This window comes from Rhamphochromis longiceps, linkage group LG13 (genome assembly GCF_057381845.1).
Source record: "Rhamphochromis longiceps isolate RC_006_pf linkage group LG13, R_longiceps_female_GT1.1, whole genome shotgun sequence".
Taxonomy (NCBI): domain Eukaryota; kingdom Metazoa; phylum Chordata; class Actinopteri; order Cichliformes; family Cichlidae; genus Rhamphochromis; species Rhamphochromis longiceps.
Window position 1 is genome coordinate 1,945,428 of NC_140569.1, and position 102,856 is coordinate 2,048,283.

Here is a 102,856-nt window from a genome sequence, read left to right on the forward strand (position 1 = left end):
TTTTAAGTAATCAGTAATAACAGGACTACAGCAGCGAGCCAGAATGTGGTTTAATCTGAGGCTTTGCTCTTATTATCAGACGAGCTCTGATGCTGCAGATTACGGGGGGGGGGGGGGTCATTTTTACAAAAATGCATCATTAAATATTAGATTATATTTAAACAGAGATCACTGATTGATGGGAGGCAGAAATAAAACTGTTTCACTTTGTGAAGCTCAAAGATTGTTCGCTTCGTGTCCAGGTGAGGGCGCTGTTCCTGGAGTCTCCCTTCCTGTCCACAGATGACAGCGTGTCCATCATGGACGGCACCGATGAAGGTAAGATGTTCTGATTGATCAGCCCGCACACTCCTACTTTCTAAAGATGACCTTTGTTCTGAAAATATTTCACAACAGAAGCCTCATTTGCTGAGGGCTTTTAATGTGAAATGCATACAGGAACTGTTGAGTTCCTTATGCAGCATCTTAACGGTGTGGGATAGGCCCCGTGGGCCGGCTCTGGCTCCCGGGCTGAGATGAGGTCTTTTCTTTTGAAGTGGTGCAGGAACCATGCGCAGCTGAAGAGAACGCCGCAGAGCATGACGGCACAGAAACAGGAAATAGATCCACCTGGAGCGATCTGAGGGGAGTTTCTGGAGGGTCGTGACCCCTCGCGAGGTCTCGTTCTGAGCGGGATCTTCATCTCGTTATGACATTATTAGATCAGAGGGAATCTGCAAGTCTCCTCGGGTTTAATCTGTGACGGTGATGAACCGAGCTCCGGCTCTGATTTCCCCAACGGAAAGCGTCAATATGGAGGATTAAAGAGGAGACGACGGGGGAGGCGGAGCTCAGGGGTTTGATTTGTAGACACTTCCTCTCTACAGTTACAGGAAAACATGATCAGGCTACACAGCGAAGCAGCAAATATGTTTAATTACTGGGTGAAAATCATCCAGTACTATAAACTGGGAGGGGCGGGGATAAACCAGGTTTTAGTTCAGGGCGGCGTGGGTATCCAACTTTGAATGTGAGAACGAGGCGATGGTGCGTCGGTGACATCAGCCATGTGACACACACACAGAGGCGGCGAGGCTGGCCGTGAGGGTCAGACTCTCGCTCACCGCCACATGAGCCTCGTTCACACGGGAAGCTTTTTTCTGTGTCGAAATTCAGCCTTCAGTATCGTGCAGGAGCTGAACCCCCGACCTCCTGATTGGCTGATGACCCCACTCTACCTGCTGAGCCACACCCACGGTCAGCGAGGAGAGAGGCGGTGATAATGTTTGGAAATGGAAGTCCTTTCAGAGGCCTCTGTTTTTAAGAGTGAGGCGGAGCGCACAGTGTAGTTCATGTTTCACATGTTTGATTCCTGTAAATCGTCCAATCAGGATGCAGAGTGAAGGTTAACCAGTGAAGTCATTCACTGATCAGAAGTAAAGTGCATCTGCTTATTCAGGTCAACTCAAAGATGACTTTAGTGTCCGCGGTGCAGTATTTGCACTCAGCTGCATCCATTAGTGCCTTTTAGCAGCGACCTCTGACCTTTGGGCATGCAGGAGTGGGTGATTACGGGGCTCGGTACAAACTGTATCATAGGGGCTTTACCATAAAACTCTTAGCCCGATACGCTAAGAAGCAATTTCCTAACAAAACAAACAAGAGGCGGAGAAAGTCAGCTAAACACTGGCACTTAGCACCCGGCCGCCTCCCAGGAACCACTCAGAGGTCCCATTAACAATAAGTCGCTTCACTCGGACGGGCCCAGGGTAATCTGAGCCGGGATAAGCATGCTGGCCAAGAACGGCACAACATCTGAGCCACAGTCAGGCTGCGGGAGTTCAGACAGACAGACTTCAGTTTAGTCGGGAACGCCGCACAGGACTCTGTCCATTAGAGGAAAAGCAGAGCGGGATAAACGGCAAATTCAGCGATCATTAAAAGACGAGCAAGGACGAGTAGTGATCCCGCTCAGGAGAAAGAGAAAAGATTTCAGCCTCAGAAATAAACGGGACACATAATCCCCCCGTTAGATTAAGTGGGACATTATCCCACACCAACATAATTGCTTGTATGAACTACTTTAAAAGGATTGGATTATGTGCAGGCGGGCCTGTTGCCCATACAGGACAAAACACTGAACTTACATTCCCATACATATCCACCAGCAGAGACATTACAGCTGGGCCAAACATCTGGAGCTCAGGGTCACAGCTGGATCCAGGAGAGACGCATACAATACGTCCAATCAGGATCCAGCGAGGTGTTCAGGACTTGTTGAGTTAGTCCTGAATACGACGCGTGTGTTGTGGTCACGTCTGGTTACTCTGGGGGGGGGACGGGCGCAGAGACATTACAAGGGGGGCGCAGTGTGAATTTCAAAAAAAGCACTTGGACACTGCGAGCGTAATGGAGGACAGGTATTTGACGGGGCTCCCACACAAACGCAAACGAAGCCAAACGTGTTTCCAAACCAACTTCCTTCTGAGCCAAAGACTAAAACTTGTGATGAGTCTTGGTTTTGGTGTCGCCTGCACAACAGCTGTTTCCAGAGTCGGGTCCACGTTGCTGCGTCTCGTCTCCCAGAGAAACGGTTCATATTGATGGTTACGTGTTAGCGTGCTCGCTGCTGCTGCAGCACAGAAACACGAGTTTGCAGTGAAGCGCGTGAGCAGCTGAGTGTCGTCTGCATAGAGGTGTTGAATCCAGCGATCCTGTAACCTTTTCGTTTTCTCCTTTCAGGTATTTCTGCTTGGATCACCGTCAACTTCCTCACAGGTGAGAGCGCTCACCATCGTTTTTATTTAGTGCAGCAGGGGCGTGTGATCCTGTGCTCCCAGCTGATGTTGAGTGCTTTCAGGTTTTGTATGAACCGTCCTGTCATTGGCGTGTTTGGGTTCTGAGTCTTCAGTGGACGATGGTGGTGTGGAGTTTGCACGCGCTGCGTCTTCATCGATCCTCTTCCTTGGTCATGTGATCATGCCGTCAGAAACTCCACCCTAACCATGAGGCTGGATGTCCACGCCCACGACTGAACTTCAGGGTGAAACCGCCACTTCGTGTTCCCAAACAGATGACCTCTGTCCTCTCAGAAAGCCCCGAACCTCATGTTGGTCCTCACAGAGGCGGGCCTCCACGTAGCACGCACACTGGCTCCATTTTTAACACTGCGGCAGGAAGTGGATGTGGATTGGTGTGATTTATGATGCGTGTGTGTGTTTCAAACCAGATTAATGTGCACAAGAAACGGTGATTACCTGTTATTGGATTAAACTGCAGCTCGCTCTTCCTCCTAATCTCCCCCTCCTCCCTCTCTCTCTCTCTTTTCAGGTGGTCTTCACAGTGCTCACTCGCCCACAGTGGGGATGCTGGATTTGGGAGGTGGGTCGACTCAGATCACCTTCAGCCCTCAGGACGAGGTGAGGACTCGCACAGGTGAAAGGGTGAGGAAGACTGAGAGAGGAAGAGCTCTGTCCCCTCAGTCAAACTACCAGGATGGCTCCGTCTTAGGCTTTAATCTGGAAACGCCTCGCTAATCCCAAATAAACAGCCTCACATCAGGCAGGGGAGGAGAAAGGGAGTGAAGAGGGGTCTATTTAGGTCAGGCTTCGTACACGAGGGATTGGCCAGTTCTTCTTCAGCCTGTGAGAGGAGGAGGAGGAGGGGGGGAGGGGGGGATGCAAACGAGGAACTGAGGCAGCAAAAGCTCCAGATGAAGCTTTCTTCTTACTGAGGTCTGACAGCATCAGCAGGAGGGTGGAGGACGGCCTCCCAAGAAAAAACCCACCCGGTGTTTGAGAGTACAACACAGAGAGCTGTGCAAAAGTCTTGAGCCACCCCTCAGGTCTGCTGAGCAGCTCTCGAGCTTCCTGAAGCTCCTTAAAGTTCTTCTGTGGACATTGGCTGCTTTTCCTCTCCTGTTCAGTCCTTGTACGGGAGCTTTCTCACAGGAATGACAGTGAATCCCACACACCTGAGCAGAGGTGCAGTTAGTTAGCATCAGCCTGTCTCACAAACTCATCATCTGTTCCAGTTTCTTTACCAAATCTGTCAAAAATGCCAACGATATCACAGCTTCTCATGAAAACAGGATTTTGTCTCCAACACGGTGATTCCAAAGAGCTGTCAGCTGAAACTCTGCACATCTCAGCGTGGTGTCAGTGTGTCCTCAAAACCCTGAGGAAAGTGGACAGAAGAAGCTTCCTGTTCCAGCATGACAACGATGCAAACACACTGTCAGTGCAGTGAAAGCACACCTGGATCTGACACCACACAGCAGGACACCATCAGTCACGGACGGGCCTCCGCAGAGCCGCCCTCAGCTGAGGAGACGTCTTCCTGAGGATCCTCACAGAGCTGACAGCTGCTCACACCAAATACACACTCCGTGTTTCCATGTGTGTGTACTGTATTTACATGTGTGTTTGCACAGTACTGTCAGAAAACGCTCTCAGGAAAAATAAGCAGCAGATTGATTTTCTGTGGATTTGTTCCACCCAGCGTGGAAGCAACACTCGAAGGAATCGTCTGTTTTTAGAGCCGACCCAGCGTCACAGAAGCCTGAAGATCTTTTCTTTCTGTGCAGAAAACCATCCAGACCTCACCTATCGACTACATCCGGACCTTCCAGATGTTCAACCACCCACATGTGGTCTACACTCACAGGTACACGCACTCACACTGTGCCTGTGCTGATTGGCTGATGTGAAGTCAGCTGGTGGGTCACACACAGCTGTCAGTCAGAGGCTCGCTGACGTGATTGAACTCGTCGAGTTTCTGGTTTAATCGTCGTGTTTGCTGTTCGAGTCTCAGTAGCGACGTAAACACGCAGGAACTGATTGTGAGCTTAAAAAGTTAAAAATCTAAAGAAGCAGGAAGAACCAAACGTGTCAGCGCAGACACATTCATTTTCTGATGATCAGCTGATCGATTATGGATTATTGATGTGCTCTCTCTGCAGCTATCTGGGTCTGGGCCTGATGTCGGCTCGCCTCGCCATCTTGGGAGGCGTCGGTGCCCCGCCCCGTACGTACCTGACCTGTTTTTCTTTTTCTTGTTTTTCAGTTTTCAGATTTTCATCTCAGCCTGTTGTGCCCCCACCCACCCCCGCCCGGCAGATAAATAAGCCATTATCTAATCTTTTAATAACACACTGCAAGATTAATTCCTTGCTGGCCAGCTGTTGCTGCGGTTTAACTGCTGCAAGAAGCTGCAGCTCAGATCCTCTCTGCTGTCGGGCTGTTTATGTGCACGCAGGCGTCGCCGTGTCCGTGGCGGTGTCGCGTTCAGGCGTCCTGCTGGGACCGTTTTAACCACACATCATATATTTGTGACTTTTTGGAAAACTGCTGTAGCAGACTGACAGCATTTGGCTAAAGCAGGAAGTGTGTGCAAGCAAACTGCTGCAAACATGAGCCATCGTCACTGCAATAACCTCACCGCTGCCTCTGCTGGCGGTCGGAGGAACTGCAGGGCCGTGTGTCGTTGTTTTACTGTTCGCGGGTTTGAGATGAGATAAACAGACAAACGTGTGTCTGTGTGTGTGTCTGTGTGTGTGTCTGTGTGTGTCTGTGTGTGTCTGTGTGCAGTAGGGGGCAGCCCGGAGCTGGTCAGCCCCTGCCTTGCTCCAGAGTACTCGGGCAGCTGGGAGCACGCTGACGTGGTCTACACTGTGAAAGGCCAGAGCACAGGTGAGCAGATCATCTCTGATTGGTGGTGTGGTTGCCATGGTTACTCATGATGCAGCTGGGGTTAGGAACCTTTTGTGTGCACGTGTGTTTCAGGGGAGCCGTTTTACGAGGCGTGCCTGAACAGAGTGGAGAAGGTTTTGTACCCGAAGGTGGCGAAGGCGTCCGGCGTGACCGACATGGACTTCTACGCCTTCTCCTTCTACTACGACCGCGCCGTCGACATCGGCGCCATCGGTGAGGAAATACTGCCGCTCTGCTGCTCGCCTGCAGGGGGCAGCATGTCAGGCTGATCCATCATGGCGTAAACAGGAAGCCAAATAAACCTCGACGAGGGCGTGGCGTCCGTTGAAGCCGCAGAAACGCTCGGCGCTGCTGCGTTCGCGACTCAAACTTCTTTTTTGGCGGATTTTAGAAGACGAATCGTTTGTGAAGCCGCGCCGTTACAGGGGAAGTTACCCGGCACACCTGTTGTCCCCGGGGGGCGTCCCATTTATCAGAGCGTCCTGAATGTGGCCCGGCGTTACCTGCAGACCAGGTGTGAGGAAGGGTCAGAGTTGGAGCTTCACGTTCAGGCGGCGTTCGCTCACTGACTCGGGTTTAATCGCTCGTAGGCGCAACTTTCATCAGAGCCTCGTCCCAGACTTCCTGTTTTGTGTTTACCAGAGCCAATTGGCTCACAGCCGCCCCCGTCCCGCAAGCTGCCGTTTGTCACCTTTAACATGACGTTTGACTGTGGGAGCCCACAGTTCCTGAACACAGCTGATCCCAGAAAAGCTGGAAAACCGGGAACGTTCGTGTTAAGGAGCTGCTGCAGGTTTCTGTTTAACCCTCCTCTCTGTGCTCTGTGTCCAGACGAGAAGAAGGGAGGAAGCATCAGAGTGTCCGACTACACCGACGCAGCGAAGAAAGGTGAGACGGCGCCCTCTGCTGGACGTCACTCAGAGCTGCCGTCATCATCAATGAAGCCAGAACGTGTTTCTGACCCGACTCTAGTCCACATGATTGATTAGTTTATGCTAACCCCACAGAGGTCCAATTAAATGTTGATATCAGCAGATTTTTTTTAAATCGGTGACCGCTGTGGGTGTTTTTCTCCCCGCAGGGTGCAGCGACGTGTCCGTCGGTCCTCAGCGGAGCCCCTTCCTCTGTCTGGACCTGGTCTACATCTCAGCCCTGCTGCAGGAGCTCGGCTTCCCTCCACACAAGCAGTTCAGGGTGAGCTTCCTGTCTCGCTTCTATCGATTCCTTTAAAACCATCGATCCGTCTCACCTCTCTGACGTTGTCTGTGTCCCAGCTTGCGAGGACCATCAACCAGGTGGAGACCAGCTGGGCTCTGGGCGCCACTTTCCACTACATCGAGTCCCTGAAGGCACACTGAAGCTCTGAGCTTTTATTTTGAAAAGCTCGGGGTCCTGCTTACTCTGAACACAGCTGACTGATGATGTTTGTGCCAAAGCAGAAATCTGAGCGGTGGGATAAAAACGTGACGTGTGTGAAAGCGGCTCATTCAGACCGGCGGTCAGGAGGCCGGGCTGAACTCGCTACGGTCCCAGCGTGGTTCATTAATCGAATATTTCACATTTTTAAGACCAAAAGGATGCGGTGGAGCCAAGGGTTTGTGAGCCAGTGACGGGAAAAAATAAAACCCTGTTTATGTGTTTGTTTGTTCTGTGGCTCTTTTCCATTAGATAAACCTTTGTTAGTCCCACACGTGGGAAACTTGTTTGGTCACGGCACAAAGTTAACCATTTAACACGTTAGTGCTCTTCTCTTTTAGGTTTCTGGGATGTTGTTGGTAGTGTTGTGGGTTTTTCCGTAGATGTGTCGGTTTCTTGCGAGTTCTGCGTCGGTGTTTTGGGAATTTGGGTCGTTGTTTCTGAGCGTCGCCTGAATGACCATCAGCGTGTCTTCTCACCTGATCAAACTAAGCCGGGCTCAGTGTGAGCAGCTCGTTGGCGACTGATTGTTTTTATTCTGAAGGACTTCCTGTTTGTATCCCTGTAGTTTCATGATGAGCAGATGTTTAAACGGTTCCTGTAGAAACCCGTCTGTTTGGCTCTCAGGTGCTGAGACCGTAAGAGTCTGAGTCACGTGACTTTGGCGTCGCCTCCTCTGATGTCAGCTGTTCCTGAGTGGAAGCTTCAGCGTGTGAAACTTTCACATAAGATCAGGATGAGACAAAGAAGGGTTATTATGAACTGTGAATCATGGCAAGCTGCTCTGTGAGAGCCTCAAATAGACCTGAGTGTCCTTCTGTTACGTGGAGAAGCTCCTCCTCTCTGTAACGTTCGTCTCAGTGATGATCATCTTCAAACCACCGAAGCAGCAGCTGGGCTCTCAGCAGGCCAGAGCTACACCGGCTTATTTCACACAGAGCGGCTCTGCATCAGTCCCAATATTAAATTGAAGAATGTGAAATGTTTTCCTTCAGCTGATCCTGTGCTTCATATGAACGATGATGTTTGCAGGTTTTTAAGGATGTATTTTTATATTCTGAATCATAAACTCTGTATTGTGATCAATAATTCATTGGAATAAAAACTGGAAACAGCTTTAATTCATAAAAACCTGAAGGTTTCACTTAAACACATTCAGGAAAAATAAAGTTTAACAGAAGATGATGGAGGTGTTTGTCCTCAGCGTCCTGCAGCAGGAAGCCCACAAACACAGGTGTGCTTCAGGTGAGTGCGTGCAGGTCTGCTCTTCTCTTTTTGTAGGATGTGGCGGGCGGCTTTAACGCTTTCAGTGTGAATGAAAGCACCCGATTGGTTCCTTACCTTTGAAAACAGGAAGCTGCATCAGCGTGGAGCGGCCCTGAAGTTTGCTCGTCACAGAGAAACCAGCGAGTCTGCACCAGCTGACGTTTCACCGTCATCCTGAAGCTCCAGGTGTTTCAGGAGAAAGCACGCCGATGAGGAGTAAAGGACGCCTCGCACGCCGAACACCACCTGCTCTCACTCACACCTTGACCCATGTGACCTTAATGACTGGTGTGATGATGGTGGCTCTCCACCAGCTGTTAGAGCCTCCTGGATGAATGGTAAATGGCCTGCATTTGTACTAGTCCCTAAGGACCCCAAAGCGCTTCACACTACATTCAGTCATTCACCCATCCACACACACATTCACACACTGGCGATGGTAAGCTACATTGTAGCCACAGCTGCCCTGGGGCGCACTGACAGAGGGGAGGCTGCCGGACACTGGCGCCACCGGGCCCTCTGACCACCACCAGTAGGCAAACACGGGGTTAGTATCTTGCCCAAGGATATTTGGCATGCAGCCAGGAGGATCCAGCCTGGGATCGAACCACCGACCTTCTGATTAGTGGCTGACCTGCTCTGCCACCTGAGCTACAGCCACCCCATGAAGGGGAAAGAATCAAGTGACCGATAAGACAAGGAACACAAGACCACACGGCTGAGTTTGACCTGAAAACTGTCGGCGTGATGACGAGGATGCAGCGTTGAACAGCGAAGCAGGAAATGATAGAATGACGGCAACAACAGAACTTTAAATCAAATCTTTGAATGATGGAACCAGCGGCCAGCTCTCAGCTGTGAGGTCTGACCCTCCACCTTCACTCAGACCTCCTGAGACGATACAAACTCAGCGTTTCTTCAACTCGTTTATTGCAAACGTGTAAAAACAGTACATGTCCCAGACGGCCTCAGGTGTCTGCTGAGGGCCCTGCTACAGTCACTGTGCTGTCTGGATTATGATGCTAATAAAGTTTTAATGTTTAAAAAAGCAGCGGTGATGAACCTGCAGGCAGCATGTAAAGCCGAGATCTTAGCTAATGCTATTAAAGATATCACAGGGCTAACTGAATTTGGCTAGCAGCAAACCTAGCTTGATAATGTTTACCATATAGTGTAAATTAATAAAAAATATTTCATATGTTTAATATTTGTTCCAGAATACTTTTACATAAACAAAGGCATTTTTCTCTTTCACCTCCACATACCATACATATGACATCACAACCTGATTGGCTGGTTGTGACGTTGATCCTGGACGAACGTTACTACGTGGCGGGTCCACTGGAGCCCAGTTTACAGCGAGTCACGCAGCCTCATCAAGATCTGAAGAAACGTTTCTGTGCAGACGTTTACGTGAGATTAGTGTGAATGCTTGAATGCTGTCTCCTTCAAAACCGCTCAACTTAAAACTTTATTCAACAAAAAATTTTCAGCCGTTTCAGAGTTTATAATGTGTGTATGGGACGGAATGTTGGCGCTAGCGTGAGAGGAGGAAAGAAATTAATCTTGAAATCTTCCTTTAAACTGCTGCTGTGTCCACAGCGTTTGCTCTACAGGTATGATTTTACCCTCAAAACGTAGCCATCGCTGTCCTCTTTCATCCAATGTGTTTACTATTGTACTAGGTGTTATGGTTCTTTCGTAAATGTCACCGATGCACAGCCTCCTCCCTCCAACTCTTCCATAGACTAATGTTAAAAGGGCTCAGAAAGTTGGTTTGAAAATCAGAAGTACAGGCTGTCTTTACACTGTCGTCACGCCCATATAATAAACTCCACAGGCATGAAAACTGAGAATTTGGTAGACTGGACATTGCTGCCGCTCACGGTGAAAGAATTTTGTCAATACGACTCCAAGTTGTGTCCAGTGTTTGCTCTACAGCCATCATTTTACCCTCAAATCACAGCCATCGTTGTTCTCTTTCCAACATCTTGTCTTTCAAAGCTCAGAGATGTGAACGTTTTAAACTGTGTGGATCCAAGTGGAGGGATCACATTGAATCACTGAATGAGTAAAAAGAATATGAACTTTTAATATTCATTCAGATGTTTTCTGACTTTAAATTTTCTTTTCTCATTTCTTAGGTTTTTCTAATTTACAATTAAAACATTTTCAGCTTTTTTCCAACTTCTGTGTGGATGTCAGCTTTTAGCACTTCAGCACTTTTGTTTTCAGATTAAACTCTGTTTTTTTTCTCATTCAAATTTTTTAACTTAAAATTCAGCAATTAATTCATTTCAGTGCATACATTCAGATTCAAGCATTCACACTGCAGTTTCTTTAGAAAATGCACTTCCCAGTTATAAATGATTGGCATGTGTGCGTGCATGCGCACACGCGTGTGCGTGCATGCGCGTGAGTTAGAGTCTCAGGGCTGTTTCTGCTTCATCTCCTTCCAGCTCTTCCACACCAGGACATCTCGACTTTTTCCCCAGGCGACGAACCAGCGGGGCAGCCTGAAGCCGTTGTATTGACCCACGCCGTCGTCATGGCCCATCGCCAGCAGCATGGTGACGTTACCTAGCAACCAGGAAGAACTCGAGTCAGCCAGAGAACAGAGGCAGGTGACCAACAGCCCGGCATGGTGAGCGCATACCTGTTTGATAGGAAGTCAGCTCCTTCCCGCTTACACTGTTGGCAATGTTGGCCACGGCGACAGCGGCGTGGAAGCCGGCGTTGTACGCCGTCTTGGGCTCGTTGACATTGGTGCAGTCACCCACGGCGAAGATGTTGGAGAAACCGTCGACCTGCAAGTGGTCGTTGACCTTCAAGGCCCCGTTTTCAGCCATACTGTCATCTGTGAGCAGAAACCAGTCGCTGATCAATGCAGCCATCGCTAAAAATAAATGTCTACGTGATTTTTCAGGCTAGCAGAGGCGGGACTCGGCATTATCACTTCCTGTGACACTGTAAGTAAGAAGAGTGACGTTGGGCGACCCTGTGGTCAAACCGCAGCGTGGAGTGAAAGAAGGAAATGACCTCCGTGCGTGTGGGTTTGCTGTTCTTACTGAAGGTGGCGCTGTAGGCTGCAGAGTTGATCTTGAGCCCGGTGCAGCAGATGATCAGATCCGTGACCAGCGTTTCGCCGTGGTCCGTGATCACCTCCGTGTTCTTCGTCATCGTGTTCAGCGGCAGCTCCGACAAGTTGCTCACTTTCTGTCCTGAAAACACGGCGGTGGAAAGTGAGCCAAACCCCGAGCTGACGTGAGCCGTCACCTGCAGGCGTGAACTCACCCAACACAAGCTCCACCCCCTTCTCCAAGAGAACCTGATTGGCCTCGCGCCTGATGCTGGGCAGCAGCTCCGGGTCAGCCAGCCCGAGTTTGGAGTGGATCAGAACCACCTGGAGGGGTCGACGCGGAGGAGAGAGCGGGGTCAGCGTTCAAAGGGCAGCAGCAGAGGTCAGAGGTCAATTTAATTCAGTTTTATTTATACAGTGCAAAGTCTCGAGCGCAGTCAGCTCAAGGAGCTTTATGTGATCAGAGACGCTCCACCAATCTGAAGACCACGGCTGAGTAAGCACTTGGCCACACAAATCTAACAGGAAGCAGACTCCAGCAGAAGCAGGCTGAGGGCGAGACTGACGGGGGCGAGGGCGGGACAAAGACATGCTGTGGAAGACAGGTCAAAGGTCATCACCTTCTTATCAGGATACTCTGTCTTTATCTCTGCAGCCATCTCCACACCGGTCGATCCTCCGCCGACCACCAACACCGAGTCAGCAGCCTGAACCTGCACACAAAGACACACACACAGACACGTGCACGCACATACGCACACAAAGACACACACACAGACACGTATGCACACGCACACAGACACGTGCACACACACACGTGCACGCACACACGCACACAGACACACACACAGACACACAGCGTGAGGAATTTACATATTTTTAATTTGACTTCTTGAAGTTTTCTGGGTTTTTGTTGTCGTGTGAAACATTGAAAAACCAGACAGAGAAACACAATCTGACACGTCAGCTGCAAAACAGCTTTGCAGTAAAACCTCCTGCTCGGGTCTACCAGAGGCCCGGCAGCTTGAGGGTCCTGCAGTATCTCAGCTGTTCCCAGGACTGCGCTCGTCTTCACAGAGATGTCCGACGTTGTTCCCGGGATCTGCTGGAGTCGTTCTCGCAGTTTGGGAGTCACTGCACCCAGTGCTCCACTGGGACCACCGTCACCTTCACCCTGCACATCTCCTGCAGCTCTTCTCTGAGCCCTTGGTACTCCTGCAGCTTCTCGTGTTCCTTCTTCCTGAGGTTGCTGTTGTTCAGTATCACTACATCTGTCACTACGGCCGTCTCCTGGTCGTCTACCACCACTACGCCCGGTTGGTCCCACAGGACTCAGTTAACCCGTGTTGTATTTCCTGTAAAAGGCCTTTTTGTACCATTCTGAAATGTGCACTCTCTTTCAGTTTTAGCTAACCTTACCTTTATTTAAGCCTCTGTTCACCACTCACCTTTCCAGCTGTTCATCGGACCTGAACTGCAATAAATAACTGGAAACACGGGCTGTTCTAACACTTGTGTATGTATATCTGCGTTAAACATTACAATAATAAAACAAACGGTTTTGAAAAAATATTAAGTAATAAAATAAAACTAATTTCACTCACTAATACTGGACAGTTCTATTTCAGTACAGAGATAAACTTTAGTATAAAACTTGTACATTAATGTACTTTTTAGAGTAGAGTTTATACTTTACTCTAAATCTACGTTTACATGAACTTTTCCATGGCAGTATTTTTTCTGCTGGTGAAGTTCAAACTAAAATGTATTAAATTATTAAATATGAAGATTTGAAATTCAACCAAAAAAGGTTAAATAACAATAACTTCTAAACAAACAGCAGTAAAACCTGGATCGAACCTCTCTGATGAAGTCCTCGTACTTCTGGACCGCCTCCTTATGCGACGCCACCGTGTTGAACTTCCCGGGGAACGGCCCGTCGGTGCCAGTGCACAGGATGAGGTGGGAGTACTGGATCTCCTGCGGCACAAACGACACAGATTCAGCTGCAGCTTCACCTCCTCATGCTGCAGAAGAAGCTCCACAGGGAGCTGCTGTGGTCCTCACCCTCCCTCCCTCCAGGATCACCAGCTGCCTGTCTGTGTCGACGAGCTCCACCCGACCCTGAACGAAGCTCTCGCCAAACGTCTCGGCGTACGGGATGAAGGTCTTCTGAGCAAAGCCTGCACACAGCACAGCACTAATTTTTTTAAAATTAAAATGTGTAAAACTAACATAAATCTTTACATAAATCTAGAATAAAATCAGCAAACACAACAAGATAGAAGAATAACAGTCGACGAGGTCATCTTAAAGTGAAGATAATATAAGTACCAGAAACTACTTTTAGAACTGACAGGAGAACAGGTGAGAACAGGTGTGGACAGGTTGTACAGGTGTGCTCATGGTACCTGGCTGTACGGCGGCTCGCAGAGCGCCCAGGTTGTGATGGAAAGCGTCTCTCATGTCGATCAGAGTGAAGCTGAATCCTCGATACTTCAGGTCTTGAGCTGCAGCGATTCCACCAAATCCTCCGCCCACCACCACCACGTGGACACCCTCGGTTGACACCTGACCCCCCATCTCTGCAGCCACACACACACACACACACACACACACGAAGTCACTACTACAGGTTGACCACACCTGACGTCGTCACCCCAGAGGTCTGAAGCTTCTTAAACCTGCATTCTCTCTGACGCCCAGCAGAGGGCGCCCACTCTGAAGTCTGATTCAATTGGGTTTGCTCAGCTGACCTTTGACCTCAGTAAACTCTGTCCTGATGAGTTTCTGCTCTGTCGCTACTTTCAGGTCTGACTGAATCAAACAGGAAGTCTATTTTGGTCCTGTCAGAGGGCGGGGCTAAACAGTGACTGACTAGTTGCTCGTTGCTCATGAAATCCAAACGACTGCTTCATGTTCGTGGACATGCACTGCTCCTTTTCAGCAACACTCAGCACACCTTTGAATGAATTTCAGCCAAAAGAACAAACAGTAACTCTGCTGTGTCCACAGGGGCGTGTCCATAGGGGAGTGTCCACAGTGGGGCACCATGAGGTCAACCCCCCCCCGGCACCACGCTGCAGAATAAACGCTGTGACGTCTCTCAAACTGAAACCGTCGACTATCAAAAGCTCCAACAACACTCAGCTCCAAGCTTCAAACACACCGCTGCCATCTTTTATATACAGGCTGTGATTTCTGCTGATTACATAACGCCCACTACTTTAATCTCAGCCTGTGTTTCTACAGGTGTACACAGACCACACCCCCCTCCATCTTCTGAGAGCTCACCTGAGCATCACTCACAGGGAGATGAAGCTGGTCCTGCTCACCTGCAGTGTCCTCAGGTGAGCCTGAGCTGCTCAGATGGTCTTATCGACGCATCAGCTGTGAGCTCAGAGGCATGCGGGCGGTGAGGCAGGTACAGGTACGCCAAACATGTGGCGCAGATAGAATCGGGTGACGTTTACTTCCTCGGTTTTCCGGTTCTAAATCGGACTCATCGAGTAGGCTACAAACTGATGAGTACGTGTAGGTGTAGGTTCTGCTGCTCCTCTTCATCACTCTGCAGGAAACTCCTGCTCGAGCATCCAGATTAACAGGCGTTGGTCTTTTTGTTGTTCGACAGCATCAAGACTGACGGAGTGTGTTTGAGACAACCTCACAAGTGTCACAGGTGACACGCTTGGCGTTTTTTTTGCTGGTTTGTCGGTAGCAGCTCCTGAAACGCAAGACTGCCACACATCTGTTCGACCAACGCCAGTTAATCTGGAACACCGGCCTCACGTGAGCTACCTGCCGCTGCCAGCCCGTCTCTCTGACACCTGCCCGCGCGAACGGGAGGAACTCACCTGCTGTAGGTACGCGCCTCGGTCACGTCGTCCTCTTCTTCTCCGCGGCTGTCTGACCGCAGCGTCTTTCTTACCGAGCTCCTCCTCCTCTGATGACACCAGTTCTCCCCCAATCACAGCCCGGCTCCCCATGAAGGAGGCGGGGGTAGGCGTGCTGCTTTCAGGTGCTGTAGGAAATATTATTTTTAAGGCGAGGCGTGACCTTTAACCTATGATAAAGCAGTTTTCCTGTGATGGGAGCGGTCTGTAAAACTTTATTAGTGAGGAGTAAAAGAATATAATTTTTTAAAAACCGATCAGATGATGGTAAATGGTAAATGGTCTGTATTTGTATAGCGCTTCACTAGTCCCTAAGGACCCAAAGCGCTTTACATATCCACACATTCACACACTGGTGATGGCAGCTACATTGTAGCCACAGCCACCCTGGGGCGCACTGACAGATGATCATTATTTTCTTTTAAGGCCCTTTGATTTATTCATGGCTCTGAGCCAGAGACGTCCTCACAGGCCACATGAAAGCTACAGCTCCGCTGATGTCCAGCAGAGGCAGCAGTGAGTCCGTCCCGACGCACATGTTAAAATAAGCATGCTTACAGCGCGACACCTGCACCTGCAGCAGCTCCATCCAAATATTCCCAGTACTGATACCAACACTGGTGTCAGGTCGATACACACTGACAGGAGCGTTGGTTCTTCTTGGTTCAGAGCGTAGAACACGTGTTTTTGTAACAATCATTACAACATGTTCAGAATTTGCATATTAATGATGATTCATGTCATAAATTACGACAAACTGCTCTGCCGTACATACGCTGCCTTTATAGGTTAAAATTTCGGTACTGGTCTCAGCAGTATCGGCCCTGTATCTACTCGGGTAGCACTCATGAAGGCAAAGGTGTGACTCTAACCCAGTGCAGCACTGTTACATACAGAAGCACTCATGAGGCCATACCAGGCACAGCTCGGACACCGGGGGATAAGCCTATCCCAGCTACACACAGAGACATTCACGCCGAAGCCCTCGAACTGTCCACACACACATGAACCCGCATGTCCGCTCCACACAGAGGCCTGGCAGGTGATGGAAGCAGGACTTTCTTGCTGCGAGGCAGCCGTGCTAACCAATGTTCCTGTGAAGACCCCACAGCTGGACGGGCCGATGCTGATTCTTCGTTTTCATCGTGTTTTTTGTTTGTTTTTGTTGAAAAGGTGTAAACAATGAAAGGGGGTGGATTGGCCAATTGGTCATGATGGACTCTGGGCTGGACCAATTACAGCCGAGGAGGTCGAACTTTAAAGTTCCATATTGAGGAACGTGATTTGTCTCAGACTTCAGCTAGAATGGAACAAAGACACAAAGCCGGAGTTATTCTGCATCGTTACGCTGCAGCTGCCTCTCATTCTCCCCTCCCTCTCCTGTTTCTACTCCAATCATGAAACTGATCAATGATCAGCTGATCGGCTTTTCTCTCTTGTTTGTTTCTGGCCCACTTTGCGCCAGAAACAGGAAACCATCGAATAAACAACAGCAGCACGTTTAAGCTTGATAAGCTGTTGTTAGCATTTATTTTTTTCCGCCTGTCCCGTTTGGTTCTTTTGCCATCAGAATTATTGTTTGAAGGCAAAGAAAGATGCCCAACGGATTTACTACACCCAGTGGATCATCCCAGCCTTGCTGTATTGGTCCATTTGATTGACCTTTGTTTTTATTGTTTATTTATTTTATTTTATTTTCAGTTGTTACATAAGAGATTGATCAGCTGTTGTTAGAATGTATTTAATATTAATTTCTAGTATCAGCTGATGTTTGCTGGAGCCACAGCTGTAAAGCTGCTGGTCATGATGTCGGTTTGGATATGTGGTGAGAGGGAAACATGAAGATGAAACCAGGAGATGTCCTTACTGGATCATCAGAGCTGTGATGGAGAAACAGGTTTACCTTTTAGGTCACATGGATGAGTTGAAGTTATGAACTGTTTCTGAGAGACAAATAACACCAGGATCCTTTTCTAAGCAGCTGACAGCTGGTAACTGTGCAGGGGCGGGTCTAGCAAAGTGTTGCCAGGGGGGCAGGTAGGGCATTAACAGGGAGAGGGGGGCACAAAGAAATACTTTCTTATTCTCATTTAAAATGTCTGTTATTAAATAATTATCTGAATCTTACAACCAAAGTTTTTATCTGGTGTAAAATGTATAGAAATCCATTATTGTATGTAGTAAATGTGAGTCTCAGTTCTGATGACTGTCTGGAGTCTCTTCTTATCGGCTGTTGTGCAACCAGCGTACCACACAGGGATGGCGTGCACCAGCACACTCTCCATAGCGGCACGGCACGGAGGTCAGTCTGCAGCCTGTTCCATCTCAGGACCCTCAGGAAATGGAGGCGCTGCTGGGCTTTCTTCACCAGGGCTCATGTGTTTGTGGACCAAGATCGGTCCTCAGATATGTGGGTGCCGAGGAACTTAGAGGAGGACACCCTCTCCACACAGTCACCTTTCATGGAGAGGGGAGGGGGATCGGTTCTTCTTCTTCTCACCGTCATAAACCTCATTTAAGTGCTGGAACGTTTACTGTGCAGACCTGATCTAAAACCAGTGCCACACATGGCTTATGTGACATCATCATCAGTGAATGTGGTCAAACAGGACCTGCGGCGGCTCTGCAGCGCGCACTTGGATCCAGATTTCTCAGTGTTTTTAATCCTTCTTCAGAAATCTCTGCGTGAACACAGGGTCTGCTGTTGGTCTGTAACCGCAGCGTCATGGATCCGTCACAGTCTGAATAAACTCTTTCACTGGTCAAAACACCACAAAGTGCATTGTGGGTAAACCTTCCAGCCCTGATCAGTGCAGCTCTGTTTGTTCCTGAGGTGAGGGTTACAAAATCTGGTTTTATGAAACATCCACCAAAGTTTCTTCTTTTCTACAATGTTCAGAAACACTTTATAACACAGCTCATAATTCAAATGATTTCATTTACCTGCTGAACTCTGCTCAAATACACCAGAGAGAGGCTAACGCTCCAGCCTGCACAATCATACTGTCACAGTTATACAGCATACATGTAGGAGAGGGCGTGGTGGTGAAGGCAGAGCTGCTGACCTGCTGTGACTCAGCACGACTTCATGTCGCTGTTCTCTAAGTGTGTGAAAGAGTCGCTCTCTGCCTCGTGCTGAAACTCGGCTGACGGGGAAAGGTCAGAGGAGGTGCTCACTGCAAACTCAGATCACTGTCACCCCGAAGGAGGAGCCTGCTGCACATCACAGGTCACCAAACAGGTCAAAGACTCTAACATGAGACCTCGGGGTCAGAGGTCATTACCAGTCTAAAGAAACACAAGAAATGATTAGCTGCTCCCAGTCACACGCTGCCACGCAGCCACAGACTGTAGATAAAAGATGGAGAGTAGGAAATCAGGTGGGTGGAGCCTGTTCAACCATGTCCTCAGAGCAAAAACATATCTCAGCATGCGATGAGGTCTTCATGGACTCCTCGCCTCGCCTGTGCACGTCTACCTGTGTAAGTCTGACCCACCTGTGCAGGAGCAGACATCGTCTTCTTCTGTGGTTTTGTTCTTCCAGCTCAGCTGAAGTCAAACTAAAACACAGTGCGAGAAACATTTTTGACTTTGGAACAAAATCTGAGTGAAATCAGAGTCACACATCCCCACAGACCTCACAGACCCTGCCCACAGACCTCACAGACCCTACCCACAGACCGTGCCCACAGACCCCACAGACCCTGCCCACAGACCCCACAGACCCTGCCCACAGACCTCACAGACCCTACCCACAGACCCTACCCACAGACCTCACAGACCCTACTCACAGACCCTGCCCACAGACCCCACAGACCCTGCCCACAGACCTCACAGACCCTACTCACAGACCCTGCCGACAGACCCCACAGACCCTGCCCACAGACCCTGCCCACAGACCCCACAGACCCTGCCCACAGACCTCACAGACCGTGCCCACAGACCCTGCCCACAGACCCTGCCCACAGACCCCACAGACCCTGCCCACAGACCTCACAGACCGTGCCCACAGACCCCACAGACCTCACAGACAGTGCCCAAAGACCCCACAGACCCTGCCCACAGACCCCACAGACCTCACAGACAGTGCCCACAGACCCCACTGACCCTGCCCACAGACCCCACAGACCCTCCTCACAGACCCCACAGACCTCACAGACCTCACAGACCCCACAGACCTCACAGACCCTGCCCACAGACCCCACAGACCCTGCCCACAGACCCTGCCCACAGACCCCACAGACCTCACAGACCCTGCCCACAGACCCTCACAGGGGTGGGCTGCTTTTAACCATGTAAAGCACTTTGTGCTACATCTTTGTATGAAAAGATGTAGCACATATAAATAAAGATTGATTGATCTCTGCCCTCAGAGTCTCCTTCATATCTTCACCATCATTCCATCCAACCTCTTCCCCAGTCAGGGTCACGGGGAGGTGGAGCCTAACTCAGCTGTCATAGGGTGAGGGGCGGCACACCTGCGACAAGCTTAGAATCACCAGTTAACCTGATGAGTGTTTTCAGCCAGCAGCTGGATTCAAACCCTTCTTATGGTGAGGCGACAGTGCTAACCACTGCGCCACCTCCAGTTTATATCAGTTATTTCACAGGTGTGTATCGAATGTGCACCTGTTTACCTTGATTCATTCATTTATAGTTTTTATGAACGTCTTTGAAAACTGTCTGCTCCCCAACGAAACACTAGAGGGGACCGAGCATTTGCAATCGTCGCACCCAGTCTCTGGAATAATCTTCCTATCGATGTCCGCATGTCAGATTCCATTTAATCGTTTAAATCACAGGTAAAAACTAGAGATGGACCGATCTGATATTACGTATCGGTGTCGGTCTGATACTGACGTAAATTACAGGATCGGATATCAGAGAGAAATAAAAAATGTAATCGATCCATTAAATATCACAAAACCACCTCACAAAACTTGCAACACGGCGCAACTCGGCTCATAACTGTAGCACATCGGAGCAGTGTGCTCACGTGATAGAGCGGCTGTGCGTATTTGTAGCCTCGCTACCAAACTCCGAGGAAGTTTTCCCCGAGAGAAGTAAAGCAAGTGTGTAAGTTCATCTCTGAATGTCTGTAAAGCGTTCCAGAGTTAAGCTTAACAACCTATGGAGCGACCGCCTCTCTCTCTCTCTCTCCTGCTGCTACTTCAATCATGAAACTGATCAATGATCAGCTGATCGTCTCTCTAGTTTGCTTTTGGCCCACTTTGCACCAGAAAGAGGAAACCAGCGGCTGAACAACAGCAGCACGTTTAAGCTTGATCAGCTGTTGTTAGAATTTATTTAATATTACTTTCTACTCGAGGATCTTTTTCTACGTAGCTGACGCTGGTAACTGTGCAGGGGCGGATCTAGCAAAGTTTAGCCAGGGGGGCCGATAGGGCATTAACAGGGAAAAGGGGGCACAAAGACATACTTTTCTTTCTTATTCTCATTTAAAATGTCGAGCTTTTAATAAATAATTATCTGACACCCAAAGTTTTATTCTGATGAAAAACTATATAGAAGTCCATTACTGTATATAGTAACTGTTAAGTCTAATATACCCTAGTAAGCTATAGTACTTTTTCCTTTGGGAACCATCTGTGCAGTCTGCAGTTCTGTAGAAGAAAGATGTTGAATCTATTTAATTATTCTTGAAAAATAATTGATTTCTGTGTTTTTTTTCCCCACTGCATCAAATTATAGTTGATTGTGTTGATTAAGCATCATGAGGTGGGGGGTGGTTCCTTATTTTTATTTATTTATTTATTTATTTATTGCTGGGAGTTTGCACCCCTATTAGTCAGGTTGCTTAATCTTTAAAATACCAGAAGGATGGTGCAGGTTTAAGTTTATTAGATTGATCAGTTTTGCTGAACTATGAAATATTTGGGTGCAGTGTATTTTTTGCATACAGGTATAACAGAATAGCTTTAGTGTTTTGTTATGTTTTTTAACTTGAGTATGAACTTATACAAAAACAGCAAGATATTAAAAAAACAGTTTTATTGATTAACAACACACTATATCGGATTCACATCGGTATCGGCAGATTTCCAAATTTACGGTATCGATATCGGACATAAAAACGTGGTATCGTGCCATCTCCAGTAAAAACTCACCTGTTCTAGCTTTTGAAGCAAATTAGTTTGGACCTCCACCTGGTCTGCAGTTGTGCTATGTAACTGTAACTGTCACAGTAACTGTAACTATAATTTTTTAAAATGTTTTTGTTGCCTTTGTTGTGATCTGCTTTGCTACCTTGTGTGAAGCACTTTGATGCATACTGTCCTTTTTAAATGTGCTATAGAAATAAAATATCGATTGCTCTCTCACAGCACGTCACACAGATGTGGACAAAGATCACCTGATGTCTCAGCTACAGTAACTGTGATGGGAACAATTACAGACTCATTACTGAACTGAAGTCATCGTTAAATTATTCTTTTTAAATCTTTGAACAGGATTTTCTATTCTTTGTTCTTTTACTTCAGGAAAGGATCCAAATATGCTGTGTTAGCGCCCCCCAGCGGTTCAACTCCACACTGCACCGTTTTTAATCAAACCGGAAGCGGGTTTGTTATTCAAAATAAAAGCTGGAAAATAGTTAAAGTTTATTTAAACAGGTTATTTAATACAAACTCAGTTCAAAGTGTTTTCAGGACTCACAGATTTCTGCTCTAAAATAGTTTAAAAAAACAAAACAAGAAGCTGCTGAGGAAGAGCGCTGCTCTCGTTTACTGAGGACTTCCTTTAGGCTGTTTCATGTGCTCTTCTCTCCTCACTGAATCTCCCTGCAGACTGTCACTGACACACAAAACCAGCACACAAACAGGGATTACACTCACCAAACACTTCATTAGGTACACCTGCTTGACTACGCGTTAAAACAGTTCTCAATAAGTAATAATGTGGTGCGGGTGGAGAATTAAACGTCACCGTCAATGAAACTGTCTTGCTTTGTGTTGTTGTTACAGCTTCCTGACATATTTACTGTCTGATGGAGAGAAGAGGCTCTCATCTCTTTCCTCAGGAGGATTCATTTAATGACCTAAAACAAAAACTCTGAACATTTCATGTTTACCAGCATGTTGATCTCGAAATATGGATTTAAATGTAAATAACTCGCTCCTTTTATTTCTGCTGCTCATTGATCAGATTAAGACAATTTTAATTTGACTATGTTTTGTTTCTTCTTCTTTTCAAAAAATCAAAGAATATGACGTTATTTTGTGTTTATAAACTGCAGATAAATGATAACACTTTTGAGCGAAAGTTGGATTACATCGTGGAACAGCTGACTGCAGTCGTGAGTTCGCAGAATCGGCTCTCTGAGCAAAAGAATGACAACACCAGCAAGTTTGATACAAAGCTGTTCTTTAACTAGTGTTAAAGAACAGCTTTGAAGTTCTCCTGAGTTGCTGCAAAAGACAAATCTACATCATAATCCGGCTACCCTCTTGGGCGATCATGGCTCAAGAGTTGGGAGTTCGCCTTGTAATCGGAAGGTTACAAGGTGAAGGTTGCCGGTTCAAGCCCCAGCTCGGACAGTCTCGGTCGTTGTGTCCTTGGGCAAGACGCTTCACCTACCGCCTACTGGTGTTGGCCAGAAGGGCCGATATGGCAGCCTGGCTTCTGTCAGTGCGCCCCAAGGCAGCTGTGGCTACAACTGTAGCTGCCTCCACCAGTGTGTGAATGTGAGAGTGAATGGGTGGATGACTGGGTGTGTAAAGCGCTTTGGGGTCCCTAGTGGGACTAGTAAAAGCGCTATACAAATACAGGCCATTTACCATTTACCCCTTCGGCGCCAGCTGTGGGCTCAAGGCTGGAGCTGAACAACAACACCCTGATAACGACTGTGTTGAGTCTGTTCTTCCCATTCCCTACACAGCAAAATCTCCAGTGTTAAATGAACACTTTTGACAGTGTTATATGTTTAAAAGTAACCTAGTCAGTTTTGAAGATTAACAAAGACTAACACTGAGCAGTGCTGATTTTCTAACACTGGAATATTTCTAACATTTTGAGTTATTTTCCAGTGTTAGAAAATCAGCACTGCTCAGTGTTAGTCTTTGTTAATCTTCAAAACTGACTAGGTTACTTTTAAACATATAACACTGTCAAAAGTGTTAATTTAACACTCAACAGTGTTGTATTTAACACTCAGAGGTGTGGACCCATATAGACACTCTCTAGTGTTAATTTAACACTGGAGATTTTGCTGTGTACAAGGCCACCTGGGTTGGCTGGAAGACTGTTTACTTAGCCTGGCAGGGTGAAGGACACTGTCTCAGCTGAACTATGGACACGCACACACATACATATACTGATACTGATAAGCACTCACTGACGCATCACCCTCCCTACCCCGGATCCAACGCCACCTCCAACGCTTACCTCCCCCATGATGTGGACATTGGGTCAGCTGGAGGTGCAGTCGAAGATTGCAGTGGTCCCAGATCAGATGTGCACACTGGAACTCTTTCCCATGTTGCTGTCTGTGTTTATTGTGCTATGGTGTGTTGATATCTGTGCATTCCTGTATTATCCTTCTGTGTTACACATTTCAATGTTTTTTTCCTGCTACCTGGCCTGACCTGTCTCCCCAATGTGATGTTTGTGTATTGTATGTACGGTCGGCAAGTTCTGACATCTCGGTTGTGGGCAAAAGACCTGCAACTGACACATAAAGGCTATCTCATCATCTCATCTCTCATCATCAAAAATATTCTTGGAATATTTACCTGTGGTGATTCTTTCAAAATAAAATGAGAATTTCTTCCTCACAGAAAAAAACAAAACAAAAACACTTTGAAATGATTGAAACAAAAGTTTGGAGCCAAAAAAACCATCACGATGTCCACACTCGGTGTGATGAGCTATGATGGGTTCTCCCTGAGGACGGGACAGCCGCTGTAGTTTAAAAGGTCTGAACTTCAGAAGCAGACTTTAGTTCGTCACTGCATCAAGTCAAGTGGCTTTTATTGTAGCACCAGGGTGAAATGACCCTGGTGCTACACGTGACATATAACACACACAGGACCACGTAAAGTGCCATGTGCAAAAAATGGAAATGTGCAAAATGCCGAGTATTGTGCAAAAGTAACTTGGTGTGTGTGTGTGTGTGTGTGGGGGGGGGTGTGTGCGTGTGTGTGTGTGTGTGCGTGTGCGTGTGTGCGTGTGCGTGTGTGCGTGCGTGTGTGTGTGTGTGTGTGTGTGCGTGTGTGTGTGTGTGTGTGTGTGTGTGTGTGTGTGTGTGTCAGTCCAGTCACTGAGTGTTCAGGACTCTGGTGCTCCAGCAGCTTCTTTAAAAGAGTCGTTCAGGTCAGAGGGCGTTGTTGTAACGTTTAGTTTCAGAGCTGCTCCTGAGGCTGATCAGGTGTGACATCAATCAGGTGGGGTACACTGATGTGTGCATTTACCTGTTATTTCCTCTTATTTATTATGTTTGAGTATTTGTAATTCACAGTTTTAAACTTATCTTATTATTTCTTGTTTGTTTGTGTTTTATTTTGAAAGGTTCCGCTGCCGGTAAAATGCCGCACCGTCGCTGTGTTTTATTGTGAAGGCGGAGCGGAAATACCCCTGTGTGTGGTTTTCGGGGTGCTCGGTGTGTCGGTGTTGCGGCTCCGGTAACTTGTGCTCAGCGGCTTAACGGCGGAGCTCCGGGAGGCCGTTCATGGAGGAAACGTGAAGTTTGACCGGAGGAGGAGAACTTTTCCCGCGGTAAGACTGACCTACCGACCCGTCCGGACTCACGGTTACCGTTAACTTCATCTGGTTAATGTTAACGTGAGCTGGTTACCGGGGAGACTCTCCGTTAGAAGCGGGAGTTTAAAGGGGTGAAAAAAAAAGTTTTTCGGTGTTTTATTGATTTATTTGTACTTTTTTTTTGGCTCTTTGGCTTTTGTTCCCGCGGCTCGCGACTCTGTTCCCATGGTGAAGCTTCTTCAGCTCGCGAGAGTCTCCGGACAGAGCCGAGGGGGTTTCCGGAAACGTTCGTGTTTACATTGACCGTAGCTGACGTTAAACTCCTGCTCGGGTATCTCACACCTGTGTCGCTTTCAAAACAACTTCATTGTCCACTGTTGTAGCACAAAACACAACAGCAGCTGCACTGATCAGGGTGTTGATAACTAATCGAATACAAGAATATCAAATACGAGCTGAATTTAACTTTGGAGGATCACCACAGAGCTTATGATCAATGATAACACACTGGCAGGAGGAAAAGAGGAGGTGCTCAGAGGAGGTGGAGAAGGAGGACGTGTAGAGGGCTGGTGTGACAGAGGAGATCCTCAGCCGTTTTAATGACATCATCTGACCAATGACATGGCTGCTGTGAGGTTACTGTACTAATGGGGCCTCCAAGAAGAACGGGCTCCAGGTTGGGTCTGCAGTGAAATTCTAGGATGTTGACTGGATGTTAGTGAGAACTGATCAGCAGGTGTCTGTGGATGCAGACTGATAACAGCGCCAAGCCAGGTGATCACACACAGGCCACAAAGTTAAAGGTCCACTTCAGCATGTCCACAAAGGGAGGGGTCCATTTTTATATACAGTGTGTGTAATTTATTTACCTTTTCTGTGACAAAATGACTGAAGTAATCGCCAAAACATAAAAAAAAAATCAGAACACGGTCCGTGGACGATCGATCGATGAGTGCTTTAGCTCTCGTCTGTTTTTAATGGAGACAGACGTCTCACGTATCAATAAGTCTGGTGTTTCCAGGCTGAAGCAGTGTGCTGAGGATGATGATGGTGAAACAGCCAGCGCACAGATAAGAGGAGCACTGATGATGTAACAGAGGCATGGGGGAGGGGCCGAGGCGTGTTTCAGGGTCATACATGTGGAATGAACAGCACGCAGTCCCGGGCTTCCAGGCACGGAGGGTTCTTAAAATCACATCTGTACTTGGGATGAGAGTCACCTCAACGGTCTCCACAGAAAGCATCCTGGGATCATCCTGCCATGTTGTCTTCCTGTGAAAACAGTGCACTCTGGGTAAAAACAGCAGTAATACTTTAAAGCAGCGGTCCCCAACCCCCGGGCCTCGGACCAGTACCGGTCCGTGAGTCGTTTGGTACCGGGCCGCGAGAGTTGAGGCTCAGGCGTGAAATGTTTCGTTTTCAGGGTTTTTATCGGTTTTCAGAGTTATTTTGTTATCGTTTTTATCGTTTACTCGGTTTCCCTGGGTCTTTCCACGTGTGTTATGAATAAAGCTTCTTTTTTTTGGTACCGGTACTAGTTTTATTTTGTTGTATTTATCCGCGACACCTTAAAGGCCGGTCCGTGAAAATATTGTCGGGCATAAACCGGTCCGTGGCGCAAAAAAGGTTGGAGACCGCTGCTTTAAAGGGTCGTTCAACAAGCTCTTAAATGGAAGCAGAGAGTCTGAAGTTTAACCACTCCTGTCACTGACCTCGCTGTGTTTCAGCTGAAAGACCAAAACTACACATGAATAACTCGCTGTACTCTGCCTGACCTGTGTTTTCCCTCCAGGTGTGGGCGCCACGGTGTGATGCGTTGGCATGGAGGAGGCGGAGCACAGCCGCTACGTCTCTCAGCTGAAGGCCGAGTTCGACAGCTGCGACACGACGGCGACCGGCTTCCTGGACCGAGAGGAGCTCACGGCGCTGTGCCGCAAACTGCAGCTGGACGCTCACCTGCCACTGCTGCTCGCCACGCTGCTGGGAGAGAGGCGCTACGGCCGGGTAACTCTCTCTCTCTCTCTCTCTCACACACACACACACACACACACACACACACACACACACACACACACACACACAGTATTTGTGTGGCGCTTTCAATGAAATCAAGTGTTTGTGTTTCAGGTGAACTTCGAGGAGTTTAAGGAGGGCTTTGTGGCCGTGCTGTCCCGCTCTCTGGACTTCGGGACATCAGAGGACGACAGCAGCTACCTGGAGCCAGGTGACACATAGAAAGGGGGCAGGCCTACAGAGGTCAGGGGTCAGAGGTTCATGATTGGGGAACACAAATGGATGTCAGCTGATCTCTTGTTTGGTTTCATGTTATTTATAGCGCGATGTAAACCTTAAGTCATGTGACCTTCAGGGTGTTGTGTTGGATTAATCATGGCTCTGAGGCAGCAATGCAGGTGTGAGGGCTTTTACATGTTCAGACAGCCGACGGCCGTGTTGGTGTTGCTGCGGTCGCTGACACCACAGCACACTGAGCAGCTCGTTATGACCCAACATGGTTTCAGTGTTTGTGGCGCAGCAGGACGCCGCACGAATCCTCGGCCCTCTGAACAGTTTGGATGTAGAACTGGGACAGAGAGCGCAGATAAACGGCGTCTGCAGGCTGCAGACGTGCAGGAGCTGGGTGGTCTGGTTAAAGTCCGAGGAGGATTCTTCTTTGGCACATTCTGGCTCCGAGTGTCGCAGCGGCGTCTTGCTGACCCACTCAGGCTGCTCCTCTTCCTCTCTGCAGCTGTTCCAGAGGAGGTGAAGCCAAAGTTGGTGAAAGGAGCGAAGCGTTACGGCCGCCGCAGTAAACCCGACGCCGCGCTTACCCGTGACTCAGAAGACTCTCCGCCATCCAGAGCGGAGGCCTCAGACTCGTCACCGACCGGCATCCGAAAGGCCAAACTGAGACGGGCGACGTCACTGGAAAGCGTGGAGGTGAGACAGCTAGTTTTATTTTGAAACACTGACTTCCTGTTCTTCTTTCCTTTGACTGAGTTTGAGACGCTAACCTGGCTGTGGTCTGTTTCTTCGCTGGCCGGAGTGATTAGCTTGATAAAGAATTTAAAATCATAATCAACACAAAGAAGTCACATGTTGGCACATGTCACGTCGGTCTCTGTCATGGATTACATGAAGCCACATTATCAGACGCCCAGGTGTGGTCATGTGACTCGGTTCACTCGTCAGGATGTTTATGGCGGCTGGAGGTCTGCCTGCAATTAAAGTAATTAGAACTCTGAGCTCTGGAGTCATTTTCGAGTGGTTTGGTTGGAGTTTCAGTTAAAAACTGTGGGAACGCCCTGAATGTGGGCTTCCTGTACGTGTGAGCGTACCGCAGTGATGCTGTCTGACTGAACACCTGAAACTGCGTGTGCGTGCCGCGCTGCAGGGTCCCGCCGTCGTCCGTCGCCTGGATCTCGTGTGTCTGCGCCGGCCGAGGCGCTCGGGAGCTGCAGCTCTAATTAGAGTTTCTGGTTTTAGGTTTTCAGCTGCACGCAGAGGGCGGAGTCCCTGCAGAGGAGGAGGTTTACTCAGCTCTTTGTCACTTTGTTCTCGTGCCGTGACGATGCTGTGACCTCTGACCTCTGAATGTTTCTGCATCGGTGAGGCTGCAGCTGCGGTCTGGTTCTCACTGTGTGAAGTCAGCTGGTCTCAGGTTTCCTGCAATTCTGCAGCCGAGGCTGTGAATACCTGAGGGGGGAGGAGGAGGTTTGGCGGTTTCGGGGCGGTGGAGGTCTTTCAGGAAGTGGGATTGTGAGGAATGCGGCTGCTGGCAGACGCTCCGCTGGTTTGGCTGCTGCTTCTCACTTTTAGTTTTTGCTGACTGAGAATGTGAAACAGCTTCAGTGCAGCGGCTCTGCTGCGGGAACACGACTCCACCTCTTCTTCTTCATCACTTCTTTACACCAGAGCCACCCTTTCCTTTCTTCCTGGGTTTGTCTGAGGCATTGGACAGTTTTTCAGAAGGAAATGGTCTGACTGCAGTCTTCACCTCGAGTAACTGACTCTCTGCGGCTCACTTTGGTGCTGGAGAGGTGCCGAGTATGGATTTGGACTTTGTCCCTCCAGGCTGGGGCAGCGTCGTGGTGCCTTCAGTTTTGTCCTCATGCTGTACCTGAGTTTGCAGACACACTCTTTCATGAGTCCGTGTGTTTCCTCCTGCACTGATCAGTGGAAGGCCTGGAGACTGGTCGGCGACCTCTCACCAAACATGTTTTCACAGTGTGACCACAGCTGTGGTGAATCAATCAGTCTGCATAAGAGGGTAAAATGCTGAGAGTCAGACTGACACAGTAACAGGAACATCAGAGAGTTTTCATTTGGATCTGAAACAGAGCACGTGTCCCACGGGACATCATGGCCTAAGCCCACAGAGCAGCGCCCACAGAGCAGCGCCCACGATCCTGTTTGCATGTCTATTTTTAAATCTCAGTAGAACTGCAACCAAATAAGCGAGAGCAGGGGTCTCAAACTCCAGTCCTTGAGGGCCGACTGCAGAGCTGAGCAATGACAACATCAGCAGCTGGATAAAGGTTTCCAACTGGTCCTTCAACTCACGTGTTCTCCATAGTAGCAGAAATGCATAAAAATGAGGCTTTTATGAAAACACTGAATAAAAATGACTTCTTGAAAGACAATAAATGTACAGTTCAGTATACGAAGTGTGTTTGAATGGCAGAGATGAGCCATGGCTGAACGGGACTCACAGGCCTGAGTGTGCACTTCAGTCAGAATTATAATTTATTATTTAATTTATAATTGATATAATCTCTCTGTGTCTGTCAGTGAAACTGTTTTTGCAGAGAGTCCATCACTGGACTGTGATGGATGTGAAGCTGATGGCAGTACTTCAGCTGTGCAGCGATCAGCTGATTCTGAATGTTTTTGAAGATTTCTTCATCGAATATTTAAACATTTTAATCTGCGAGCAAAACACGTCCTGATCCGTCCCGTAAATGTCCCGATGGACGAGGGTTTACACGCTAAGCTCTTCAGCGTGACAGTCAGGAGTGTGCACGTGAGCACGCACACACAAATATATAACATGCTCAGTGCGGCAGAAGTAACGACTGCTCAGGAATTTTTTCCAATAGCTGTTGGCTTCACTGTGTGTGTGTGTGTGTGTGTGTGTTGCAATCACTGACCTTCATGTTTTCACTGCAGAGCCTGAAGTCTGACGAGGAGGCAGGAAGTCAGAAGGAGACATCCTTTCAGTGTAAAGGTACCGCCACGTCCTGTCGCTGGAGTTTAATTATTATTAAACTCCAATATTATTAATTATTGGAGTTTTCTTGCTGCTGTTGGTTCCATACACACTCGCGCACGCACACTCGCGCACGCACACACATCTTGTTGCTGAACGTTTCCCTTCTCTTTGTTTCTGGGTGTTTTTATTCTGACGTTCAGCAATCGTACTGCACACCGTCACTTGGTGACAACTTCCTGTTTGTACATTTGTCTTCCTGAGTGATAAATCTGTCTTCATAGTTTATTTATAGTTATTTATTTTCTTTTTACCAAAACTGTGTTCATCAAAGTTACATACCGACGTGACAGGAACACATCTCAGCAGCACGGTGTCCACACACCGCGACGGAGCGCGCTCAGATGTAGAGATGAAAGTTTAGAAGCTTGTTCTCAGCAGGCCAATGCAGGAAGAACCTCCGTGTTCAAGCTCAGGTTCACGTGTCTGTCTGCAGGTCACCACCAGGGGGAGGAGCCAGGAGGACACGCGCTGATGCTGGTGTGCGAACACCTGGGTCTGCAACACCTGCACACTGAGGTGAGGTGTGTACCGTCGCCCTTTGTGATGACATCAGTATCTGTATTGATCTCTCTGCTCATAAACAGGAAGTGGACGTGCTGCTCAGGAAGTTGGATCCCGACCTAGACGGCAGGGTCAGCATTAGGGAATTCAAGAAGGTGCTCTGTGGCTCCACCCCCATCACCTGTTCCACCCCAGTACGACAAGCTGACCTGAGAGCGCCACACAAGGTGAGGCGCACACGTTCAGAGAAGAGTCTGCAGCCGAAGTCAGAGCTGCTGAAATACTCCACGAAAGAAAATGAGGTCACTGCTTCACCTGTGTCAATAACTCCGCCCCTCAGACCTGAGTGACCCTGACCTTGAACGTCTCACTGCTGAGATAAAGACTGTGAGCTTCATTAAATTACTTAACATTTTATTTCAGTGTCGAATAAAAAAGGAAGAAGCTGAATATTAGAAATAATGTCAGTCAGATCGATGAGCTGTGTTTAGAGTGAGAATGTCCCAGCAGCTCCTGAACGCAGCACCGCCCTCCTCGCCTCCTTTCAGCCAGTCAGGAAGCTCTGCGCAGCTGGAGCTCATCAGTCCAATCAGCTGTGGTGGCTGCAGGTGAGCAGGTAGTAGTGCACACAGACAGGTAAAGGCCATCGTGATCACAGGCTGCGAGGATGGAGAGGATGAGCGCTGCCGCCGCCGCCACGTGCTGCTACAGTCAGGTGACTCAGACTGAACCCAGAAACTCTGAGCAGTTAGATGTGCTCTTATTTTGAAATGTAGGCAGAACGAGTGAGACTCGCTTTCCCAAAGATCTCATACAAATGAATGCCTGACCCTGACCATAACCTAACACGTAACACTGAAACTAAAACCACATTTTGAGTCTCAAAAATGCCTTCAAACTCGTGGGGATTTTGATCCCCATGAGGGCTGTTTGTCCTCAAAAGTATAGTAAACTACCAATTTTTGGCCCCCATGAAGATGTTAATACCCGTCCACACACACACACACAGATGTGCGTGTGTGTGAGGACGTTGGCGTGTTTCAGGCTCGCCTTGAAGCTAATCCAGATTAATGGTTAGGGCTGCGGCAGGCGCTCCTCTGGAGTCTGGTCCTGCGTTGGGCTTAAGCTGCTCTGTCTGCGTGCCGACCTTTGAACCTGGACTCTGTGTTCTGCTCCTCCATGCAGCCTCGGGAGGTGTCAGAGGAGCACTCGGCCCGCTCCGCCTCACCCTCCCTGCTGATGGCCACCGTGGGTCAGAGGGTGCTCAGCCGGCTGGACGACGGCTCAGGATGTACGAGCCCCGAGCGCGTCGCGGCCCTGTGGACGGAGGAGGGCATCGGGAACAGCCGGGACATCCTGCAGGTCAGAGCTGGGCACAGGGCAAAGAGCCCGTTCTACCCTCTGATGTGTTTTTGTGTTAATGTTTCTGTGAGCGTGTCGGAGCAGCCTCTGCTCTGTGGCTCGTGGATCAGTTTAGTCTTTACTGACTCAGTTTCACAGAAAATCAAACAGGTCGCTTCCCCCTCCTCATCTTCGCTCATTGTTTCCTGTTTCTGGCTCTTCTTCTGTGGTGGATGTGACTTAGTGTTGATGTGAAAATCCTCGCTCTGGCTGTGTCCCAATCCAGGGTCTGCACGCTTGAAGTACGCGCACTACGCGTACTACGTACGGTGCGTACTATAAGTACGAGAAGTGCGGAAGTGAGAGGCTTGTGAAATGGGACGGTCTGGCCTTCGTTGCGCTGTTCAGGTTGCCTAGCAACCATGATACTAACCGCGAGAAACGTTTCATACAGCTTTGTGTGACAGAAATGAAGGAGAAAAATGTTTTGTTGGTCATTCATTTTTGTCATGACATCACTTTAGCTGAGTATCTGAGGCTGAGACCACGGGACTGTAAAACATGATTGTTGGGCTTCATTTCTGTGCTGAACAGTCATTTAAGATTAGTTAGTAAATAACAATTAGTTCATGTTGTTCATGAGACTAAAGTCATCTCACTGTGGTAATGTATAATATGGCCAATATTATAGTATTGTCAGATTATACTCGTATTGATATTGAACCGTTCGATACAGTGCTTTCGGTTCAGTACGCATATGTATCGAACAATACAACATTTTTAATTTACTTTATCAACTTTTCTTCTGACGATGCTTTCTGTGTTGAGCGCTCAGTGGATCTGCGCTCGACTACTCCGCCTAGGCTGCACTGTCGAGCGCAGATCCACTGACTGCAGCGCAAGCTAGCGAGACAGAAGCTAAGTTCGTTGCAACATGGCAAATTGAACCTCCCCCACCCTCATTCAGATCTGGCCTTTGGAACTATTTTGGTTTTCATGTGACGTATGACCCTGAAGGTAAGCGCGTCATGGACTAAAGTAAAACAGTATGTTGGATGTGCCACGCAATGCTCAATTACATGGGTGGGAGCTAGTGTGTTAGCGCAGTTAGCTCGTTAACGTGTTGCCGTCCAGCCCCACGCAAGGGGCGATCCGCAGTAGCTCGTTAATGGAGATTTGCCGTGTTGTGGCGTTAACGTCATTTCAGATTAACGCTGACAGCACTAGTGGGAACACAACGAATATGACTGCACATTTACTCCGACATCATCCTAGTGCAAAGACAAGTGGAAGCAGACAAAAACAACAAGCAGCATGCTACAAACTTTACCCGAGTCATTTAGACAGCCGTTAGCACAGGATTCTCCTTATGGGGACCTGATATGTTTAATATGCTGCTGAGAATATAGCCCAGAAGAAGCTATAGTATAGCTTTTATTTTGGAAAGAGACATTTCTCTGTAATACACTCTCTTTTCCAAAGATGAGGGATTTCTCCATCAGATTTATTATTTTTATTTTGTTGTTTCAGCAACATTAAATTTAAAAACTGTACTTTTGAGTTCAAATATATATTTATAATTTTAATAAATGACAAATTAAAAAAGCATGAACATTTTTTTTTGTATCGAAAAAATATCAAACCGTGACACCAAAGTATCGAATCGGTGATGTCGGCTTAAATGTGCAGTCATATTCATTGTGTTCCACTAGTGCTGTCAGCGTTAATCTCGTTAAAATGACGTTAACACCATAACTCGGCAAATCTCCGTTAACGAGCTACCACGGATCGCCCCGTGCTCGTTAATGTGTTGACGCTGTCCAGTGGGGCTGGACAGCGTCAACACGTTAAACCCCAGACGTAAAACCCACATGGTGTGTTGTAAACTCTGTTTGTGTATGTATGTGTGCGTGCATGTGAGTGAGTGTGTGTGTCGTAACAGTTAAAGCACTGTGTGTATGTCTCTGTGTATGTGACTTTATGACTGACAGGAAGTCACATACATATATTCTAATTATGTTTTCATTTACTCACATAACTCATTGAATTTAATTCAGTTTTATGTAGCAACCAAACACAGCTACAGTCGCCCCAATTGTTTTTACTGTCCGACAGTACAGACCAGAGCAGGGCGATATGACCAAAAATATTTATATCAGAATCAGAATCAGAATCAGAATACTTTATTGATCCCTGGGGGAAATTATTTTTTGTTACAGTGCTCCATTTTAAACCAACATTAAGACAAGACAGACAATACGCTAACTAAGAATAGTACAATATCAATATATACATTTGAAAATTTGTGATAACGATATAACTGACGATATAATCGACACGAGACAAAATACTTTACAACTCCTCAACTTTATTAGTGCAAAACAACCATCAATGTATTTCCACTGAAACAAGCAGCTGTTTTTTATGTGCATTAAAGTTATATAAACATTTAACAGTGCAAATGCAAATTCCTCGCTGACAGTTTAACCAAAAGGCATTTCCAGTGGAAACTGGCCGACGTATCCTCAGCATAACCATGTATAATATCCACACAACTTAAAAAGAGGTTATACACACACAATACGGTAACATTATGTTGAAGCGCAGTACGTATCACTCCGCGAGGCTCCGCCTACGATGCCATAATGCTCCGACAATCCATCAAGCGGTGCGACTTCGTAGCTCAGCAAAGTCGTACTGAAACATTTGACAGATTTTCGAGCGCCGTGCACATAAAATCATTTCAAGGTCAGTAAACACAACCAGAGTTCACACATAAGGCACACGGGATTATAAGGGGCTCTGTCGAGTTTACAGAAAATCTTGCTGCAGCATTTTGGATCAGCTGAAGGCTTTTCAGTGAGTTTTTAGGACTTCCTGATAATAATGAATTACAGTCGTCCAGCCTGGAAGTAATAAATGCATGAACTAGTGTGTGTTATCTGGCTTCATGGACAGATAGAGCTGGGTGTCATCTGCATAGCAGTGTAAATGTATGCTATGTCTTCTAATGATTGTTGAACTGAATCATGTGACCTGAGGCGGGCTCAGCTGGACAGATGTTCCTGATAATGGCGTGTGAGTGAGTGACTCCAGCTGTGTATGTCCCTGCAGACTCTGGACTTCCCCTTGGAGGAGCGCCTCAGTCTGGCAGATCTGACGCTGGCGCTGGACAACGAGCTGCTGGTCAGCGGGAACGGCATCCACCAGGCGGCGCTCATCTCCTACAAGATCGAAATCCAGCACCTGCAGTAGGTTTGATGAACTTTCCGAGGAAACACGGGGCGCTGCTCAAGGCGGGGCTGGAGCAGCGCCCCGTGCTGCGTCTGCAGGTCCTTTAAAAACTCACATTTGCCTGTCACACTGACAGGATTTAGTGTCCTGTGTTTAACTTTAAATCAGTTGTTTTTGTGCTCGTGCCTCATGTCGCCTCATTCCTACATACAGCACAGCATTTAGATGTCACAACTCCTCCCTCTCTCTCAGACTGAGATTTCAGGGGCTCATCTGAGGCTCAGTTACATTCTGTGCTAAAATCAGAAGAGTTTAGCCTCCTCTGAGCCTCCTCAGACAGTCCTGTCCTGGATTATTGATGTCTCCACTGATAATGACTTGTAATAATCACAGATTGATCTGGTATGTTGGGATTTCTGGGAGTGCTCTGAGCTTCAGTCTGAAGCTCTTGGTAGCTGTTGGCGACGGTGATGTTTGTGCTGCTCTGACCTCCGCAGTGACGGAGCAGAGCTCTGTGACGAGGAGCTGAACCCTGAGCTCTCTGTCGTCTGTGTTCAGGGAGGTGGCAGAGCAGGCCTGCAGGGAGCGCGACAAGGTGAAGGCCGACCTGGAGCGGGCCGACCGCAGGAACCTGCAGCTGGTCAGAGAGGTGGACGACCGGCACACCAGCATGGAGACGCTCAACCAGAGCCGGATCAGGTAAGGGTCGGGCTCTGTGCCTGCTGCGCTCTACACTGATAGCACGATTGCCGCCGTGTGCACGGGTGAGACGCCGGTGCTGACGAGCCGCTCTGTGATTGGCAGGGACCTGGAGCAGGACTTCCGCGATAGGCTGACGGCTCTGCGCAGCGAGACAGAGCAGGAGAGCGAGGCGCTGCTGCAGCACATAGAGCGAGAGCGCGGCGCTCTGCAGGAGGAGCTGCAGCTGCTCAGAGCGCAGGAGGCGGAGCTACAGGAGGAGCTCTGCAACGCCGTGCAGGTGTGCTACACCGCTTCTCCTCTGTCATGTTTAGTCACAGGTCCCCATCAGGACGAGCAGTTTGTGATCAGATCGGTTATTGAAAATCAAGAGGCGTGAAGCGCTGAGCGCGTCCTGTCGTTTCAGGAGAACGGTCGTCTGGAGGAGGAGCTGAACGCTGTGAAGATGAAGCTGACTGAAGCCGAAGGCTCAGCGAGGCGACTGCAGAGAGACCTGGACCAGATGCTGAGTGACAAGGTGAGCAAAGAAAGCCTTTACGCCGCCGCCGAGGTTAAACGCCAGGTTACGGCCAGAGCTCGGTCTGACTCACAGCGTCATCAGTCGGCTCCGTTCTCACGCTGTGCGCCTCTGACACCTAATCTTACGTCACGCGTCCCAGAGTTTATCTGTTCTTCTTCCAGTTTTGTCGTTAAACGAGCGACAGCAGCTCCCGGCTGTAATGAGGAAAAAATGTTTTCAGCCAGCAAACTGTGACAGAAGAGTTTGAAAGTCTTCCAACTTGTTCAGCAAATTTATCAGATTTAAAGACGGGAGCAGGAGTGAGGCGTGAAGGGAAAGGAGGCGGAGTTTACCTGAAGTGGGAGAAACGAGTAAGACGGTGGAGAGTGGGTCAGCTGCTGCTCCACACTCCGTGAGACTCGCCAGAGGTGATTGGATCGCTTCTGTGATGTCACAGTGAAGATGAGCGGGTGACCGCCACTTCCTGCACCTCGTCTAGCAATCTCACGTGACCTGAGCGCCTTCAAAATAAAAGCTGCAGGTGACTACAGCGCGAAGCTGGTTGGTGGTCTCTACGTGGATCGCGACTGCAGATGAAGCATTTCCTCCTCTTGTTTTCAGACCTTGTTCGGACTCAGGGCTGGATTCAGACGGCATCACACGGAAAATTAAAAACGTTCACGAACAGAAAACCTGATGAACAGAGTTCACTGATTGTAATTTTAAAGGTTGTGGTTCAATCATGAACTTACTGCTGGTGAAGTATTCCTTATAACAGCCGTTAGTATCAAAGCTAATATAATGAATTACAGCTTTTATTTGTTTGACTGTGGCGCCCCCTGCAGTACCCCTGCAGTACCCCAGTACTCTGGGTAAGTGACCCAGGACACAGGTGATCTGGGTGACGTGATGCACGGAAAGAAAAGAATGCATTTCCATAACTAGATCACATGTAGCAGCTTTAATTCACACACCTGACAGCGCTGTTAGCGAGGGATGTAAGACGCGCTACAGCGAGACGCCAAACGTCAGACCATAAACTCTGATGTGTGGGTGTGTGCATGTGTGTCGCTGACACACTGCAGCTGGTGTTGGGTAACTCCAGCTTGTTTCTGATGAATGATTAATGAAGCTTTCCTCTGACTTGGTTTCTCCGTGACTTTACGTTTCAGTTTAAGCAGCTGATGATCGACTGACTGCTGTTTTTGTTTTGGCAGTTTGGCGGTTTGGACCCGTCCAGCGTTGGTCTGAGTCACGAGGAAAGATTGTCTGAAATCATCAAAGAGTACGAGCAGCAGTGCCGGGTAAGACCGACCACCTTAAATTGTCACGCTTTTATTTTGAAGGGCACGATGATTTTGCAGAAACAATCTGTTTGAAGCACATTTCATTTACAGACCTGAGTGTTGGTGTGGTGATGAGGCAGCGGTCTGCAGCTTTGAATGTAAGCTGTGAAGTGTTGGACTATGTGTCCTCTCAGCCAATCAAACGCAGGCAGGCAGCAAACGTTAATACTGAGGCCGTGTAGAGACCACAGCAGGTAAAGGCTTCCCAGGAAACAGATGACAGGAAGTCCTTTCAAATTAAAATGTAATTTTAATTACACATACAGCAAATATAAACTAGAAAGTGCATTTTTTGAAGAAACTGCAGTGTGAATGCTGAAATCTGAATGTATGCACTGAAATGAATTAATTGCTGAATTTTAAGTTAAAAAATTTGAATGAGATAAGAAAACCGAATTTAATCTGACAACAAAGGTGCTGAACTGCTAAACGTTGACGTTTACACAGAAGAAGAAGTTGGAAAAAAGCTGAAAATGTTTTAATTGTAAATTAGAAAACCCTAAGAAATGAGAAAAGAAAATTTAAAGTCAGAAAACATCTGAATGAATATTAAAAGTTCATATTCTTTTTACTCATTCAGTGATTCAATGTGATCCCTCCACTTGGATCCACACAGTTTAAAACGTTCACATCTCTGAGCTTTGAAAGACTCGGTGTTGGAAAAAGAACAACGATGGCGACGTTGAGGGTAAAATGATGGCTGTAACACTGTGGACACAGCAGCAGTTGAAAGAGAAGTGTTTAAGATGAATCTTGGCAGAGTGAGCTCGTTAGGCAGGCAGGTGTGAGCCTGGTTGCCAGAGCATCTCTGCTGCTGAGGATCAATTCATCGAGTCACCAGCCTCAGGGGGGCAGCTGTAAAAACAGCTGTTTGGACATCATCCTGTCACATGTGCATTGCAGCCAAACAGCTGTTTCCTCTGTATTTGCATGTAGGCAGATACAGGACTGTGTGTGTCAGCACTGAAAACCTGTGTGTGTGTGTGTGTGTGTGTGTGTGTGTGTGTGTGTGTGTGTGTGTGTGTGTCGCGTTCAGGAGCTGCAGGACAGAAACGATGAGCTGAGCTCAGAGTTGGAGCTGCTGAAGAATCAGAGGAGAAACAGGAAGTGCAGACGGCGTGCTGGAGCCGCCAACGTGCTGAGCTGGAACCAGCAACACTCGGAGTCAGACTCAGGTAACACAACGACACACAAATACACACAAAAGCTCCTGACACGACAAACCCGTTCAGCCTCTAGGCTTTGTGAAAAACAGCAGACAGACGCACTAAAGTGAACCCGTTCCTGTCAGGAGAGGGCGCCGCTGTGCCTGAATCCAGAAAACCGTCCAATAAAAACGCTCGATTCACATTGGGGGGGTGTGTCCAAAGGCTGCGTCCTCCTGAGGCCGCATCTGTAGGCCGATTACGTCACAGCGACGCGCCGAAGGCTGTCCAAATTCGTAGACTCCTCCGAATGCAGCCGACAAATGCATCCTTCATTTCCCCAGATTTGAAGGATGGGTCGGGTGTGTCCTTCGTGGCCCACCATATCCCAGAATTCATAGCGCAGCCCAGACAATTTCAGTTTCTAACAATGGCGGCAGCTGCTTAGCTTTAATATTACTCTTATTATTCTTTCTGGGTCACAAAATAAACTTTTAACATATTTTCGGGAGAGAAAGTAGCTGTGCAAACATCAAATATCTGCTCAGTTTATCAAGACACCACATATTTGCAAAAGTGCTTCGATGTTTTCAGACACGTCTCTTACCCACCAGCTCGATAGCTGACCCAGGACAACAGCGAACTCCCTGCACATAGTTGTCAGGCCCCCCCCCCCATGGTCTTCGCTACTCAGGTTAAACATGATATATGAGTCACTTGGATAACTTAAAAATGTTATTGTTGGGCTTTTTCAGTGTTGTTTGTTTGTGAGTAAATCGGTTTGGCTGAGATTGAAGTTATTAGATTAGACAAAATAAAACTTTATTAATCCATCGGGTGGTTTTCACACAGCTGAATAAACGTCAAACAGAAAACTGATTAAACAGAAGTGTGAGACGGTCGAGAGTTTATTAAACTCCACCGAGACGCAAATTCAAAGGTCTTCTGTGGACCCGGCCCACGTAGACCACGAAGGCCGGGTCCTCAGGGGGACGCAGCCCATGAATTTGGACACAGCTATTGATGTCAAAGCTGACTGCTGGTTGCTCAGTTTTATCTCCTCTAATCAGACGCACAAAAACTCTCACGAAAGTTTGTCAGACACAAAAATGAGAGAGAAGCAAACAAACGTCCAGATCACCGATCGGTCGATTGGTTGGTTCATGTTTTCTTGTCTGACGTGAACATGAGGCTGTAAAACCTGCTGAGAGACTTTAACTGGATTTACAGGTAAGGTGTGGACACGCCCACACACAGACCCACAGGTTTCAGTCTCGGTGTGAATTAATCATGTCTCTTGGTAAGTGTGTGTGTGTGTGTGTGTGTGTGTGTGTGTGTGTGTGTGTGTGTGTGTGTGTTCCGGTTTCTCAGAGCTGATTTGGTTTTTGTGTTTTTGTTCAGACTCGGACGTGAAGCACTGCTCGTCTCCTCGGGTCAGGAAGAAACTGGAGCCGGCTGATAAAGCAGGTGACACACACACACACACACACACACACACTCAGTCACACAGGGCTGTATGTGATTGGCTGAGCCAGCCTCCTGAGACTTCCTGTGATTACTTAGTTACTCCCACTCGTTATACTGCTCGTTACATGTTTCATGTTTCTCTGTAAAATGAAACGCGCTGTCTCATAATCACCATTTAACAATAAACACCTGAGGCTGCAGCCCCACACACACCAACACACGTGACCTCACTCATGTATGAACACAAATCAGACATGAGACTTCAAAGCGGTCGTCATGGTGATTCTACTGTAGAAATATGGACAGGTAGAAACGGAGGCTCATCATCTGTCACCTGCTGAGTTCAGCAGCGGCTCACTTTATCACGGTGCTGGTCTGGGGTCAGCATTCACTCGGCTTTAGCGTCACTCTGGGTTCTTGGCTAGCTGCAGTATGATGCAGTTGTTTCGGTTCTGGAGCAGTGTCCGCTTCACCATCACGCTCTCGTGCAATAAAACTCAAAGTTACGTCCACGCTGACCGTGTTACTGTTCTCCTCCAACACCTGGAATCAGCTGATCGTAGCCAGAGTGCAGGAAACTATAAGTGGGATCGAGCAGGCAGGCTAACGATTCCAAGGAACTCGACTACGGTAACATGCGAACCAAAATTTTGATTGGAGCCCCGCCCCCCTCTCTCTCTCTCTCTCTCTCAGCTCTGTGCTCATTGGACGACTCGGGCCCGGCCGTCAGCATCCAGACTGAACTGGCCCTGGAACAACTGAAGCAGAAACACGAGGAGGAGCTGCAGCAGCTCAACATCCAGCTGGAGACGCAGGTCACACACACACACACACACACACACACACACACACACACACACATCGCACGCAGTGTGTAGCCTTCAGACCATGACACTTGCTCCTCCTCCTCCTCCACAGATGAACTACTATGAGCGCAGCTTGGAGAAGATGAGGCAGAGCATGGAGGTGGAGCGGAAGGACATCTCTCAGGCCTTCAAGGTAAGGAAGGTGTCGCACTAAAAGCTGTCGTACCAGAAACAAAGTTCCTGCGACGGGACACCGTCAGAGACGGCTGCACACTGCTCGTCTCTGACGTTTCCACTTTTGTTCAGATGTCCCAGTTTAAAGGAATGGAGTCCTGCTGGTTCCCAGTATCCCTGCTTTCCTCCTCATTTGAACTGAACTTTAAATCCACGTCAGGACGGTGCTGCAGCAGGTGCAGCAGGTGGAGCTGAACCTTGGAGGCAGCTGAACTTAAATTTTCTGGTTTTATTCTCACCTGTGTGTCAGCTGGAGATCAGCGAGCTGGAGGAGCAGAAGTCTCAGGTGGAGCAGCAGGTGAAGCAGCTGAAGGAGACCGTGGACAAACTGCAGACTCAGATCCAGCACGGAGGAGGGCGGAGCAACGAGCAGGAGCGCAGGTAACGTTACCTGTCTGAGGATTTGTACCTCAGGCTGTGGGACCCGCTCTGTTTCTGACCTTTGACCCCGGTTATGCTCCCAGGATGCAGCGGGAGCGCGCCGAGCTGGAGCAGAACTTCGCCAGAGAGATTGGTAACCTGGTGCAGCGGCTGAGCGCTGAGAAGGACCAGCTGGAGGCGGAGCTGAAGCTGAAGATGGATCAGGAGGTGATGCTGGTCAGGTGGGTGATGACCTCATAAAAATGTCAGCGGAGGTGTGATGATACCCGATGACATCATCACTGAGTGCCGACATGTAGCCTGACCCTGCATCAAATGTTTAAACCAATCATGAAGCTCGACTCTTTACCTGAGTCTGTCTCACACGGTCGACACTCCACCCATTCAAACCTCACACTTAGTTTAGCAGCCTTCCTGTGACTATCAAAATAAAACCTCTGAGACATAAAAGCTTAGGCCAGGGGTCGGCAACCCGCGGCTCCGGAGCTGCATGCGGCTCTTTAGTCTTTATTTTGCGGCTCCGGGTGGTTTGGGAAAATAAATTAGAAGTATTTAACTGAAGTGTATTTTATTTGTTTGTTTCTTTTTTACCTTGTAGTTCTAAATTGTTAGATTATTGTGATATTGAAATATAAAAATAAAATTATATCTTTTTTTTTTTTTTCATCGCTCAAAATAAGCATCACACTCGTGGAAGCCGGTGTACCCGCCGAAACGCCGTGCATTTACCGAGACTTTCAACCCCAGGTAGGCCAATTATAGATCTTGGATCCACATTATGTCAGCAGCTCCACCGTGAACTGTGTTAAAAACAAACACGCTCACGCCTCACAGACGACAGCTTACAGTCCTGTAAAGATGAAGTGACTTCGTACAGCCCCGACCTGCAGACGCTGTGCGCAGAGGTTCAAGAGCAGAAGTCCTGTTGTAAACATACCACGGCAGACCCGACGATGTTTGCATGAACACGCTTTTCACACACTGTTGCTGTACGCACACAGCCGGCTGTAGCTTTGCAGCTCACAGCCCGACACACACCAACACAACAGCAGAGCGAGCACAGACGTAAAGGCGGCGAGGCGTGATTGCGGGTGCCGCTCAGATGAGTCCGCCCCCCCTGTAGCGGCGCTGCAGACCACGCCCCGCCACACACATTAACCAGGTAAAATACATATTTATGCAGAATTTTGCAAATATCTATTTTTCATTTTTCAGCAGCATAGAGCTTTTTTTTCCAATTATTTTTTAAAAGTCAGGTCAAGGCTCCAAAAGCACAAAGGCAACATGAGGGGGGCTCACAGCAGCTTTTGTTTGCTGGATCATTTTAGTTCAGCTGGGTGTCTTTACTTTGGTTATATTTCTTCAAACGTGTTCATTACATAAATAAAATGTAATTTTCTCTGTAGCACTTCATGGATTTCATAAACAGCACACCTTAGTTGCTCTGTGGATTCTTTTAAAAAGCAGTTAAAAACTTTTCTGTTCAAACAAGCCTTTTGTTGATCCACGTATTTTACATTCTTTACATTTGATCCTTTACATTGTGTATAATGTCTATTGATTGTATTGTTTATTTTAATCTTTGTGTGCAGCACTTTGTGACTGCCTGTCTGTGAAAAGCGCTTAATAAATAAAGTTTACTTACTTTAGTTGTTCACACAAAGCATAAAGGTAAAAAAACAACATATACAGTGTTATCTTCGTTTTAGATTTCAAAAACTATTTGCGGTTCCCAGTGTTTGCTTTTGCGTGGAAACCGGGTCCAAGTGGCTCTTTGGGTGTTAAAGGTTGCTGACCCCTGGCTTAGGTGCTCTGAGTTCCTGTTTTTTCAAAATAAAATGAACCGACACAGTTCCCGTTGTTGTTGTTGTACGTGCATGTTGAATTATGGACGCTTGGCTGGTTTTGCGTCTCCTGGAGCAGGGAGGAGTCAGAGCAGCAGCTCGCTCAGATGAAGATGCAGCACGGTGAAGCTCAGCGCCGCCTCCTGCACCAGCTCCACCAGGAACGCCGGCGGCTGCAGGAGCAGAGAGGATTCTGGGAGAGGAGGCTCGTGCAGGTGGAGCAGGAGAAACTGTGCAGTGAGGAGCGAGCCCGGGAAGAGAAGAGGAGCATGGAGGAACGGCAAGAGGAAGAGGTCCGGCTCCTGAAAGAGCAAGTCTCCGGTTTGCAGGATGTCCTGCGGGCGTCCAGCCAATCAGAGGCCAATTTGAAGGAGGACCTGGAGGCGTCTTACAGGCGGAGCGGGGAGCTGGAGGCTCGGCTGGAGGAGGCCTGCCCGCAGCTGGAGGAGAGTATCGCCTTCTTGGAGTCTCAGGAGCTTCTGAACAAACGCCTGGCCTCGGAGAAGAGCTCGGCGGAGGGGGAGCTGCTGCTAGCGAGGAGCAGGGAGGAGGAGCTTCAGGTTCAGGTGTCCCACACAAAGGCTGAGCTGGAGGAGCTGCAGGCTGCGTCCGCGTGCCTCCTGCAGGACCGAGAGGAGGCGGCAGGAAGCTGCAACCGGCTCTCCTGCACCGTCGCCCAGCAACAGGCTCAGCTCCGAGCCCGTGAGCACACGGTCTCCTCCCTCAGGGCGGAGCTGGAGAACCTGCAGGAGGCGCTCAGGAGCAAAGCTGAGTCAGTTTCCAGACTTGCGGCCGAACTGGACTCTCTGAAGACAGACCGCGCCCGGCTGATCCAGGACCTGAAGGAGCAGGCCATGGCCGTGGACCACCTACAGCTGCAGCTGGACGGCATCTCCGAGGAGCTGGACCGGAGGAGGAGCGGCGAGGAGACCCTGCAGGAGGCTCTGGAGCAGGAGCAGAGCCGGACCTCGCTGCTCCAGTCCAGCCTGGCGGAGGAGAAGGAGGAGGTGTGGCGTCTGAGCCAGGAGAACGGGACCTACATCCGGCTCACCGACCAGCTCTCCACCCAGATCGTGGAGATGGAGGAGGAGATCTCTTCTCTCAGAGACCACCTCCGAGACCTCAGCTCCCAGCTCAACGACACCGCTGACCTGGTCCTGGAGCTCCGCAAGCAGCTCAACGCCAAGACCGGTCAGGTCGAGCCGGCGAGCAGCGAGCAGCTCCTCCAGCTGCAGACCGCTCTGCGGGACTCCGAGAGCCGGCAGAGGACGGCGGAGGAAGACTTGGAGAGGGAGAAGAAGAAGATGACGAAGCAGCTGCTGGAGCTGGAGGACCTGGTTCTGGCTCTGGAAGAGCTGGTGGAGCCGGCCGGTGCACGCAGGTTTGTGGAGCATGAGCCGGACCGGAGACCGGAGACTAACCTCCGTCTGCCTGACCCACAATGCACTGCTGCAGACTGACCCTTCACCCCATCGCTAACCGAATGACATCATCTAAATGCATGAAAATACTTATCACTGACTCCGCCCTCCTCCTGTCTGTCCTTTTGTCTTTCCTTAAATTCTTTCTTCATAATTCAAGTCTGTTTGATCTGATTGACGACGATGATGATGATGATGACGTGTGGAGCCTCTGTGCTCTCGGTTTGTGAAACCAGACGAAGCCTCGCCCACTGCTGGCTGCAGCGATGGTGCCCACCTGTGCAGGTGCTGAGCTGAAGATATTAATAACGGCTTCCTCTGGTTTCTGAGCCGCCTCCTCCGACCACAGCGTGTTTCAGTTTGTGCACCATCGCTTGTATGAATATAGCGCGTGTTCACAGCGCTGGCTGAGCTGCTGTCCAATCACGACGCTGCGTTTGTCTGAGGTGCAGAGCGCGGTTCTGATTCTGTGTTTTGGGCCGCAGGACTCAGCTGGAGGAGGTCCGATCAGAGAACGCAGCGCTCCAGGAGAGACTCGGCGCCCTGCAGCAGGAAGTCCACAAGATGGAGGACGAGGTTGCCAAGAAGAGGTGAGCGCCGCGGCTCTAGCTGCAGCTCACCCCTGAGGCTGCGCAGGTGTGCAGGCAGGTGGTTGTTTCTGAGCAGGTGAGGCAGAACCTGCTGTCATCTGATTGGCTAAAGGTGACAATGGGCCGTGATGAGTCAGGAGCTCAGCGTAAACCTGAGATAGCTTGACCCGGTTTACTCTCCTCTGGTCTCGGCGCAGGATCGGCATCCTTCTAATGTTGTCGCCCTTTAATGTTAAATTTAATGCTGCAGAGCCACATGACGCCGTCTTCTCCTCCTGCAGGAGGAAACTGGAGGAGATGGAGAGAGAACACGAGAGAAGCAGAGAAGAAGAAGAGAGGCTGCACAGAGAGGTGAGCGCTGACCAAACTCCACTGAAATATCTGCTGATTTAAGCCGAGGTGTTTGTGACCCGTCTGCACCGGACTCAGATTTCTCTTGATTTTACAAACACGTTTATGTCTGTGTCGCTCAGGGTTTAATACTTTAAATGTAATCCGATTACACTGCTTCTGATTCTCCAAACCAGGATATGTCTGGTTCAGGTTTTAGAAATCCAGATTATGATTGATGATGATGATGATGATGTGTGCAGAACTCCAGATATCGTGAGGAGGTTCTGGATCTGAGCAGCAGGAACCTGCAGCTGAGCACCGACAACGCTGAGCTCAGCACCCGTCTCCGTGGAGACCAGGAATCAGTCCGTATGCTGCACGAGCGCCTAGCGATGGTTTCTAAGGAGCAGGAAGAGGAGCATGCGACGGTAAGCTGAGCGTCGATGATGCTCACACTTGTCGCTTTTGTTTTTTCTTCACTCGTTTGACTTTAGATTTTACCGGTGGCGAGGTGTCGTCACTCCACTACGGCAGCGCGGAGACCCCAGTGTGTGAACGGGATGGGTCGAGAACGTGGCGACGAGTGTATCTGCCGTGAGCTCTGACGGATGAACGATTTCTGCTGTTTCAGGTGCGGCGGCTGCAGGACGCAGCGCTGCAGCACGAGCGGGAGAAGCTGCAACTGCAGGCGTCCTGGACACAGGAGAAACAGCTGCTGGAGGCGGAGCTTAGCACCTCCAAGGAGAAGGTAGGAGGTTCTGAATTAAAACTGTGCAGGATCCCAGCTCAGAGCTGTTAATGAGGTCAACAAGGACACTCACCTCTCTGTGCTTCATTCTCAGCTGGAGCGCCAGCCGGTGCTGGAGGCGGAGCTCAGCGCCGTGACTCTGAAGCTGCAATGGGTGGAGGAGGACAAGGCCAAACTGCTGAGAGACGCCGATGAGCGAAATACAAAGGTCGATATCGCAGACATTAAATGTGAAAAACAAGAAAACGAACAGCAACACCTGCAGCTTTAACGCAGGACAGGTTTAACCCTCGGGGTCAAAGGTCAGGCCACGTCACACTCCGCTCTTTCAGCCATGCGTGAAGGCGTTTGGACGAGGTCGTCGAGTGGACGTTAGTGTTAGCTAGCTTTAAGCCTCAGTCTGTGTCACATGATCACAGAGCCTTTTTTTTTCTTCAGGTGGAGAAGCTGCAGCAGAGCGTGCTGTCTCTGGAGTCGGAGGCGGAGCTCCTTCGCTCTCAGCTTGCCGCCATCAGTCAGGAGAAACTCAGCCACGCCCAGGATGCGACGGAGCTACAGAGGAAGTTGCAGGAGGCTCAGAGCAGGGTGAGACCGCCACCTCTGACATCGCCACGTTGACTATGACTGGACTGCGGCCCCATCATTCTGATTGGCTGCTTCCTGTTTCAGGTGGAGGAGTTGGAGGCCGGTGTCAGGAAGCTGATGAGGGAGAAGGAGGAGCTCCGACAGGCGCTGCAGGAGCAAGAGGAGCAGGCCTCTGTCACTCTGCAGGAAGAGACCTGCAAACTGAGAGTCCAGAACCAGGAGCTCCAACACCAGGTACTGTCCAGGTGCAGCTGGGGGGCGGGGTCTGCTCAAGATTCTTAAAGCTGATTGGTCGATGTTTGCTCAGCTCTCGGAGCTGCAGGTGGAAAATGTGAAGGTCCACAAACTGAGCGAGGAGCAAAAGGAGCTGAAGAGCAGACTGAGTGAGGCGGAGGAGGCCCGGATCCAGGCCCAGGACCAGGTCTGTGCCCCGGATCAGGACTGCAGGGGGGTCCAATCAGATAAGAGTTTTATCAACAGGAACCAGGGCTGCAGCGAGTCTTTGACTGTTTCGAAACCAATTTGTTTCCGTACAAATTCTTTCAATGCTTCGTCATCATGGAAACGTTTGCGACTAAAACCAGGCCTGCAGTATAATTCAATTCAATTTTATTTATATAGCGCCAAATCACAACATAAGTCGCCTCAAGGCGCTTCATAGATACAGAGGAAAACCCAACAATCACATGACCCCCTGTGAGCAAGCACTTTGGCGACAGTGGGAAGGAAGAACTCCCTTTTAACAGGAAGAAACCTCCAGCAGAACCAGGCTCAGGGAGGGGCGGGGCCATCTGCTGCAATTGGTTGGGGTGAGAGAAGGAAGACAGGATAAAGACATGGTGTGGAGGAGAGACAGAGGTTAATAACAGATATGATTCAATGCAGAGAGGTCTGTTAACACATAGTGAGCGAGAAAGGTGACTGGAAAGGAAAAACTCAATACATCATGGGAATCCCCCGGCAGCCTACGTCTATTGCAGCATAACTAAGGGAGGATTCAGCGTCACCTGGTCCAGCCCTAACTATATGCTTTAGCAAAAAGGAAAGTTTGAAGCCTAATCTTAAAAGTAGAGATAGTGTCTGTCTCCTGAATCCAAACTGGAAGCTGGTTCCACAGAAGAGGGGCCTGAAAACTGAAGGCTCTGCCTCCCATTCTACGTTTAAGTAAAGGTTTAGCTACAGTCAGCTTGAAGGCCTGTGGTACATAGCTGATTATTAGAGATAAGTTGATCATATTTAAGATTGAAGCATTAATTAATGGCAGGACTTCTTTGAGCAGTTTTGTAGGAATGGGGTCTAAAAGACACGTTGATGGTTTGGAGGAAGTAATTATTGAAGTTATTTTCTTCAATCAGTGATGAATAGTAAGATGTTCTGGCTTTGCGGAGGGCTTTCTTATAAAGCAGCAAACTATTTCTCCAGGCTAAATGATGATCTTCTAAATTTGTGGCATGCCATTTCCTCTCCAGCTTACGAGTCATCAGCTTTAGGCTACGTGTTTGAGAATTATACCACGGAGTCAGGTACTTCTGATTTGAGACCTTAGTTTTCACAGGAGCTACAGTATCCAGAGTCGTACGTAGTGAGGAGGTGAAATTATTAACAAGATAATTGACCTCTGTTGGGGTAGCGTTCAGATAGCTGCTCTGCTCTATGTTGGTACAGGGCATTGAAGATGATAACAGTGGGTGGATTATATTCTTAAACTTAGTTACAGCGCTTTCAGAAAGACATCTACTGTGATAAAGTCTACTCTCCTCTGCTGTGTAATCAATTATTGTAAATGTAAATGTTATCAGGAAATGATCAGACAGGAGAGGGTTTTCAGGAAACACTGTTAAATGTTCAGTTTCTATGCCATATGTTAAAACAAGATCTAGAGTGTGATTAAAGTGGTGGGTGGGTTCTTTTACATTTTGACAGAAACCAATTGAGTCTAATAACAGATTAAATGCCATGTTGAGGCTGTCATTTTTAGCATCTACATGGATGTTAAAATCACCCACAATAATTATTTTATCTGAGCTCAGAACTAAATTAGATATAAAGTCTGAGAAATCAGACAGAAACTCTGTGTAAGGCCCAGGTGGACGATAGATGATAACAAGTAAGACTGGTTTCTGAGTTTACAGCTGGGGTGGACGAGGCTAAGCATCAGGCTTTCAAATGAATTAAGTCTGTCTGGGTCTTTGGTTGATTAACAGGCTGGTGTGAAAAATTGCTGCCACACCTCCCCCTCGGCCTGTGCTTCGAGGTTTCTGGTAGTTAGAATGACTCGGGGGTGTTGATTCATTTAAACTAACATAATCATCCTGCTGCAACCAGGTTTCTGTAAGGCAGAGTAAATCAATTTGTTGATCAATTATTAAGTCATGTACTAACAGAGACTTGGAGGAGAGAGACCTAATATTTAATAATCCACATTTCACTGTTTTACTCTTTGGTTCAGATGTGGATACTGTATTGTTCTTTCTTTGTGATTTTTTATGTTTAAGTTGTTTGTTGCTGGTTTTTAGTTTGTTTTTTGTCTTTTTGGAAGCTGACACAGTCTCTATGGAGATGGTTTGGGGGGTAGCAGGAGGAGAGAAGCTGCAGAGAGGCGTGTAAGACTGCAACTCTGCTTCCTGGTCCCAACTCTGGATAGTCATATTTTGGGGGGTTTAATAAATTTGTCCATATTTCTAGAAATGAGAGCTGCTCCATCCAAAGTGGGATGGATGCCGTCTCTCCTAACAAGTCCAGGTTTCCTCCAGAAGGTTTGCCAATTATCTATGAAGCCCACATCGTTTCTGGGAGTTTGACCCCGGCGGGTGTGTCGCCGAGTGGGGAAAAACGGTTAGACACATGAACGGGTTGGTGGTGTACCTGGGGCTTCTGTTTAGGACTATGCTTCCTCCTCACCGTCACCCAGCCGCCCTCTTTCCCCAGCTGCTTGGGGTCTGCCGGGGAACAGCTAGCGGGGCCTACGGTATCTTCGGCTGCACCAGCTACAGGGGCCTGGCTAGCTACGGGTGAATGAAGGGTGCGAAGCCGAGTCTCCAATTCAGTAATCCTGGCCTCCAGAGCTGCAAATATGCTACATTTGTTACAGATATCATTACTGCTAAAGGAGGCCGAGGAGTAACTAAACATCTGACACAATGAGCAAGAAAGTGCAGGAGGGAGAGGTGAAGTAGCCATGGTGCTAACGAGTCGGCTACGAGCTAAGCTAAGCTAGCGAAACCATAAAGACACAGGGAGTGTGCTTCGGATGAAGCACATGAAGATTATACTATGAAAAAGAATGTATTTAAAAGGTTTTAATTAAATTGCAGATAAGCTACTCAGAAACACCACTGTGTGTTTGAGCAGGAACAGGAAGTGATACTCTACCGCAGAGCGAGCGAACACCAGGTGACGCGCTCATTCAGCCCAGTGTTAAACACAAAGAGGCGGAGCCATTACCGACTCACTGAGCTCAGGTAGAATGAAAGAAACAGCTGCTCGAGTCCTTCATCAAACTGTGACGTGAAGTAAAGCTCCGCCCACCGCTGCACACACAAATCTGCAGATGATCGGAGGCGTGTTTAAAACGCTCACGGGGGGATGGGGTGTACCACGCCATATTTATTTTCAAGGATTTCTGAACAGTTTTCAGGTTGAGAGTGAAATGTTAGTTACATTTCATTAAAATATAAAAATAAACTGATGGTGGTCGGGTCAGTCGACGCCATCATAACATCAGAAACACTTCAGAACGCTGACACGCTCGCTGTTGTACATCACAGACACGGTGTACGTCCATAAAGGCACCCATATGGAAAAGATGTATATAAATCTTATAAAGTTTTTATTTGTCTTGTATGAAACTTGTATGAAAAGCATACAAGAGTGAAAACAGATATAAGATCCCTTGAAAAATTATACAATGAAACTTGTATGTTTCGTATACTTACTAAAAAAATATATTTTTACTCATGATTTACTTTCATGAGTAAATCATGTATGTTTTTACTATTTCTTTTCCATATTGGCACACACATACACGCCGTGTGAGTATTTGGACGCTGCAAGGATAAAAACGATTGGTCACTAAAGCTCTGGATGTCTGATCGGCGGCCATGTTTAAAACTGTCGTCTGTGCAGGCGGTGCGAGCAGACGCCGCCCTCAGCGTGGCGCAGGCGCAGCACCTGCGACAGCAGCAGGAGGACAACAGCTGCAGGGACTGGGCGGAGGTGCTGCAGGCCCGGCTGATGGAGGAGCAGAGGAGTCGTCTGCAGCTGGAGGAGGAGCTGAGGCAGCAGGAGCAGAAGAGCAGCTCTCAGATCAGCACGAAGCAGGTGGGTCAGAGGTCAGAGGTTACCCTTTTATGAGGAGAATGATGATGACCGCTGCCCGCAGCAGCGACAGGCCGTCCCTCTCACTGCATTACAGCTGTCACTTCCTGTGTGTGTGTGTGGCGTTTAGGATCAGTACGAGAAGGCAATGGCGGCGCTGCAGCAGAGGACGGAGGATGTGGAAACCAAACTGAAGGCGGTCCGTCTGCTCCTGCAGGAAAAGGTGGAGCAGCTTAAAGAGCAGGTGAGCGTTGGCGCCGCTTCTCCGCCATTCACAAACGTCCGGTCGAACTTTGACCCATTGCCGTTTTTCCCACAGCTGGCGAGGAACGCCAAGTCGAGCGCACTGCTGAAGGACCTGTACGTGGAGAACTCGCAGCTGATGAAGGCGCTGCAGGTCACCGAGCAGCGGCAGAAACGCGCCGAGAAGAAGAACTTCCTGCTGGAGGAGAAGGTCGGCGCGCTCAACAAGCTGCTGAGGGACATCGTCCCTGCATCGCTCGCCACATAACCATGCCAACGCAGAGCAGAAGGCCCCAGCAGGAGGGGGCGGGGCCTCACCTGTGCCCTGTGTGGAGCAGGTGGATGTCTGGAGCACACACACGTTCGGTGTGTCAGTATTATCTTTGTTTATAATGAAACTTTTTTTTATTTTTGCGTCATTGAAATAAAGTTTTAATGTCTCTGTGACTCCGCCTCCTCCAGCTGATTCACTTCCTGTCACATATCATGTTGTAGGAGTTACACAGCAAATCGCTGGTTTTCATTGTTAGTCTCAAACGATCAACATTGAAAGTCTGCGGTGTCAAACATGCAGCTCGGGGGCCAGAACCGGCCGCCTGAGCGCCTTGAGGCGACTTTTGTTGTGATTTGGCGCTATATGCTACATAAATAAAATTGAATTGCTCAGGTCCGGTGTGAGCTGTGAGGAGCGAGTGGGAGAAAGCCACGAGGACGCGACGGTCACGGCTTTAAAGCTTCAGAGCTCTGCTCTTTTATCTTTATGTCATCTTACCTTTATCTTTTTAACCAGACGTCCCGGCGACGCAGAGCTTCTGCAGCCAATAACCGCAGCGATAAACTCGATCAGCTGAACCTGAACATCAACATTTTATTTGATTTCAAAGTATGATTACAGGTTTACAGGTAACGCTTCACACCTGTGCTGACGTACACTCACTGGCCAATGTCATGATGATGTCATATCCACATGGACCAGAGTCTGAGGAAAACTTTCACCTTGTTGAATCTGAGATGCTCTGGAGGTCCATGATGGCATATGCCTGTCTAATCCGGTCTTTAAGTGATGGCGTATGAACTCTGGGTCCAAACTACTGTTTATTAAGGCTGTTGTGTTTTTAACATGTTTTAATGTTTTGTATCTTGTTCTGTTTAATCAGTGATCACTGTCGGCCTCTGTTTTTAAACCCTTCTAATGTAACTACAGCCCATGCAGCAGTATATTAATGACTAACCTCGTATTGTGGATGGATTATCTCAGTTGTTCTCCTGACTGAAGTCTGGTCCGTTTACAGCATCCTGCCATGCGACTGCATTTGTCTCTAACCATCAGTAACCCTCATGTTAACTTTTATACAGTGGAAAGAAGTTAGTGTTCATCCTCCAGCTTCACTGTGAGCTTTTAAATAAAGTAGGCGGAGCTTGAAAAAAACAATTTATTATCCCATCAGAAGAAGAGCCCAGAATAAAGGTGAGTGCAGATGTTTTCCAGCTGCTGAAACATCTGCATCGTCAGGACACCACATGCTCCAGGACGCCCTGACGAATCAGCTGCTCACATTTCCACCGCGGCAGGAAGTGCTGAGGACAGAGGAGACGTTACCATGACAACTTGAAACATTTCACATGTTTTTAAACAGTAGAAGAAGAAGAGTGGCATCCCGTCCTCACCTGGCTGTTCTTCTTCAGCAGGATCACAGTGCCGTCATCAATCTCAAACTCGCCGTGGTCCTTGAGACACCTCACCTGAAAAACAAAGACAGATGTCGGCGTCAGTGCTACGAGGTCATGCTGCAGCTAAAGGTCAAAGGTCAAATGTCTCACCTCGATGTAGAGGCTCTTTGGAGGCTTCATGTCCTGCGTGATGTCCAGACCCTCATTGCCCCCCAGAGAGCGCATGAAGGAGGCCAGAGACTTCTTATACTGACTGAACCACTGCAGCTAAAACACACACCTGTCAGCTGATTTGCCACACACACACACACAAGAGCTACAGTACGCTCTGCTGCCTCTTTCACAATAAAAGCCCCCCCTGAAGTGAATTATTCAGGCTTTTAAAGTGAAAGTTTACAATAGCCAATAAAAAGAGCAACAGAGCATCAGCATCACCTGAGAGAAAACACAGGAAGTGATGTCACACTCACCTCCTCTGCACACATGTGGAAGCGAACATTGGCGGGCAGCACGCTGCCGTACTCCCAGCGCAGCGCTCTGATCCTCAGCAGCCGGTCGTACCTGCGACAAAGATCAGCAAAGGTCATTGAGGAGAAAGGTGAGGCAGAGAGAGGTGGTCACATGACTGCAGGTGTGGTTACAGGTAGGCAGTGACGCAGCGCTGGTTCCTCAGCAGGCAGCAGTGGCGCAGTTTGATGGAGGGAATCAGCTTGGCACGACCTTCGCTCTTCGCCTCGTTCCTGAAACACACGAACATCAGCTGATCAGTGATGCCGTCAGTCGCACCTGTCTGTGCGACACTCAGGTGCCAGAGAGGATGCTGGATGGGGTCCCGCTGAGCAGTTTGGGGTGGGCGGGGCCTTCATGACACTCTGAACCAGCACTCAGGTGGTGTTCCTCCTTTTTAGAAGGAGGTCTGGAGGATGTGCTCCAGCTTCAGGAGAATCACACTCCTCAGCCTCCCTGAGCCTGGTTCTGCTGGAGGTTTCTTCCTGTTAAAAGGGAGTTTTTTCTCTCCACTGTTGCCAAAGTGTCTGATCGAAGGCTGACTCGGTTTCTCGGTGTTACTGTAGGGTCTTTACATTTACCTGAGGCAACTGTTGTTGGAAATTTGTTGCTGTATAAATACAATTTTATTTAATTCATGAGATAAAATTTTCATTGCATTTAGTATTATTTATTACTTTTATTGTAACATTAACTGTAGGTGGTTTTGGACCCAGTATCATTATTTTAAACTGAAACTGAGGCCCAAAGCTTCACATGGCTTCCTGTTTATTTGATACGGATTTCATGGGTTTTAAAACCTGCTATGAGAGGGAGGAGCGGGGTCACGGGAAGTGTAATCTGGTCATGGTCAGGTTAACAGAAACCTGGATCCAAACCCTCAGACCCTGGGAAACCTGCACAGATCAGCCTGCTGTGGACTCACACGTCACTCTGGTTCTGCTCGTAAAGCGCCTCCATCTCCTGCAGCACCTGTCGCAGTCCATCCTCCTGAAACGCAGAAACCAAACCAGTTGTGAGTGAGGCTCAGTGACCTGATGGAGCAGCACCTGGTGGAGGCACAGACCTCCACAAAGCACTACTGACTTGTTATTACTCTACACACGAGTTTGACACCACTTTGATAATTCAGCATATGCAGGAAATGATTCACCACGAAGAGCCCAACATAACTAGATATTAACTGTGTGCTGCTGGCTGCACATCGATGTCGTTAAAACAGCCGACATGTAATGCAGTGCTTGTTATGTGTAAACATGTTTAGATGAGATCTCTAAGACGCGCGTAATTCTGTCCAACACTTTTCAGAGTCCGTTTTCTTAAATTTCCCTCATTGGTCTGTTGGTCAGTATTTGAATCATCCGACCTGAGCCGAAGTTTAGTCCTGTGTCTGCACTGGCTGACGATGTGTTTGCGATGCCTCACAGACCGATTATTCTGCTCTGGGCAGCAGGTAAATGTTAAAATATCCGGTTTGTGAATGGAGTCCGCTGCCTCTGAAAACCGGGTGAAGCCCTGGGTTTTCGCCGGGATCACTCACGTTAAACGCGGGCAGCTGTCCGTCGCTCATGCGGTGCAGCTCTCTGATCAGCTCGATGGCTTTTTCGCAGAACATCGTGGCACCTCAAAAACGAGCAGAATCCCGGCGAATCTCTCCGTTGGGCCGCGACACGCTCCTACTTCACCGGGCGGCTCACGTTCGCGGTAAAAACAATGTTTTGATCACGTGACCGTTCCAGGCGCAGCTCCGGAAGCCGCGTTGGGTCAAACCTCCGACTCCGCGACACGAAGCGGGCAGCTGCGATTCCTAAAAGCTCGGGAAGAGTCGGAGATGCGGTGAAGCGGCTTCATTTGAGCCCAACTCAGAGGTGAGAGTGAGCCGTGCTAGTGCTGGTGTCGCCGTGGGCGGGAAAGCCGTCATTTACCGTCAGATCTCAGTTCTATCCCGTAGCGTGACTTCCGGTAAGCGCAGCGGCTAAAAATAAAGCCGTCATCCCGACAGGAGCCTCTGACAACCGGGAACAGGACGAGCCGGACTCACTGGCTCTGTGTGAGTTCATAAAGCCGCCTTTAACGCACTTTCCGCCGCTTCTTCCTGGGTTAGCGTCACTGTTAATACTGCGTTCACGTTCCACCGGAAAAACGAGCTCTCTGCAGCAAAATCCCTCAAAAATAAGTCAAAACTTCTGGGGTGATCGTGGGTTTCATCCACGCTTCCAATCAAATACACATCACTCCAGCTGCTTATCAGGGAATTACTTGATCTTTGTGGTGGCTTCTCTTTGTGGGACTTATTTGATCCTCAGTGTCCTGATGTCGAGTCATAAATGTTTTAGTTTGTGATTTTTGGGTGTGTGGTGTGTATTGGAATGAAATACAATGAATAAATCACGATAGAAGCTACTTAAATATTCCAACACAGAGACAGAGATCACAGCTTCTCACGCTTCACTTTGGTCACGTCCTTCTGGGCGTTTCTTGACTTTCCGAGCTGCCCCTGAGAGCCCCGTGCGCTTCCTTTTTTCTTCATTCTTTCTTTAATCCTCATAAACCGGTTTTGTTTTGATTGTCGTTGCTCCGACGCTCCCCGGAGGCCGTGGACGCGTCACTGTACGCCCACGTGGTTGTGTTACCTGCGCTGCGGTTGGCTGCGGCAGATCTGCTTCAGATCAGCTGCTCTCTGCGGATCTCGGCGCAGGCACAGTGGGGACTCGGCTCCGTGCTCACCGGCTCTCAGCGCTCCGTCACCCGCACAGCAGCCGACGACGGGGGTATCCTCCGGTTAACATCCGCTTTCAATCACGTTTCCAGGCATGCGTAAGCGGACCAACTCGCAGACAGCGGAGCATGACAGCGGGACCACCGGTACACTGCTGGACAGCGACACGGACCTGAAGCAGCGCACCGGCAGAGAAGCGGCAGGGCCCGCAGCAGGCGGCCGGCAGGGCCCGGGAGCGGACCGGAGCATGGCCAAACCGTTCCGGAGGTGAGAGGCGGGACAGGTGCTTGTGATGCTGAAGCATCGCGTTATTTAGATGAAAATCAGTGTGATGTGAAGTGAATTCAGTTTCATAGAAAAAATATTTGTTTTTGCTGCTTTTCTACTCAAGTTTATTCATTTAAGAATAATCAGTGCTGAACAAGAGAGACAGTCAACAGCGATAAAGGTACAAGTACATAATGATAAGTCTGTGAAGGTTCTCAGTCATCCAGGTCATCGTAGTCAAAGGAGCTTGCAAAACAGAGGCGGGGTTTACGACACCAACTCTCTGCCATCTATAATCCAGTTTTGAGATCCCTTCCCAGACGCCTTAACGCCCACTCACATCCTGGGCCATCTGACCTCAGGACATCACATGATAAGGTGGGGCCAGGTTTCACAATGAACACACCCGAAACTCTGGCTGATTGGGACCCACACCCAGTTTCCCACCTTGGCTCAGGCGATTAGAGGATCATCAGGGGGTCCTTTTGTCCCTCTGTGGGGGGAAACTCCCACTAGGTTTATATCTGGGACTCTCCACCATTTGACCTTAGAACTGAAGAAGCTTCTCGGATGAGAGGTGAAACGTCTTCAAGCAACTTAAAGAAGTCCAGACGCTTTTCTTTGCAAGCTCCTTTGACTACATAATGATAAGCAGCTCACATGTAAATAGAAATAAGAAGAAACAAGAGTGAAATGGAAAGTTAAAAATTACACCTCGAATAAGAACATTTTATAGAAAATGCTTAAAAACTGAGTTGAATAAACAGCTTATTAAAAAACGTCACAGAGGAGACCAAAAGTGTCCCGTCTGGGTGATCAGAGCGGGGTTGTCAGCTATTTCCTCAGTGTGCTGGAATTTTGACCCTCGTGCTAGATCTGATTGTGGGGCGGCATTTCTGGTCCGACTGGTTTCACCGAGGCCGGCGAGCTGGTCAGACTGGAAGCTGCAGGTCGGACTGAATAAAGCAGCGCCTCGTTCAAAGCTCTGAAGCTGCTCTTTGTTTACTGCAGCAGGAAACTTTACATCGAGATGCCAAAGATATTTACCTGCCACAGCTGACACACTCACGCTGTCGCAACATCATCATCATCACGTTTAGTTTAACCGAGTCATCTGTGGTTACAGCCACAGGAAGTCAGCAGTTACAGCAGCTTCACTGAGAGACAAACAAACATGAAGCTGCTGTGATTCTGACGTTCTCTCCATCAGGATGACGCTGACACTTTCTGTGAGAGCTTCGTCATCAGGTCGGCCTTCATCCCGACTTTATTGTTGAGTGTTCGGTCACGGCTCAGAGCTTCGTAGGACCGCCTCCAGCAGCACATCACAGCTGGGGCTGAAGAAGGCTCTCAGGCTCCGCCTTCACAGCCGCCCTTTAATGAAGGAATTTAAAGAAAATACTCCAAAAAAACAAAGCGACTCTTTTCTGATCTTTAATACACGAAGAATGTCAGAGCCCGTTTAACCCCAGCTCGGCCTGTCAGGTCCACTCTTCTTCTTTGGTTTAATCCTGATTAGATCTCTGCAGCTCGCACGCCAGCAGGAGGTCACCTGAAGCACAGGTCAGGCCCAGTGCATCCTGGGACGTTGACGCTGTCGTTTTGGGCTGTTTGGTCACATTGAAACCTTTGAACAAACAACGTGAGCTCAGACCTTCGTCATCAGCATTTTATTGACTTTACAGGGCAGGAAAATGCGACACGTTTAAATATTTGGACGATAACTGATGTTAAAACGTTTTTGTCATCATTTGTTCTGTAAAATGATTTTCAGCTGTTTTAAGGTCAAGAGTTTTAAAACAAACATTAAAAACACGTTGAACTGTTTTCTGATTGGTTTGCTTACGCAGACACACTCTATCTCCACGGTGACCGTCACACACCTGTACACACACCGCCGCGGCGGCTCGTTAAAGCGATGGAGCGCCGACGGCCTCGTGGTCAGTGCTTAGTCACGTTGAAAGCGAGCGCTGCCGCCGCGTCTGACTGACCTCACGCACAGGCGAGCGCTAAAATGGCACCTGTCACGTGATGACGTCAAACAAGAAGAGGAAGTGACACGGGATCCGCCGTCTGAGCTCAGACGCCGACAGGAAGTGACCTTGCTGCTGCTGACGTGTGTTAAAGCTGTGTGTCACGGGTTTGAGTCCATGTGTCATCACTTCCTGCAGAATCAGCTTGTGAAAGAAGAAGTTCTCCTCCTGACGCCGAGTCAGCGTCTCGACCTCAAACACAGGTGACCTTTGACCTCTGACACACTTTTAAGGGAGTCACTGTGAAACACGTAGCAGCGTTTTATTATATCGAGTCAGCAGCACTGCAGGCGTTACAGTGGGAGTCCAGCTCGCCACGAACACGAGGATCCAGCTGTGGTGAGGAGGAGGTCCAGGTTAAAGAGGCGGGGCTTTAGAAGCTGTTTGTAGATAAAAACATTGATTTCCTGCTTATGTTCATCATTACAGCCACGATCAGACAGGAAGCTGTGTGTGCGTGCACGTGTGTGCGTGCACGTGTGTGTGCGTGCACGTGTAAACAAGCTGCTCTCAGGACAGCTGAAGGTCTGCAGACTCTCACTCATCAATGAATAATTCAGGTCTGCAGCTGCAGCGTCCTGTTACAGCAGCAATACCAATACAGCTGATCAGCTTACACACACACACACACACACACACACACACACACACACACACACACACACACACACACACACACACACACACACACACACACACACACACACACACACACACACACACAGGGCTCAGATGTCACCTTCACATGTTGTCCTCATTCGGGTCCTGGGAGAAAGCAGCTGCTTCCAAACTTGAATAAACTTTATTTAAACGGTGGACGCGAGCATGCGTCGCTCACACATGTTGTGTGCGTTATTTTCAGAGTTGTGTTTCTTGCAGTTTCCAGGGTTTATTCATGTCTCGTGTCTTTGGCAGCTCGATCGTTGTCAGATGCAGATTAATGAATAAAAATGTAATAAAAGTCAGTCCTGTGTCGGGTCGACGGGCGGACGCCGACATAAACGCCACAGAAACTTTCTATTAATTACTGTGTTGTTAAAATGACCGGTCACATGATAATACAGTGAAACGTATATTTAATGTCAGCTGAGGAGTAAAAGTCACAATAAAAATCAATGTACAGAAAGTTCAAACCAAACAATCAGGTTTGTTTCTGTCACGTGTCCGACGATCTGCACGCCTGTCACACGTGTCACGCTGAACTTGTCACGTGTGGGTCATTCAGGATGTTGTGCTGTTTTTGTGTGTCCCAGTGAGTAGGCGGGGTTTAAATAAAGTTATTTTGAATGTCTGTGCTCAGGTTGGGTCTGGTGGGGAAGCTGAAGAGGGTGGTGTTGTGGCTGCTGCTCATCTACGTCTCCATTCCCTTCATCATCAAGCTGTGTCCGTCCATCCAGGCCAAACTCGTCTTCCTCAACTTCGGTGAGTCAGCGTGTCCCGAATCGGCCAATCGGAGCGTCTGTGTGAGCAGGCGCTCCTTTATTTATTAAAACCTTTCGTTAACACGCAGTAAAAGAAACCTCGATGAATCGTTTCAGACCCCGGCCGCCTGCCCCTCCCAGGTCCTGCTCTGGTCGAGGTCTCTTCCTGTTAAAGGGAGTTCTTCCTCCCCACTGTCACGAGAGCTCCTGGGCTTCTTTTACCTGAGTGAATGACTAGTCTCGGTTAAAGAGCGTTCGTCGTCCAATCAGACGGCATCAAACAGTCCGTCTGACTCAGTGAAGTTTAGAAAACAAAGTGTTGGTCCGGTGATTGTCAGAGACATCAGTCTGTCCACGTCACCTGCACAGGTGCACTGCAGAAGACAAAGTGCCACGCCCACATTTCTCCTTAAAAGGAAGGATGTGAAGGTGCAGCTCGGTTTCCTCGCGGTGATGGGGGGCTAAAACTAGCAGCGAGGCTCAGGTGGAACCCACACAGCAGAGGGAGGGGCTAATTACCGTTAACTTGTAATGATGGCAGGAAGCATTGTGACTGGCGAGGAACCCTGTGTGTCAGTGAGCAGTCATGTGATCAGCATGTGACCTTTGACCTCCTCCCCCTCAGTGAGGATGCCGTACTTCATCGACCTGAAGCGACCTCTGGACCAGGGATTGAACCACACACACAACTTCTACCTGGAACCTGAGAGCGGGCTGAAGATCGGAGTCTGGTAACACAGACACACACACAGACACACACACAGACACACACACACACACACAGACTCACACAGACACACACACACACACACACACACACACTCACACACACAGACACACACACACAGACACACAGACACACAGACACACACACACACACACACACACACACCCTCACACACACACACACCCTCACACACACAGACACACAGACACACACACACACACACACACACACACAGACTCACACACACAGACACACACACACACACAGACTCAGAGTTCACCCTGAAGTTACCTGGATAAGAGGAAATCCTGTGGGCGGTGCAGACGTGACCATGAGCCAAGGGTGGAGCTGGAGGAGTGAGGAGGAAACGAGCTTCCTGCTCCCGAGACCCAGCGTGCTTGTTTGTTTACATGTTTGTTTGTTTGTTTGTTTCAGGCACACGGTTCCTGCTCAGATGTGGAGAGAAGCTCAGGGGAAGAAAGGCGACTGGTACGAGTCCAAGTTTAGCTCCTCCCACCCCGTTATCCTCTATCTCCACGGAAACGCAGGGACCAGGTGAACCCCCGTCCTGGCCCTACCAGCAGGCACACACGCACACCTTTGTCATTGATTTAAATGTAGAGTTTGACCTTTGACCTCGTGTCTCTCTACAGAGGAGGAGACCACAGAGTGCAGCTGTACAAGGTGAGCACTCGTCTGCTGTTTGGAAACTTCCAGAAACCACAGAACTCTCATCGGGAACTCCTCGACCTCTGACCCTGATCTGACCCAGACCCTTTAAAGGGTCTGGGTCAGATCAGGGTCACATTTTCTGAGACACACGCATGTTTGGGGGCGTGGTTTAATCAGCTGAGAGTTTGTGGACTTCCTGTTTGTCACTGTTTTCTTTTGGCGTCTGTGAAACGCTCTCCAGCTTTTGATCTCTTTGATCTTATTGGCTGTGGACGGAGGGATGCTGTACTGACTGTGTCTGCCTGTTTTCCTTCAGGTCCTCAGCTCGTTAGGCTACCACGTGGTCACGTTTGATTACAGAGGTGAGAAACAAGCCGAGTACAGCAGGCGGACAAACACAGCTGGCACACCTGTGTGACCTGTGTGTGTGTGTGTGTGCACGTGCAGGTTGGGGCGATTCAGAAGGCTCGCCATCAGAGAGCGGGATGACATCAGACGCTCTCTTTATTTATGATTGGCTGAAGCGGCGGACAGACAAAACGCTGCCTCTTTACATCTGGGGACACTCTCTGGGAACAGGGTAACAACACACCTGTGTACCTGTTTCCTTTGCACGCACACCACTTACTGACCGCCCCTTTAAAGGTGACTCACTAATAGGGTGGCAGTGCTATAAGACCCGCCCACATGAGAACAGGAAAGGAGAAAACGGTCACGGCTCAGCGTGTGTCTAATGCAGTGGGTGTGGGTGGATGTTGGACAGGTGGTGTCTTAGTGAGGCTTTGAATCATTCCTGCCACACCTTTCCAGCTTTAGTCACGACTTCCGAAAGCCTTCTCAACATTCAGGCATCGAAACTGGAAATTAGCTCTAAAGTTTTATAGTGGGGGGGGGGTCACTGCTGCCCCTGCAGGACGCTAGAGGAACTGCAAGTTTCAGTCCCAGAGGTCGATCAGCAGCAACGAGGCTGAAGCAGATCCAAGGATTCCGATTTAATCCGAGTTTCTTTTCTTTCAGAGTGGCAACCAATGTGGTCAGACGGCTGTGTGACAGAGGTACACACACACACACACACACACACACACACACACACTTCTCTCCTTAGTGTGTGTGAAATGAGGGCTGGCTCAAGACTTTTGCACAGCACTGTGTGGATTAAAAATAGCAAAACAGCAGATTGAGAACGACATTAACTAAAACTCCCAGGAGTTTATTTCTGGGTTTAATTGGAGCGTCTCAGCAGCCGAGGATTGTGGGAAACGTAGCGTCAGGTACTAATGATGACATCGTTTCACAGGAAGTCCTCCTGACGCGCTCATCTTAGAGTCTCCTTTCACCAACATCAGAGAGGAGGCCAAGAGTCACCCCTTCTCCATGGTAACACACACAGACACACACACAGACGCACACAGCTCCTGCAGGTGTGTCTCACAGTGCGTGTGTGTGTTTCAGGTGTACCGTTACCTGCCCGGCTTTGATTGGTTCTTCCTGGACGCCATCACTGCCAACAACATCCGCTTCACCAGCGATGAGAAGTATGTACCTCATCAAAGCTCCTCCCACGTGAAACGTGTTTTCGAGCGGCGCCCGGCTGCTCGTCAGCAGCTCGCTACGTCGTTTTTAAAAAGCATGCGGCTGTTTGACCTGAATCAGCGTGCAGAGCGCCTCCGAGCGTTTACTTGTTCTCGGGGTTCGGAGTAAATTCCTGAGTGGGTGGAACAGGAAACGTTTTTACCGTCTTTGGATAATTTTGGAGTTGATGTTAAATTGTCCGAGGAACATTTCGAGTTTCTCGTGAAGTTTAAACCGAATCGTTGATTTTTCACTTTTATGACCCGAGCAGGTCTGACGGATGGAGCTTGATTGTTTTTAGACGCTGATCCTGGATCTGCTCGTGCAGCGTCAGAGAACAGGCTTTCATTACAGCTGCTGACCTTCGACCCTGCAGACTAATCTGGAAATATTAGCTCGTTATGTGTGTGTGAATATCTGGTGATTCACACACACATAACCCAAACAGCAGCACCTAGTGGCTGTTAGAAGAACTGCAGCCCCTGAATGCAGCAGAGGCGTTTAGGATAGAATAGAATAGCCTTTATTGTCATTGTACAGAGTACAACGAAATTGGAGTGCCACTCCCTTGGTGCAAGTTTCAATAATAAATATAAATGTAAAATATAAAAAGTACAATAAAATAATTGCAAGTACAAGTTTAATGTCCCTGAATGTTTGTGTGTCTGCAGCATGAACCACATCTCCTGTCCCGTGCTCATCCTCCACGCCGAGGACGACAGCGTGGTTCCTTTCCACCTCGGTAAGAAGGTAAGAAAGTGTGACCGAAACATCTCCACCAATCTAAAGAAATCCGTCAAGAACAAGTCTTATTCTTTAAGACAGCGGCCCCCAACCCCCACGGCACGGACCGGGCCGCGAGAGTTGAGGCTCGGGTGTGAAGTTTCTGGTTTTCAGGGTTTTTATCGTTAACTCGGTAGAACTGAAGCTAAAACGAAAACATTGGACAGATTTCTGCTGTATTGTCACGTTAATAGAAACCGGAACGTTTCATGTTTTTAAAGAACGTTCTGATGTGGACGGATCTGCTCCGGCAGCATTTATGCAACGCCAAATCACAACAGGGCGCTTTTCATAGAGCCGACGATCACACAGAGAGGAGCCAACAACCAGATGACCCTGTGAGCAGGCGCATAGGCGAGGGTGGGAGCAGGAAGAGCCAGGCTCAGGGAGGGTGGCGTCGAAGACGGGAGAGAGAGGCACGAGTTTCTGTGTGACCGATCTGTAGAGCCGCGCTGTGACGGTGTAGACCGGACGCAGCACGCCATTTTTCCTGCAGTAGAAGAAGAAACTGAGACTAACCCGCCTCCTCGCCCTCTCCCTGCAGCTCTACTCGCTGGCGTCGCAGTCGAAGAGCCTGAGCGGTCACAAGGTTCAGTTCGTGCCCTTCCCCGCCGCGCTCGCCTACAAGCACAAGTTCATCTACAGGAGCCCGGAGCTGCCAAACATCCTCAGGTAGGATCAGCTCGCGGTGATGTCACGGTGAGCCGCGAAACCGCGCTCACGCTGCTCTTTGTCTTCTCTTTCAGTGATTTCCTGGGCACAGCTCATCCCGTCGCACAGTGAGGACAGACAGGAAGTACTCGGATTACTCTCTGCACTCCACGACAGCCGCACCGCCGTGGCTCGTTTTGTCCTCGCATGACCTCGACACATCATTCCTCCTTCTGTTAGCATTCCTCCCACAGCCGCGCTCGCGTCACAGCACGCAGGGTCGCCACGGCAACCGATGCTTTTAAAGAGTGGTGACGTGGAGTTTTTAATATTTTTGTGTGATTGTGTCGAGTTTATCACTGGAACTTGTCTGAAGGCCTGTTACAACTTGAATTAAATATTATTTGTTTTATTTGTCTTCATTTATCAGTTCTGCTGTTTGTTTCAAAAACATCTGAAAATGTTGATGTCAGCATTTCTTACAATGACTGAAATAAAGAGATTTTTATTTTTCAATGTAAAGATGCAAAAATATCCAAAATTAAAGTAAATGTTAAATCATCAGATGAAAGAAAAAATGTTAACAAGGCAATTTTGACGACGAAAATCTCGTTTAAAAACAAACAAGCAGAAAACGAGTCGAGGACGAAGCTTTCTGTGTACAAAACATCAGGTTCATGTTTCTGTGGTGAAGGAAATAAAAACAGCAGCAGAAACAGATTCTGACGCGAAACCATTACCCACGAGACACCTGGGCGCTCACGCCGGGCCTCGAACAAGCAACTCAAAACCAAAATAACAACAACAATAATATTAATGAGCTCTGAGCTGATGATGATGCTCAGCTTCATCGAACACGATGATTTTTTTAAACTAAAAGAAGATAAAAAAATAAAGATTTAGTTTTACAAGCTGCTTGGTTCCCTGAACGCACCGCCACAGACACGCGCTCGTTAGCTTATTTATGCTGTAATGTGATTGGATAGTGAGTAAACAGCGCTCTCTCGCTGTTTGACTCAAAGGCACGATTCTGCACAAATATATCCACCTGGACGTACAGGCAAAATGCAAATGCTATTTAAGGTCTCCTCACAACAATGATAAGAAAAATAAACTGGGCCAATATGGCATGTTTGTTAATACAGAGACACACATGTTACTGTGATCTCTGGTCTCCCACTCAGAGACACAGGTCTCCCAGTGTCCAGCATTCAGACCTGAGGACTCATGTGAGAGAAAATCTGCTCACACAGATATTAGAGCCAAACACTGTCAATAAGGCCTCTGCAATGTTCTGAAGACAGTTAAACGTGTCAGGTAGTGACGTCCAGCAGGTGAACATGCAGCTCCATGAACACGCACAGCTGTGGAGTCCAGCTGTGTCCATAGTTCTGCAAACTTTGACCCCACAGAGTCGAGCTTTTCAGTTCAATCAGCTGCATTTCGATTAACTGGCATTAACTCAGCCAGTTAATGCGAGACAAACCAGCTGCTCATTAAAGCTTCTGGTTTGATCAGTCTCGAGTATACGGATGTATCCGTGTATTTCCGTGGTGCTGATGCTGAGCCGACAGCTGCTGAAGCATTTGAAGTGTCTGAATGTGGAAATTTCAACATCGCTTGAAAAAAAACTGCCAGCTAACAACGTCCCTCTGACCAGTAGACGAAGTTATTTTTAGCCAATTACAAGTTGAATCTGGTACTTGGGGTTGTTAGCTAAGATACCGTCATTAAGAAGCGGCACAACTAATGTCTCTGCGAGCTGATTTGCGATGTGCACCGCTGGCCCGGCCATTTATTTTTTAATGCACCTGCTCAGATTAACTCACTGCGTGTCGTGTCCAGGGCTGGACTGGGACAAAAAAATGTCATTTTGACTGGAGACCGGCCCCCCAGGTATTAAAGCCATAAAGCCTTTGAATGAAAACAAATGCTGTTGTGACAGTCCCATATGGAAAAGAAATAGTAAAAACTTATATGATTTACTCATGAAAGTGGCCACTTTCTCATTACTTTCATATATTGTTTTAGTATCCAAAACATACAAGTTTCATTATATAATTTTTCAAAGGATCTTATATCTGTTTTTACTCTTGTATGCTTTTCATACAAGTTTCACACAAGACAGATACAAACTTTATAAGATTTATATACATCTTTTCCATATGTACACTGTCTTGTTGGTATATTTGCTAGACCCGCCCCTGCACAGTTACCAGCTGTCAGCTGCTTAGAAAAGGATCCTGGTGTTATTTGTCTCTCAGAAACAGTTCATAACTTCAACTCATCCATGTGACCTAAAAGGTAAACCTGTTTCTCCATCACAGCTCTGATGATTCAGTAAGGACATCTCCTGGTTTCATCTTCATGTTTCCCTCTCACCACATATCCAAACCATCATGACCAGCAGCTTTACAGCTGTGGCTCCAGCAAACATCAGCTGATACTAGAAATTAATATTAAATACATTCTAACAACAGCTGATCAAGCTTAAACGTGCTGCTGTTGTTTAGCGCGGCATCTGCAGGTTTCCTCTTTCGGCGCAAAGTGATAAACAAACAAGAGAGACGATCAGCTGATCATTGATCAGTTTCATGATTGAAGTAGAAACAGGAGAGGGAGGGGGGAGAATGAGAGGAGAAGAGGCAGCTGTGCAGCAAAGACACAGAGTAACTCCAGCTTTGTGTCTTTTTTTCATTCTAGCTGAAGTTCGGGACAAACTGCGTCTCTTCTCAGCTCAATACGAAACGTGTAATATTTTCTCTGAATGAGGGACCATTCCATTTTTTTAAGGAGCCGTTGGCAACTCTACTAACTAAACGTATGAATAAAATAAAGTTCACTATCAGTAACATCATAGCAACCGAACAGCTGTATAAAAACTCCATCAAGCTGGCTAGAACGCAGTATGAGTTATTGCAACTGACAGTAAAAAGTCAGCATAACAAAAATAAACTCCACCTAAACTTAGTTTATATCTGACCCAGACAGACTGCAGGTCATAACTTCTTACCTGAAGTTCAGTTCACCTGACACTCGGACTGGTGGCTGCCTCGGGTCTCTCCTCCTCCTGCCTCCCCTTCCCTCATCCACCTGCTGGCCTCTGTGGAAGCTCCGCCATAGCCACCACCAAACTGAGTTATTTCTACACATCGACCTGCATCTGGCCAATCCACCACCTCTCATTGTTCATGCCGTTACAAAAAAAGTAAAAAAATAAGTCAAATAAGCCCGATGGCCAGTCCAGCTATGTTAACCTGCAACCAAATCTGCAGCTCCATACAGCAATGTTACGACTTAGATTAAATCTTATAACTCATAACTCTTATGTTAGCTCCCCTCTGTAGCATACTGTCTGAAATATTCCACGGCTGCAATAATTCTTTAAGTGTTATTTTTTCCTTGGTATTCTAATTTCACCAAAGTTTACTAAACTCAACAAACTTAATATTACTTACCGGGACATTTATTCTGTCCTCATTTTCTTTCACCGAAAAATTGTTTCCTGTAGTGCCGTCTTTCGTGCTTGGCTCTCCTACCTTTGCTAACCTGATGCACATAGCGCAGAAGCCGATGCTGCATTCACTTACACTCGGATATCTGAGCTTCACCGTGAAAACATAATCGGACATTTGATACTTGATTGAATTTTATTGTTTTGCCTTTGGGGTGGCACCTGGGGTGGCCAGTCTGGTTGGGGGGGGGGGGTGGCCTGTGTCCTCCCAGGCCACCCCGCTGGACACGCCACTGGGGCCAGGGCGAAGTCGTAGTCCCGGGGCGTGGCCACGTTCCGGTCCTTCACCAGCGTGAAGTGCAAAGTCTTCTTGATCTCTGCGACGTCCGCGAGCCCCGCACGCTGATCTGCTTCCGCCTCTCATGGTCGGTCAGCGGCACCGCCATGTTTCCGCTAAAGTACCCGGGTCACGGAGCGAGGGGAGCGAATGACCCGCAGACAGTGGGAACGCCTGTAAGAACAGCCAGAAGAGTAGCTACGGCCCCGCCCACCACACCAACACGTGGAGATCGTAGGGCGGGGCTTTATGAGTAGGGGGCGGGGCAATCAGCGGTACATTGAAAAAAAGAGTCCGCAGCGCTTTTACTTTCATGCACCTGGCTCCGTGTGTGACTGGATCAGCGGCAGCCGTCACGGCTCTGACGTGTCTGAGCAGGACTGCAAGCTCGTGACGTCACACACGTGTTTGAGGCTCAGGAGACACCTGGACCTGTGTGCTGGGCTCACCGTGAGTGGGAGGATTCTCACGACGTGTTTAGTTTGAAATCACAGAATCTGCGCTCCAAAAAACAAAAGATGTTTGGGGATCTCATTTTCACCGAGGAGTGACTCCTCTTCAACTCACGCCATCTTTGAGTCTCTGCGTCATGACGTCACACCACGAGCGTCAGGGAACTCAGCGTGCATCCGGGTTTCCACAATAAAACGCTTCCTGTTCGAGCCGCCGCTGTGCTCAGGTGAGCGCCTCGTGCTCACAGGTACGCGGTGTGTCTCCTTAGTGTCCAGCGCGTGAGACCGGCCCAGGTCCACATCAGCGGGATCGAGTCCTCCTGTGACAGGTAGAGCTTCCACCTGCAGCTGGTTCCACTGGTTTTAATGGGAGTCCAGCAGCAGACACACGCGGAGGCACACAAACACACGCGCACAGTTCAAAAAATTAAACTGGGTCTGAAGCCACAAGGAGCGCTGACCCCGCCCCCTGCAGCCCTCAGCTTCCTGCACGGTTGAAAACTCAGCAAGGAAAATCGCTATTGGCTGTCCTAAAAGTCGCTAAATGACGTCATCGCCTAATTTGCATAATTGGTCATGCTAATGTAATTGTAACGTTGTCGGAGAGAGAAATAACATCGTGGAAGAGACAAAGTGAGTAAAAAACGTCCTAAATGCAGTTAGTTTGTTTAGAACTACAAATTAAATTTCTTTTAGCAATTATTGTTTTTTGTAATGCCACAATTCCAACCCCGCAAAAGTGACCCGAAGTAGGCACTCTGGTGGAGTTACAGTGTGTGTGTGTTTATAAGTAGTTTTAAACCTTGTGATCCACAAAACAGCATAACAGTAAAAGAAGAACTGACTGCGTTACAGTCAGTGCGGAGCAGCGGCTTCGCTCATGCGCGGTTCATTTGCAGTTTGGGCACACAGGTGTGAGCGTCTCCTGCCCTGATAGCAGCTGGGGGAGGACTTTCCTCCCCCCGTGAGCGCTTTGGCGCGGGTGAGGTGCCCACGGCAGCACCGCTGCTTGTTGAGAGTAAGAGCGATACGTGCTTTCAAGTCTCCAAAAACACCAGAAAAAGTCTCCAGATTTGTTGCTTGTCCCTTTTTAGAAAATAAAGTCGCTAAGGGGTCTGAAAAGTCACTAAATATAGGGACAAAGTCGCTAAGTTGGCAACACTGGCTTCCTGCTGAGAGGAGAAGGCCACTGAGGTCAAAGGTCTCCTGCAGATCAGCCACACTCTTCTGCAGGTGATCCTCCAGCTTGTGAAGGTTTCCAAACTTTAACTTTCCCACAAAAACGTTTTTAGAGTTCATTTTGACACCAATGATCCGAACTCGCTCCAGACGAGTAGGAGAGGGTTTAGTGTGTGTGTGTGTGTGTGTGTGTGTGTGTGTGTGTGTGTGTGTGTGTGTGTGTGTGTGTGTGTGTGTGTGTGTTCCTGCAGTCAGGATGTCGACCACGTCTCAGAAGCACCGGGACTTTGTTGGAGAGCCGATGGCGGACAAACCTGTGACGGCTCTGTCAGGCATCGGAGAGACTCTGGGGAAGAAGCTGGAGGAGAATGGCTTCGACAAGGTACACACACACACACACAGCACACGGCAGCTTCACTGCTGTGTGCTGTGTAGTCAGATTGTAGTTCTGTTGGAGCATTTTAACGACCTCACATGACCAATAATGGCTGCTGTGAGGTACTAACAGAGCGTCCAAGAAGGCGGAGCTCCAGGTTTGGTACACGGTGAAATTCAAGGATTTTGATTGGATGTTACTGAGCACTGATCAGCAGGTATCAGAGTCTGTGTGATGCTCCTGTGGGTTCTAGCATTAGCTGCTAACTGAGAGCACAAACATGGTCCACAGGTTCAGTTCAGGTGAAGCTAGCAGACAGCTAGCAGCTACAACTGCCTGTGTCACCCTCCACCTTTTAGGCAGACAGGCCACGCCCCTGATGGTGCAAACTGAAAGCCTGAATAGAATCCAAATAGCTGACTTATAAAGACCCTCTGTGCAGTTATCACAGGGGAAATTATCCACAGAGACTGTAACTGGACTGACTCACGTGTGTGTGTGTGTGTGTGTGTGTGTGTGTGTGTGTGTGTGTGTGTGTGTGTGTGTGTGTTTTCAGGCATATGTGGTTCTCGGTCAGTTCCTGCTCTTGAGGAAAGACACGGAGATGTTCACCGATTGGCTCAAAGACTCCATCGGCGCCAACTCTCGCCAGGCCAGCTCCTGCGCTCAGTGCCTGAAGGAGTGGTGTGACGCCTTCCTCTGAGGTGCCGCCTCTTCACAAAAACCACACCTGCGTTTGCTCACTTCCTGTTTCGGAGGCTTCTGATGGCTCTGCTGTTGTTAGGTGTTTGAGGTGGACGTCCTGCAGGAGCGCTGTGATGTCACAGCGCTCTGCCAGGTGTCTGTTTACCTGTTTCACTGAAGAACGTTTACATGAATAAAAGCTTTGTCTCCACGGCTTGCTGTCTTCTTTCTGAGTCCACCATAAAAACATCGAAGCCTCCGTATGACAGGGTACAGCGCCACCTGCTGCTGGATTTGTAGATGTGTTTGTGTTCATGCACGAGTACATGTGTGACATCATCCTGTGACATCATGCACGTACAGTGACACAGATCAGCCTGAGAGACGCTCGAGGACGCTGACCTGCTGGTGCTTTCCCCGCCGCCTCCTTAAGTCCACCCCTGTTAGAAATGGCTTCAGAAGAGGGCGGTTCCTTTTTAACACCGGACAGGTACGTTTGAGGAGCGTTTTGCTCTTAGTCCATGAACTCATCATTTAAGAACTTTGTCTAATATTAAAAGTTGTTTGAGGATGTAAGAAAACGGATGCTGTGAACTACAGAGTCCAGCGTTTGTGTGTCGGGCTGTGAACATGCTGTGAGGCTTGAACACGGAGGACTCGGCTTCATCATCATTACTGTTCTCAGAGCTCTGACGCGATGAGCCGCACACAGCCTCTTTAAGCTCCTCCCACAGAAGGGAGGCTGCTGTTCAGGACCAAGTTCTTAAATTCATCCTCGTGTTCTTGTCGCTTCCTATCTTTGGGTGAGAGCGCGGATATCTGACAGCAGGTGAGCGTCAGGTTTGTTTGCACCTGAACATTCATTTGGAAGCATGGTTAAATATTGTTGATGCTCGTTTTTAGTTCAGTACATGGAATAAATCACTGGTTTGGAGAGGATGATGATTCGGTGCTTATCCAAGGCTGTGTGACACATTTTATCATCTGATCCTGTAACTGCAGCACAGCTTCCACATGTTCTTGAAAAGCTGTGAACACACTGCTTTTAAAGTGTCCACAGTCTGTTTCTTCTTATTTCTGGATTATTTATGGTTGAGAAAACAAAACCATGTTTTCAGTGTTTTTTTTTTTTTTTTTTTACAGTCCCAGGTGTTTGTAAGTTAAAGACCCTACAATACTGTCCCACCGAGGGGCAGCCATCTGCTGTGTAAATCTGGCAGTGAGGCCAAAGACGAGGTTCAAAATCCATTTTTGGATACTGGATCCAAGCATAAACGTCCAGGTTCCCGTTCTCAGACCTGGGCTGTTCCTCCAGCTCCAACAGCGAGCTGAACCCGGCAGGCTGTCTCCCTCAGGGAGGCGCTGTGAAGTCCTGACTCCATCTCTAAGGCGGAGCCCAGCCACGCTTCAGGGACCATAGCTGAGGGTGGAGCTCGCCCAGTCACTCCCCTCACTCGTGAATTGATTAAATAATCAAGAGAGCTCCGTGACGTCTGCATGAACAGGACCCATAATAATAACTGTGGTAACGTCAGGGACCGAGCAGAAAGGACACAGCTGCTTCAAAAAAAGGGATTTTATTGACCCCAAAATATGAAAATCTATTCAACACAGCCAAAAAACTTCAACAGGCAGACCAATAAAAGAGTTCAACTCAATAAACTAAACTCAAGATTAACAAAACCTTCTGTTTGCTGCTCAGGATGCCGATGATCACTCAGAAGCACCTTCGTCAGCGACCCGTGTTAGAGAAACTAGAGATGAATTATATAACGTTAAATTAGTGTTAAACAAATGACTAAGTTTACTTCAGCCATATTCCATATAAATCAGGTATCATACAAAAATAAAAATAGTCATGACAATAAAAGACTTTCAGGACTTATACTACACCAACATCTGTTATACTTTGGCACTAAGGGAACACTTGTCCCGATCAGATCAGTGAGCTGGGATCTTTTATTCTGAACATGAACTACTGTTACAGCAACAGACATGGACACAACTCAATGTCCACTATGTGAAGGAGCCGAACACATGCCTGCTCCTCTCGCTGACTGAGATAAACTGCTGCCATGTTTGTTTTCCATCTATACTGTCCAGTCTCTGCTGGACGTGGTACAGCTTCTGTAAACTAATGTCCTGGCTGCTCGAGGCTCCGTTTTCTCTGACAGTTTCAATCAAAATTAGAAACGATGCTCTTGTGACCCGTGGTAGGTACCTATTTAAAATAGGACAGAGCCGTAGGCGCACAAAGGGTTTAATTTTTAATACAAAATAAAAGTAACAGTATAACAGCTGCACCTAAAAACAATTAAAAACTTTACTTTATTGAAAACGATAAAACTGTATGATTGCCCGTGAGACAGGGGAACCGGGGAAGCGTTTAATAACAAATCGACACAACACGCACATTAAAAAGGGACGACAACTCACACATAACCCCAAATGGGGAAGACACTCTAGGAAAAGAGAGCAAAGCTTCAGTGCCGTCTTCACTCGGGCTCACCGCGGCAAAACGCGGCAGGACAAAAAAAAGGATTTGTTTTCCACGCAGCGCCTTCACCGTCTGCAGCGATATCCCTCTCTCCCTCCCTCTCTCCCTCCCTCCCTACAATGAAAACAATAATGGCCCAAGAATAGATCCCTGCAGTACCCCCCATGGCAGAGGGACCAGAGAGGATGAGGCCAAACCCAACTTAACGCAAAAGCTCCTGAGAGATATGATTTTATCCACGAAAGTGCCCGGCAGGATATTCCTACACAATACTGTAATCGAGAGATCAGCAGGTCGTGATCCACCGTGTCGAATGCAGCAGTCATATCCAATAGAACAAGCACTGCATGTTTACCACAGTCCGTTGCTACCATAATGTTGTTCACGACCTTTATGAGAGCCGTCTCTGCGCTGTGAAACGGCTTAAAGCTCAGAGGTGGGTCTGAAGTCATAATGGAAGTGTGTGAGCCTGGTTTCTTAAGTTGGGGATGGATAACTGCATGTTTAAACTCACTCAGTACTTGACCTGACAAGAGGATGGTAGTGATTATGTTCAGAACATGTGGTCCAACAGTAGGAAACACTTTGGTTCCTAGTTTGTGAGCAGAGTGAAAATTGAAGTGTGTTCCTCACCAACAGGGGGCAGTGTTTACCACACAGTGCTGCCTGGTTTCCTTGTAAAGCAGCCGGGTGTCCATCAGAGAGCTGCTTATCCCTGCACGGCTCTCTAAAGAGGGTTTTCCCTCGATTGGAGCCTCAGCTATTAGGCAGCAGTATTCCTCCCAGCAGGAAGGACCTGTTTGAGCTTCCATGAAAGCAAAACAGAGGTAATATATCAGGCCTAATAATACCTCACGCAGCCCGCTTATTAATTATGGTTGGCTTGGGTCACTCATCAAACAGCGCGTCCCAAATCTGGGACACATCACTCGGAGCTTAAATTTAACAAACAGATCACTTCTGTGTTGCCAAAAAGCGTTTTGCAGTTAAGGCAGTTTTGTCAGGGCGCAGCTTGGAGAAACTCGGCTTGACTATTGTAACGCACTTTACAGCCAAGCGCCCGTCTCTTAACTGCCCATACGGAAAAGAAATAGTAAAAACTTATATGTGATTACTCATGAAAGTGGCCACTTTCTCATTACTTTCATATATTGTTTTAGTAAGTATCCAAAACATACAAGTTTCATTATATAATTTTTCAAGGGATCTTATATCTGTTTTCACACTTATATGCTTTTCATACAAGTTTCACACAAGACAGATACAAACTTTATAAGATTTATATACATCTTTTCCATATGGGTGGTACTATCCTGTCCTCCTTCATCAACTTCCTGTTTATCACAGAATTCATTTCAAAGGCCTAACGTTGGCTTATAAATGCCTCCATCCCTTTCTGATGTACTCCAGCCCCATGTTCCCTCGCAGGCCGACCAGCTGCTTTTGGTTGTTCCAAAATCCAGGTTGAACTTTATGGGGAAAAAAGCTTTTTCAGTTGCGGCGCCCAAACTTTAAGTATATGACACACTTCCTGCTTTTAAGTCTCTTTTGAAAACATCTTTTCCCCACCGCGTTTGGAGCGCTGTGAGTAGATGTGCTCTTTTTATTTTATGTGAGCAGTTTTACCATTTATCTGTTTTTTGTTCAGTACTTTAGGAAAACTTATGAATAAATTGGATCTGAATTTGATGGCTCGTACGCTGCAGCCGAGGATTCGCTCGTGCGCAGAGATCCCATCAGACCTGATGGCGTTGGACTGAGACGCCGCTCCTGCTGCGGCGATGCTGACGTCTCAGGAAACGACTGAAGAACACTTTCACGCAGCTCTTCGTACGGATGACGCTGAGATGAGATGAAATCATCTTTGAGGTTTCTCATTAAGTGATTTAGTGTTCGAGCTCCTCTGTGGGAACTTTTGGGACCAAAACATATTTTCCTGTGAATCAAATCTCAGAAATCAGCTGATTTTCAGCACAGAGCAGGTCAAAGGTCGTCCAGGTGAGAACATGATGTACAAACGTAAAAAGTGCATCTTTATTCGTTTTCATCAGTACAATAAATAAATGTTTTAGTCAAGAAAAAAAAAATAGAAAATAACAAAGAACAGAATTCTATAAAAAGCCGTACAGCGACTGCAGACACAGGAAGACGTCTCTGTAAACCGTCATCAACGTTCATCCCGACACTCAAACAGGTAAACGTCACAGGAAGTGTCAGACGTCTCCAGCAGCCAATCAGGTGCCTTCATAGGTCAGGTAAACAAAATGATCAATAAATAGATTTTAAAAATGGAGGGGTTCTTCTGTTTGTCAGCGGACGAAGGAAAAGTGAAATGAGAAAGGATGGAAAAACCTCCTGATCACGTGTTCACGTATGTAAACGCCACAGGAAGTGAGGTCAGAACTTGAGTTTAAAGGGAGCTGAGGTTAAGGACCTCCTGCAGTTTCCCTCCGTTACAGAGAGCCCAGCGCTGCCCAGTGTCACCGAGATGGACCAATCAGAGCAAATTACTGCTCTTACATCAGCAAACAGAGGAAGACACCAGGACGTCTTTAAACGCCGCGTGTCATGTGAAAGCAGGAAACCTGGTTTTCTGAATCTGCAGCTCGCCAGCTTGATGCTCCTCTTCATCTTCATCTGACCCTGAAAATCTCCCAGCATCCTCCTCTCCAAGCTCGTGTGTCACAAACCAGGAACTCTGTGAGGATTCATGAAGCTTCAAACATGCAGTGAGTGAAAGAAACCGTCTGTGCTCCACCCGGATGAGCGAGGGCAGGTGTGGTGAGCAGGTGGAACCAGTGGAACCAGTGCGAGGAGGAATGCTGGGAGAGGCTGGATCAGTGCTCGGGGGACATTCCAGCCTGATGACTGAAGAGGAGGCTGAAACCAGCCCTCATCATCACTGAAACACGGAAAGCATCAAAGGGCAGATAAACTATGAAGTTATGTGTAGCTGTGTGTTGGCCCCGCCCCCTCACAGTGTCGTTCACAGGTTTTTCCATCCTGTCCAGTAAAAACTGGTAAAAAAAAAAAAGAAAAAAAGTAAAGGTCATGTTCTAGCAGCTTCAGTTTTTAACCTCCTGGCTGGTTCTGCTGGTTTTACTGGGTTTTGGTGGTCTTGGCGTCGGGGCGCAGGTACGTCTGGTAGAAGAAGTTGGAGAAGAGCAGCAGGTAGCTGAAGTACATGAGGGCGGCCCAGACGATGTTGTCCAGGCTGGAGGGGCAGTCTCCCTGCTGCATCCAGCGGTACACCAACGCGCTCACCGCCACGCCCATCGCCATCTGAGCAATCTGAGCGCTGGTGATCAGCACGGCAAAGGGGCGGGGCACACGCAGCCCGGCGGCACGGGCCGCGTAGTAGCTGTACATGAGCGCGTGCACGGTGTAGTTCATGGTCATGAACCAGCCGCCGCCGGCCACCATGTCTTTGTAGGAGTACCAGGAGTAGAGCAGCACGGTGATGTGGTGGTACCAGTGCAGGAAGAGCAGCTTCTGCTTCCTCAGCACGATGAACGCCGTGTCGCCTGCAAACAAAGCTCACGTTAGTCACACGTTTCATCTCGGCGCCGCTACAAGGCTATAAAAGCTAACGCACTGACCGAGCTCTGGAGCCTTGCTGAGGACGAAGGCGTACGCCCAGAACTTGCTGACCGGGCCGTTGTAGAAGCTCCGGTCACAGATGGACTGTCTGAAGCCGCTGGAGCTCAGGATGTGGAACATGTAGGGACCGGTCCGGATCGCCCCGATGATGCTGCAGAGAACCGGAAACAAATCCATCAGAGCACAGAAACAAGGACACGAGCAGAAACACGGCGTGGCCACTCAGAGCAGCACTACCCTGAAGACGCCCTCAGCGTGTGTGCGTTTGTGTGTCTGTGTGCGTTTTGGTTCTTACTATCCTGGTAGGGACCAGAATCATTTTTCACAAACTGTGGTTTTAGGGTCATAATTGGGTCATGGTCATGGTTATGTAAGCTTATAGCTAAAGCAGTAGGTCAACCCTAACCCAGGAAAGCAAACTGTTGTGTGTCTGTGAGGAAGTGAGGCTCCTTTTAAAGGTTCATTCTGCTGATTTTAATCTTTGTGTTTACAGCAGCTTCATGTTTCCTGACAGCGGCCATGACTCCGCCCACATCTCTATTGTTCTCACACAGGTGAAAAAACAAACACACCTGAGCCGCAGGTACCTCTGGAGCAGGTTACCACGGGGACAGCATGCTGGCTGTGCACAAGTGTTGATTCAGCAAGAATGCAATGCAAAGCATGCCTGTGGTTACCATGGAGACTGTCAGTGTTTCACTCTGCAGCGTCTCTACGAGACTGAAGGAATTTTCTCCTTTGTTGAAAACACCGTACAAGCGCGTGCATGCCCCGCCCACCCGGGATTCACTGCTTTGAGAGTTTCGTTCATTTGTAGCCTGACGGTGTGATCAGTGACATCACTGAGAGGACTGAGTCCCGCCACGATCGACACTGACAGTTCTTTTATGGTGATGTAGTGGGAGGAGCTTCAGACCATCACAGCGTGGCTGAACGTCTCGTTTTAGGTGTCACTTATGCGTGGTTAACTCTGTGAAGGTGACCAATCACAGAGCAAGGAACGAGTCCCGCTGTCCGTGGAGTGCGTGTGAGTGTGTGCACGTGTGAGGAGTGTTACCTGAAGATGGCGAGGCTCAGTGACCAGAGGATGAGCGGCCGGCGCAGGTTGAGCTTGGGGCGTGTCTTCATGTAGTGCTGCCCTCCAAAGACCAGGGCGACGTACAGCGCGCAGAACACGAACGAGCTCTTCCTGCAGGAGCAAACACTCGTTTAGTCCGGAGCTTTTTTGGATTCAGGGGAAAACATCATTTGTTTTGGTGGCAGCAGAGTTTCCTCACGAGCCTGAAGGTTACATAAGTTTTAAATACAGCAGCTGGCGCATGCGCACATCACCGAGTGTGTTCCTATCACAGTTATGAGCAAGTCAAATATTTCACGTCGCATCATGCGCGTCGCTCGCGGAGGGCTCGGCAGGGCGGGACGAAAGCAAATACAACCGTGACGTCACTGGCCAAGCAGCTCACCTGCGGTACACCTGCGTGTGCCACTGACCACACGTCCTTACGTAAGGCTCTGGAAGTTTCTCGGCAGGTGTGTACCCGGAGAAAGTATCCGTGCGTGCGCCCCACCAAACCCCGTTCAAAAACAGTTCGTTTCTGCGGTTCCTCCCGGTCTGCGCTTAAAGCGGCTTTTAAACTGAATGAGTCCGAGTGTCGTGAAAAACCCACACCGCCCCATCTATCCCGCTATCACGGCACACAAATCACGCTCTCTACCGACACAGAGCTGGTCCTCCCGGTACGTGCCGCTACCGGACAGGTGAGACACTTTTGGTGAACCGGATCGGGGGGATTCCTGGGTGTATCCCGAAACCAAGGCTGTACCCCGAGTGTCCCAGTAAAACGAAGAGCACCTTTAAAAACGCAATAACTTTACAAAGTCGAACCTTTTACATGAGAATCAACAGGATGGATTCTCATTTAATTTAATTGATTTAATTTAATTTTGCCGTTTTTCGAGATGACGCGTCCGGTCCCGGAGAAACTTGCCGGGACCGTCTCGGGGTTTCGGTCCGAAGCTGAAGCGGGACTCACCAGTTGGCCTGCATCCACTCGATCGCTCCCCGCTCGTCGAAGCGCCGCTCGAAGCTGTACTCGGACAGCCGGAAGTCCGTCCCGTTCACCGGCAGCATCTCTGGTTCTCTCAGACTTCAGTAACGACGGCAAAGCGAGAGGACGCTCGGAGCCCGCCTGCAGTCTGTCCGCTCGCCTCTCTGCGGCCCTATTAAACAGCCCTGCGGAGGGGGCGGGGCCTCCGGACTCACCTCTCTGCGTTTCATTCATACTTCAGTGACGTGTTCATCCTTCACTGCCATGAAAAGTTCAGCTGGCTTTAAGCGTGACCAAATGCCAGAGGAAGGACATCGGGGTCACCTGCCGCCTTTTACAGGTGTGAATGTCTGAGCACCTTAGTGCTGGATCACTCCTTTAAGCCCTGACCCCAGATTCAGCAGAGTCCGGTTCTGTTCTGTGATGATGCATCAGTGTTTGATCCGTTTCTGATCACTCACTGTAGGAAACCAAACAAAGTGCATTCTGGGTAAACTCCCAGGGCTCCTTTGGGACAGATGTCAGCTCAGAACAGGGCAGAGCTGATGTTACAACCCTGAGTATTATGTAAACCTACCTGCCCTGCTGCCTCCTAACCCTAGTTTTTTTTTCCTTTTCTCTTCTTTTTCTTTCTTCTTTATTTTTCAATTATAAGTTAAAATGTGACAGCAAAGAAAGTGTAAAAAGACATACTACTGTTATATTCAACAGCTGTCCCAATAAAAGAGATAATAATAATAAAAAAGAACAGGGCAGAGCAGGTAACAGGTCTCCTTTACCTGCATATAGAGGCCGGGGCCATCTTCCAGCTGAGGGTCCCTGTGTTAAGCTGACAGTGTGAATGCATGACGCCATTAGATGTGATAAAGCCCCCCCGCCTTCTGCTGACGTCTGCAGCAGAACAAACTGATAATCAGGCTCTGCAGTCACAAACTCTTCGTTCCACATCAGCAGATTATCAGCACGCGGACATGATCCCGTTTATAGAGGTGAACAAGTGTTGTGTGTGTGTGTGTTGGGGGAAGGGGGTCTGTGTATGTTCAGAGTATGATGAGCAGATGAAACACATTGATAGAAATGAGTAAGAGCACACCTGCACAGGTGTCTCTTCAGCTTCATCTATCAGCAGCATGACCTCCTGAGGCTGGATTCCTTCCAGTGGGCGGTGCTCCGACAGCTGCAGGTTACAGACAGATGTGACAGGAAGAGTTCAAAGTGAACTTAGTGCAGCGTGAGGCCTCGCTGCAGGTGAGTCAGGGCTGATTTTCTCAGGTGTGAGGAAGTAAAAGCAGGAGTAACTGTTCCTGTTTCAGACACAGTGAGAGACTCGTTAATGCCCTCCCTGTAACGTTCTCCCTGTAACGTTCTCGCTGTAACGCTCTCCCTGTAACGTTCTCCCTGTAACGTTCTCGCTGTAACGTTCTCCCTGTAACGTTCTCGCTGTAACGCTCTCGCTGTAACGCTCTCCCTGTAACGTTCTCGCTGTAACGTTCTCGCTGTAACGTTCTCCCTGTAACGCTCTCGCTGTAACGCTCTCCCTGTAACGTTCTCCCTGTAACGTTCTCGCTGTAACGTTCTCGCTGTAACGTTCTCCCTGTAACGTTCTCGCTGTAACGCTCTCGCTGTAACGTTCTCCCTGTAACGTTCTCGCTTTAAAGTTCTCCTTGTAACGTTCTCCCTGTAACGCTCTCGCTTTAACGTTCTCGCTGTAACATTTTCGCTGTAACGTTCTCGCTGTAACGTTCTTCCTGTAACGTTCTCGCTTTAACGTTGTCGCTGTAATGTTCTTCCTGTAAAATTCTCGCTGTAACATTCTCGCTGTAACGTTCTCGCTGTAACGTTCTCGCTTCAAACATTTGAGCATGCAGTTTATTGAAAACAACACAAACTGCAACGGGCTGTTTTACAGCTGATCAAACGTTTCGGCCCATGTGCCTTTAAAAGGACAAATCTAGGCAAAAATGTGGATTCACTGTCATTTCCTGTCAGGTAGTCACAGTCAGGACGTTCTGATGGCAAAGGCAAACAAATTTTCCCTTTTTGAACGCGGTTGGGTTGTTGAACTGCATAAGCATGGTCTCTCACAGCACCGTCACTACTGAGAACCTGGGGATGGATGGCAAGTTTACAAAAATGGACAGCCGCTCCAGACAGTAGATGCCCTTCGTGCAGCCGTCTGTTCCCACTCACCTCATGCAAACACTTGCAGTCATGCCGCACTGAACTTTTGACGCGATCAGCAATAACAGTGGAGCGACTCGTTACTGAACTTTGATTTGTTTCACCGGTCTTTTGGACGTGTGGTCCCAAACTTTGGATCAGCTGTAAACCAGCCGGTTTCATGGTTGTTTTCAATAAACTGCATGTTGTGTCTCACTCCCGGTTCTGCATGTTGAAGCTCTGCTTGGAACCTTGTTACAAACAACCTTCAGTGCCGTATATCAGCAGCTTTTGTGCTTTAAACAGGGACACGAGCACCTGCTCCTCCTGAAACCTACACATACGTGTAGCATGTTCTGCATTTCTCCGTTATCGCGGCGCCGCTCAGACACTAACAACCAAAAATGTATTTGATTACATCTGAAACTAAACCTGATCCTAGAATCAAATCAGCTTCACTGATCGTGTAAGACAGCATATTTATGTTTATGGTGCAAAGACGCTGGAATAAACAGGCTTAATCTGTATATGTGAGTATTTATAGGTGAGTCATTTTCACTGTATTTGAATGAAAGATGTTAGACATGACAAAGCATCAGATTCCTTCTCCTCGTCATTAATAGACACACAGTAAGACTGCAGTGTTGTGTACTGCACACCAAATGTTTCACTGTCAGCAGATTTTGTACCTGAGCTCGGCCCGTCCTGCTGTGCGGGCGCCTCGGCTGATACATCACAGCTCGCAGTTACGTCTCTGCAATTACTTATCATCCGTTAATGATCAGACTTGTTGTTACGCTCCGTCCTTCAAAGGCCTTTAAATTAAATTATGCTTGCTCATAGGGGGTCATATGATTGTTGGGTTTTTTTCTCTGTATCTATGAAGCGCCTTGAGGCGACTTATGTTGTGATTTGGCGCTATATAAATAAAATTGAATTGAATTGAATATTCCCCCTCAATCACTGATGAGCAGGAGTCAATTGCATATAATATTAATAACCCAAAGCTCATATACAATGGGGCGATCGTGGCTCAAGAGTTGGCAGTTCGTCTTGTAATCGGAAGGTTGCCGGTTCAAGCCCCGGCTCGGACAGTCTCGCTCGTTGTGTCCTTGGGCAAGACACTTGACCCGTTGCCTACTGGTGATGGTCAGAGGGGCCGATGGCGCGATATGGCAGCCTCGCTTCTAGCTGATGTCATTAACACTGAGACAAGAAGACAAAGACAAGAAACGCTCGAGGTCCAGTTTGGATTCAGGAGACAGACACTATCTCTACTTTCAAGATCAGGCTTCAAACTTTCCTTTTTGCTAAAGCATATAGTTAGGGCTGGACCAGGTGACCCTGAATCCTCCCTTAGTTATGCTGCAATAGACGTAGGCTGCCGGGGATTCCCATTATGCACTGGGGGTTTCTTCTTTAATCACAATAGCTGTGTCCAAATTCATCATGGGCTGCATCCTCCTGAGGCCCGGCCTTCGCGGTCTACGTGGGCCGGGTCCTCCGAAGGCCGAGAAGGCCGGAAGTGCGAGGCTGTGAAATGTGACGGTCTGGCTTTCAGATTAGCGTCGCTGTCTCGGTGGAGTTTAATAAACTCGCCGTCTGCTCCTTGCTATCTAAAATATAACAGGACACTGGCGTAAACTCTCGACCGTCTCACACTTCTGTTTAATCAGTTTTCTGTTTGATGTTTAGTCAGCTGTGTGAAAACAAAGGAGGAACCCACCCGATGGATTAATAAAGTTTTATTTTATCTAATCTAATAACTTTAATCTCAGCCAAACCGATTTACTCACGAACAAACAAAACACTGAAAAAAGCCCAACAATAACATTAACTTTTTAAGTGACGTATATATTACATTTAACCTGAGTAGCGAAAGACCGCGGGGGTTTGAAAACGATTTGCCGGGAGTCCGCTGCTCTCGCCGGCTCTGGTGACCCTTGACCTCCCGGCTAGCTGGTGGGTAACAGACATTGAATTGGGACAGGCTTCGTCGCGTCGCTGTGACGTAATTGGTCTACAAATGCGGCCTCAGGAGGACGCAGCCCATGAATTTGGACACTCACTATGTGTTAACAGACCTCTCTGCATTGAATCATATCTGTTATTAACCTCTGTTTCTCTTCCACAGCATGTCTTTATCCTGTCTTCCTTCTCTCACCCCAACCAATCACAGCAGATGGCCCCGCCCCTCCCTGAGCCTGGTTCTGCCGGAGGTTTCTTCCTGTTCAAAGGGAGTTTTTCCTTCCCACTGTGGCCAAAGTGCTGCTCATAGGGGATCCAATCCAATTTTATTTATAAAGCACTTTAAAATAGCCAGCACAGGACCAAAGTGCTGTACAGAAAATAAGTTAAAAACAATAGAATAACAGAAAACAGCAAAAATAAATAAATAAAACACATAGTGCATAAAAAATTAAAACAGCCCTATATTAAAAAGAAAAACAAGACAAAACAGCATAGAATCAACTAAAACAACTAAAATAAAACTAAAAACCAACATCTCACGTGGTGTCAAAGGTCAGGGTCAAGAGGTGGATTTTCAAGAGTGACTTAAAAGCAGGTAAAGAAGTGGCCCGTCTAATCTCTAAAGGAAGCTCGTTCCACAGTCTGGGAGCTGCTACAGCAAAAGCACGATCTCCTCTAACTTTACGGCCAGTCCTGGGCACATGCAGCAGCAGCTGATCAGCTGACCTGAGAGAGCGGCTGGGTGTATGAGGCTGTAGCAGCTCAGAGAGATAAGATGGGCCGACGCCATGGAGAGCTTTCATATGATTGTTGGGTTTTTCTGTTTTCTTTGTGTTATTGTAAGAATTTGTCTTACCCTTTAAAGCCCCCTGAGGCGACTGCTGTTGTGGTGCTGTTTAAATAAAAGTGAATTGAACTGAAGAGCCACCACAGCACAAAATCCTGGGACTGGGACCAGGAGCCGTGGCGGGCCGCCCTCTGCGCTTCCTGTTAGATTATTTTGGTTTTTGCATCCTCTGCAGAGCTGAGTGAGGCTCTGTGGATGATCCAGAGCAGACACCTGTCTGCACGGTGACACCTGCTGGCCACTTTGGCTCCACTCACCTCCTGATGTGACACAGACACAAATATCAGTGGTTATGATCTGCACAGGTTTTGTAAACAATCGAGAGGAGCTGTGCGAGGTTAGTGACTCACACACTGACAGCAGGAAGACCTTATCATCAGTCAGGTGAAGTTTTTACTGGTGGTAGCTCAGCTTCAGCTGTGACCTGACCTCTCACCCTGGCTGAGCGCATCCCAGAATATAAACCCACAGAGCCCCCTGCTGGTTACTGCAGCACAGCACTGCCCATATATATTAAGCAGATGAGCCCTGAACACACCAAACGAACCAGCGTGAAGCTTACACCTGCACAACAGCCAACTCGAGGCAACTCCTCTGGTTTCATCCAATCACAGAGGCTCACCTGATGACCTCAGCAACACTCTCAGTGCTGCTGAACTATGGTGCCATCAGGGTCATAAACCTGCTAATTCACTCTAATTACATCCAAATGCACCACGAGCACAGGTCAGTGGTGACGAGTCAGTTTGAAAGCACGAGAGCACCAGGGGTCTCAAACCCCAGGCCTCGAGGGCCGGTGTCCATGATCCAAACAGCTGATTCAAATGGCTAAATGACCTCCTCAACATGTCTCGAAGTTCTCCAGAGGCTGCCAATGAACTCATCATTTGATTCAGGTGTGTTGACCCAGGGTGAGATCTAAACTCTGCAGGACACCGGCCCTCGAGGCCTGGAGTTCGACACCCCTGCTCTGGACTGTGCACACACATTTTCCTTAATGGTAGACCTCATTTGCTCCCAGTAACAGTTCTTTCCTCCTCACAGACAACCACCACATTTCTTGATGAGGAGCAGCTGTGCAGGAACAAAAGGCTACCTGCTAATTAGTAAAATACTCATTAAATGTTAAAGAAATAATTAAACCTCTGTTGTGCAAATGTTATTGATATGCAAATCTATGCTAAAGGTGCAAAGGTGCTCCTGAAGTGCTGTACAAGCTATAATCCAAATCATACTGGGTAATACTTCCTTACACTGATGGCACTGAGCAGATTAATATATTTCATACAGTGAGACACAACAGGATTATAAACAGGAAGCCCTTCAGAATAAAATATGACAAACTCTCTATAACATAATAAGAGTCTTTGGAGCGTCACTGTGAGTGATGTCCAGCAGAGGGGGCTCTAGGTGAGAGAGCCATCAGGAACCATCAGACACTTGATGGTTCCTCCCTTCTTCTCATCTCAGAGCGAGTGTGAGTAAGTATGAACAGTACAGACAACAGTACATCCACCCCCGCTCACCACCTCGCTCTGAGGAACAGACTGGACCAGCTGCCGAGGGCGTTGTGTAGTCTGTTATGAAAAATGAGGAAACATCTGTAAGCTGTCCAGGTACCTCTGAGCCTGTGACAACGGGACTGTGCATAACATCAGCTGTAACAGTCGATGCAAAACAGATAGTGTGAGTTTAAATCCAGCGTGGTGCTGCACAAAAACGCTGCCACTGCGTTTAGACCAACTGTATATTTTTGATTAAAGTTATACTTTATTACATTTTATCTTCATTTCAGACCAACCCTCCACTTCACTCAGGTAAATCTAGAGTGTGTGAAGGATTTTCAGTGGTCTATGTACAAGTGTGTCAGCAGTCTGCAGTCGTTCGTGTCAGAGGTCATCTGTGTTACTTCTTGTATTTCACACACTTTCTGAAGAATTTATAAGGAAGGAAGAAAAAACACTGACTTGAGCCATGAGACACATGTGGAGCCCCAGTAGGGCGGCCCACACTAAGAGTGTGTGTGTACTGGGAGAACACAGCTGAATAGTGGTGTGCCCACACCGGGGCTCCACATGAGTGTTTGCTGGGAACCCTCGTGTAGACGGTCACGAGGGTTCTGATTTGGGTTAACTGTTTGCTGTCTTTCCTCAGGACGCGCTCCCAGTGAAAACTGATCCTTATGGTTTGTACAGATTCTTCTCTGGGCCAAACTCTCAGGAGGTGGTTCATATTCCTCTGCCATGGGGCCGAGAGTTTTAGAAACTACAACCTGCTAAGTCTTCCTGAGTCAGCAGTCCATCATCTGCTGAAGCTTTAATGCTTTATCAAAAGGGAACGTTTACTGAACGCAAGGGCAGGAAAAATAATGTACAACACAAACACTCTTGAACTCAAATGATGTTCCAGTTCCTTAAGCAAATGAAATATACTTTGGAAATGAAAGAAGTCTCTTTGAAAGGATATTAAATGACTCAAACTCAAGTTGTCACCTCTTGGTGGTTATTTCACAAATACATCATCCCAAATATGTTATATGAATACACTAAAAACACAATACTCCCACACACTCACATTCACAGTTGTTGCAGACCTGTTTGTCGCTCACACGGTGCAATGGCGAAACTCCTCCTCTCCTTGGCACAAAAAGTCTAACTTACAGTTCAGTGCCTCGGTAAGTCGCTGCTCACCAGTCCCACACAGAGTCCAATCTGCGCTCTCCCTGCGGACACAATGCTGCCTCTGCTGCGGCGCGTTAGCCAGTCACTGTACAGCTCTCTGACCGTGCATAATAGCTGCTTCCATCGCGCAGCCAAGCAGTCCGTGCTAACCTTGAGCCTCAGCGGTCGCAGCTGGAAAGGTTCTCTCCGCGGTGGTGCAACCGTTGGAAAGAGTTACTTCACTGACACTCTGTTGCTAAGCGTTCACACTGTTACTTTCTACTCACACACTCTTTTGTGCTAGTGAAGCTCAGTAAACACTAGCTGAGTCTCTCACTTGCATTATGATAACCCTCGTGCATCTCTCCATGCCGTTCTCGTCTCCTCCTCCCGAATTCCCATCTCGGCTACAGGAAAAAGAGAAGAGTCTCTCACCTCCCTCTACCCGCCGAGATGCCCGCATGACCAACTCCATTGCCGTGATAAATGCCAGAGGGGAAATCGTGCAGCCTGCCATAACTCTGATTCCCAGGTGCTGCCAGGCTGTGGTGGTGTTCTCAGCTGTCACACAAAACTGTAAATCCTGAAAGTAGGTCTTGACCAGTCCTGTGATGTGGTTTGGTAGGCTGAAATAGTTGATGGCCATCCATAAGATCTCATGTGGAACTGACCCAAAGACGTTGGCAAGGTCTAAAAAGACCACGTGAAGGGCTCTTTGTTCTTTCTTGGTAGCTTGAATCTGGTGCCAGATGACGCTGGCATGCTCCAGACATCCCGAGAAGCCCCGGATGCCGGCCTTCTGCACTGATGTGTCAACATAGTTGTGTCTTTGCAGGAAAGTAGTCTTTGGGCCAAGACACTGAAGAAGATCTTTCCATCTATGTTCAGCAGGACGATCTGGCAAAACTGGCTGACGGATGAGGAGTTCTTCTCCTTAGGGATCAGAATACCTTCTGCTCTTCGCAAAGCCCTTGGAATCACTCCTTTCTGCCACGCTACCTTCATCAGCTTCCACAGGTATTTGAGCACTCGTGGGGTGTTTTTATAAAGCCTACATGAGATGCCATTAGGTCCTGGAGCCAATGCTGCTCTTGCCTGCTTCACTACCTTCTCCACTTCACTCCATGTTGGTGGTCTTATGTCCATTTGGTGTTCAGGTGCCTGGATAGGTGGCATATCACTCGGAATGGTAACTGGCTCATACCTCTGATCATCAGAGTAAGATTTCCTCAGACGTTCTTCCGGGTCTTTTATGGGCATTTTGAGATAAAGAATAAAACATATTCACTAGTCTAAAAGCGGCACGATAAACACTGTTTATTCAAGCTTTTATTATTCCAGAATGTAAATCACTCAGTCCTTTTTCCCCCTTCTTAGTTGTAATACCCTCTTTTGCACACACGGTGTCGCACTCTGCTGAATAGACCCGAGATTACTACCACTTCTCTTTTCTTCTGTGCTCTAGCACTCACTTTCAGTTTACCGGAGGTTGTGTGAAGTCTTTAGGCAAAGAAAAAGGCAGAAAGACACAGCAAAGAACAACAACGAACAAAAGACATACATTTACCTCACTTTGCTGCTAATTATGATAACAGCTTTAAGCACATGTGCTACCACAGAATCTTCTTAGATTAAGGGATTTTAATTACAGTGAGCACTCATTAATTTTATTGGCGTCAATTTTCCCGCACAAGTTCAAATACTTTTGAAACACTCACAAGGGCCTTTAACCCTACAGCCATTTTCTCCCAAAAAATACATTGAATTTTTAAATGTTTTCCCCAAAACACTTTACCCCATTCAATTCCTCTACTGGATTTCCATACCAATACTGAGGTAACAATGAAAATAAAAAAAAATATTTTCAGAACCACTTTGTTCCTGTCTTTTATTCCAGACCACCATCCTCAGAGTTAAGCCTGCCTTTTATTACATTTTTTTGTAGATGTACCTACCCGGCCTTTGAAGGACCCGTCCTACGTGGACCAGGTGGGTCGGGTCCTTCGAAGATTGCTGCCCCTGAATTTGGAGAGCATTCGGCTACGTCCACACAAATACCCATGTACGTGTCTTCCATGTCTCATTCCAACACATTTACTGTATTATATAAAATATGTAAATTAAAAACTTATAGGAGAACATTTTCTATTTATTTTCTATTATTCATTTGATCCTGCCACTTATCTGTGTGCCTAGATGGGCTTTAAAAAGGTCACAAAGCTGAAAACAGGCTTATTTTAGAGTTCACAAAAAAGCTTGTTTACACAGATGAAGTCTATAACATTTAAGTCTTTTCACAGCGTATTAGTATATTTTACTTAAGCTTAATAATCTGAATAATGCTTTGATCTCTTCAACTAATTGGAATCACACCTTTCTACTAAAACTGTTTGTGTTGTTCGCCACCTTTTCCTGAACCAGACCCTGCAGGATTAGCCTGAGTGTCCAGTCCTGGACCGTGTTTTTAACCGGGAGGATCCCAGGCTGGATTGTTGTTGATGCATTATAAATACTCTTGTTTTATAGTTATTGTTATTTACTTTCTTCTCATCAAATAAATATCCATGTAAAATTGTTCGTGTTATGTTCATACATGTTAAAAATGCCTGTAAATAAAAAGAGTTCAGTGACAATTATTGTTTGTTGTAATCAATTTATTAATATAGGGCGATCGTGGCTCAAGAGTTGGAAGTTCGTCTTGTAATCGGAAGGTTGCCGGTTCGAGCCCCAGCTCGGACAGTCTCGGTCATTGTGTCCTTGGGCGAGACACTTCACCCGTTGCCTACTGGTGGTGGTCAGAGGGCCCGGTGGCGCCAGTGTCTGGCAGCCTCGCCTCTGTCAGTGCGCCCCAGGGTGGCTGTGGCTACAATGTAGCTGCCATCACCGATGGGTGGATGACAGGTTGTGTAAAGTGATTTGGGATCCTTAGGGACTAGTAAAGCGCTATATAAATACAGGCCATTTACCATATTTGTCTCCATCACCATAGTTTTGCCGTACCTTTGCTTTTTGTAGTTGATTTTGGGGGGTGTTAATGGGCTTGGGGTGTGTGGTGTCGCACTGACCTGGATGGGGTCTGGTAGCTCTTGGGTGGTGTTTTTCTGGCAGCCTAATGTAGCAGGGCTTCAGGGGTGGGGGTCTGTGCCAGTGCTCGTTTCTCTTGCGTAGCCTCGTTGCTACAGCCTCCAGTGGCTTCGGCACCATGGCTGCTGGGCTCTCCTTTGCTCTTTTCTGAGTGGGTGCTGTGATTGCCCCTGTGGTGGTCCTCCTGAGGCTGTGGGGGGCTCTAGATGTGTGGGGCCTCCTCTATGCATGCTTCATGTCCTGGGGGGCAGGGCTGTGGCTCCCTGCACCTACCTACTGTAAAAACTCGAATGGAGAAACCTTATAAACACGAGCACTCACACCCACAGGTGTCTACACAGGTGTTTGAAATTGGTGTTAGAAGCTAAATAGTCAGTCACACTGACAACGAGGAAGTTTTTGATTTTTCTGGAGGGCTTCCCCTGATGTTTCCCCTCTTTCAGGAAATCACCAAATATCCTTCAAACTGATACGTTTACCTGCCGGACAGGTGTGACAGGGCAATGCTGAGCAGCCTCATTCTTCAGCTGTGAATCAGACAGAAGTGGTGGCTTTGTCCCAAAAAGTTGATTCTGTTCATCTGGACGTAACGTTTTCAGTGGGAGAAATGAGGGCGGAGTCAAGGAGGCCATTTACGTGAAAAAGGAAAGACCATCTCTGAATCGAGGAGGGGGCCTAAGGGTACATCTGTCACCAGCTTACAATGCTGTGAGCTTTGATCAGTGGTTGTTGATCAAAGGTCATGGAAATTTGCATATTCATGATGAGCTGACCTCTCAGCCCGTTGTTCTTTCACTGCGCTGGTTTCAGTCATTGTGCAAATGTCCTGTTTGTAAGGTTGGAAACCTGCAGTCAGCTGAGACTGAAGAACTTGGATGAGTGACAAAATGTTTCTCCCACTGAAAACATCCAGATGAACAGAATCAACTCTTTGGGATTTACTTACCTGGATGATGCATCAAGGTGATGGCTTTGTCCAAACGGTTTCACGCTGACAGCCAGATGCTTAAGATTGTTCCGGGGTTTCATTGGTTCTCCAAACTAACATCAGTTTGACTTTCAAAACTGCAAAGCTCCTTCCAACAACCGAACACAAGTCAAGTTTAGCATCTAAAGTGCAGACAACAGTCAGAACCTGTGCTCAAGTCAAATACCAGGAAAGTGACCCCTTCATTCACTGGAGTAAACCCCAACATACAAGCACTGAACCAGTCGATGCAAGTCTGTTCGAACTCAACCGGGGGTGAATTTCTATCAATAACAAAGAGCCAAGGATCAATCGGTCACACAAACTCTTCCACCAGGATAAGGTGGAGGAGTGATACATCAAGTAAAGTCTGCCTAAAGCTGAGTGCACTGCTGGTCAGTCTGCTAAGCAGCAAACATAGAGCCTGTGTTTCTGCTCCGTTCATCAATGTGTTTACTGTATCCAAGCTTAGTGTACATAAAGTCAATTCTTCTTTTGGTCATCTTTTATGGAAATATTTTGATTTGCTGGCATCTCCTGGTCTCCTGATGTGGAATTGATGACTGTGAAATGCTGGCCTTTCTGTCTACCACGCGAGCTATGACAAAGCATCATTACCGCAGTGCAAATTCTGCCGAGTCCAGATGTAAAGCAGGCGATGAGAGAACTACAGCACTGTCCTCAAATCACAGATGCATTTCACATCTTTGCAAGGAGTTTCAACAAGGCTTACGTCTGTTTGCTCTCAACATGCAACAGCGTGTTATGTGTGCAAACAGAGGGACTCATAAATATCAACAATGAATACACTGCAGCCCCCTTACCTCACACTGGAAGCTCCAACCATCTCACTTTGGTGATGAACACAGTGTACACGCCCAGAGTGAGAAAAGAGCCGCCTGTGGTCGTGGACGTTATAGTATGGGCACAGGAGGCTGTTCCAATGCTATGGGCTGCTTGGAGTGCACACCATGGAGCATTTTCAGACAACATCTGGGGACTGTGTGGACATAGAGGAATATACTGAGGGTGTGATGTTCGTTTATCAAATCAGGACTGCTTGGCAGTAAATGTCTTGTATTACAACCGGACAGAGTTTGACTCTGTTCTTTTGGCAGTTTCTGATCATACTAATCAGTCACGCTGAGTATGAGGATGTTTTTGGCAGCCTTGAAAACTTGCCATCTGAAGTTTTGTGCACTGATGTCTCTTTTTCAGTTAATCAGAGATATCCTTCATACTAAGCCAGGCAGTTTACCTGCAGTGCAGGTGTGACAACAACCTCGGGATGAGGAAGAACAATGCAGTTTCCATCCTGGTCACAGACACTGGATCAGTTAATTTTCCAGCCATCTATCCCTTCTCCTCCACTTATCCTTGTCAGGGTTGTGGGGGTGCTGGAGCCTTTCCCAGCTGAACTTTCAGTTTGATTGGATTTAGTTAGTTTGTATATTATTTAGCTGGAGTGTGTTTGTGATCAGATATGTGTGAGGTGTGTTAGAATAACTGAAGTATTTCACCGTATAGGTTTTTTGTAGCTGGGCCGTGTCGGGGGGAAGTCTTTTATTGGTGGTGGTATGACCGGCATCTATTTAAGGAGGTTTTTTTGAGAGGCTGGGTTGTTCGTCTTTAGATGTGTCGCTGTTGAGAGTGTTAAACCTCTGTATTTGTTTAAGACAAACATATTCAGAGCTCTGAAAGGCGTTTGAAGGCTCGTGTGGTTGTTTTCTCCCATCTGGTCCCCTTCACATTACCTTGCGACCGTTACAGCACCATTCTTAGGAGCTGTGACAGACTCTGAAATCACAAAAACAGACAGGCCTGGAGCTCATGGTGACTGGTGTGTAGCATTGCCAGTGAATGACAATCCAGTTAAGTCCAAGATAGACAGAGAATTTCTCACAATCACTCTCAGACGGAAGAAGTAGTCATTCGGGTGACGTGCGCCATTTTCCCAAAGCCTCCTGGGAAGAAATGTCAATAAGAAAATAGAACATGTCACAAAAGCACTGATAGAAGTTAATGAAACCCCTGCAGCTGTTTGAGGCTAGTTGGTTGCAGCCACTGAGCAACAGCTTGAACCTTCAGCGAATCCATGGGTAAACCATAGAAGAGTGTGGCAGGGGGGTGGTCTCTGGCCTGCTGGCAGTGGAGGGGTGGTGCGGTGAGACCAGTGACTCTCTTCTTATATATAGTGTTGGCAGAAACTGTGTGTGTGCAGTGGAGGACGCTGCGAGACGAGCAGACTCTTGGCTCGAGTTGTGCCTAAAAGAGCTGTTGAACAAAATAAAGGAACCCAAACACGCCGATATGCACTGTCGGTCCGATCATTGCCACAAAGAGTTAATGAAGCCGAAGAAGGGGGTGGAGCTTTGATGGCGGGCACATTTCTCCAGCTCACAGACTAGCTGGTGTTCGAACTGTCTGTTAAGCACCACCCTAAGATGACTAACATGGTCTTCTTGGGACCAGAGTAGATCAAAATGTAATCCAAATATGCCAACGGCCACCAGCCTAGCATGTCACGAAAGACATTGTTAATCAGATGTTGCAAGACAGCAGGGTATTAAATCCAGTTCTTTGTATTCTTTACGGCAAAGAAAGACACGGCTCAAAGTGGTCATAGCTCAAAAAACGATCTTTAATTTGACATATTCCAGAATATGGAGACTGTTTTCACCCCCTCTACGGGTAACATATATCCGGTCTTAACACTATTCTTGGGCAATTTAAATAACACAGAAATCCTGCAAACTATTCCTAAAGTCCTTCTCATTACTCTTCATTACTTTTATGCTCACATTTAACGTGTGTCCAACGAGCTTTTAGTCTCCTAAGCAACATTTCCTGGAGCTGTGGTTCTCTGTGCTTCTTGTGAGTTCCCCTTTCTGATGGTTGGTTTCTGGATTCTCACCAACCCCTCCGTGGTTTCGCTCTGGTTCTGGATCTTCTCCTGTAAAGTCAGAAAACAAAACGCCTCCCTCTGCTACGCCTCAATAATCTACTGTGTTCATCTAATGTTCCCTTAATTATTCAAAGTTGGTTCAAAATATCCCGTTCTGGGCTCTATCCTTTATATTAACTTTACTTAATCTCAATGCTCTTTATGTGTGTGAGCAACACTTTTAATTGTATTAAACCCACCCAGGGTCAGATATACACCATCACCATATCAGCATAAATCTCCACTAGAAAGCACACTCCAAAATTTTTGTCTATCAGGGTTTACGCCCCTTTTTGCTTCAAGCAGATACATAACGTGCAAAAGTTACAGCTAATGACAGTTAGACAAGTTTCCGTTATCTGCAACATTTTGTTTCAGCCGTCGCACCCCAACACGTTTCCTGTTGACTTATTCATGGCTTATCTTTAACACCTTCTGCATCACTAGTTGCTAAGCAAAGACAAAGCAAGACGTGTTCCACCTTTACCCTAGAAAATAAATCTATGTGATGTTTGTGTATGTAAGCCTGTTATGCATCCATTCACTACACTCCACGCCATCCCTGCAGCATATCAGTTCAGACGGTCACGCTGAACGAAGCTTTTGACCTTCTTAGGGCTGAGTTACAACTCATATGAGCACGATTGCAATATGTGTGTAAAACATCATTTATATACTCTTCAATGTTTAACCTTTGCCACCCTCATAAGAAATAGGTGTTTCCTGTTTTTGGCTCGCTCCTCTCTTATCCGTTCATGGACTACAGTTCAGCATTCAGCACAATAATTCCCTCAAAGCTTTTCACATGAAGGATCTAGGACTCAGCTCATCACTGTGTCAGTGGATCCTCGACTTCCTCACAGACGGACCCCAATCGGTAAGGGTGGGAGAACAAGTCTCCCCCTCCATCTCACTCAGCACTGGAGCGCCTCAGGGCTGTGTTTTAAGCCCCCTGCTGTACTCACTGTACACTTATGACTGTGTAGCCACATCAGACACCACCTCCATTGTCAAGTTTGCTGACGACACCGTTGTGGTGTGCCTGGTCTCTGACACCACCGAGAAGGCCGACCTGGAGGAGATGAGGATCCTGAAGAACTGGTGCCAGGAGAACAACCTCCTCCTAAACATCAGCAGAGCTGATCGCGGACTTTGCTACAAAACAGGTGAGTCCCTAATCATCAGTGGCGCGCCAGTGGAGAGAGTGGACAGCTTCCAGTACCTGGGTGTCCACATCACTCAGGACCTGTCATGGTCCTGTCACATTAACACCCTGGTTAAGAAAACCTGTCAGCGTCTCGGTACATATAGGGGGTCATAGGGGTGAGCGGGGGTAGGTTAGAGTGTATCTCCGAACCTCGAAGAGATCATGGAAGACTTGAGGAATCTTCTCCAGATCAATGGGCTCTGAAGGGGGTAGTTTTGCGGGATCCATTCTGGTCTCAGGGTTGAAACAGCTTTGTAAACAGCGGGGACCCCAGCCCAGGATCTGACACGATGACCAGGAGATATGGGGGTTGTGCCGACAGAACCAGGGATAGCCCAGGATGGGCGTGCGTATGGGCTGCGTTTGGTACTGGAGCGGGTAGGGTTGAAGGGGGGTCGACTGAGGCTAATGGGATATGAAGTTGAGAAGCGAGATTCTGAAGTTTTAAAAGTAGAGATAGTGTCTGTCTCCTGAATCCAAACTGGAAGCTGGTTCCACAGAAGAGGAGCCTGAAAACTGAAGGCTCTGCCTCCCATTCTACTTTTAAATACTCTAGGAACAACAAGTAGGCCTGCAGAGCGAGAGCCAAGTGCTCTAATAGGGTGATATGGTACTACAAGGTCATTAAGATAAGATGGGGCCTGATTATTTAAGACCTTGTATGTGAGGAGCAGGATTTTGAATTCTGGATTTAACAGGAAGCCAAAACAGGAGAAATCTGCTCTCTCTTTCTAGTCCCTGTCAGGACTCTTGCTGCAGCATTTTGGATCAGCTGAAGGCTTTTCAGGGAGTTTTTAGGACTTCCTGATAATAATGAATTACAGTCGTCCAGCCTGGAAGTAATAAATGCATGAACTAGTTTTTCAGCGTCACTCTGAGACAGGATATTTCTAACTTTAGAGATGTTGCACAAATGGAAGAACGCAGTCTTACATATTTGTTTAATATGTGCATTGAAGGACATGTCCTGGTCAAACATGACTCCAAGGTTCCTCACAGCGTTACTGGAGGCCAAGGTGATGCCAAATGTATTCTGCAGCAGGACAACGACCCCAAACACACAGCCAAAGTCATTAAGAACTATCTTCAGTGTAAAGAAGAACAAGAAGTACTGGAAGTGATGCTCTGGCCCCCACAGAGCCCTGATCTCAACATCATTGTGTGTGTCTGGGATTACATGAAGGATGTGAGGAAGCCTACATCCACAGAAGATCTGTGCTTAGTTCTCTGAGATGTTTGGATCAACTCACCAGCCGAGTTTCTTCAAAAACTGTGTGCAAATGTACTTAGAAGAAGGCAAAGGGTGGTCACACCAGGTACTGGTTTGATTTAGATTTCTCTTTTGTTCATTTACTGTATTTTGTTGACTGATGAAAATACACGATGAACACTTCCATTATTGAAAGCATGTTTACAGCTTTTCTTTCTCACCTGCCTAAAACTTTTGCCCAGTACTGTAAATTTAGAGTGTGTGAAAGATTTTCAGTGTCCTGTATAAAAGTGTGTGGACGTGTGGGTTTCAGCATGAAGAAATCTGTTGTCAGAGGTAATTCTAGGTAACATATCCTCATATTTTACTTTCTTTTAAAAGAATTTCCAAGGAAGAAGGAATAAAAAAACCTGACTTTCTTGATGTCCCCATCTCCCCTCCCATCACCCTTTGCTGCTATCAAACAGTATAAATGAGGCTCTGCTCTGTCGCTGCAGCACGTTCAGCATCTGATTCTCCCACTGACGTTTCTGCGTTCATAGCCGGTGAGTTACAGCTTTGTACATAAATGCAGCAGCTGTAAGAATTAATCTTGCCTGGGGTTCGTAGCTGCAGGCATTTGATCTTTTGGTAAAATAAACTGAAATATGGTGCAGGCTCATTTACACGCATTAAAATTCACAGAGTTTCTGATTTGAACTGAAATCTGTAAAATGTCTCTTAAATGAAAATAACTGTAACTTCTGTCCTTTAGAATCATGAGTAAGAACTCCATCAGCACTAACCAGGAGCTGCGTAAAGGCGAGTCCCTCGTCAGTGTAAATGGAAACTTCAAAGCCATCCTACAGGTGGGAAAATGTGACCTTGTCCTCATCAGTTTATGATTACATGGCCCAGAAACACAGCTGATAACATTAAAAGTTGACAGCTGGTCTTTAACGTGCAGATATAGAAAGAGATCAGCTTTACTGGCCACTTTTTCCTGGCTAGAAAACTTTTCTTTTGATAATGATTTTTTAGTGAAGTTTATGAAAACCCTTCCTGAGAAAATGGCAATAAAACGAATCTATGAATAAAAGAGCCCTAATGATGAGATTTCACCAAAACAAAGAGATCAGGAAGTTAGGAATACAGAAATAAAGAGAAGTGGGAAGTCTCAGACGCTGACAATTACATCTGAATATTCACTTAACACCTGATTTGCTGAAAGCTGCACAGCTATTCTACCTTGTTTTAACGAATCGTATCGTCGTCCATATGATTTGCAGCTCACAGTATAAACGTTCAAACTGATCCGCTCTCTTTGCTTCCACTTTGCAGGAAGATGGCAACTTTGTCGTCTACAAGTGGTCTCCTATCTGGGCCACAGCCACAAACGGCAAAAACCCTGCGCGGCTCCTCCTGCAGTCGGATTCCAACCTGGTCCTGTACACCCAGGACGATAAACCAGTTTGGAGCTCTGGAACCGTTAAACCCGACAACAGGACCATGCGCCTGACCCTGACCAACGATGGTCGTCTGGTTGTTACAAGGAATGGAGCACAAATCTGGTGCTCTTAAAGCTCACGATGTCATTCAGAGATCCAGACTAAAGGCGTGATGTCCTGAGAGCCGCGCGCTCTGTTTCACATCCGAATAAAAGCTCTGTGATGTTTCTGCTGTGTGTGTGTTACTGTCTCAGTCAGATGAACTCTCAGCACGTTATCATCGTCTGTTTAAAACAAGCGTCCAGTAAAGCTCACAGAATAGACGTAGTATTAAATCTGTGTTACCTGCTGACTGGAAAACGTCTGTTTCCAGGACAGCAACAAAAATCTAACTGTTCTCTGTGTGGACCCACAGCGGGCAGGTGTGGGCGGGGCCAACCTGCAGGCTCCAGGTGTGCGTGTGCTGACACATACAGGCAACTGAGAAGGAGTTCTGTGGGCTCATTGGAAGCTTTTAAAATCTCAAATCTGACCGTGTGGTGGCGTTCTCACCTGTACTGTAGATAACACAGGTGAGTTTTACAAATTTCTCTTCCATCCAGTCGGGGGAGCCAAACGTCTGCCTGTCAGAGCCCCTGAAACTCAGATGTGTGTCAGTGAATCTGCACGTCTTCTTGCTTTGGTCACATTTAGTTTCCAGTGGTTGTAAACACATGCGTCACTAACAGGTAACTTCCTGCACTGCTGAGATTAGTGTAACAGCAGCACCTCATGTGGTGGATGTTTCTGAGGCCGTGTGCACCATCCCTGCTGGAGGTGACATCATCCTCCTTCTTATAGTTTGTTTCTGTCTTCCTGAAAAGGACACACACGGTATCACACACATGTGATCAGTCATGACCAGTGTTGGGTAAGTTACTTTAAATTAGTAACTTAGTTACATTACTAGTTACTTCTATCAAAAGTAACTCAGTTACTTCAAGTTACTCGTTACTTTCAGAGTAACTAGTTACTAGGGAAAGTAACTTTGGTTTTACTCAGAATTCTCTTGTTAATGTGTTGCTTCCGTAACTGGATACCCAGCAAGATTGCCAGTCTTCTAGCTTGCTTACTTGCCACAGGTGCACTGTGCCACCTACCAATAGAAAGGAAAAGATAATGTGCACATTTCCACGAGAGAAATCCCACGCCTGATTCTATCCAGCCTGCTTTTTACATCCATCACAAAAACTGCAGTCGTGGTGCTTTCGATGGTACTCAGAACTTGGAAATTCTGCCTTCTGAATAGGAAGATGTAGGTAACACCAGACTGCAGATGAGCTGCATACAGGGCTGGACTGGGACAGAAAATCGTCCCGGGCATTTTGACTAGAGACCGGCCCACCATTATAGGAAAAATCATAAAGCCTTTGAATGAAAACAAACACTGTTGTGACAGTGATGTACACTGTTCTGATGGTATATATGCATCAATCTATCGATCGTTTGTTTTAAGATTCAGATAATTATTTTTTTAAAAGTGAGACATTTTAAATGAGAATAAGAAAGTATTTCTTTGTGCCCCCCTCTCCCTGTTAATGCCCTACCTGCCCCCCTGGCAGAACTTTGCTAGACCCGCCCCTGCACAGTTACCAGCTGTCAGCTGCTTAGAAAAGGATCCTGGTGTTATTTGTCTCTCAGAAACAGTTCATAACTTCAACTCATCCATGTGACCTAAAAGGTAAACCTGTTTCTCCATCACAGCTCTGATGATCCAGTAAGGACATCTCCTGGTTTCATCTTCATGTTTCCCTCTCATCACATAACCAAACCATATCATGACCAGCAGCTTTACAGCTGTGGCTCCAGCAAACATCAGCTGATACTAGAAATTAATATTAAATAAATTCTAACAACAGCTGATCAAGCTTAAACATGCTGCTGTTGTTTAGCGCGACATCCGCTGGTTTCCTGTTTCTGGCGCAAAGTGAGCGATAAACAAACAAGAGAGAAAAGCCGATCAGCTGATCACTGATCAGTTTCATGACTGAAGTAGAAACAGGAGAAGGAGGGGAGAGAGGATGAGAGAAGAAGAGGCAGCTGTGCAGCAAAGACAGAATAACTCCAGCTTTGTGTCTTTTCCATTGTAGCTGAATTACGGGACAAACTGTTCCTTTTCACCTCAATAAGAAACGCGTAATATTAACTCTGAATACCAGACGGGACGGTTGGCAACTCTAATAACTTATGAACAAAATAAAGTTCAACATCAGTAACTTCATAGCATCACCCAGCTGTATAGAAACTCCATCATGCTAGCTAGCACGCAGTACGGAAAAAGTCAGAATAACGAAAATAAACTCCACCTAAACTTGGTTCATATCTGACCCAGAGAGACTGCAGGTCATAACTTCTTACCTGAAGTTCAGTTCACACTCGGACCGGCGGCCGCCTCGGGTCTCTTTTCCTTCTGCGTCCCCTTTCCTTCATCCACCTGCTGCCTCCACCACTTGCTAATGTTACTGAATCTGTGGAAGCTACGCGATGCCACCACACGAAGTAACGAGTAACGAGCCTATCTAAATCCCAGTAACGACTAACGCGTTCCTGGTTTTGGCATAATAACTAGTTACCGTGCTCGTTACCACAATAATAACGTAGTTACTGTAACGCGTTACTTAATAACGCGTTAGTCCCAACACTGGTCATGACAGCTCAGAGCTCAGCGTTCACAAGTGTGATTTGATTGATTTCACACAATAAACTGAACTGGTGGATTCGTGCAGTCACGTAGATCAGACTACAGCAGCACTACAACCTGCCTCTCACAGGTAGTTTTTCACAGACATGAAACTTTTAGTTTCCTGTGTAAATCTGCTGACGGCTCATGAAGTCCTCGGGCCTCAAAGATTCTGCAAAAACAATAAAACCTCCCAATCAGGACGCAATGGGTCTGTGAGGAAGGTCTGTGACTGACGAGCTTCACAGTCAGAAGGCGAAGCTTTGCACGGCTTCATGAGACACATGAAGGTTACTGCAGATGAAAAACAGCTGAGTGTGGGGGGCAGGTGGGAGCTCGTCAGCCTGAACACTTTGAGTTCATCAGGTTTCATCAGCACCTGAAATGATTTCACTCTCATTTTGTTCCAAAGTCAAAAATGTTTCTGGGAGGACAAAACCACAGAAGAAGAGTCCAGATGTGCACAGGTGGGTGTCAGACTTACACAGGTAAACGTGCACAGCTAACAAACCAGGAGAGAGTCCATGAAGACCTCATCACAAGCTGGTTCTCTGATTGGCTGGCTGTCCATTTAGGTCTTCCACAGCAGACACGCTGCAGTGTTCGCTCTGCTGGCGCTGTGTCCATTAAACCAGCTGAAGTGGCGCTCTAAGGACTGATGATGTCATTCAGAGAAGCATTGCTGTGGATTCCTGCTGTTTCCATCTTTTATCTACAGTCTGTGGAAGTCTCTGTTGATTTCTGGAAGCTTCAGTGTCACTATGGAAACGGTGATGAGCTACAGCATGGTAGAGAGTCAAAGGTTAATAATAAGTATTGATTGCATGCACAGTGGTGAGTGAAGAAGAAACACTGAGTGCATCATGTGTAAGCTGGGTCAGGGTCACCTGTCCCACCTGCATGCTTTATCAAAAGGGAACGTTTTCATCTGAAAAGCAGCCTGATGTGCTGCATGAGTTTCTTCTTCATCCCAGCAGAGGGCGTCATTTCTCTGCTGGGACAGAAGACAGGGAGAAATCAGCAGAAGCCTTCATCCTGATGGGCCGTGACGCTCAGCAGCAGCCGGCTGTGATCAGCCTGTGATCGATTTATTTATTGATGGCAAAAACTTTATACATTTTAATGATCGTAAGACGGAAGCGATCCTATTTGTTCCAAATCGTTTTTCTGACGCTCCAGATGTTGATCTTCCCGCTTTGACTTTACATTTAAAGAGTTCGATCACAAATCTCGGAGTAAAAATTGATTCTGCACTTGCCTTTGATGGTCACGTAAACGCGGTGGTGAAATCAGCGTTCTGTCACCTCAGACGTTTAAGCCCTTTCTTTCCAAGCCTGACTTGGAAATTGTTATTCACGCCTTTATTACTTCACGTTTGGATTATTGCAATTCTCTTTTAATAGGGGTTGGGCAGGGCACTTTGTCACGCTTGCAACTAGTGCAAAATGCCGCGGCATGATTTTTAACTGGCAGAAGGAAATTCTACCACATGACTCCGGTTTTGGCCTCTTTACATTGGCTTCCAATTGAATCTAGGATCCGTTTTAGAGTCCTTTAATTGGTTTTTAAATCTCTAAATGGTCCTGCACCTGTTTATTTGTCTGATTTGTTGAATGTTGGGCTAGTTAATAGGTATGCCTTCATTGTCATCTGTTGGAATTTTATTTTGAAATGATGCTTCCTGTAATGCTACGGAGAGAGTTCACATTGGTGTGAATGTTCCGGTAAAAAGCCGATGCTCCACGTGTGAGTATTCCTCCGTCTAAATAATAAGTATCTTCAGCATTCATCAATCAATCAATCAATCAATCAATCAATCAATCTTTATTTATAAAGCACTTTTCATACAAAAAATGTAGCACAAAGTGCTTTACATAGTTAAAAGCAGCCCACCCCACCCTCCAACTCACTCCCCACACTCTCATTAACATAAATGATGTGAATAC

At 47.7% G+C, this 102,856-nt stretch overlaps 8 protein-coding genes and 1 long non-coding RNA gene across 16 annotated transcripts in view; 6 read left to right on the forward strand and 3 right to left on the reverse strand.

Moving 5' to 3' along the window:
• entpd6 (ectonucleoside triphosphate diphosphohydrolase 6) overlaps positions 1-8,237 on the forward strand; it is an 11,413-nt gene extending 3,176 nt beyond the window's left edge. For 2 of the 4 annotated variants that reach the window (XM_085427381.1, XM_085427380.1), the window contains exons 5-14: positions 243-318; positions 2,722-2,757; positions 3,310-3,422; positions 4,565-4,644; positions 4,940-5,004; positions 5,568-5,669; positions 5,763-5,903; positions 6,522-6,578; positions 6,772-6,884; positions 6,965-8,237. In XM_085427381.1, coding sequence (XP_085283507.1) covers positions 243-318; positions 2,722-2,757; positions 3,310-3,422; positions 4,565-4,644; positions 4,940-5,004; positions 5,568-5,669; positions 5,763-5,903; positions 6,522-6,578; positions 6,772-6,884; positions 6,965-7,048 — 867 coding nt within the window. In that variant the 3' untranslated portion in view covers positions 7,049-8,237. The remainder of the gene's footprint in view (positions 1-242; positions 319-2,721; positions 2,758-3,309; positions 3,423-4,564; positions 4,645-4,939; positions 5,005-5,567; positions 5,670-5,762; positions 5,904-6,521; positions 6,579-6,771; positions 6,885-6,964) is intronic. The other 2 variants (XM_085427382.1, XM_085427383.1) reach the window with 2 other exon arrangements.
• A 1,044-nt stretch (positions 8,238-9,281) lies between these two features.
• Positions 9,282-15,391, reverse strand: aifm2 (AIF family member 2, ferroptosis suppressor). Its single transcript, XM_085427384.1, has 9 exons — positions 15,306-15,391; positions 13,863-14,036; positions 13,519-13,634; positions 13,312-13,431; positions 12,072-12,164; positions 11,667-11,775; positions 11,441-11,593; positions 11,029-11,229; positions 9,282-10,952 (listed from the first exon to the last, which is right to left on the reverse strand). Exons 2-9 carry the CDS (start codon positions 14,032-14,034, stop codon positions 10,801-10,803), a joined length of 1,116 nt encoding a protein of 371 aa, XP_085283510.1. The 5' UTR covers positions 14,035-14,036; positions 15,306-15,391; the 3' UTR covers positions 9,282-10,800.
• A 31-nt stretch (positions 15,392-15,422) lies between these two features.
• Positions 15,423-22,705, forward strand: LOC146654997 (uncharacterized). Its single transcript, XR_014914395.1, has 3 exons — positions 15,423-15,450; positions 22,328-22,466; positions 22,600-22,705. It is a non-coding gene; the product is annotated as an uncharacterized LOC146654997 (long non-coding RNA).
• Positions 22,706-24,917: 2,212 nt separating this feature from the next.
• ninl (ninein-like) lies at positions 24,918-52,522 on the forward strand. Of its 3 annotated transcripts, XM_085428244.1 has the most exons (31): positions 24,918-25,076; positions 26,854-27,065; positions 27,189-27,285; positions 27,808-27,998; positions 30,228-30,285; positions 30,764-30,846; positions 30,915-31,058; positions 32,017-32,193; positions 35,287-35,423; positions 35,965-36,105; positions 36,211-36,385; positions 36,512-36,622; positions 37,822-37,908; positions 38,987-39,125; positions 40,497-40,562; positions 41,256-41,377; positions 41,481-41,561; positions 41,853-41,983; positions 42,067-42,204; positions 43,907-45,208; positions 45,734-45,838; positions 46,120-46,189; positions 46,432-46,599; positions 46,803-46,919; positions 47,014-47,127; positions 47,358-47,504; positions 47,589-47,738; positions 47,812-47,925; positions 51,630-51,824; positions 51,952-52,065; positions 52,141-52,521. In XM_085428244.1, exons 2-31 carry the CDS (start codon positions 26,883-26,885, stop codon positions 52,330-52,332), a joined length of 5,049 nt encoding a protein of 1,682 aa, XP_085284370.1. In that variant the 5' UTR covers positions 24,918-25,076; positions 26,854-26,882; the 3' UTR covers positions 52,333-52,521. The 3 variants fall into 3 exon arrangements, with proteins under 3 accessions (XP_085284370.1, XP_085284372.1, XP_085284373.1); XM_085428246.1 differs by lacking the exon at positions 47,812-47,925 and having other exon boundaries at positions 52,141-52,522; XM_085428247.1 differs by lacking the exon at positions 43,907-45,208 and having other exon boundaries at positions 52,141-52,519.
• A 961-nt stretch (positions 52,523-53,483) lies between these two features.
• Positions 53,484-56,030, reverse strand: gins1 (GINS complex subunit 1 (Psf1 homolog)). The gene is made up of 7 exons (XM_085428251.1): positions 55,783-56,030; positions 55,168-55,232; positions 54,377-54,475; positions 54,206-54,296; positions 53,886-54,002; positions 53,733-53,807; positions 53,484-53,642 (listed from the first exon to the last, which is right to left on the reverse strand). The coding sequence occupies exons 1-7, from the start codon at positions 55,855-55,857 to the stop codon at positions 53,574-53,576; spliced, it is 591 nt and encodes a 196-aa protein (XP_085284377.1). The 5' UTR covers positions 55,858-56,030; the 3' UTR covers positions 53,484-53,573.
• abhd12 (abhydrolase domain containing 12, lysophospholipase) lies at positions 55,990-65,499 on the forward strand. Of its 3 annotated transcripts, none has more exons than XM_085428250.1 (14): positions 55,990-56,110; positions 57,054-57,228; positions 60,562-60,683; positions 61,308-61,413; positions 61,845-61,964; positions 62,063-62,093; positions 62,398-62,443; positions 62,529-62,661; positions 63,099-63,136; positions 63,379-63,458; positions 63,534-63,616; positions 64,325-64,403; positions 64,981-65,108; positions 65,183-65,499. In XM_085428250.1, the coding sequence occupies exons 2-14, from the start codon at positions 57,056-57,058 to the stop codon at positions 65,217-65,219; spliced, it is 1,176 nt and encodes a 391-aa protein (XP_085284376.1). In that variant the 5' UTR covers positions 55,990-56,110; positions 57,054-57,055; the 3' UTR covers positions 65,220-65,499. The 3 variants fall into 3 exon arrangements, with proteins under 3 accessions (XP_085284376.1, XP_085284375.1, XP_085284374.1); XM_085428249.1 differs by lacking the exon at positions 55,990-56,110 and adding an exon at positions 56,149-56,292; XM_085428248.1 differs by lacking the exon at positions 55,990-56,110 and having other exon boundaries at positions 56,774-57,228.
• A 3,133-nt stretch (positions 65,500-68,632) lies between these two features.
• LOC146655001 (barrier-to-autointegration factor-like protein) lies at positions 68,633-71,780 on the forward strand. Its single transcript, XM_085428252.1, has 3 exons — positions 68,633-69,659; positions 70,761-70,891; positions 71,442-71,780. Exons 2-3 carry the CDS (start codon positions 70,766-70,768, stop codon positions 71,586-71,588), a joined length of 273 nt encoding a protein of 90 aa, XP_085284378.1. The 5' UTR covers positions 68,633-69,659; positions 70,761-70,765; the 3' UTR covers positions 71,589-71,780.
• A 4,364-nt stretch (positions 71,781-76,144) lies between these two features.
• LOC146655002 (very long chain fatty acid elongase 6-like) lies at positions 76,145-79,884 on the reverse strand. The gene is made up of 4 exons (XM_085428152.1): positions 79,700-79,884; positions 78,724-78,855; positions 77,666-77,817; positions 76,145-77,590 (listed from the first exon to the last, which is right to left on the reverse strand). The coding sequence occupies exons 1-4, from the start codon at positions 79,795-79,797 to the stop codon at positions 77,166-77,168; spliced, it is 807 nt and encodes a 268-aa protein (XP_085284278.1). The 5' UTR covers positions 79,798-79,884; the 3' UTR covers positions 76,145-77,165.
• A 17,394-nt stretch (positions 79,885-97,278) lies between these two features.
• Positions 97,279-98,386, forward strand: LOC146655003 (B-type lectin plumieribetin-like). The gene is made up of 3 exons (XM_085427924.1): positions 97,279-97,309; positions 97,519-97,612; positions 98,085-98,386. Exons 2-3 carry the CDS (start codon positions 97,523-97,525, stop codon positions 98,322-98,324), a joined length of 330 nt encoding a protein of 109 aa, XP_085284050.1. The 5' UTR covers positions 97,279-97,309; positions 97,519-97,522; the 3' UTR covers positions 98,325-98,386.
• The last annotated feature ends 4,470 nt before the right edge of the window (positions 98,387-102,856 follow it).

What these genes read in the sequence shown, in the direction of transcription:
- abhd12 (XM_085428250.1), top strand. Translation starts at nt 57,056, where the DNA reads ATGCGTAAGCGGACCAACTCGCAGACAGCGGAGCATGACAGCGGGACC. An exon ending in ATGGCCAAACCGTTCCGGAG is followed by an intron (nt 57,229 to 60,561) that starts GTGAGAGGCGGG and finishes GTCTGTGCTCAG; the next exon opens with GTTGGGTCTGGTGGGGAAGC. An exon ending in CAGACGGCTGTGTGACAGAG is followed by an intron (nt 63,137 to 63,378) that starts GTACACACACAC and finishes ATCGTTTCACAG; the next exon opens with GAAGTCCTCCTGACGCGCTC.
- LOC146655002 (XM_085428152.1), bottom strand. Translation starts at nt 79,797, where the DNA reads ATGCTGCCGGTGAACGGGACGGACTTCCGGCTGTCCGAGTACAGCTTC. An exon ending in GAGTGGATGCAGGCCAACTG is followed by an intron (nt 78,856 to 79,699) that starts GTGAGTCCCGCT and finishes TTGCTCCTGCAG; the next exon opens with GAAGAGCTCGTTCGTGTTCT. An exon ending in CTGAGCCTCGCCATCTTCAG is followed by an intron (nt 77,818 to 78,723) that starts GTAACACTCCTC and finishes GGTTCTCTGCAG; the next exon opens with CATCATCGGGGCGATCCGGA.
- ninl (XM_085428244.1), top strand. Translation starts at nt 26,883, where the DNA reads ATGGAGGAGGCGGAGCACAGCCGCTACGTCTCTCAGCTGAAGGCCGAG. An exon ending in GAGAGAGGCGCTACGGCCGG is followed by an intron (nt 27,066 to 27,188) that starts GTAACTCTCTCT and finishes TTTGTGTTTCAG; the next exon opens with GTGAACTTCGAGGAGTTTAA. An exon ending in CCGATGAGCGAAATACAAAG is followed by an intron (nt 47,128 to 47,357) that starts GTCGATATCGCA and finishes TTTTTTCTTCAG; the next exon opens with GTGGAGAAGCTGCAGCAGAG.
- aifm2 (XM_085427384.1), bottom strand. Translation starts at nt 14,034, where the DNA reads ATGGGGGGTCAGGTGTCAACCGAGGGTGTCCACGTGGTGGTGGTGGGC. An exon ending in CAGAGTATCCTGATAAGAAG is followed by an intron (nt 11,776 to 12,071) that starts GTGATGACCTTT and finishes CGACCCCTCCAG; the next exon opens with GTGGTTCTGATCCACTCCAA. An exon ending in GCTGACTTCCTATCAAACAG is followed by an intron (nt 10,953 to 11,028) that starts GTATGCGCTCAC and finishes CCTGGTTGCTAG; the next exon opens with GTAACGTCACCATGCTGCTG.
- LOC146655003 (XM_085427924.1), top strand. Translation starts at nt 97,523, where the DNA reads ATGAGTAAGAACTCCATCAGCACTAACCAGGAGCTGCGTAAAGGCGAG. An exon ending in ACTTCAAAGCCATCCTACAG is followed by an intron (nt 97,613 to 98,084) that starts GTGGGAAAATGT and finishes TCCACTTTGCAG; the next exon opens with GAAGATGGCAACTTTGTCGT.
- LOC146655001 (XM_085428252.1), top strand. Translation starts at nt 70,766, where the DNA reads ATGTCGACCACGTCTCAGAAGCACCGGGACTTTGTTGGAGAGCCGATG. An exon ending in AGGAGAATGGCTTCGACAAG is followed by an intron (nt 70,892 to 71,441) that starts GTACACACACAC and finishes GTGTGTTTTCAG; the next exon opens with GCATATGTGGTTCTCGGTCA.
- gins1 (XM_085428251.1), bottom strand. Translation starts at nt 55,857, where the DNA reads ATGTTCTGCGAAAAAGCCATCGAGCTGATCAGAGAGCTGCACCGCATG. An exon ending in GACAGCTGCCCGCGTTTAAC is followed by an intron (nt 55,233 to 55,782) that starts GTGAGTGATCCC and finishes TCTGCGTTTCAG; the next exon opens with GAGGATGGACTGCGACAGGT. An exon ending in CAAAGAGCCTCTACATCGAG is followed by an intron (nt 53,808 to 53,885) that starts GTGAGACATTTG and finishes TTTGTTTTTCAG; the next exon opens with GTGAGGTGTCTCAAGGACCA.